This window comes from Leptosomus discolor, chromosome 21 (genome assembly GCF_034619465.1).
Source record: "Leptosomus discolor isolate bLepDis1 chromosome 21, bLepDis1.hap2, whole genome shotgun sequence".
Lineage (NCBI taxonomy): Eukaryota > Metazoa > Chordata > Aves > Leptosomiformes > Leptosomidae > Leptosomus > Leptosomus discolor.
In genome coordinates this window covers 5,296,783-5,418,678 of record NC_141411.1, presented here as the reverse complement: position 1 = coordinate 5,418,678, position 121,896 = coordinate 5,296,783, and the positions used below count along the sequence as shown (strand labels likewise).

Sequence of the window (121,896 nt, the reverse complement as noted above, 5' to 3'; positions counted from 1 at the left end):
GCAGCAGGACCGGGAAGCCTCATGGCTGACCCAGTTGTACACAAGATGCCCCCAAGGATCAGGTTCAATGGATTCCCCTCCCTCTCTGCTCTAACTCCAGATCCACTTGTGTTACCAGCTGTAGTTTGCATCGTCTGCGTGGTTTATCGATCCATCTTGTCATACAGTCACTGAAAACTGTTGGTGCTTCGTGGAGGAAGTGGCCCGTTTCTCCTGTCACTGTCTGGAAAAGAAGTGTTGCACAATTTTTTAATTTAGAAAAAAAAAATATTAAATGGCTTCAGGGTTGCTGTCTAAGTACCAAAAGTAAAGTGCACCGCAACTGGAGGCCACTGCGACAGAGTTGAGAAATGCTATTAAAGGGGCTTCCGAGGAGCATTATAAAACAAAACAAAACAAAAACAGCTACAAACTAAGGTTAAGGCAATACAAGTTGTGTCCTTCTACTAAATAGCCTGCTGGAGAGTTGTCTATCTCAAGCTTTAATTATTGCTTTGTTTCCTCTGTACTGAAGTCCTTCGCCACTGGAAAAACAGTGCTGGCAGAATTGGCAGACTGAGTTTGTCACTTAACGCAGGACTGGCAAAACAGTCCCTATAAACTTCACGTGCTTGCTTTGCAATGTCAAAGTGAAGGCTTGCTCTCATCTCCCGATGGGCTGTACAATCTGGCAAAGAATTTACACAGAAAACTGAAACTCTTGCTCCTGAAGCAGCAAAACGTGCTTGCAGCAGAGATGATGCAAACATTTTGTGGAATTTTTCAATGGCGCAGAAAGAAAAAATCCTTAGTAACAACCAGGCTGTGTAACAAAACAGGGTCCTGAAGTCTTCTCCAAGAGTTGATAGCCCTCAAATTTTCTTTAAAAAAAAGTTATTTTATGGGTCTAAACCCAAAGTACAGGAAGAGAATTCCACGGCTCAGAAGAAGTCCCAGGTAAAGATTGATTACTTTCCTGCTTTCATATAGGATGGTATTGCTCCTCGAGCTGTCAGACCTTCAAAACGCTTGTAGGTGTAATTGATAAAAACCCAGTCTTTGTTCTTGTAGTCGGTCTCTGGATGGTTGCTTGTTGCCACTGGTAAGACATAGAACAAATAAAATTATCCTTTGAAGACCGCAAAGTTTATTTGCCTACAGAATTCAACCCCACTCAAGAACTGCTGTAACATTTTTTAAACACATGGAGCAAAGGCAGCTATGTCTTGACATGTAAATACAAGGATCTTTTAGGAATTTACACCCCCTTCTGTCCCACCCTCTCCCTACCCCTCGTACTAAGCGTTAGACACGCCAGCAAGACTTAGCCAGTAGCAAGGAGTGTCACAGTGTTGGGCTCACAGATCCTGCTGAGATTTGAACTTGCTGGGAGCCCTGCTGCCTCTCAGAGATGCCCTTTCTGAGGTGGCTCCCGCACCGTTCACAACTCTGCATCTCATCTCCTGAAACCCAGACCAGAGCTTGCACACTCCTGCACCACAAGACCTCTGAGCTAACAATTTGATTGTGATGAAAAACCCACCCCAGCACCTAGCAAGATCCTTTCTCTGGTTAACAGGACAGTTACGTTATTCCACTGGAGAAGAGGAAGGATTGTTTCCGTGCAGAATCCAAGCATTTACCTGTTGGTTTAAGGATATCAGATTCCGGAAATTCATCAAAGTTTGAGGTATCATCAATGCTTTTAATTTCTATCGAAATTGCAGCAGGTCTCTCTCTGCCAAGAAAAGCAGATTCAGTATTAAGATTTGCAAGGCAGAAGAAAGCAGGATTCAGCCCCTTTCCATTTCTTAACAGAATCAAAGACTGAAGGTACCTAAACCTTGGCAAGCTTCAGATAAGGAACAAAATACTCTCACCCACACCTAGATATAATAAATGCCAGTGAAGCTGCTCCCTTCTGCTGAACAGGACTAGCTCTGAACAGTCCAGAGAGAAGAGCAGCTTGCTTTTCTGCAAAGCCTCTTACCTGATATGTTCCCAATCAACCCCTTCAAAGAATGGGTTACTCTTTATTTCCTCCACACCAGATGCACCAATTCTGTGCTCCCATTCACAGCAAAATCTGGGATGGAAGGAAGAATGAAAATGAAGGAAGAATGAAAACGAAAGCTTTCCATCCAGAAATGGAACGGCTTTCTGAACTGATACTACTACGGTTTCGTCACATATAAATGGAGAAGGTTAAGAACTCCCACTGCAAAACCAACACACAAAGCTCTGCTTGGGAATGTCATGTCAAATGCTACAATTAAGATGTGGTGTTCTTTCACAACAGGATAATGTGCCCTTTCTATTTCAGGACCAGTGTAGAGAACATATAAAGCCTAAAAAGCTAGACATTTATATTTCTGTCCTGAGAATAGATAAGTGATTGAAAATATAAATGAAAGAGCAAGAGTCAGCACGCACTGGGAGATGTTTGTATGCTCCAGTGCATACAATGTCAAAACCAGTGCTATTGTAAGAAGCCAGCTCTGGCAAAAAGATTGAGTTGCTTCCCCAAGCAGCTCACAGACAAAGAGCAGAAACATTTGTATTTTGCCAGACTAGCAGCACTTACGTGGGAGCTCCTCTTGAGCACAGTTCAGTCGGGGCTCCACTAAATGACCTCTGAGAGACAAATGTATTTGACTAGGGAGTTCAGCATTTGATGCACGTGCATAACAGTAGCATCAGGGTTTTTTCCATGTGAAGCAAGCTATGAGAGATACATAGCATAGTTTGCAAGACAAGAAAATTAGTACGATATGAATTGGCAAACCATATGGCTGGCACCTTAAAATAAGATCCTTTGCTTTATCAGATATTGGAACTTCCGGAGGAAATGTCAGAGTCTCTTTCCAATTCATTACTTTCTTGTACGTTTCTTGAGGAGTCTCAGAGCAGAACGGTGGATAACCTGAAAAGAAAAATACAATCTTGTATAAAGCAAAAATAGTTCCTGTAGTTCCCGAAGTCTACCATGCACCAGAACAAACCTCACAAACCACGCAAGAAGCAGATGCTTTGAGAACCTGACCCCAAGCACAGAAATACAGCTGATGTCCTACACGGCAATTCCTGCTTAAAACTTGTGCCCTGCCAGCTTCTTACCAATCAACATCTCGTACATGATGACCCCAAGCGACCACCAGTCGCAAAGCTTGTTGTATCCAGTCTGCATGAAAACTTCAGGGGCAATGTAATCCGGAGTACCCACAGTAGAAAAAGCCTGGAACAAATACCATCAGTTATCTTTAGAGAAAACTGCCTGAAATGGAAGTGGGAACTTATGCAACAACGGTTATTTTGAGGAACACACCAGATTGTCTCTAAGATCCTTTAGCAAAGTTGTTTAAGCCTTTATTTCAAGATACGTAGAGACAAAATCAACACGTTCATGTGAAGGAGTCTTAAAATACCATCAGGGACATGGGGAAAGGTACCGCTGTCTATATACACCTTGGAACGGGTCATCAGCCCTTTGTTATACTCAAAGTGGCAAGAACTGTTCATTTTAGCTGGGAGGCATCAGATATCGATGTAAATAATTATGGCAGTGCTATCTCGGGCATATATGTCACCAGCTGTTCAGCAGACTGACGAAGGACAAACTGGAGTCGTTCCTCTTTTTAAAAGAAAAAGCACAAATCTTTTTATTTCAGCATTGCTCAGCACTCTGAAATGGATTAAGGCCTGCCATTTAACTACGTACGCCATTTGAACGCAACAGCTCAGCAGAGAACATTTCCAAGCAGGTGAAACGCACTTACCAACTGCCGTCTATTCCTCTTCCAAGTCTCTGCTTTCCTTTTGGAATTCATGTTCTGGAAAGCTAAAGGAGATTGGAATATACATGACTGAATCCTACTGGTCACCCAACAGACATTTTTACCCCAAAACCATTACACTAACAATCTTTTTCAACATCAAAAAAGGCAGCCAGGGCCTGGACAGACAGTCTGGTTTGTATCAGCTCTCCTGGTAAGAGGTTACAGTCCCCAGATGCTCATCACTGGCCAAAGTTTACCACCACGGTGAAGCTGGAGCTGCTTGTGGAAGCACACCTTAATGCACCTCACTGAAGATAAGCCACCTCAGCAGAGATGAACTCATTAACCTGCCTCAGCTTCCCTGGCCCAACCTACGGGTGCCTGCAACGGCAGAGCAGAGCGGTGAGCGGCCCCTAGCAGGCAGCGGCAGCCGACAAGGGCGAAGCCGGGGACGTCACCTCTCCCAGCGGCACGGATGGTTGCAAAGAGCACATCTGTCAATACCCTAAACCCATCAGCAACCTCCAAACCTATGCAATATGGAGACAACTTTATCAAGCCTTTCAGTAATGAGCCATGCTTTCAGGGTTGGTTTTTTTTTAACTGCATGATCAAAGCTCTTCCCCCTGAGAAAATTACTGAGTATTCAAAGAGACCGTGTGCTCACTTACTGATTTAGGTAACACGTGAGGTACAGCCAGCACCTACCAAGTCACGCTGAGTTTTCATTTGAGGTTTATTACACATGTGAGAAAGGGCTACAGCAGAGTCTTATTTCAAAGACAAACGTCTGGGAACAAAGATGCTTTTGTACATTAAAGTAACTGAAATTATTTTTATAAAGACATTTTACAGAAAAATCAAAGTTACACCTCAAGATGCAATGTTGATTATTAGACCCCCCCCACTGTGGCCTTCTGGCCTCACACTGAAACAAGTTATGTCAGGCACCAAGAGCAAGCACACAGATACCCTTCTGAAGCCAGATAACTTACTGAAGTCACTAGGAAGACTATGGTTCAAGTTTCTGTAAAATTCTGTTCTGTGGGCTTTCTTTAGTCCAGTACACAGACCAAAATCTGAGAGTTTCACATGACCCTAGAAACAAACAAACAAAACCAAAATACAAAACCAGTGTGAGGCATTATCGCAGCAAATAAACTCTTCTACTTCTTCCCCTCCCTTTACTTTGTGTAATAAATCGATGCTCTTTTTGCATTCCTTGTTTTAGCCTAAGGCTGGGCGTGTAGAATCAAGCTACTTCTGCTCTCATCACGACTACACGGAGAACGGCCGGTAGCCATTTACTTTCAGAAACCTCTGCTCCTGCAAGCTCCTGACCACTTCGGAGTGAAAGCCAACATCTCCAGAGGGAGCTGCAGTCCCTGGATTGTGCGTTGACTCCATTGGAAACACCTTCCACTCAGTGACTGGATCTGTCCTGGCGCGTAACATGCGACCACGCTGACTGGGGGCAATTTTTAGATGTCCATCTAAAACACACCTCCTTTTCAAAGTCCTGAATTTATCTACATCTAGATGTAGACATAGTGAATTACATCAGTCATTCCAACGGTGCCTCATTACCTGGCTTGGGGTAAAGTGTAATTATTTACTGTTGGCAAACTTTTTCCAAACGAGCTAAATTTAAAGCAAACTTGTAGTGAGCCATAGGAGGCTAGTGGAACAGTCCAGCTTTCCGCACACCGCCTGCAATAACCCTCTAGAAGCAATCAGGTGGCCTGGCCAGCCTTCAGAAATCCGTCCTGATTCCGAGGGAGATCCTATCTCCGTTTTCAGTCTCGCTAATGGAACAGCTCCTCCTTCGCATGTGATAGGATCACCTACCCACAAGCTGGCGAGCACGAACCTAACCGACGTGAGACCGAAAGGAAACATCTTTGACTAAAAGGGGAGAACTGAAACTGTATTTTATATTGCAGCTGAAATAACCAAAAATAACTTAAACAACTGTCAGAAGAGGGCTCCTAAGTGAGGAATGAATACAGCTGGACGTGGAGGAGAGGTGTCTCTTCGCTTGTTTTTTTTTTTTTCCCCAGCAATATGGCAGATAAGCCCTCAAAGCTAGAGGGAACAGGGCTAAGAAAGAAGCACTGTCTTCTTTCACAATTGTCGACACCAGTTCAGGTCAATATTAACCATTACAAGACCAATTTGGTACTACCCAGGACGGGCCAGCAGTTAGTACGCACCTTGCTATCCAGGAGAAGGTTGTCTGGTTTTATGTCCCGATGGATAAAACCCAGCTGGTGAATAGAATCAATGGCTAGCACGGTCTCGGCTATGTAGAACTGTGTCTCTTCTTCTGTTAGAGTGTCTTTTTTCATCAGCAGAGTCATCATATCACCTAGAAGCCCCCCCAAGTAGCAAAGTAAATACAAGCGAACACACAAACTCCACTCTCGCTGATTTTGAAGACATTTACAAAGAAAAGAACTAAGTATTTAACACCTCAGGAAATCCAAACCGATTTCCTATAAAGCAGTACAGTTCCCCAGCACCTCTGTGACAAATTTCTGTATTTTCCCTTGTATCACTGTATGTGGACAGGCTTGTACTATAGTTGCATCAAACTTACTGAGGCAGCTAAGCAGCATAAAGACGAAATAGCAGTCTCGAAGCATCCCTTAAACACGAGTCAGCCATGGGCTGCCACTCTTGACTACCCATCTGAATCACAGATTAAAACAGATACTTGCAGCTACAGAGCTGTTACAAAAACCAGATTGTATTTGTGCAGTGTCATCTCAGAAAGCATTCCTGTGGTTTCATTAATCACACGTACTACAGGCTTTCAGTATAACCTTCTTCTTAAGGGAATTACAGTAGCATTAGCATTCAAGGTCAAACATCATCATCCTCTGAAAAACAGACCCTAAAAGCTACTTCTGCTGCAAGCCAGCTAAAAGCAAAATGTTAGAAAATCAAACCCTGGTGATGTTATGGTTCTATAGATAGCCAGTGCACAGTAAGGATAAGAACTAGCAGAGTATTAAGGCCAAGATTCAAACCTCTGCAGCTAAAAGACCCAAGCAGATAAGCTCAAGCCTGACCCAACGACCTCAGTACCCCACCTCCTAAAAGCAGAAAGCTTTACAGTGACCTATTTCCTCACCAAGTCACGTCCAGTACAAACACCACTGCACGGTAACCACGTACGCTCTCGTCCCAGACTACATTTGTAATTAAGAAGTTAGAAAGCTCCAAACAGAAGGAAAGCAGCTTTTTGATTTCAGGTAGTTACCTCCAGGCAGGAACTCCATGATCAGGTAGAGGTTTAGCTTGTCCTGAAAACTGTAGAACATTTTCACAACCCACAAGCTGTCTGCCTCCACCAGAATGTCCCGCTCCGCACGAATATGGCCAACCTGGAGATACACATACACATTTGATTAATTACAAGTCTATGTTTTATTACCTGCATTTATTTCATGGACAATTCATGTACTGAAAAGCATCAAATATTGAAACGACAGCAGTCAAACTTCTGCATAAGGGCAGAAACACCATCAAAACTTCAATAGCTACACCCCTCAATATTTTCGGGTAGTAAAATAGCGTAACACATTCAAAATCAAATCCAAAAGTCACACTTCTGACAGCAAAAAGGCGAGAAGCTTTCATTAAACCACTGTATTTTTCCAGAATGTGGGGGGGGTTTTCCTATCTGATAAATCCCATTGAACACCAACTCCATTTGACTCCTCAGCATGAAGATCTGAAAGACATTTTTACATTCAAAAGTTTCCACTGGAAAGTTTATGGGGACTTTTGCCTTTGGACATTTACACTTGAGTAACTTTTATACTTATTGTGTGACTTTTGCTGCCATAAATTGAGACATATGTAGGAGGACAAGAGAGCACTAACCTCATTCTTTTAAGCAAAAACTCAAGCTAGAGAAATTTAAACCACCCTCCTGAACAACAAGGTTCTGTACAGAAATAACACCTACATTTAGATTTTTATTCTTTCAATTCTTATGGCATTTGGGTCCCCTTCAAATCAGAACTGTACAAGTGATATGGACACTATGAAAACACTTATCTTAAAACCACTTAGATAACAGACCACTCCAGAAAACAATTTATTTCTGCAGGAAGATTCAGGAGGATAAACGTGCGGTTGATTATAAAACCAGGTTAATCTTATATACAAAAATACCTCAATTCTTTACAAAAATATCTAACAATCAGATCTTTAAAAACCTAGCTCTCCTCTAAACATGTCCTTCAGCTACAGCTTCAGCCTATTCCCAGATTTAGACCAAAGCACTAATTTAGCAGTGCTGCACAAAGCTCACGTGAGAACACACCGCTGTTTGGTTTTTCACCAAGTACCTTCAGAAATGGAAACCAGTTCCTGATTCCAGGCACACACACACAGCGCCTCCTAGATGCTTCCCAGTGCTGAGCAAGAAATTATTTTCTCAGACCATTATATTCCCAGAAGTCCTGGGAAAGGAAACCCTTAAAAATGTTGAATGCCGCTCCTTTATGTCTCCGAGTCAGAATTCATAGAATTACAGGATGGGTTGGGTGGGAAGAGACCCTGAAGATCACCCAGTTCCACCCCCCTGCCATGGGCAGGGACACCTCCCACCAGACCAGGTTGCTCCCAGCCCCATCCAACCTGGCCTTGAGCACTTCAGGGATGGGGCAGCCACAGCTTCTCTGGGCAGCCTGTGCCAGTGCCTCACCGCCCTCACAGGGAAGAATTTCCTCCCAATATCTGATCTAAATCTCCCCTCTTTCAGTTTGAAACCATTACCCCTTGTCCTATCCCTACATGCCCTTGTAATAAACCCCTCCCCAGCTTTCTTGTCGGCCCCTTTAGGTACTGGAAGGTCTCCCTGGAGCCTTCTCCTCTCCAGGCTGAACACCCCCAGCTCTCTCAGCCTGTCCTCACAGGGGAGCTGCTCCAGCCCCTGAGCATCTTCGTGGCCTCCTCTGGACCCGCTCGAGCAGGTCTGTGTCTTTGTTACGCTGAGGGGCCCAGAGCTGGACACAGCACTGCAGGGGGGGTCTCAGCAGTCGTGTCACTTTGATATTTATATCTGATTCCACAAATCAGAAATGCACTAACACACTGACCTCGACATCTGTACTGAAACATCTGCACGTGTAACATACGTCATCGTAAAATGAGGAGGAACAACACAAATCAGATCTGTAGAACCATCCTTCTCTCTCACTGGAGAAAGACAAACCTAGTCCTCTGAAAAATGCTCTGCTTGCCACGTTCTCAAGTAGAAAGCAACCTCAGTCCTACCTTGCTTCAGACTGAAGAGCCTCTTAGAAAAGGCATCACAATTGCAGTTCCCATTAAGACTGAGCAAGGCATCAGAGGTCGTTTGAAACACTGTTCTGAGCATTTAGTTACATACAGGAGCCTGTAACTACTACTGTAACCCTGTTTAGGTGAAAACTATATATTCCTTAAACTTTTGCATTGTTACAAGAAATGTTTTCGTTAAATAAATAAATTATTTTTAAGACGACCTGAAAGGCCCACTAGAAGACAGGACCTTACGAATTCATACAAGATTCTTCTGACCCATTTTCCTCCATAAAAAAATAGGGAAAAAAAAAACCCACATAATTTTTAGCTGGTGAACCTATTCCACAGATGCCTGTTACTCTCTGCACGTCCCAACTACCTCCCACAGTCATCTAAAACATAGCTGGTAGCATTGTTACTCAAGGTGTCTTCACCTGCTCTTTTTCAAGCATATCAGCTTTACGCAGTATTTTCATCGCATAAACATGCCCCGTATCTTTCTTCTGGACCAGTCGCACCTAGGAATGATGCAAAAATTTCAGTCAAATACAGCATTATCACTACAACTCTTGACAGATTTGGGTATCAAGCCCCCTTTTAATGAAATCCCATCAGATTATAAAAAAAACAAAAAGCATTACATAGTGCACAGTAATGGTAAACAAGCTGTGTTCATTCTAAGAGATGAAATAATTGTAACAGAGTTGAGCCATCGTACACCTGAAGCAGGGAAGTCCCAAGGCACCTTCTCAGAAGGTGGCCGCCTGAAGACTACTGCAGGCGGCCCTCCAGCTCTCCCTGTCCATAAGGCGAGCCCTGGGAGGGCCGAGTTAAAGCACGCTGCCAAACTCGTGTGCAGCTTGCCCAGCAAGTCCTTTCCAACAGCATTCACGTTCCTTTAAAGCACACCATGTTTTTAAACCAGCATTTACTAGGCATGAAGACAGATGCATGTACTGTTAAGCTAAAAACCCCTCTGCCGTTGTTACAACATTTATCTTTCACTGGTATAAACTCTGCAAGTCTTTAAGAAATGCCATTAAAAATACCTTTAGTCATCTTTTCTGGACTCACCTCTCCAAATGCTCCTCTGCCTATGACTTTTAAAGACTCAAAGTCTTCCAAACCAAGCCTCGTTCTCTTCAGGCGAAGGAACTCTGTTTCCTTCTGTGCATGTGCTGACCTCCTGATTCTTTTCTAGCGTTTAAGGAAAAAAAAAAACAACAAAACACAGTGAGAATCCTGTAGGTGGGCTCCACAGAGATCACAGCAATTCCAAGATCCCAGATCTCCATTTATAAAAGAAAAATCACTTGTATTTAACCATTAAAACAATTTTCTCATATTTGTTACCTCTTCATCTTTTAAGCCTTCTTCTTCCATCATCTGTTCTAGTTTTTTTTGTCTATAGCAGAGAAAAGGAGAAAAATAAAGTTGAATCATTAACCTTGTTCCTCAACCACATGCACATATCCAGCCCCTCTGGTCCATGCTTGCTGTGCAAGGAGGATGCAATGGCAGCAAGTAACAAGTGTAAACGATATATAAGGGAGACTCAGACATTAGATTAATTTTGAAGAATCTAGTATTACAGCTTTACCATTCTAGCCTTGTCCTCTCTAATTCTGACAATCTAAACCTGCCTGGAGTTTCACATCTACCTCAAGTGCACGTTTTCGCTGTATACGAACGTAGATTGAGGAGATCTGGGTTCAATTCTTGTCTCTCTCTTTGACAGCTGGGCAAGACGCTTAAGGCCAGAGCCATAACAAATATTTAAACACCCAATTCTCACTTATTCCAGGGAGAACTGGCTATTTAAACACATCTGTGGATCTGCACTGTAATTTCTCCGATTTCAAACTCACCACACGCAAAATGAGAAAAGTTACTTTTTATTTCCTAATACCTGAGATACTCAAAACATTTGGGAAGAGGAAACATGTCTGTACCCATCCTCCCCCTTAAAGAATCAGGAATATTTACAGCCTTAGTACAAACGATTTCCTGGGAGAAAAGAAAAAAGGAAACAAGACTTCAGAGGGGGGATGGCTTCAGGGGACATTTGTTACGATTCCCTTCTGGGAACTTTTTCCTAACACCGATCACTTTAATTACTGGCTGAACTGGGATTGGCATTTATGGGGTTTTTTCTCTCCATGTGTGTTTTTATTGGTATAACATTACAAACGTACTAAAAAAATTCCTTCTCTTTATGCAAGTCATTCTTTGCAAGATCCTCTTCCTGTCTCCTGCGCCACTACGCAGCTGCTACGACGCGATAGTTTTTTGGGTTATCGCCTCACAATCGGGCACATTTAAATCGCTTTGCCCTGACTTAAGCAGCCAGCGAGGCCTGGCCGCTCATCTCATTTCACACTCAAAGCAGTGACTCCAGTAGCGAAAAGACGACCGCTGCGATACGCAGAATTAAACAGCTCCGCGTGACTGAAATTCCCCCAAATATCCACAGCAGGTCCTATCTGCACGTCCGTGCACAGTTTGTCCCCTCCAAGTTGCGCATCCACAGACTCATCTATTGTTAAAAAAAAAAACCATGTAACTTGTGAAGTCGTGTATGTTTGTTCAGGCAAAGTCTTGATCCTAAACAGAAAAAAACCCTGTCCTTGAGGTTTGAGGAGCAGACAATAGCACTCAATAAAAAGCAAGAGCTATGCAAAGAGAAAGAAAGGAATTAAATCAGCGATATTTTCTGTTTGGATTAGACCTCAATCTCTCCTCACTAATTTTGAAGAAAGTACGTATGCAAGTTAGTATTTATTTCTAAATTGCTTCCTCATTTCTGCAGTTATTGCCGTTAGCAGGCATTCCTCTTGGATCCAGTGAGGGTTTTGGCAGCAAGGCCACAAGCGAACAAACACTGAACCTTTTTGAAAATTCTGATTACAGGCTACACGGCAAGCTGGGAGAACATCACAAGTCCCAGTGCTACAACTCGAGGGTATTCAGCAAATTAGAGGGTTCCAGGCAAAGGAAAGTAAAAGTAATACTTGTCAGTTAAATCGCTTGTTATATTTTGACGGATAGATTTAAAGAGATGCCATAGGTTCAGCTAACTCACAGACAAGAAGTTAGCGGGACGTGACAGCCCGTACAGCAATCTGTCACTGCTTTTGACAAGATGATCGTCCTTTACCAGCCGACTCGATCACACAGCATAATCCCAACGGGAACTGATGCTCTAGAATGAGTTTTAAACACTACAACCGGGGGGACATAAAATGGGAAGAGGCCACAGAACAGACACAGGCAGGACAAACGTTTGTAAAGGTCGGCTTTCGACTTCAGAGCTGCCCTCGAATCATCCCAAGCACATCCCAAAGTTAGTTTCTACTTAGCCGCTTAATCAAATACATCGTTTTTTTTAAAACTGGGGAACAGTCACCTCACTTTGCCTTTTTTCAGTTCATTTCAGAAGAAACTCAAAAAGCTCCAGCCTAAACGACCATGGGATTCAGAAACCCAGCAGCCGCCTCCGGATGCTCGTGCCAGGCCCCATCCAGGGAGCTTAGGTACACGCAGCAAAAACGTTCTATTTTCGCTTTGGCTCCAGAAAAGTACGTGCAGTTAATATATATTTTTGGCTCTCACCCAGTTTGGAAAGGAAGCAAGAAAGGGTTTTTTTTACCTCATCTCTCGTTCTTCATGCTGCGCGATGAGGTTGCTGTAGAAGTTTTCTAACGTCACCTTTGTCATCGTAACTCGCTCCTTGGTGTGATTACTCATGGACGAGCATGGCGTTGGGCCTGTCATTGCCATGGCTGTTAGGAAAGAAAAAGGGAGGAAACATTTAACATTATAAATGACAAACCACCTTCAAACAAGAGCTGCAATCCATTAAGTGATGCTGAATCACCGAGTTCAGATTTTAACAACAAACGCCAACAGCCCAGTTGTCTAAACCAGGACTAAGTAGGGAAAAGTCTTACAAAATACAAGGTGCAAGTCAAACTTCCTGTTTTGAACATTTTTGATCTGAAAATAAGAGGGAAGGAAACTTAAGAAACATGATGCCTCAAAAACCGCAACTTCAGGCAGTACTGCAAGTGTTTGTTTCTCCCAATATAGCCCATCTTTAATAAATGTTAAAAATTCAGAAATATCACACTGAAACAGCTAATCCAGAAGCCCCTCTTCCTATGACCCTTGCAGAAAGAACTCCACCAGTTGCCTGCTGTCCCCCCCTGCTGTGAAATTTATGAAAATCCCAAAAGCCATCCCAATCACGGAGCAATTGAGGAAGGAGAAAAAAAGGCATTCAGCTGCTTTTAAGCACTCTTGCTTTTACGAGGCGCTGTCACAGGGAAATCTGGCAAAATCCAGCGGACCACTGCCTTCGAACAAGTTCTAATTTTAAAATGATTTTAAAAAGTAACAACCACCCTAGTGTAAATATCCTATATTTATACACTGGATTCTCTAACTAAATAAATACATCAGAGCACGCCACTTCTGACCAGTAGCACAGTTTCAGGGTGTATTTGACCACCCATCTCTACTTTCTAAACTGCATTAAAACGCAAAGATTTCAAGTGTAAAACCACCTCTTAATCTTAGTTCTCCTGGTCACTCGCAGCAAGGTAACCAAGTCTTGCAACTTTTACTAGAAATTGCAGACAAATACAGGTGAGACACACACCTCCCCTTTTTACAATGCCGGGGCGCTGGCAGCATTTTACGAGTTATTCTTTTCTGTTTACTTTTCGCAGACCTTTACAAGGCGTCGTGCCTGCGCCTTCGCAAATCGCGTCCTTTACAGACACCAACGACTTGGTTTTGCTGCGCTTACAGGCTCCTTCAGGGAAAAGATAACAACGTGGGAGCCGGTAAGATCCTCCAGCTCTGTGGGTTTTTGAGATGGAACCACGTCTTTACGGAGGGGCAGCTCCGAGTGACACCACGCGGGGGACAGGTCACATTCTCCACGCACCCCCGAGGAGATGGCGTGGTGTTTCACACGGGTAGGTGTGAAAGCCACCCCCCGGGTTTCCACCTCCTAGAGAGCAGAATGTGGAAGTTACCTGACAGCAGCAGGTTACAAGGGGGGGGCGAAAAGGCAAACGGGGACAGGGGAGAACAGAGAAGGGCGGGGGGCGAGCGGCAGCGGCACCAACCACCTGCGAGTGCTCGGGTGCCCCTTCCGCGGCCATCGGATGGTGACGGGCCAGGATGCTCCCGGCACCGACCAGAGACCGTCGGGGACGAGGCAGCCCCCCGGGGACAGCGGCCCCGCGGCCCTTCGTGCGGCCCGACCCCGCCGCGCTGGCGGAGGGGCCCGGCAGCATCACCGGGAGCGGACAAAAGGGGCCCAAGCCCCCCAGCCGAGGGGGAGGAGGGGGGCCTCGCCGCTCCCGGGCCCGCAGCGCGGCCCCCCCCGGGGGAAGGTGGGGGTGGGTGTCTCACGGCTGGAGGGACCCCAGCCCGCAGCGCCCCCGCTCCCAGCGCCACCGGGCCCGGGGGCTTCGGGGGGGGCGCCCCCTGCTCCCCCCGCCCCAACCCCGGGAGCGGCAAAGGACCCCAGGGGGAGGGAAGAGGGTGGGGAGGGGATGCGGAGCACGGGGCGGGGGGGACACGGGGGTCTCCATGGCGACGAGGCGGGAGCGGCTTACCGGAGCCCCCCAGGGAGGGGGGCGGCGAGGAGCTGTAGGCGATGGCGGGGTCCCGGTACCGCGGAGCCAGGCGGAGAGGCGGAGCCGAGATGGCGGGTGAGGAGACGGGACCGGGGGGGACCGGAGCCCCCGCGCCGCTGCCGCTACCGCCGCCCCCCGCACCGACGGCGACCCGGACGGGACAAGCACCCCAGGGACCGCTACGGCAGCGCGCATGCGCCACCATCCTCCCGGCCCCGCCCTCCGCTCGCGGGGCGGGGCTGTCGCGACCCGCCCTCTCCCACCAGCGGCGCGTGCGCACGGAGGCTTCGCGCCAGCCCGGGGGACCGGGGCGGGCGGTGTGCGCCTTAGCGCATGCGCAGCGTGGGGCGGGCCCCCCGGCTGCGGGGCGGCGGGAGCTGCCGCGCAATTTCCCTCAAACGGGGCCTTTCCCTCCCCCTGGGCCCAGCCAGGGTTCGAGCCGCGGGGTGTCAGCCTGGGGAGCCCTGTCCTGCTTCCTTCCCTCCTCCCCACCGCGGCGCTGGGACCCGCCGCTTCCCAGCACGCAGCCTCGCCTCGCTGTGCGGCCTGTGGTGGAGGGGAGGTTGGGTGATCCCCCCCCACACACAGCGGTGACATGCGCTGGGTCACCCAGTAGCGACTGCCGGAGTCAGCTGTACCCAGGGACAGTTGCCACCAAGACCCCGGTGGTCATCTCGGCCTCCCGGGGCTCGGGAAACGCTCCCTCGGTCCAGGAGGAAACGCCATCCGCCAGGGCAGCCGGGCTGACCCGCAGAGCGGGACGCGGCAATTTCCGAGAGGTTTGAGCTTTGCGTAGTCGGGTCCCCTCAGTTTCATCCCCCGTTTGAGGGAGGAAGGGCTCCCACGTCCCAGCTCAGCAAACTCCCTGCTTGGCCAGTATAACCCATTTGCATCTCGGCCCTCTCGGCACTTCAGGAGCATCCGAAACCATCTGTTTCAGTAATGGTTCGATTGGCCTTGGGGATCTAATGGGCAGCTCTGAGATACGATGTGAGGAAAGAAATGTGATTCCATACTCATCCCAAATGTGCGGAGATAGTAGCAAAAGAGGATTTTGCTTCATTTTACTTCCATTTCTACAAAAAAAAGCAAGGGCATTTCTGAGAGTGAAAACGTTTTTATTATTAATGATGTCAAGGAGTTCTTGGGTGTCAATCTATCACTGAAAAATACCTCCTGCACATGCAGTTGAAGTCTTATCAGCAACAGAGGAATTTCAGGATTTAAACCAAGGTGTGGAGTCCCTACACGATGGAAATGCTGATGTATTTGTAACACACATGACAGAGATTTCATTTCTGAAAGACTGAGTTTGCAATTGAACCGGACCTTGTTTAGATGAGGCAGAGGTGGTCAGTTTGATATTAAAGGCGAATAGCAAACTCGTGCGGTGCCTCCCTCAGGATACACAGGCGGCCTCGTGAAGCTGGTTGTTTGCTGAGAAAACTTCATACACTGTGGGAGCTCTTGGAGAGGATTTCACGTGAACAAAGAAAAGGTAGGAAGTCGTGAAACAAAAGGCTCAAATAGGGACCCGGGAAGCTGAATCTCATCGCTTCCACCAGCAGAACGAGGTGAAGGACTTGGCTGGGAGGGTGGGGATCACTGCCAACTTCTACCTCTGTGGCCTGGCAAAAGTTTGCCACCCCAAAGGAAAACCTGAGAGATAAGAGACTTAAACCATGCTGTGTGCTGGAGAAGCAAGAAAAAAAAATAAACCTTTGGTCCTAAAGCATAAGGAAAGTGGTTACTGGTGCACAGTAGGGCAGAACTGCGGGCGGGTGTGAAATAGAAGAGACTCTGTGTTGGGAGATAACTGCTGCTTCGTGAGTCAAAACATTAGAGTGCAAGTGAGGGGGTGAATATGCAGATTAATGAACCAAACTTCCTGCGACACGTGGGCCACGAGAGCTGCCACAGCCCTGAGGGACCAGGGACAGGCAGGGAGGGCCCTGCCAGGGGAAGAGGGATTTCTGGCCTGCGACAAACGACCCCAGCTCACAATCAGAGTACTCAGACTGCCGGCTAGGGAGGGAGCCCGGGGCCTCACAGGGGGCTCTAGTCGACATCTAGCAGTAGTTAATGGAACAAAGGGACGTGGGTTTTCTTTTGCGGTTCACCTCCACGCTAGAGCTTTTCCTTACAATAGCACGTGTCTAAAGCAATGGACGGACTGAGCTGGGGTGAGGCTAGTGGGAATAGTTCTGTGGCTGGGTGCTAGGATTTCTCTTGCTGCCCAGCTCTTTGATTTGAAGGAGGTGTCAAAAAGGTCTTGTGGGTTCGTTCCAGTTACCCTTCGGGGTCTTCACGTACTGCAGCTGCTTTAACGAGGGGAAGCCCTGCTCTTTTTCCATCAGTTCCAGCAGCTGCTTCATCAGGCTTGAAGTCTCGTCTCTGTTGATGCTGTTGTAGAGAACTGAGGGATCTCGGCTCTTCTGCGAATCCCACGTGGCATCTGAAAGTGAAATATCCCTGCTGCTGGCTGTGTGCACGCTGCCCAGGGCATTGTGGAGCCACATCAGGCGCTTCAGCCCCTGAAATGCCCTCCCTTTGTCATGCATGAGCTGATGCTCCGTCACTGCTCTTTTACTGCAACGGGAAGAAAGAGTTAGTTAGGAAACACGCAGGGCCACATCTCAGCTCCGATTTCAAACGTGGCTGATTGACACCCATCAATCTTAGATGCTTCTCTACGCTGAGGAAGGAGCATTGGTGGTGTATGTGGAGAGCTGTAAGTCAGGAGCAATTTAACTGAAATCAGTGGTGTCCATGAAATGAAAACAAATCCTTATTTTCTTCAGCTATAACAAAAAATTGGAGCCAAATATCGGCTAATTCTGGGGTGCAAATATTTCTGGATTTCAGGCTGTTCAGCTAACTGCAGCTGTAGGCTCCCGCTGCAGATTTGGATCTGAATGGGAACCTAAATACGGAATTTTAGGATGTTCCACTTCTCTGGTTTGCGTTGAACGTCCTTACATGGTTTGCTGCACTGTGCTTAAAAGCATCAGCTGAAATGTGGTATATGTTCTGCATCTAAAAATGTAATTGGTCTGTTTTTATACTGCATAGAGGGTGATGTAAAATGTTGCCGTATCAAATGTATAGAATTTTCCTTCCCCCATGCCCTCGAGTAAATGACAGGAGCGGAGAACACAGCCCATTACATCAAAGGCAAAGCAGTCTTGTAATGATATGAAGTAAAAGGATGATATTGCTTACTTTTCAGTGTCTTGACATGCTGCAAAACAGGCAAAATAAAGAATTGCCAAAAATGTAACCATCTGCAGAGACCTCTGGGGCAGGAACATATTCTCTCCTCTTTAGATCTGCTCCACGGGACTAGAAGCTGACAGTATGATCAAAAATCTTTTTTTCTCTGTTCCTTCTTTCACCTGACAAAATGAATTTCAGCCTTTAAGCACTGGTAAAAGTGGAGCATTGTACCGTGGTCATCATCCCAGGACCTCCCAGAACATCAGACATGCAGATTTGTAACATACACCAGTAAAAGATGAATCGATTTCATAGTATATTTCTACATTTCCTTCCTAAGAGTCCTAAATCTGCTTTGGCATTATTGCCACTCTGGTGCATTTGCAAGCACAGGAGATTATTTCATTTAGAACTGCCAAAAGACCTTCCTGATATAAACTTAACCAAAAGATCAGGATTGCTGCCTAAGAAATCTGTCACAAAACTCAAAAAGAGGTTAAGATCTGACCATGCAGATCAAGTTAAAACACGGCCCTGGGGTTTGGACCTTTAATACAGCATTTTCCCCAAGCAATACAAGTGCTGGCATCCAAATCTGCCACTGCACAAGGACGATGCTGGACTGATACTGGATTTCTTTTCTGTCCAGCAGCGGGTTTCTGGCTCAGGGGAGTGACAACTAGAAAATGTAATTGTGCAATGATTATTTTCGTCGAAGTTACCGCTGCAGCCAGTTCTGTCTCGGCTCGTGGTGTTGGTACACCTCTACTGCCCATCCTTTCAACCCCGCTGCTCCTTTATCGCCAGGTCTATCACTAAAATGTCTGCATTTGTTACAGTAATGACTGTACCCTGCTTTTAGGATTGGCTCCAGGCTGTCCCTTTAGTTACCTACTAGCAAATCCTGTATTAGTTGTAACATCAAAACCTAGATGGACCACAAAACAAAAGTTGCAGCATTTAAATTGTTATGTGAGAAGAGCGACAATATGTTCCCGTATAATGAGGCGAGTAATTTTTTGAAGAAGTACTTGGTTTTGTGCAAAAGCACTTTGGGTTGATAAACTCAGCATCTCCTCAAATGAGTTTTCTTTATACTAACTTGCATATTGAATGGTCTGTGACTGGATAGAAAGGCAATTTATACATTTAGTTGGGAAAATCAAGCTTGTTCTTACTAAGTCTGCTCCACTACTTTGTAATTTCCTTGGGCAATATGTTCGGATTAAACTGGACATGAAGTCACAAATGGACACCAGTTCTGATTTAAAAATATCTCTATTAAATACAGATAAATACACATAAATGTACATACAGATGTGTGAATATCTACAGATGCTGTATGGTATTTTAGGTTATGCTAATGTAGAACTCCTGCTCATACGTAATAGATAAGCTATATTTCCCTAGTGTGATCAACAGTAAGCTATGTAGTAATTAGAAAGCATCTTCCAGTTACAAAAGTAACATTATCTACTTACTGATGGTCTTGTGGAGATGACGGTGACGCTCTGATCCACACGGATGTGTCTCCTTGCCAGTCTTGTGGCGTTCCAGCTGCAACGACGAGTGCCTTTCGCCTTCTTTTATACCTGCCCAGAAACCACAGAAACAATAGAAATGATCTCCCCAGCACTTTGTGACTAAGACCTTTCCTCTCGTGTCAGTGAAACAAGGCAGCTCCCTGTTGCCAGCGATAACAAATCTTTGACTCTAAAATGTTCTGTTCAGCCGTGACTAAGGAAAAGATCACACGTTTGTGGACAGTTTCTTATTGCTTTGCTGTCTCTCCTGTTTTGTGAGATATTCAAACACAGCATTCCTGTGCCCCAAGCTGATGGGAAAGGGAGAGTCAAACCTGTTGTTCCAGGGTTGATGAGGAAAAATGTCTCTACTATGCAAAAGAGATGTCCCTCCTTAGCTGTCCTCCTGGACCCTCACAGAGGACACCAAAGTTGCATAGCAGGAATCTAATCAGCGATACTGATGAGCTCTGTGACGCCTGTTATCATACAATCAGCAAAACGGGACAGTTACAGAAAGCCTAACGGAGGAGTTGGTATGTAAGATCCCGCCAGATTTTCATGTTCAGTACAAATTTCATTTAAATCCATTGGTCGTACAGTAGCATATTTGTTTTAAATCTTGGAAACTGGGAAGATACGGAGAAGACTTATCAACTGACTAAACAAGAAAAATGCAAGTAGTAGCTCAGGCAAAAAGCCAAATTCTGATATGCTTTGAAACCCTATGAGTCAGTGCCGTGAGAGGTTTGATTCTCACTTGATGATCTCTAACCAGGTAGTTTCACTAGAATTTGGATACTCAGGATGTGGCTGGACCATTAGGCTGAAACGCTAGTCCACCTACGAGAACCAGTTCCTGTTTCTCGAAGTGAAAGAAAGGGAATGTATTTTGTCATCTCTGACAAAAAAAAATCCCTGGAAAGACTGAAGAGATAATTCACTTGGTGTTACCAGAAGCTACCGACTCCTTTCACATAGGCACGGCCATACGTTCCCGCTAAACCCAGGCTCAGGTGAACGCAGACACATGGTCCGACCAGACGGGCCCTGTCAGCAGCGCTCGCTTGGCCTCATCTAGTCTCGCAGTTTCTATGGACATCAAATTGCTTTTGATGATGTTCCTCGTGACAGCTTATTTTGAGCCCCGCTATTTCAGAGCAATCAAATAAGCGTTCCTGACTTCGTTACGTGAGTCCCAGTTGTTAAGGAGAGTGTCACTCATTAAAGAGAACGAAGTGTATCACCAATTAAAGATGACATTTGTTAAATGTTGTAAAACAGGGGCTGCTTCACATCTTCGTTTCCAGGGCAGCAGTTACACTGAATTACCTACCCGTGAAACCAAGGTTTCTTAGTTACATCTTCAAGGACTAATCAGCCTTGGCCAAAGTCATGTCCAAAACAGTTTAATTCATCCTTGAACTTTTTGAGTCTCCGTGGTATAATGGGTTTTCATTGAATGCAGTCACCGGCTTCTCCACTGGAGGAACTAATAGCGCGTTAACCCGAGTGCCTGCAGGCCGGAGACACCGAGGTGGGATCGGTAAATGGGCACTTGAAGCATTCTGCGGTGGTCAAACCGCATTGCCATGGCTATGCTCTTCCACTGGGTTTTTCTTTCCACCCAGGAATTTAGAAGTCAGTCATTATTCTGACTTGGACGTGGTCTCCCTGAGAGGCGTACGTGAGGACAGGCTGCGCTGAAGTGACGATCCACCTTGGAGAAGCATCCAGCCCAGTCGTACTGGTGCTAGCAGCGCAGAGGTGCCTGCAGGGATTGATTTCCATGGTTTGCACTATTTCTAAATCATCCGGTTTGAGCTAAACCGGAGTTAACTCTGGTTTAGTGATTTTACTTTTCCGTTTTAAGTAACTGCACGGCCTATACCACAGCCACACACCTCGTAGTGACCATTTCTAACAAGGGTGGGAACGTTGCGAATCTCACAAGGAGAAATTGTACAAACGGCGCTACCGGGTGGTATTTTTAGCTGGGGCAGATTAAGCTCTGCAAGAGCCCTGAAGAGCGTAGAGCAGAGGAAGAGCCCATTTTGCCAGGGAAGCAACCAGCAAAGCCGCCAGCTGGAGTTTGGCTACCTCGGGGCCTCCCTCCAAGCACACTCAAAGCTCTCAGCCTTGGCTTCAAAGCCTTCGCTCCCACCCTCCGGCTTTTCCTGGTCTTAAGGCCTGACTTCGCCTCAGAGGGTGCCTTTGCTGCTCAGTCACCTTTTGCTGTGGGAGCCTTTGAGCGGGGAGGGCTGTGGAAATTACGGTTTCCCAGTGAGTGATTCTTTTGTTTTGCTTTCCAGTCCTCTCCCCAGGGAGCCAGGTGGGGGGAGGAAGGGAATATGGCTTGCTTCAGAGCATGAAAGAAAAAGGAAAGAGAAAGCCTGGAGGCCCAGTCGAGGGGGAAGAAGGAATGGGGGAAGGGAACAGAAAGCAAAGCAAATGTGCAAATAGCCTCGTTAGGGCAAGGGGGGGATCCTCTTGCCTGGGATTTGAAAACTTAATTGAACAAAGACTGTGCTGCATCAAAGGGATCCTCTATCTGCAGGGAGATGGACAGATCTGATGGATTTTTTCCATGTGCTGTTCTCTGTTATTCACCAGTAACAGGAGTGTGGGCTCAGGAAGGCTTCGTGCTTCTCTAATGTAAAAATTGACTGGTTTTTTTGATTGTTCTTCCCTCCCTCGCCCCCCCAACTGCTCTTAGCCTAACAGACTAAAATTCATACGAGCTGTTCAGTGCGGCGTGTGGAAAAGAAGACACCGCCCTGCTGAGAGGAAACTGTTTGACCACACTTGGATGGTAAATATAGTTCCCCTGAGCTGGTGGTGAAGCTGCTGCTAATGAATGGCTCCTCTCCCTTCCTGGCCTCCCTAATTGAGAGATCAGAGGAAATGACACCTCGCAGCGAACGCGGAGGCCACGAAGGCTTTTGCACCACTACACCCACATCTCTGGGCACCGCAGTGGCCATCACCGGCCCCCTGTCCCGGGAGGAAGGAGCCAGCAGCCGCCTCGCCTCGGTGACCAGTTAAAGGAGATGAAATTCAGCTGCTTGAGAGAGCAGGCTCCAGGCTTCCCCTCGGTTTGGGTGTTCATAGCAATTTGTGTCAGCTTCGTAGTGCTGCGGGGACAGTCTTGTGCAATCTGGGGAGGCGTAAGTAATCCCATTTGGGGGGGGTAGCGTCCAGCCCAGTGTCCGGCCTGTGTGAGCAGTTTTTAAATCCTGGCCCCTAATCCACTCCGTACTGCATCATCCCAGGGAGAGCTCCCGTCTTCTAGGAGATTAAAATTGGAGTTGAACTGCAGCGAGCCAGGCTCGCTGTTTGCATTTTCCATTTCCTGATTTCAAGCCAGATTGACAGAAGTGCCCGAGACTCCCAGCTGAACACCGTAGCGAGGGTGTTTTGTCCCGCAGAACCTGCCCTGGAGCCAAGCCTGGGGCGGGCTGGCCCTTTTTTCCTTCCCCAAAACAGTCTCCAGATGGAATATTTTCTGTGTGCGAAACAAATTTCAGGTGCAGCTGAGACAAAGCCTCCGGTCCCTTGTGCTGCTTCTGTAACGCCCCCTGGGCTCTCTGAGCTTGTCCCTGCTTTGACAGCCTTGCGGGGGGCCTGGAGGGCTCTGCTGGGAGCCTGGGCTGAGCACCCAGCCCACCGAAAGAGGGGAGCTCCCAGCGCCATGGGGCGGGCTCCCCGGGAAGGGGGGAGCTGCCTGGGACCTGCCCCTGCCAGCGGAGAATGCCGCCACCTGGTGCCCGCTGCCCGGGGGAGGAGGTGGGCAGGTCGGGGCAGACCCCAGCTGAGCCTTGGGCTGGGGGCTCGGGGGCGGCACTAAACCCTGCCTGAGAAAGCAGGGGAGCCCTGGGAATCAGACGCCTTGTCCCCAGACTAGAGGGCTTTATGTTAGAGGGGCTGCCCACTCGCTAATGTCCATAGGACCGAGAAATAACCTTGTGTTAAAGGGCCAAATTATCCAAGAGCTGGGGTGGATTTGTTATTTCTTCATCAAATGGTGCTCAGGGAGAGCGGTGCGCCAGTCTGCCGCCGTGCAGAGGTCACGGGGCTCCCAGCACAGGGGCTGGGGTTGTAACCAACAGCCAGCCCGCAGATGGGAACGATGCAGAAGGAGGTGGGACCCCAGCAGTGGCAGAAGGGCCACGCCTGGAAAGATGGGGATGAAGAGGAGAGGAGAGTGTCCGAGTGACGTGGTCATTCAAGTAAAGGGATGTCTTGCTAACTGAGCCCCAAGTGCGGAGTCTTGGGGACGTGCTGTGCCCCTGCGCTGGATGCTGAGTGTGTCTTAGTTTAGGTCTATGAGGTATAAGTTACAGCCTGTTGTTTAACTCTCCCTCCACTTGAGGTTTGAGGCACAGCTAAAAGCTTTCACAGCGTAAAAATTTGTGTGTTTTAAAAGTGAGGGAATACGGAACGGGGAGTTTGTCACGGGCCACTCAGTGGACTCGTGATGGTTGGTTTGCTGTGATCTCGAAGTGCAAAATTAAGGCGACCACACCAAAGGGGTTTGCTACCATCAGACAGTGAAACTTTATTGTTTGCCTGTAAAGGGGCGTGCGATAGGGAAAGAGGGTGAAAGGACAGGAGAAAGGAAAGTGAAAAGAGAAAAGAGGTCAGTAGCTACCACCGTGGGTCCAAGGCGTCCCGATGGTCCCAGTTCAGTTGCTCAGTTCTCGTCCTTGCTCTGTCCAGGGCATAATAACCTCACAAGCCTGGCACTCGGGATCAGCAACTGCTGCTCAAGCAGGCCGAACTGCTGCTCAAGCAGGCCGCTGCAGACTCGTGTCAAGGCGTTAGCCTAACTTTTAGAGTCCATATTCCTGATGACAAGGTTGAGGCAATGCTGTTTTCGGACCGACTCTGACAGAGTTGTACCCTGTGAACAGAAGAGCAGTCGTGGTAGGAATGAGCTTACACAAGCTGGTTGTCGTAGATCTAAAGATCAGGCAAATGTAAGTCACTTTCTTTAGAACATAACCCTCATCAAGATTAGCCTGTTAGCAGGATCTGAAAATGGGTTGGATCCACAAGAGCTTCGCAGCTGAGCTGTGACTGTGTGCAGTCAGCTTTGACTTAAGTAAAGGCCTGTCCCCTCAGACCAGTGTCTGTTGTGTTCACGTAGTGACATTTCCACGCAAGAGACTTTTCTGTAGATAGAACCATGCCAGTAAATAAGTATTTTTGCCCATGTCTAGTTTCACTTGAGGAGCAAGTCTAAGAGATCCTGTTGCTGGTAGAAGTGTTCTTCAGTAAATACTGTCGGCGTCTCCCAAAGCATCCCTTAAATTTGACTCACGTGGCTGGGGTTTCTTCCAAATCGTAATGGCTAGAGTATGTTCATTTCCTAATGTGCGATTTAAATCTCAGAAACAATGACAGCAGCTTGAATATAACACCTTACTTCGTGTCAGTGTGGTCATGGATTCAGGTCCCACCGATAACTCTGCTCCACTGCAATTGTGCAGGTGTCAGGTACCTCTTCAGTCTAGCCCACCTGTTTAAAGTAGGTCTGGTCTTGTTTGGAAGGCCAATGTTCTCTCCTTCCTTTCGCAGAAGACCCGATGAATGTAAAAGTTCTGCACATCTCAGAAATATTGGACACAAATGGCGTTTTCTTACTGCAGAAGCCAGAGAGCTGCGATGCGGCAGGATTTTTCAAACGCTATCTTAGAAACTTGGAATAAAGAAGAAAGTGGTGGAACACAACGCAGCTTTCACGTATGTATATACGTACACATGGATAGTGCTGCTCAGAGCTGTTTCAGGATTTCGTCTTTCAGAGGACAATCAAAATGCTGACTTTTGAGTCACTGAAGTGCTGCGTGGCCGTGTTGGGGCGTCCTAAAGCCGACTGTGGAAATACGTCGGGTTTTTGGCTGAATACAGTTGCCTCTGTTCTGACCTCTGCCTTTTGTCACAGTTATGTGCCACAGTTGGTTTCTTTATAGTGCCAAAAGCAAACTGCAAATGGGTTAGGTTTGGATGACGTGCTTTTGGCAGTATGTGAGTTATAGAACATAGTGATGGGCCTAATCCCGGGTAAGAAGTGCCTTGAATAGGACAGGTGGTGTGTCCTAGATGAGTGCCGAATGCCGTGTTTACTTTGCAGGAGGTGAACTGACTTCTGAATAAATCCTTTGTTGCCAAGTCTGTCGTCTGTAATTATCTTCATACGTCGTGTGTAACTTCGGTATGAAGTTAAAAGATCTGTTAAGATTACAAGGTTCTCTGAGTTGCTCCCTAACTAATGTTTGGTGTGGTTTGGTTTCTTTTTTTTTTTTTTAAATATTTGTTATTGCAAAACTTAAATCACATTTCGAATGTACATCGTGTGATACGAGGCAGGGTCTAGTTAATGTTGCGAACGCGAGGTGAGCGTGGGAAATCACCATCTCAAAGGAGTCAGAAAGTGAAATGGCTGAACAGACCCAAGCAAACTTCGAATTATTTCCTTTGTTTGTGTCGCCTCAGGAAATTAACCATCAGCTAATTTAGATTGCAATGCTTTAGATTAATTAAAAGGAGGTTGCTGTCAGGTAACTGTACACATGATAAAGATACTTTAGAGCATCAGTTACCTCAAAATCATTGTTGTTTTTCTGTCCCTTGGCCAATTTTGACCCTGGGGAGGATTTGCTGAGAAGAGGCTCTTAAAAATAATGAGGGATGCAGCGAAAGGTTTTTGGAAAATTCTAATGAATTATACCAGCTGTTTGTCTTTAATTCCAGTAAGTTGTTTTACATGCTGGTGCAATTCTAGTAGACTGAGGACACCCCATCCTCTGCACAATTCCTGCTTGGAAAGCACAGTACACGTGCTTAATTTATACTCAAAATGCCTTATCACATATAGTATTACTGAAAGGATTGTTAATTATACTTGTACCAGATAAATTTGTCTTGCGTGGCGCAAGTCAAAAAGGTCAAGTCTGGATTAAACACAGCCTACAGGTACGGCTTTTGGGAAGTTATTGCAGGAACAGCCCTGGATGGGTTTCTCGTATGTCCCGATAACCTGAAACAAGAGGTTTGTCGTCTAAGGCGACCCCTCCAGAGCAAGTTATTTTATTTAACTCATGTTAAAACTCATTCTGTCTCCTAGCTAAATGAGTGGAAGTTTAGTAAAGCACGTCAACACCACTAACAGTGCCCTCTGTAACTAAAATTCCTCAGTTCCTCTCATTTTGAGTGCTGAAAAAAAAAAGGACTTCCCACTTTTGTGCGTCAGTAGGCAGAAACCCAGACATAAAATTTACCAGAAACTATGGGTTCACACCAGTTTGCTCAACAGTTATTTAAAGCTCCGGCTCATGGGGGAAAATGGCTGTTGGTGAATCGAAGCTTTCATACGTGTAAGGCCCACAGGATGAGGGGACGGTGCTTAAACACACGGCCTGAACGTATCCCACCGCCTCAGAGAGACCACAGGAAAAGAAAACCTTCCTCTTCCTTGTAGCCAGCAGAACGGCCTCCCTGGGTGCGTTGCCGCTTCCTGACTTCGGGCACCTGAACCCTCCCCCTCGATCATGGGTTTCCGAAGCGAAATTTTGGGCGAGAGGAGGGGAAGGGCTCGGCCCGGGCAGCGCCGCCCGCGCTCCCGCCATTGCCGCCGAGGAGGAGCCCCGCCGGCCGCCGTGCTTCCGGGCCGCGCGGAGGCGGCGGGATGAAGCGAGTTGTCAATCAGCGCAACGCCGCCCTCTGATTTGCTGCCGGTCGCATCACGTGGGTGCGACTGTCCTTATATAAAGGCGGGCGGGGTAGGCGGCTGCCGCCATTTTGTCCAGTGAGGAAAAGCGGAGCGGGAGTCTCGTTGAGGGTCGAGTCGGCTACGAATTTAGCGCGGGCTCCCTTCGCGCGCCCTCCCTCTTAGCATCGGTGAGGATCTTCACCCCAGAGGGCGGGGGGGAGGCGGTAGCCGCGGTCTCGGTCCCCGGCAGGGCGGATGGAAGCGGCGGGGCCCGGTGGCGGCAAACAAAGAGCAGCCGCCATTTTGTAAAGCTGGGCCGCGGGCGGTGGCTGTCGTTACGCTGAGGAAAGCCGGGTGGGGAGAAGGCGGGTAGGCCACAGATTGCCTTGAAGAGCCCGCTCGCTGCCTTTTCTCCGTGGTCAGTGAGGCGAGGTGCGGCGCGGCTGGGCGGGAGGTGCCGCGGGGGTGGTATGGCGCCTTTCCCGGCCGCTCCGGGGGAGCGCTGGTTCCTCACGTCGCATACGCAGCGCTGGGGAGATGCTCTGGAGGGAGTCCCCGAGCGCTCCCAGCGTGGCCTCTGCCGCAGATGGCGCTGCTTCTTCCCCCGGCTTCCCCCGAATTGCGCTCCGAGAACAATGGAGCCCTTCTCCCGCGCAGCGCCCCCCCCCCCCCCCCCCCCCGCAGGGCCGGCCCCTGCCGTAACCGAGGGGCGGGGGAGAGGGGTGCAGGGACATGCCCCATTATCAAAGTTGGAGGCCTTAAAAGTAAACTACATTCCCTAAAGTAGTGAATTCTAATCACCATTACGGTATAGCCGCTGGCTCTTTGGTTTTAAGCATTCCCCCCACCACAACTGCCACTCTACCCCTTCCACACAAGTAAATGTTTTTGTCATGTCAGATCATATCATGGTTGAAGTTTCACGAAATTACTTCACTTGTAAGTGAATAAACATGTGCTTTGTTTTAGATCTATATGAGCTTTTTTTTTTTTCTGTCCTAGCAATGCATCGTGACTCTTGTCCGCTGGACTGCAAGGTTTATGTGGGTAACCTTGGAAATAATGGCAACAAAACTGAATTAGAGCGAGCTTTTGGCTACTATGGACCACTGCGCAGTGTATGGGTGGCAAGAAATCCTCCTGGTTTTGCCTTTGTGGAATTTGAAGATCCACGAGATGCAGCTGATGCAGTAAGAGAACTAGATGGAAGGTAAAATGTGCTTCTTGTGTGTTTGGCTTACCTGGTTAAATTGTGGGTAGTGATACAGTTTAAATTGCGAAGTTTCACTGGCAAAACCAAGGACTTGGCACATTTGTTAGGCAATATTTATTTCTGTGGTGATAGGAGGGTATTCTTTCCTAAGTGCAGGAATGGCATTGGGATGGTTAATTTTGCGTTAACTCCCAAGTTAGACGCGACTTGGACCTCTTGGTGTCTGTTAGTTAAATTCAAGAGGATGTTACTGTAAAGGGGCAGAACTGATCAGGGAGACTTTCCTTGGTTCCTTCTCTCCCTGCTTGAATAGCATGGCAAGCTTTCAGAAGGGGCCAGACCTTGTGTCTTGTGTGCTGGAGTCTGCTTTTTTAGACCTTGAATACTGTGTACTTTGGCTGATGGGTACACATGAAATGTGTTTCCCCTTGCTGTCTTTTCCTTTTCCCTCTGTTGAGTCCACAGGTTTTATTTTACATGCAGGCTTGTCCCTGAAAATAACTGATGTCGATTTTTTAAATTTTTTTTTTTTACCCCCAGAACCCTCTGTGGGTGTCGTGTCAGAGTGGAGCTCTCCAATGGTGAGAAGCGGAGCCGGAACCGTGGTCCACCTCCCTCCTGGGGCAGACGTCCTCGAGATGACTATCGCAGAAGAAGTCCTCCTCCCCGTCGCAGGTACCCTAGGTCAAAGTACACTCCTAGAGCTGTTGGCACTGTTACCACTTAGCATCCTAGAAGCAGGCTTTTTAAAAGCATGTTGATGGATAACATTCATCTATCTGATCACAATTTGGAGATGGCAAATGCTAAAAAAAAAAAAAACAAACCCAAACCGAAACCCCGCAAAATCGAGGTGAACTTAAGTTGTGTTGAATGTTGGCTTTTGTCCTTAGGTCACTGTACAAGTTGGTAGTCAGCGCCCTCTGTCCTGGACTTACCCTCCTTCCTCCTAAAATCTGCTCATCTTCTAGTCACACTTTTCCCTTTCTTCCCCATACTTCAACTTAGGCTGTTCCTTTCCTTTATTCCATAATGGCGAAACATGACATGCAGCAGCTTAGCATTTCCATACAGATGTGTTTCTCCGTTTTGTTTGCACAATTTAAATACTTTCCAAGTAGGCAGCTGTTTAATAATCGATCAAGTAACAGTTGCTCTAAACATCTGGAATCTTTACACTTTAGTGTTAGTTTGGAGTTAAACCATTGTGTGACGATCCTGTCACTTGAGATTTGCAAACCCAGCTCTAAAATATAGCAGGATTTTTGGTAACTGACACGTTCTTGGACCCAGACTAGCTTGTCTGGCGGTTTAAGTCTGCAACGTGGTTTTTGCAGGACTGAGTTTACCTGTTGCAGGTGAGTGAAGTCCTCACGAGTCAGGGTTTCGAGCTTACCCTTTTGCTGTTGAAAAAATAACACATTAGGAGTATTTGTTAGCTAATAGATGGTTGTACTGATGGCTTGTTTTTCATTTTTTTTATGCTTTTTGGTCCATCTATTAATAAAAATGAACCCGTTACAGAGTCACCATCATGTCTCTTCTCACCACCCTCTGAGTCTGCATTAGCCAGTCAACTAGCCCTTTCAGCGTCATGTGACCAGCGCGCCCCATTCAGCTTGGCTGGTGTCGTTTCACATGACCCAGGCATGGCCAGTCGTCAGGTTGCACCGCCCTTTGGTTCCCGAGCATGCTGTTTTCTCTCAGCCTTCTCTCCAACCTTAACCAAATCGGCAGCAGCCACCTCGACCGCCCACACATTCCCGGCCAATCAGCTCAGCTGTTTATTTACCAAATGTCTTCACAACAACTACAGCAGCAGCCTTCGGCTAACAAAAAAGCAGGAAAAATCCACAACACCCCCTTCGCCAACCAACTAAATACAACGCAACATCTGGCAAAACCTTTTCAGCAAATTCTTCTTGGCAGTCAGTCCGGCAGCCTCACCTCACCATTTCTAGCTTGTTGAAACCAAAAACTAGTAAGTTTTTCCTGCTTATACAGTTTACTGCTGGTTAAAATAAGGAGTAAGCGGCTTATAAGTAATTACTTTTCTCAATCAAAGGCTGGCTGTGCATAATTGAGTGGTAACGTACCTATGTTGCTTGAGAAAACTTTTAAGGGTGATACGGAAGCTCTTACACTGTGAATAACGTAAAAACCAGTATATTTGCATGTGAGATGCCAAACTAAATTTTTAATAAAGCTCTAACCAACTTAGCTTTTCCTTGCCAGAAAAATCCTATCACCTTTAAATGGTTTTACTAACAGTTTTCAAAACTTAAAACAATTACTTTTTGGGATGAACTGGGCCGAGCTAAGGTTATTTTTTTATTATTATTTTTTAAGAAAATAGTCTAAACACACTCTATGGCATTAAAAATGACAATCACAAATATGCAGTTCTAATGTAGCACTTAATGGCATTATCAATATTGACACTGAGCGCATTTTCACTTTTTTTCCACTTGGTATCTCTTATGTCTTGTTATGGACCTTTTTGGCTTGCATGGGTTCCAAAACAGTTGGTCTGTGCTATTTTTTTTTCTTTTTGGAACCACTTGTGGGACTTTTGGTGTGGTGTTCTGGGCAGTGTTTTTAGTTGAAATGGAAAGTGTTGCATTGGACAACTCTGCTATGAAGCATTCTTAGTTAGAGTGAATTCGTGGTTGGAAACGTGCTGTTCACACTGAGCTTTGTTTTACTGCCTAATCTTTCCATGCCTTTTACTGGACGATGGATGCCAGTTATTCTTGGCACGTTCCCTGGGCCCAACAGTGAGTTTGACAAGTTGGGAAATGCCTCACCCCGTTAATGCTAAAAGAATTGATAAAAAGCCTCACACTTCTTTTTCTGGTTCTAGATCACCGCGAAGGAGAAGCTTTTCTCGCAGCCGCAGCAGGTACGCATCTGTTAGTCACAGCACGGACCGCTTGGCCCCGGGAAGCTTAAAAAGAAACAAAACAGCTCCAGGTTTGGGCTGTGTGCACTCATAGACTCCAGGGGAGGCGTTGTAATTTGGTAAAAGGGGGAAATGGGTTGGTTTCTGTCATGTTGCTCTCCCAGGGTTGATAGATTTGCACAGCTATTTGAGATCCCAGGGTTATCAGCTGCAGGATATTAAGAAGGGAAGTGATTAGCTTTTCTGTTCTGCAGTGGTCCAGGGTTCTCGCCAGTTTTTCACAAAGCTCCTGTGTTCCTGTGCTGCTCTCCTCCAGAGTCACTGAGCCGCGAGTGCAGGTGATAAGAAACTCAGTGAGCGTGTTCTGGGGTCACGTACTGCGGCGTTAGGCGCTGATGCCACAGCAGAGCAGCGCAGTTGTGTGTTGGGATCTCTGAGGCTTCCAGAGTTCACACACGACTTTGTCCGTTGAGGTAGCGTAGGATGCTGCAGCGCGGTGAGGGATGCGTAAGTACCCGGGGACGCACCGTTAGCTGAGGTGCTGTCACTTGCAGTCTGACCAGATCGAGCTGCTGCGAAGGAGTAGGTGCCTGGTGACAGCACAGCGTAAGCTCTGTGGTGTGGCTAAAGCTGATTATTCCTACCTGGTGGAAAGGCTAATGTCATCATCTTTAACAGGTTTCCCCTGGTTGAATAGTTAAAACCCTTAACTTCCCGAAGGGAGGCTCTTCAGGTGGCCTTGTTAACCTTATTCAGCTTTGCTTTGGTGCTGTAATCATCTTGTTGTAATCTTCCACAGGTCTCTCTCCAGAGACAGAAGAAGAGAGAGATCACTCTCAAGGGAGAGGAACCACAAGCCTTCTCGTTCCTTTTCCAGGTCTCGCAGGTAGGATGTTGGGATTGTTTCTGTGTCTGGGTAATACTGAAGGAGGTTGTGGTGGAGAATCGTTTCTAGTGTCTTACAAAAGGTTCCTTACCTTGAAGAATTAAATACTCGGTTTTATTAAATGAACAGTATTTTAAAATGCTTAAATACTGTCTGCTGGTTTGGGCTGGGGGTTTAAAGCAAAATCTGCTCTTGGCACCCAGATACTAACTCAACTTGTCTTTTCTTCTTCAGTCGCTCCAGGTCAAATGAGAGGAAATAGGACTGTGAGGAGGAGCTGTGTACAGGAAGTCATTAGATCTGAGGACAGGAGGAGTATGTACAGAACATTGTTTTGTTTTGAAACTTCATAAAGCTTGGTGCATTTTTAAAATGTTTTAGCTGTTGAACTTGCTTTGTTCCTTGTATCTTGTAACAGGTGGCAGATGTAAAGATGTGAATCTGTATATGGTTCTGAGCAGATCATGAGATTTGTAATATTAATCACTTGACAATGTACCATTATACATCATTTTTTGTTTGTGTTGAATGGTAAGCAGTTTGTCTCGCATAGGTGGAAGATGCTTCTGGTCTTGCCATGCTGGGGCATGTTTTGCTGGGATTCTGCTTTTGGAAGGAACGTGCAGTGAAGAGGTGTTCATGGTGGGGGCGTGGCTGTGAGCGGTGTTTGTGCAGAACCAGATGTAGATGCTTCGTAGAACAGTTCTGGGGAATAGTCCGGAGTGTTGAGCCAGTGGTGTGTGAGGGGAATGACTGAGCTGCAGTTTTATCCAGAGCTCTAGTTCTGACTTCCATTACCTGGAACTGAGCTGCTTTATGTGAAATACAAATTTTTAGCCATAGGGTCAGTTAATTTTGTACTTTGTGTGACTAGAGTACTTCTTAAATAGGTGATTGTTGATTGACCATCTATTCCAGAGCCTCTGAATAGACCAAATACACACAGCAGAACTGACAACTGGAGTGGATGTGTTGAGTGTGTAATGGTACATTGTGGAAGTAATGAATTAAACATTTCTTTACTGTACAAGAATTTTCATGTCACTTGTAAAATGTCTTTTGTGAGATCCTTGGGATTAAAAGTTTTGGTTACAACTTGTTGTTCAGTATTTGCGTACCTGCTCTATCCCCTCACGTTGCAGAACGTGCCCTCGCGTCTTGTGCCGCAGCTCGGTTCAGACGAGAGGCGCTCTGCGGTGTGGGGTACGATGGCCCTCGCTCCTCTTGCTGTAACACACCTGGGAACTCCTCAGATGCTGCTGCAAGGGGCAGGTCGCTGCCTGTGACTGCTCTGTACTGGAGCCCTTGGCGAGGGGCAGGGCCTGGTCCTGTCACTGACATCTAACGCCTGTGTTAAACACGGCCTAGGTGAGCCTCGTCGGTGGCGCTAGCCTGGCCTCTCGCCTAACGGTCAGCTCTGTAATGCTTCAGAAACTAGCTGGGTGTTCAAAGGTTCGCAGTGAGTTTTGCACCCTGGGTGTGGGTTGGTGACTACATTTAAGGTCTTCCTCATACCTGTCAGTTTTGAAATGGCTGGTCTGTAAACTGAAGCTTTGAATGAAGATTTCACTCGGGGTGTAAAACGGTGGTGTGGCTGAGTGTAGTCGGAGCTCCCAGACTGCCCAAAGGCTCCTTTTGTTCCTGTATCTGAGGAGATGAGCTGCATCAGTGGTGTGTGTTTAGATTAAATCATCATACTGAAGTCTTGTGGTTTAATATCCTTTGCTTGTGGTGTCCGGGTGGGACAAGATCAGGGCCAAGCTGTAATGGGAATAAACTGCTATTTTACAGGCAGCCTAGAAAGGGTGTGTGTGGAAATAGGTGGTTCATCAGGCAGCAGCTAGGGCAGAGGTGTAGTGTCTTGATTTCTTTTTTTAGTGCTATTTATGGTTGGAGTTGAGGATCTTAAGGGTCTAAATGATTCTGTGGTTCTCTTGACTAGGAGTTGAGCAGCCCCTGGCCCTGTGCATGTGCTGTGAGCATCACCAGCCTTGTGCTCACCGGAGAGCAGGAGGCTGCAGGTGGTGCAAGAGCCCCACGCAGCCCTAAATCAGCTGAAACTGCGTGTGGTGAGCTGAAAGGGGGCGGACAGGCACCCCCTCTTTTCTCTTGACCTGTTTGGCCTGGTGAGGAGTGTCTGGGGTGTTGGGCTCGCAGCCGAGCGGCTCCAAGGCCGGCGGTGAGGCGGGTGCTGCCGTGCACTGTTGCGGCTCCCCGGCAGAGGTCGGGGTGGCCTCGCCAAACCGGCGGGGGCTCCTCCTAATTCCGCATCAGCTTCTGTCTCGAACGTTGACAGACCAGCTCCTCTGGGGATGTTTGTGTTCGGTGAGAGGCAGCCGAGGGCTGAGACGACACCGTGTGCCACACGCAGCTCTGTTCCCTTTTTTAACAGGCGCTTCTACCAGGGTTTGATTTGTGGAAGGGTTGCAGCGCTTGTTGCCTGGGAGCCAGCCTCTCTGCTGGCACGTCGGTTCCTCTTGCGGTTACGCAGCGGGGAGGGAACAGGGACAAGTAGCTTTCGGTAGTTTCAGCTGCCGAGGGGAAAGGAGGGAAGGAAATCTGAAGCGCTAGAGACAGCGTACGCTGCGGGGAAGGAGGTTGTGGTTTGCGTGCACAGGGGAGTGCAGAACTGGGAATACCTAATGACTTTGGGTGTCTGACTGGTGATTTACTCCTCACTGAATGAAGAAGTTAGCCCTCGGGCTGGATCAGAGCTGCTGCTTCACAGCAGACTACAGGGTTTATATAATGAGGTGGGTTTTTGAAAGGGAACAAAATTAGCAACTTGTAGAGAAAGATGGGAAGTGTATCACCACCGACTGAAGAGCCCTTCTCCGCGGGTATGATTAGCAAATGTTACTTTTAATGCAGAAACACATCTGTGGATTTGAGACTTGCAGTTTGGTTCTGTGAGAGGGTAACCAGCCTGGGGGAACTACTGGCAGGTAGAGTCAGTAAAAGTCCACTCTGAAATCAAATTTACAAGGACGTGTTTGTATTGACCTTCTAAGGCCAGGGACATCCCTCACCTCTCCCGAAGACTTGTAAATGAGGAAGAGCCACGAAGCAGCCTGTCCTGGCTGGAAGAGGACGGATGGCTGGACGCTATCCAGTGCTTCCTTGGTGGAACGAGGTGGCTCGTGCCCCATCCTCCGCCTCCTGGGTGACGGGGGAATCTGCCATCCGCTGCTCCCTAAATTGTTTCAGGTTTCATGGTACTCACACAAACGTCTTATGCCGTGTTTCTAATTTGGGGAGAGGTTTAAGCTGCCACTGCTTTTGCCCAGCAGGAGCATCCTGAGGTTAATACTATCTGAGTTCCTCAGACGTGAAACGTTAGCGTTAAATGACGTAACTGCCCTCTGTTATGTGCGGTTTGTTCTTTTCTCACACTCTCCCTGGGGAGAGTATTGTGTGCAAATGGTTTTGTGAAGAAAGGGATATTTTTCTTTTTATGTACATGCTGCTCTTTGTTTATGAAGATCATTTCAAGAACGTGCATTGCATTTAAAACAGAAAATGGGGAGGTCAGATACGTTCTTTCTTTCAATGGCGTATGTTCCACTGACCTTCAGGCAGGTTCAGCTAACCGGGGTCATGCTTGGGTGCGCAGTTGCAATCTTGCTGAATGCTGACAGTGGTTCTAGTTAAAGTATTTCAGTATTTCAGAGTGGCTGCGGTTCACCTCCAAAATGATCGTGTTCCTGCAGCTGGGCTGTTCTGTGCTCCAGTCACCGAGAACTAAAATACATTCTTGAAAGAAGATCGCTTGCATTTTGTACTCTCTGCCTTTGCATTTCATTTTGTTCGAGGTCGAAGGAGCCAGGAGAGGCGCTGCACCGTGCCCTTGGGTCTTCCTGCAGCAGCCGGCGTTGCCGGGAAGGGCAGGTTCTGCCCTCTTATCTCTGCACGTCCCCGTGCTGCTGTGGGGACCTGTCAGCAGAATTCACCGCTGGAAGTGACGAGTGCCCGAGCAGTTCTGCGGCTTCTTTCTTCTGCTGTTAACATGACCTCTTTTCAGAGACATTTCCAGTTTCACTTTCTTTTACTCATCATCCCATCACCATGAGATGTCACAATATCTCCTGACATAAAGATCCACGAAGCATCTGAACATTTGACAAACTTTTTCCCATTTCTGCTGTTTTTAATCCCTGTTCCCGTACCTATGTTCAAATCATACCCCAGAAACACTGTCCCAAAACCTGAACTACAGTCACCAGCATGAAACGTCCTGCTCTGGGGCTGCTGTAGCGCAGTGTTGCTTAGCTAGAAAAGAAAACAAGTGAAACAACCAGAGCATCAACCCCTTTTGCAAACAGAAGGCCAAAGGGCAGAAGTGCAATTCCAGTAGCTCCAGTTTGACCTTGGATCCCACGCAGCGAGGAGATAGTGCAGCACCCGAGACCTGCTGTAGAGGCGGGTCTCAGTTTCCCTGTTGCTGAAATGCACCTGGCTTCAGTTTCACACCTCAACCTGCCAAAAATAGGCAAAATAAACACAGTTTTCACTTGGCAACTATTGAAGTCCCTTCAGTAAAGCAGTTGCCGAAGCTGAAGCAGCACCCCAGCCTGTGCAAGAGTGTTCTGGCTTCCTAGAAGTAGTCACTGTCTTGGTTTTCTGTTTGATTTCTGAAGTTTTGCTGAGGCTCTTCTCCTTGGGTCACTGAGGCACTACCATTTGTTCCCTTCTTAGAGCCCTTCAAACAAATACTGTTGTGGTCTAAAATAAACACGGGATCCAGACAAATATAAAATAGACTGTGCAATAGGAACGCTATGTTCCCAAGTGATTCATTCATCTATTATTAAATAATTTAGTAGCTGACAGAACTCTTCGTTGAACAAATCTTCACATTGATTCACGTGGTGTTTCTCCTCGGTCGTTTTAGCTGTCAGATTTTCAGTGGGAGCAATCCCAGTCGGAAAAGGGAAACGCACATCCTCGGCTAGATTCTGCCACCGATTTCAGTGGTGTTACTCCCCAACCGCCCCATGGTACCCCAGGATTCACCCTGCTGCGGGCAGAGCCAGACTTCCCTGTCCGTGGGCAGCGCATGAACGCGCTGGTGGGTTGTGATGTACCGACGGCGCGTGCGGACGCGGCGCCGCTGCCGGCAGAGCAGCCTGGCGCTGTGCTGTGAAAGGCCCTTGGCAAGCCTCGGCCCTCCCTTGGGAGCCACGGTATCAGGGTGGAGCAGCGGTATCGGGGTGAGGCACCCTGTCACCTTGGGTGTCGCTTTGGAGCCGGCTAGAAGATCAGTTGTGCCAGCTGTGAGAGAGAAGCGTTATCTCCTCCACGTGCAGAGGCTGCTTTGCCCATGAATATTCACAATATTCGGCGAGGAAGCCCCGCTGCTCCGCCCTGCCTCTCCCCCCCGCGCTGCTGGTGGAGGGTTCGCCGTTAGTCGTTGCTGTCGGAGTTCGCAGTCGCTCGTTTCTCACTAATTCCGACATGATTTGCCGTCGTCGCGTTAGAACGCGGTCGGTCGCTGGCTGGACCGGGCGCCGTGCCGCCTGGTGCTGGTGGATGGTGGATTGAGCAGCTCTTCACGAGTGACTGTTAAAAGCTGTTTGGGAGGAGGTTGCCCCAGCTAGAGAGAGAGGCTTCAGGTGTGGTACGCTGCTCCTCCTGCCGACAGTAATTCTTCTAGCTGCCTGGTTGACATGTCCCACGCCAAAAATCGCGGCTGAATGTCCGCCAGATTTGGAGTCCGGAGTTTCCCCTGCACAGGGTCAGTTCAATACGGACCAGTGGGGTATTTTTTGACCTATAGACATCTTCAGGTTTTCATGTTTCACGACCTCCCTCTTTGTCCCCCTCCTGCTGTCTTTGTGGCATGTGACAGGTTGGTCATCTATGAATCTTTTGGTCTTCTGCAAAGCCCAGGTTTGTTACGGGCGGTGGGACGGGCTCTGGGGCAGTGTCATTGCTGGCAGGTGAAGTGTGGGACATTTTTAACCCATTTCCAGCTTCTGTTGTGCTCCCGACAGAAGCTCCAAGATTCAGCAAGTTTCCTTTCCCTGGTGCAATGTGGGTTCTCACAGGCGAGGCAGAGAAACCAGTGAGGGTGGCTGAAACCAAAAGAGAAAGGGTTGGTATTGGCACCTGGAACTCCCCGACTCAGCCCCGTTTGGCGGAACCGAGCAGAGCTCCACCGCGCTGCGTGGACCACGTCCGTCCCCATGGCCGGGTCTGGCACAGCTCTGTGCCAGCGCTCGGTGTCAAGGCCAGGGGCGGGTTCAGTGCTGGGTGAAAGCTGCTCCTTCACCCCGGCTCCAGGAAATCCTGCTCTGCGGGACCGACACGTGGAAAGAAAAGTGCAATCGACCCTTCCCCCGGCGTCTGGGTGGTGGCTGTCGTGTCATCGCCGATGGCTTTATTGGGAGTTGTACGCACGCAGCTGTCCCCTCCCATTACCTCTGCTCCGCACAGGACCGTGCACCAGCATGAGTCATCGTGCAACACAGCCGTCCGTCCGTCTGTCCGTCTGTGGTCTGGGCACTGCCCTCCTACAGGTGCCATTTCAGGCATCCCTTTACTCACGGAGCCGTGGGGCCGATCTGCCCCTGGCTCTGCCCCTTCCCTCTCCTCTGCCCCACGCCCAGCCCCACTCCTCGCCCCCCAGCACAAGGGCGAAGTGAATCACGACCCCTTGCCCGCCCTCACCCGGGGTGGCGGGATTCCCGAAACACATGCCTGAGTGGGGACGTCCCAGGAGACGCTGACACACGGTGAGGCACCGCCTGGCAGCGCCGGCAGGCGCCAGGACGGGCCAACAGGCCGACACGCGTCTCTGAGCTGCGGGTTTGGGGTTCGGTGTCGCTGCCTCCGCGAGCGGGAGCGGGGGGACGTGCCCCGTCCTCGTGTCTGACTGCTCTGGGCGGAGGGTGCTCCGCCGAATCGGGGATTATTTTTAAAGCTCGCGTCGTGAGCAAGCGTGAAGTCAGCAGCTCCCCGTAGTCACCTCCTTCTCTCACGTGGCTATAAAGGGCCAGATCGTGGTGATGGCTTTCAAGCACCTCCACAGCTTGGAGAGCAACAAATCCCCCGTCAACAGCGCTGTGCCGCGTGTGTCCGCCGTTGGGAAGAAGTTATGTCGGTCGACAGCTTCCCCTGGGCCTGGCTGCACCCAGAGCTGGGCTGGGGACCCCGTACACTGCAGGGACGGGAGCAATTCTGCCCCACGCTCTGTTTACTTATTCCTACACGGTGAATCCTGCCGAGGGAGGTCCCGGTGGGTCTGGAGCAGTCACCCGCTGCCACCCCGACGGGAAGCATCCCCTGCCCGCGCCGAGATGCCTGCGGGGAAGAGCTGCCTGCAAAAAAAAACCCTGGGGACGTTTTTGATGGACCTTACTCCTCGCAAGGAGCTTTGCAAAAGGCTGGAGCCGTTCGCCCTGATTCCCAGCGGGACACCCGTGCCCCCTCCATGGGTGCCAGCCGTCTGCACGGTCCTGCCTTGCTCTGGGGCCGTAGTCAATGAGGTGAAGCAGCAAGTAAATAAACAGGCAAACGAGCCCGAGGTTCGAAGCCAGGTACTCCCTGCTGCCCGCGCCGGGCTCGGAACAATGAGGTCCTTTGCTGCCAGGAACAAAAAAAAAAAAAAACCAAAAAAACAAACCCCACAAAGCTTCCAAGTTGCTCATGGAAAGTCAGTGAAGCAATTACGTTAATGACTATGAATGGGGCTAAAAACAATCTTGGATGAAAATGAGTGAGGGGCCGAATGAAGCGACCGATTCATAGCCCGGCTCCCGCATCCAGGAATATTTCCAGTAAGCAAAGGCCTTGTTTTAGGGACTGTCTCATCCCCCATTTGTGCTTGGTGGGACTCTATTTCCACTCTGCTGGGTCTGGTGTCTCATCAAAATGCCTTCATAAATGGAGCAAACAAGGGCTGTATATGGCAGGGAAACAGTCAATTAACACGATCCGAGTTCTTTTAGGGGCAGAGTTAATCAAGCATTCAGCGTTTTGTCATTCTTGTCTTTCTTTCCTGGGAAAATCCTATTAGTATAAAATCACTTAATTGGGCACTTCAAAGAGCTGATGGGAAAACAGTCTTCGCTGGGATATAAACGCCGTTCAGCCGAACACTGGGTTCATTTAGACTTTTGCTGGAGCGTGAGTGTTTCATTAAGAGCCTTCACGTTTCCCCCTTAAAAGAAAAAAGCTTGTGAGTAGAGATAATAATAAAAAAATAATCTCAGGGATTTGAATCTTGCTGAAGAGAGTTTTTACTGCCTGAATACACGGGGCTTTGTGTCAGGGCTTTGTCCCCAGCGGAGCCTCTTGCACCTACAATGGGTGCCTGTCGATCTGCTTTCCCGAGCCGAGCGATTTCACACCTGCCTGGGGTGTTCCGGCCAGTAAAGGCTGTTCCAGCTGGTAAAGAGCCACCTCTGTGCCCCGTGGGAGGTGGGCGACAGCCCCAGCACAGACCTTTGGGGTGTCGGACGGTGCGTTTTGCAGCGCTGAACCCCAAACCCCGTGTCTCATCCCCGCTCTCCTTGCTGGGATGGAGGCCCCGTGTTACTTCCCCCATTCTCAGGTTGTTTCCCTGGGCAGGAATTCACGATTTTGCAGAGTTTATGTTTATCCCACCTTGAAAAATAACTCGATGTGCCCTGATCCATCCCAAAAGGCCTGAAGGATGCCCATCTGCCCAACTCCTTGCTGTTTCTTCCCCCTCCATTTGTTGATCTAACAGGAATATTACATTTCCCCCCCAAAAAATGCTTCACGTACACCTTTGGCCACTGAATCTCCAAACCATCCTCGCTGCCGGGGAGGGCTGGGTGAGGAACCACGCCGGTCGCTTTGTTGCTGCGGTCGGTGCTGGCAGGTTTCTGTCTGGGAGAACGTTTCCAGGTCAACCACGTGCTTATAAATTAACGGCATTTGCTATTCAGCCGTTATAAAACCCTTCCAGGTGGGTGTTTGTGTGCATTTGGAGCGGTCGTTGTAGGCGTGGGTTGGACCTCAGCGTGTGATTCCCTTCAAACGCGCTGAGACCCTTCCTCGGCCCAACGTTTGGTTCGTCACTTTGGGGTCGGGGTTACCTTACGTGGCTCCGCGAAGCCACGTTTCCCCTTTCTGAGGAAGTGTGGTCTGGGTGATCGGGTAGTGGGGTGGGTTGTGGATTGGTTGAAGGAAAGAAGTCAGGGAGTTGTGGTCAATGGGACAGAGTCTAGTTGGAGGCCTCTATCTGGTGGAGTCCCTCGGGGTCGGTACTGGGACCAGTACTATTCAATCCATTTATCAATGGCCTGGACGAGGGTACAGAGTGCACTGTCAGCAAGTTTGCTGCTGACACAGAACTGGGAGGAGTGGCTGACACCCCAGCAGGCTGTGCTGCCGTGCAGAGACCTGGACAGGCTGGAGAGCTGGGCGGGGAGATGTTGAATGAGCTACAGCAGGGGCAAGGGTAGAGTCTTGCATCCAGGAAAGAACAACCCCATGTCCCAGTCTAGGCTGGGGACTGAGCTGTTGGAGAGCAGCGCAGGGGAAAGGGACCCGGGGGTCCTGGTGGGCAGCAGGATGACCACGAGCCAGCAACGTGCCCTCGTGGCCAAGAAGGCCAATGGCATCCTGGGGTGTGTTAGGAGGGGTGTGGTCAGCAGGTCTGGAGAGGTTCTCCTCCCCCTCTGCTCTGCCCTGGTGAGACCCCGTCTGGAATAGTGTGTCCAGTTCTGGGCCCCTCAGTTCAGGAAGGATGGGGAACTGCTGGAAGGAGTCCAGCGCAGAGCCACAAAGGGGATGGAGGGGTGGAACATCTCCCTTGTGATGAAAGGCTGAGGGAGCTGGGTCTCCTTAGCTTGGAGAAGAGGAGACTGAGGGGTGACCTCCTCAATGGTTATAAATACATAAAGGGCGAGCGTCAGGAGGATGGAGCCAGGCTCTTCTCGGTGATGGCCAGTGACAGGACAAGGGGCAACGGGTGCAAGCTGGAGCACAGGAGGTTCCACAGGAACATAAGGAGAAACTTTCTCCCTGTGAGGGTGGCAGAGCCCTGGCACAGGCTGCCCAGAGAGGCTGTGGGGTCTCCTTCTCTGGAGACATTCAAAACCCGCCTGGATGCGTTCCTGTGTGACCTGCTCTGGGTGGTCCTGCTCTGGTGGGGAGGTTGGACTGGATGATCTTTCGAGGTCCCTTCCAGCCCCTGACATTCTGTGATTCTGTGATTCTCCTCCTTCTCACCCAAGGCCGGGACATCCAAACCCTGATTTCTTCACCCAACTCAAACCATTCCCCCGCTCCATGCCGAAGCTCCCACCCACATCCCCATGACTTTTGGGGGTGCTGCTCCCCATGTCCCCAGAGAGGATGAAACGAGGTGTCAGAGACGATGCGCCCGGGCATGTTCCCCTGCCAAAACCCCGGCCGTGCCGGCGCTGAGGACGGGCTGAGTCACGCGCCGGCTCTGCCCACCATGAATAATGTATCGCACCCGTGTCTGCAGTGGCTTCCTCTCCCCTCGGCGTCTGTGGGACCCCCCTGGGAAGATCCCCCCGGGAAGGAAATGCTCCCAAGGGTCCCTGGCCAAGGCAGTGACCACCACTTGGTATTTAGGTGCCCCCAGTGCTGGGAAGAAGGTGATGTGGAAAGCTGTGAAATGCGCCTTCAGTCCTTTTGCTTCCAGGCATTGGGATGGGTTTTCCAAGGGAATGACAAGGACGGATTGTCCCAGGATCACACCCCCTGCCAGGTGGGGCTTTGGGACACCCTTGGGGGAGGGCGAGCCGGGGGCGGGAGAGGTGACAGCTCCCACTCGGTGGCTATAAATGGTGAGAAGGAACCACACCGATCCTGATCCCCAGCCCTGCGCCTCTGACCTCCTGCTACTACGTCTTGTTGGGGCTGAACATCATGAGTCACCTTTGGGATTTTTTTTTTTTCCAAGTTCCTGTACCGCCTTCTGTATTAATCACACTTTATTTTTCCCCTTTTTTTCTGGCGATGCCACTGCAGCCTTGACCATGGACTCCCTGACCCCAACGCCATTCCTCTCCCCGCTTCCCCTTTCCAGTAACCCACTTTGCTGACGTCTCCTCCGATGCTGGTGCCACCAAACTCCGAATGTGGAGTTTACAACGGCCAGAAACCTGCCCCCCCCCCCCCCCCCCGCCCCACCCTGGGGCACAGGGACTGGACCCCCACCCCACCAAAAAAACCCCCAGAGATAATTACAGCCGTCCTTTCCTAAGGGAAAATCTACGTAGGGTTTATTTTCTGGCTGGTTTTGCCCTGGGACGTATCCCCCGTGTCGCTGGGGATATCCGCACCGCCCGGCCGGTCGGTTATCTCGCATCACTTTGCTTTTTGAATCCTTCGCTCTTGCATCAGCGGTTCCTGGAGTTCGCTGCGGGTTGCACAAGCGGGGCCGCTCCTTCCGTGCCACTTCGGGCGCTAATTTAAAAAGCTGCTGGTTTGGTTGGTCCCGTTCCCTTTGGTGCATTCGGGGGGGGGGGGTGTTTATGGGGGAAAAAAACCCGGCTCATTTCAGCAGTGAGCAACCTCTCCGTAAATGCTGCTTCACCTGAGAGCCCCAGCTCGCCGCTGGAGGCTGCGCTGGCCGGGGGAGGACGCCCACAGCACTGCGGTTGGGACGGCGTTGGGCTTCCCTTCGGGGCCGATCGCATCTTCCTTGCGAAGCACAAACCTGCAGCTGGAGCGGAGCTGCGGGTTGGTGAGGAAACAACCCGCTGCTGCGCAGCGACGCATCCAGCCCTCCGCAGTGCGGCTCTAAAAGCTGCTTTTTGCAACCAGGAGCAAAAATATTTCCCCTGTGGAAAAACCAGCGACAGCTTCCCCGCGCGGAAAGGCTGCCCCCGCTCGCCCCCTCCTCTCCCTGCCTATCATGAACGGAAAGACGGGCTGAATTCGGGAGCATCCCCGGCTTTGCCAGGATGGATTTTCTGCAGTGTGTGGTATTAATTTAGGATGCTCACATCTTCCTGGCACCTTTCTTCCTCCCCATCCCGCCGTGCCCGTCCGGAGGCAGCCGAGGGGACAAGCAGCTGCCGATAACCCAAGTGCCACGGCCCAGCGCCACGGACGGGGGCCTGGTGACGGCAAACGCTGCTGCCCCAAACATGCCCAAACATATTCTCCAGCGGCTCAGTCCAGCCAGGAAACGCAGGGATGTTTTGCACGCCGAGGGCCTTGCTCAGCACCCCAGTGCTCAGGGGCTCCAGGGGCCTCTGAGGGTGCCTGGCACCCCCAAGGGACCACTTTAACTTGGTCTTTGTCACTTGGAAGTGCGCTCTCACCTCCTCGTGCCCCCCAGGAGCACACCGCCTTTGCACCCTTGCTGCCCGAGTTGCGATGCCCGAGGTGCCGGGGCAGTTTATGTCACGCTGGGAGGGTGCTGCCGAATATGGCCCCCCGTGCACCGGGGTGGGCTGACTCTGAGGGCATCAGCTCTCTGCCGTGGGGCAGAGTCAGACCCGCTCACCCAGCTCGTCCTGCAGCACAAGGGGCAGGTGCCCCCCGGCCTGGCAGTTTAATCCCACCAGGAGCTGCCCTGGGTTCAGACCTTTCCTGCCCGTGGACTTGGATGCATTTTTCAGAGGAGCCACGGATCCCTCCAAATCCTCCCCGTGGGTTCCTGCAGGACATGCCTGGGCTTGTTCCTCCTCCGCATCCCCTGCTCGGGAGCCTGCAGGCCTCAGAACTGCAGATCCTTCCCAAAACGCTTTTCTCCGGCCACAGCCGGGTGCCAGGGGGGTTCAGCCGGTGGAGCGGAGCCAGACCCCGGGGAGAAAATCCAGCAGGAGAGGCCGGGGCCGCCTGTGCGGCCTAGGATGGGGTCAGGCAGTGCTGGGGGACCGGGGGAGCATCATCCCGGCCTGGCTCTGAGGTGGGCACTCCGAGGGGCTGAGTCACCCCTTCCTTAATTCATCATCCCCCTTCCTACCGTGACCCGGTGGGCAGGAAAGCCTGGGTGGGATGGGGACACCCCCCCTCCAGCCCGTGAAAGCGCCGCTCTGTGAGGTCCCTGCATCTCCCGGTTGGGACAGAGCACCCCTGTATCCCTTGGCGGGGGGTCCCTGTGTGCCCTGGGAAGGGGGTCCCTGTAACGGGGAGGTCCCTGTACCCCCCGATGGGGGTTCCCTGCACCCCCCCTAGGAAGGGGGTCCCTGTATCTCCTAACGGGGGATCCCTGTACCCCGCAGCAGGGGGGTACCTGTGTGCCCTGGGAAGGGGGTCCCTGTAACTGGGAGGTCCCTGCATCCTGTGATGGGGGGATCCCTGCACCCCCCCTAGGGAGCGGGTCCCTGTATCCCCGATGGGGGTTCCCTGAACCCCCCTAGGAAGGGGCTCTCTGTATGCCCTGATGCAGGGGCCCTGCACCCCTCTAGGAAGGGGGATCCCGCAGCCCGTGACCGGGGTCCCGGCGCGCCCCGCTCCCCGCGGGAATGGGGACCGGGATGGCTAAGGGACACGGGACACGGGATACGGGACACGGGACACGGGACACGGGACAGGACCGAGGCGGCTGCCCCGGGGGGGGCCGGTCCGGTCCCGGGTCGGGGCGGGGGGGGGGGCGGGAGGGAAATCCCGGGCGACGCGGTGAGCAGCGGCGAGGCCCCGCCCCGCCCCGCCCCGCCCCGCCCCGGCCCTGTATAAAACGCTGCGAGACGCAACGGGCACCGGCCGCCGGGAGACGCGACGCGACGCGACGGTGAGTGCGGCCGCGCCGGGGCGGCCCCGCGGGGGCTGCGGCCGATGGCTCCGGCCCTTCGCTGGCGGGGGCGAGGGGCTCGCCGGTGCCCGGCTCGGTGGTGGGGAGCGGGGGAAGAGCCGCAGCGGGAGCGGGCGGCGGCTCCGCCCCGGTGGCCGCGTCCCCAGCGCAGGGGAGGGAGCGGGGCCGCGCCCGGTGGCGGGGCCGGGGGTGGCTGGGCCCCGGCGGGGGGGGGGGGGGGAGCCCCCGGAGCTCTCCCCCCGCGCCCCCCCCCCCCCCTCCCTCCCCGGGCGGGCGCGGAGCCCCGGTCCGGGCTGTGCTCGCCCCCCGGTGGCGGCGGGGCGCGGTGCGGGGCGCGGCCGGGCAGCCCCGCCGCGGAGCATCCCTGCGGGGCGGGTGGGAGCCCGACACCTTCCCCTGAGGGCTCCGGAATAGCCCCGGCGGCTGAAGAGTCCCGTGGGCCCAGCGGTGTCATGAGCGGGGCGTTCTCTGCGCCTTCCCCCCCCCCCCCCCCCGCCCCTCCCGCGGGGTGACACCGGCTGCCGGTTCCATCCACCCCCGGGTGCGGGTGCTCCCGGCCCCTCCTGCTCCCCAAGCCTTCCCCCAACTGGTGTAACTGGTCTTAGGCGTCGCAGGTGCCTGTGGGGTTGGCGAGGGTGCGTGCGTGTGTGTGTGTGTGTGTGTGCGCGCGCGTCCCCGGCAGCGCCTTCATCTCCCGGCGGGGAGAGGTTTTCCCGCCACCGTGCACCTGCATCACCTCTTTGCCCGAGTCTTGGGGTTCTCCAGCTGCGTTGCAGGAAGCCTCGATGCTTTGGCGAGGCTGTGAAACGCAACGCCAGCCCCACGGGAGGGGCCGGTGACCTGGCCCTGGTCCTTCCCGGTTTGGTGGCTCTGGCAACCTGCAGCCATGAGTCAGGGCGAAGCTGTTCTCTCGGCGTGCGAGGCTCCAGGGTGGCACCTGGGCCATGGAGGTGGCCTGAGGATGGGGAGATCGAGGTCTGACACAAGCGAGGAGGGCTGGCGGGTGTCCAGTCAGCGTGCCGAAACATGTCCCCTGCCTGCTACCTGCCAGGGCTTGCCTGGACATGCTGGGACTTGCCTTGCAATGAGGTCACCCTGTTTACGCACTCTGACTGCCAGGAGATAGGAAGCTGGATTTTCTATTTTTACTCGGGGATGGTCGGTCTGGGTTGGGAGGGAAGCGGGGTTGGGGCAGGGCAGAGCGTTGGGGTGGCCCTGAGGATGGAGCGTGGCCCCCGCAGCCCCCAGGCTGGAGGCTCTCCAGCCGCCCGCAGGCACGCCGTGCTGGTGGCCTGCCTGGTAACGTGGCACAGGAGATCCGGAGGGGCTGGGGGTGCCGAATTTGGGCAGAAGCCTTCCCTGCGGGAGGCTGAGCACCCCATTCCTGGGGACATTTGGGGGTGCAAGCCTCGGGGTCTGTTGTGGTCTCAGATTGGGTGGGCAATGAGAAAGCTGTCTTGCACGCAGGGATTTTATTCCTGTGAATCTGTTTGGGGTTGTTTTTTTAAAGCCGATTTCATGAGCATGGCTGTCCAAGCAGGGTCAAGCCTTAGCTCCGAAAGTCATCAAATCCCAGAGCGTTGTTTGCTTTGCTCTGATAACGAGGTTCCTTGTAACTGCGGGCGGCGCGAGGGACCCATTAGCCCCACGCGTGTGTGAGGGGGAGGGCTGCTCGGGAGACAAGGCTTTGCCACTTATTGTGAAGGTCAAAGCTTTTTGGCACCGATTTGAAAAAAAAAACAAACAGGGTCTTGTCTCTGGTTACCCAACAGCTTCTTGCAGATAACGGGGGTGGTTAACTGAGTGGTCAAGCTTGTGGTATGTTCTTGCAGTTGCTTAAAAGGCTTCCTTGCCACCAGGCCTGGGTTCTTGAAATGAAGAAACTGGCCAGAAAAACATCCTGTTGCTTCACTCGCCCATGTGCCAACTTGCCTTGTGGCTGCGTGGAAGTGGGAACGCAGCGGGGTTGTGGATGGAACCAGTGGCAGCATCAAGGTGTTGGATGCTCTGCCCTGGTGGGGCTTTACCTGCTGGAGGAGGAATGGGGAACGTCAACATTTGCACCTTCCCCATCCTTCTGCCTCGCATCAGGCTGTGTTTGACCTCAGTCAAGCCTTTGCCTGAAACACTGCTGAAATCCCAAATGCCCCAGTCCAAGAGGAGCACTGGCAGATGAAGGTCCCCTCCAGGCTGCCTCGTTGCAGAGCCCAACCCAGCTTGTCGCACCTTGGCTACCGTGTGCTTTGCTCTGGTAGCGAATGTGCCGGCCCTGGGGCTTGCTCGTGGCTCGCCTGACACTCCAGTAACTTGCTCTGCTTTCCCCCCAGCTGCCACAATGCCCCTGTCTCAGAGCAGGGCTGGGCAGATGCCATGCAGCAGCAAGGTGTGCAGGAACCTCTTCGGCCCCGTGGATCACCACCAGCTCCAGAATGACTTTGAGGACCTGTTCAGGCAACACCTGGAAGAAGCTCAGCAGCGCTGGAACTTCAACTTTGAGACAGAGACTCCCTTGGAAGGACACTTCGAGTGGGAGAGGGTCTTCCCAGCTGAGCAGCCACCCCAGAAGGTCCACAGCCTGGTCAAAGCCACCAGTAGTGAGAGCAGGAGCTCCTTGGTCCACAAGGCCCCCCCCAAGGACCATCTTGGCAGGATTTGCCCCGAGGGGTCTCAGCAGAGCTCAGAGGTTTACAGGGCTGGTTCCCCACGGAGCTTGAAACGTGGGCAGACCACTGTCAAAGGTGGGTGCTGGAGCTTTGGCGTCCCTCCATGTGTGCTTGGTGGCTTTGTTGGTGTCATGGCCCTCCTGGTAGGGACAGAGGGAGGGGACTTGGGTGTGAGAGCCCTGCCTGGCTCCTGGGCACGGGGAGGGGACTACCCTCCGTGCATCTCTCTCTTGGGGGAGCAGAGCCCATCTTCCAAGGGAAAAAGGCTGCAAACTTGGTGCCTTTTTGGTTGCTGGGAGTTAGATGGGGGCTTACATCGGGCTTGTGGGTTTTATAGCTGAAGATGCCCCAAAATAGCTCATCACCCTCAGTTCCTGAGCCTGTCCTCTGAGATCAAGGGCTGGGGTGGAAATGGAGGTGAGCCCAAACAGATGGTGGAGACCTACAGGCTCTTCTCTCCAGGAACACATGGCTTTGGGTGGGTGGCTCTAAAAGAGTCCACCTCGGGTGGGTTTTGGGGTGCTTCCCTGGGGACACCTCCTTCTTCCTGCCCTGCTGCTCCTGATGGGCTGGAGGCACTTTCCAACCCTCTTTTTCTGCCCTCCAGATTTCTACAGCTCCAAGCGGAGGATCGTCCCTGACAAGCCCAAGCCGTGACGTGGCAGTGCTCGGTGCCTCTGCCGTCGGGGACAACTGCCGATGCTGACCTGCCCTGGGGGTGTCTGTGGCTCTTTCCCCCCACCCTGTACTGTGTAAGCTGTCTGTATGAAGCAATGTAGAGTCTGTAGTTCCTTATTTATGAGTAGCTCTGGGGTCCTGAGGGACCTTCACTGTGTGCAATGTATAGGAATAGCCCACGTTGAGGCTTGTAGCCCCACGGAGGGGATGGAGGAGGACTGGAACGGGCCTGGTGGGACTAAGGCACTGCCCTGCCTGCTGAGAAGAGTGTTGTCCTCTGCCCTGTGGTGATGGGGTGAAGCATCGCCCTTGCGCCATCCTGCTGTCCAGCTGTGGTCCTTCTGCTGCCTGATGGCTGGCCATGGAGGACACTTGTGTCCCAGCCACCTGGTGGCACCAGATATCCTCAAGAAAAGGTCAGCGATGTGGATTGTAGAGCCCTGGGGACACCCCGGTTGCTGGCACATGGTGGTGGCCCTCTTCCCAACAGGATGGACCCAGGGGCTGATCCTTCCCATGGCTGCTTGGCTAAGGAAACGCTGTTCCCTGGGCAGCCCTTCCTTGGGGTGACTCGCTGGGGCTGTCACCCATGGGAGATGGGCTGCAGATGGTGACAAACTGGCTGGGCTTATTGTGGGACCAATGCTGCCTTTGGTGGCTTTGGGGTCCCCTGGACTCCGCTGACCCAAACCCCACTTTTGTACCTTGTTGTTGGCTTGAGTGGCGCTGTCTGCCCCCACGTTCCTGCCTCCTTCAACACTGACACCAGGCTGGGGAGCTGCCTGCTCCGGCTCTGTTGGACCGCTCTGGGGAAGGAGTCCTGCTCACCAGCATGGATGACACTGAAAGATGAAATTGTAGCTTTTTTTTTTCCCCTGGGCTTTGTCCCCTTTAGGGGATGGGGGGAGAGAAGACCTTCACTTGACTCTGCAGAGCAAGTGGCCTTGGTCACCTCTGAGACTGGGGGATGTCCTGGAGCGAAGGCTGCTTGGTCCCAGCGCTGAAGGATGAGTCCCTGCTCTTGAGGGACTCAATACTGTCAGGTCTCAGCACTTTCATGGGGTTCACCTCCAGCTCTGCTGGATTTGGACTCTGGAAACTGGTGCAAGATGGTCCCAGGCAGAAAAGGGACGGGGTCAACCTCCTGCCTTGCACCGTGATGCACTTTGCTGTCGGTGAAGCTGGCAAGCTCCCAGCACTAAATGTTTATTTATATATAAAAAAATAATAAATTCTGTTAAGTCTGTGTGGGGGAGAAGGAGAAATACCTGTTTGTCTATAAATGTTAACTCTGAATAAACAATGGCCTTGTGTCAGGGAACTGGTGTCTCTGGATTAATGGAGGTAACTGCTGGAAGTGGGGTCTGGCTGTGGGGAGGAGGCTGCTCTGGTCTGGGTCACTGCCTGGTTCTGGGGGGCTTGGGGGTCACTCTGGGGGTGCAGCCCTGAGCTGGGAGCTGCCCTTGGGCTGGCTGGGAGCGGGGGGGGGGCTCCAGCACAAACCCAGCTGGGGGAAGGGGCTGTGGGGGAGCAGAGAGGGGCAAAGCCTCACCCCAACTGCTCTGCTTAACCCTGCTGCCTTGGGACAGCTGCCTGCTGCGGATTGGGGTGCAGGGACTGGTGCTGCCACCGTGTCCCCAGCAGAAGTTGCTGCCACCTGTGTGGGCTCTCACTGCAGGACCCCTGGGTGAGGGTCAGCTCCTCCCCTGCCCACATCATTCCCCCTTCCCCACTGTGACCCGGGTTCTGAGCGTGTGGTGGCGCTGCTGCTGACAACATACGGCAGCGAGTCCCAGGCTGAGATCCCCTGGGAGTCAGGGGGTGCCTCCACCACCAGCTGCTTCCTCTGAGGACTGAGCAAGCCTTGTATGTGGACTGGGAGCTCAAGTTGTGTTTAATGTGATAAATGACCTGATTTGCAGAGGATCCAGGTGAAACTACAGTTTTGGTGGTAACAACCTTGTGTCATCATTCAGCCGAGGATCTGCCTGTCCCCGTAGCGTTGGGTGACACCCACGCACGCCCGGTGCCCCTTGAAATGCCTGCAGAGCGCAGTCACGCAGCCTTTTAGCTGCTGCCGAGTCAAGCCCTACAGATTTAGCCCTTTTAATCTTTCCCCTTATGTCAGTCCTTCCAGCCCCCTTGGCTGCTGCCAGCTGCTCCCCTCTGCTGTCACCTCCCGTTTGTCAGGAGCGGTGGTGATGGAGGAAGCGAGAAATAAATCAGCAAATACCCCCTTGGCCCCGTTTGCAGGGCTCTGAGGACAGCCAGGGTCTGGCTCCACTGTGAAAGAAGGAGCCTGGCACCTGGGCTTGAGTTTTGCACCCCCCCTGGGAGACCCCAGCCCTGCACCACCTCTCCTGGCTCGGGGAGGACTGTGTCCCCCCAGCATTGGGGACACAAAACGGTGATGGGCTTCCAGGAGCCGAGGAATGGATGGAAACCTCGTACTTTTAGTCCAGGTTGTGTTTTTGCTGCTCTCCCGTCCGAGCCTGGCCTCAGCACGGAGCGAGGATGGCAGGGTTCGAACTCCCAGGATTGGGAGGAGGGTCAGGTCCTTCCCCTCCTTTCCCCGCTATATTCGATCCCCTTTCACCGAGACGTGCCCAGCATCTCCTCGGGGCTGGATCATCCCCTCCCACGGATGGTGCTAACCCCGGTGCACGCTGCTGGCAGGGCTCTGCGGCTGCAGTCTTGCTGGGCAGAGGGGCTGAATCAAGGAGCTCACCCAGGGGTACTTAGTGTTTCCCCCCAAAAAGCATCCTCGAGGCAAGCAAAGCCAAAATTCACCCTCCGTGCAGCAGCAAGCAGCCCCGGGGGTTGTGAGATGAGGGGACAACCATGAGCTCAGGGGTGGGTTTTGCCAGCCGAGCACCTCAGCGTGGCCCGGGGGGTTTGCTTCAATCTGGGGTAAGAGGCACCAGCCTTGCTCCGAGAGCAGAGAAGCAGCAGCTGAGCCCTCCGTTGCCCTCCAGGTGCCCAGGCGGAGCAGTTGCACCTGAGCTGGCCGCTGCTTGGAGGGGTTGAACGGCGAAGGAGCAGGGCTGGGCTGCGGCCGGGTGGGTGTGATGGGGCAGGGCACCCGCCCGGCCGGTTCCCTGCAAGGGATTTCACCAGCTGGGATGGGGAGAGATGGGCAGGGCAGCAGCCTCCACCCCACAGCTCCTGCCCTGAGAGCTGGGGCTCAGACCTGTGCTGTGAGCCAGGGGGTGATCGTTCTGGTCGTAACCTGAAGGTAATTTGTTATTATTTGGGGCTTTTGCTTCGGATCTTTTCCCATTTTGCAGTTCAAGTGGAGCAAAAATGCACGTGACCCCACCTAACTGCCCCATCCCCTTGCAAACCAGTGGGGCTGCAGACTGCGGGGAACCCGGTGGTTTTGGTGCCGGCTTTAAAGCTGAGTTAATAATTCGGGCAGGATCCTTAAAAAAATTATCAGTGTGAGCAGCACAGTGGGGGAGATCTCCAAATCCTGGGGTCAAACAGCCTCCGCAGAGCTTGGTTCTGCCTTTGCTAGGATATTATAATCTGTGGGTTATACATAGTCCTGTAGTTTGGGTTGCTTGGACTCTTAAAATAGCATTTGCTCTTTCTCTGATACTTTTCCCCTGCCCCAAACACCTTCCAGCCTTGTCTGGCCCATTGCAAACGAGGAAAGGATGGGGACTTCTGCTGCGGGTCTTGATGATGCCAGCGGAGCCATGGCTTTCGGATCAGGGAGGGGGGGACAGTGACCCCCGCGGACGGGCCCGTCCCGCACCCCGCTTGCGATGCGGCAAACAGGAAGCGTGTGAGCACCGGCAGTTGAGTGTCACCCGAAAACGGAAAGCTGCCTTGAGTAAGAGAGAAAAGGAGAGCTCGGGTGCAGGGCAGGTCAAACACCCTCCCGGCCCAGGGAGCCTCGCTGCCCCAAGCACCCCGAAACTGAGGGTCCCTCTCGGCACGTGGGAAAGGTAAGCTTTGCTGCTCTGGGGATAGCTCGTGCATCACCTTTAAAAAAAAAAAATAAATCGAAAAGCAGGGAAAATAAGGGAGTTTTCTTGCCGTTAGTGAGCTGGGGGGGTTTCTTCTGGCTGCCCATGCAGGGGCGGTGGCTGGGGGTCTTTTTCTGATGGCTGGGAACAGCGTGGGAAGTTTTGGAGGGGAGGCAGGTCTCCGGGAGTTGGTGATGCTGTGGGGGTCCCTGCTTAGCCAGGGCTGGGGGGTGCACGGTTCCCATCTCAGCCCCCCCCTGCTCATTCTGTGCCTCCGTTGTGCCGTGGACTCAGCTCAGCTCCCGGAGCTGGGGCAGGTAACTGGGGGCTTCCCCATGCCTTAAACAGCCCCACCTGACCCCCTTCTGTTGTCTTAGAGGCTGGGGTCACCTTAAAGGTACCCGGTTTCTGTCCCTGGTGTCCCGTGGGGCTCCAATGACTCCTCAAGACCCTCTCACGTCCACGTGTTGCTACTGGATAGAGCTTGTGGGTGTTGTGCTTTAAGGGAAAGGAGATGGTTTGGGGTCCCACACCCACATGTCTGGTGGCACCCTGGGATTCGGCGGAATTGCCGTTTCCATTGCAAAAGGAAAAGGGCAGGGGGCTGAAGGAGCTGGGGGTCTCCCCAGGCTGGGAGCGGAAAGCCAGGCTGTGGCCATCAGGCGGCTTGAGCACGGCCTTGGCTCCGCATCGGCCGTGGCCGTGGTTTCCTCCGCTCAGTTTTTCGGCTTTCTCGCGCAGAGAACAGCCTCTTCCTGTGATGGCTGCTGGTGACACCGCCACCCCCCCGGGATGGGGAGAGGGGAGCAGAGTCTGGGCTCAGACCCCGCCAGCCCGGGCGAGCGCGCAGGCGCGCCGAAAACCTCCCCTCGCAGCTCTCGCCGGAGGTGACTCACGGCTGTGAAAGCCGGGGGAGGAATTTTAAAAGCTGCTGCTGAGCTCCCAGAAAGCAGGTGGAACCACCACGTCTCACCCGGACCTCCAGCATCGCCTTGGCTGGTTCTTTGCTGGTGTCACCTCCCGGGCGGCCCTTGAGCCCCAGCGGGGCCGGTGCCCTGCGCGTCCTCCACAGCCAGGGCAAAGCGTGGGGAGAGGCGGGATGGGCGCTCGGCCAGTGGCAGGAGGAGCCGCTCGCCCGGTGGGTGCTGGGCTCGCGGCCGGTGGCGACGGCTGTGGCTCGCTGCGGGTCGAGGCTCTGTTGGCACCGTGCAGTCGGAGATAAGCGCCTCTCTTCCTCTTGCCAAACCCGGGGGCCGTTTACACCAGCCGAAATGAGTTTCCAGCTCAGTCCCACTCCACCATCTCCCACCACACCACAGCCAAGGTCTCCAGCAAGGAGAGAGCTGGCTGAGGCTCAGCCCTCACCAGTTTCCCCCTCAACAGGACTGAACTGGGAGCCATGGCTGAGCGCCAGGCGGCCACCAAGGGCCGGCGTATGGGCTCCAGCCGGCGCAAGCAGCTGCACGAGAGCTCTGGCAAAGCCCCGGCGACAGCCCCCAGCCCCGGCGAGGAGCCGCCGTGGGCATCCGAAATAGTGCAGAGGGTGCAGGACTTCTTCAGGGAGCAGGACAAGGACCAGGCGGGTTTTGTCACCCGCTCGGACATGCAGGTAAGGGGTGGGGGAGTCTTCTCAGGTTAAATGCCACCGGGGTGGCTGGAGACTGGCTGATGGGTAGGTTTTTCACCTGATTTGCTTTGTTCCTAGAAATTGCAGGAGGCAGATTGCCCGTGCAGCACAGAGGAGCTGGAGCTTGTCTTCGATGGGCTGGATGCTGCCAACACCGGGCGGTTAAGCACGGAGGAGTTCACTGCTGGGCTCTGTAAGTGCCAGCACGCTGCCTCCAGGGAGCCTGGGTTGATCCTGGACATGGCCCTGGTGCTTTCCCGGGGGGAAACTGAAACACTCCACTTGCTGGGTGGTACATGGTGGCCCAAAAAGTGTCCCCATGCCCATGTCTCAGCCCATGGTTCTCCTGGTGCGGGGTCCTATTGTGACCAAGTGGCTTGTCGAAGCCACGGGGTGGGAAATGTTGAGGTTTGGGCTTTGCTGTTGCCTCAGCTGGGCATTGAGGTTTTGGGGTATCTGTTGGCAGGCCAGTTCCTGAGCTCCCAAAAAGCTGCCAGGGACCACCGCCGGCGGAAAACGACGTCGCGGAGGGTCCGCTTGGTCCTCCCCAGCCCGTCATTGGAGGGGGCGGACAGTGAGGAGCAGAGACACTTTGCTGCCTTCATGGACCAGCTGGGCACAGACAACGTCTCTGAAGAGTAAGCTGCCCTGTTTAGCACCCATGGGTGTCCTGCAGCATGGGGCAGAGCTGCCCTAGGGGGAAAGGCTTGGGACAGGGCAGGGTATTCTCCTGCTTTGGTCCCCGTGCAGGCAGCGAGCCCAAAAATGGCTTGGAAGTGCCTTTGCCCCAAGCGCAGGAGCAGGGGACAGGATTGTGGTCACCCCAATGCTCATCTGTCCCCCAGAACCACGTGTCCTGAACGACGTGAGCTGAATGACCTGGGACCCCATAGCTGGCCGGGCTTTGGGGGGTTCTGGGGCGATGCTCACCGCAAAACACCCCTCTCCCTGCAGGCAGGAGATCTGGCAGCTCTGGGTGAAGCTCCGGCAGGATGAACCCCAGCTCCTGGTCAACCTGGAGGACTTTCTGGCCAAGATGAGGCACCGCATCCAAGAAGCCAGAAGGAAGAAGGAGGCTTTGGGGGTGACCCTGAACAAGTGAGTCATCCCAGGGCAGTGGAGGGGGACGGGAAGGATGGGGACAGGGATGGGGCCCCCTGCTCACCCCAGCCATGGTGATGAACTCAAGGAGGGAGAAACCTGGCTGCTTTCAGGATCTCCATCGGTGGCTGGAGCAGAGGTTTCACTGGGAGCTGACATTTGGGGTTGGGCTCCCTCTACAGTCACACACGGGATGGCAAAAGTGCCGGACTCAGACTGCTGGACATGTCCTTGCTGGGTCAACGCCTCCAGGCAAACCTGGCTGTAGCGTGCAGGTCCTGTGGGCCATGTGGGGTCCCAGGGACCTGCACCCGCTGCAGCAGGGTCTGCCCATCCCCCTGGCCTTGCTATCCCCGGCAGGCGTGTGGCTGAGCACGGCAAGGAGGTGCAGCAGCTCTGCGAGGCCCTGGAGCAGCAGATTCAGCAGGAGCAGTGGCAGCTGAAGCACGAGGTGGGTCCACGGGCTGCTCCTCTCCCCTTGCTGCCCACCCCAGGGGGAGCCCGGAACCCCCATGGCAGCTCCCAGATGGGCGAGTGGGCGCTAACATCCTTGTTGCCGTCCCAGAGCACGGCCCAGTGCCACCAGCATGGCGTGGAGCTGCAGCGAGCGCTGGAGGCCAGCGAGAGGGAGGTGCAGCGCTTGGTCACGGCGCAGAGGGAGGTGAGCTGCCCCCAGCCCCTCGTCCCCCATCACGTGTATGGGGTCTGTGGGCTGTGCCTGTAGCAGCAACGTGGTGTTGTACACCTGCTCTCGGGCTGTCCCCAGCAGTCCTCGATGCAGGCTGTGACACAGGGCCGCCATCCCCTCTCCTTTGCCAACCCCGTCCCCATGCTCCCCTCTGTCCCCAGCGCACCTGAGTTGAGCTTCCTACTCTCCACCCTCTGAGGGGGGGGAAAAAATTCAGCCCCAGGTCTAGAGGAGATGGTTATCCATCGTTCTTTGGCACGGGTCTCATGGGGGGTCCTGGCAGGGTGTGAGTGTCCTGGTTGCCATCCCGCAGCTGGAGGCACGGTGCCACAGCCTCCGCGGCACGCAGCAGGCTGCCAGCACCGAAAACCGGCAGCTGGAGGAGAGCAACCGGGTGCTGGAGGACCACCTGCAGCACCTCCACCAGCAGCTCCAGCAGACCCACGGGCGCCTGCGGACAGCGAGGGCTGCACTGGCTCGAGAGCACCCAGAGGAGCCCGGGTGAGTAGCTGAGGGACCGGCACGTCCCTCTGCGCCTTTGCGGTTTCCTCCTGGGGGTTGCAGCGGGTGGGGAATGAGTTTGATGTGTCTCAGCCATCGTTACGCTTCAGTGGTCTCCACGGTGCAGACTAATTGCGGCTTGGTGTGAAAAGCATCAGAAGAAAAGCCGGGACTATCAGCACCGTGCACTTAACGTGTCCCTGTAGGGCAGCACCAGCGGAGACGGGGACGTCCTTCACCCAGAAGGACCCACCTAGGACTGATCCAAGGGTTTTGCTATCCTGCTCCAGCCCAACGCTGCTGCTGGGGCTGGGGACAATCCTGGGGCAGGCGTGGGCACGGTGAAGAGGCTGCGATTGCCATTTTGACCCCTGTGCTCTGTGTTTGCAGGGACAGAGCGGCGGCAGAGCTGCCCGGCGAGATGCCAATGTCCCCGCAGGTACTTCAGCTGGGTGCGAGGGGATGGGATGGGGTGTCCATGCTCCAGGGCCTTATGCTCTTCGGTTTGGGAGTGCTGGGGAGCCCAAGAGCACAGAGTGCTTCCGCAGCAGAGGCGGTGCCTCCCCTAAAAGCTTTCTCAAAGTGGGTCAGTGCCATACAGAAGCTTGGGAAGGGAGGGGGTAGCAACACCTTAGTACTGGTACCCCCAAGATTTTGTGGGGGTACATCTGGATACCTGCCGGAGAGCTCAGCATCATTTCAGGTAGATACTTTCCCTCACCAAGCACGTTTCTCTCTGCAGATGAGTCTGGAGAACAGCGCGAAGCACCACTCCAAGATGCAGACTAGGCTGGGGTCCCAGAGCGGCAAGCTCAAAGCCAAGAGCACCCACCAAGTGTAAGGGGTCCTGGGCACCTGCTGCTGCTTCAGCTCGTGCCCTCGACATCTGCGAGCTCGTGCCGAGCACCAAGTCCTCCACCCTCCCCAGGCAAAACACGATATTTAGTCCTTTTAGTGCTCCTTTCCCACCCACCCCTCTCATCCCGGAGATCAGGTCTCTTATCCCGGCTCACCGCCCTGCATCGCTCCCTTGGCTCAGGCACTCGCCATACCTGGCCGAGAGTTGTCTTTTCACCTCTGGTAACGTGAGCGTGGAGCCTGGGAAGAGGCACGCTCGCCTGCCGGGCAGGATACGGCCCCAGGTCTGGCTCCCTGGGTGTGCATCCCCCCTTTCCCCTGTCCCCATCGCTACCTGCGTGAACTGCCAGTACACCCAGAGGGTACATCTGGTTTGGAGAGGGATGGGGTGAGGTGGTAGACCAGGGACCCCCGCCCAGTTGGGTGGGAGGGAGCTGGAGCCCAACCTGGGAACTGGGCTGATCCTCCCCATTTTCTGCCCTTTCCAGGGTTTGGGAAGTGCTGCCAGCAGAAATAAGCCCTTTGGGAGCCCCGCCGAGAGCAAGCTCCGTGGAAGAGAACCCTATCCCAGAATTTCTGAAAGAGGAACGCTTTTCTGACCGAAGCTCTTTGCTAAGAGAGATGAATGACGCAATAGCGGCTCTGAGCAAACAGTCAAAGCCACAGGCCCTGGTTGCACCTCCCATGCAGGCAGACACTGCCCGTCACCCCCGGGATGATGCTGAGCCCCAAACGGGGCTGGAGGCAGCCGCAGCCCGTGGCACAAGCCCTGGGGTCCTGCAAGAGACCCTCCCTGGACACATCGGTCACAAGCTGTTTGAAGGAGACCTGAAAGAAGGACCAGCCCCAGCTGAGCTTCGTGCTCCAGACGTGACACAGGCTGGTGCGTCCACAGGAGCCGGGCCCTGTAGGGCTCAGGAGCCGGGGGCAGAGCAGGGAGAGAGCCTGGAGGAGGTGCAGGGGATGTTCTCGCTGCAGGGGAAGGGTGCTGCTATGAAGGAGCTGATGCTAAAGGCGGCTGAGGGTCTGCAAGGAGCGCCGGGAGAGAGCACGGAGGCAGGAGAGCAGGTGCTGATGGAGGTGGAGGGAGAAGGATGGATGCAGGAAACAACAGGTTGGGAAAAATCACAGCCCCTAGGAGAAGCTGAGGAAGCGGCATTAAGCCAGGGAGAAAATCTGGAGGCAGGTCTGGGGCCACCTGAGGCTGAGCAGGCAGGTCTAGCAGTGGGGTGGCAGCTTGCCACAGCTGAGCTCGGCCAGCCCGCGGCTCCTGGAGAGTATGCACAGCCCCCGGGCACGGGGCTGGGGCAAGAGGCTGACCCACCGTCGGGGCTCTGCGAGAGACTTGAAATAAAGCCAGGAGAACATCTGGAGCCAGAGCCACCATCCCGAGGTGAGACACGGGTGGTAGCAGGCCAGGGGGACAGCGTCCTCCCCGCGGTGACCGTGGCTCCTGGCCTCGGGATGCCGGAGGAAGAGCGCGTTGGAGCGGAGGTGCAGCCCTGGGGAGAGACTTTAGATGCCGATGTGCCACCAGCCCAAGCTCAGCACGGAGCGAGCAGCAGAGCCGGGGCCGAGGAAGGGGAGGTGGAGGAAACACACCCCAGGGAGGCAGAGCCGCAGCCCCAGGGTGAGTCCGCAAGAGGAGGCGCAGCGTGGGGAGGGAGCGAGGGAGCAGGGGTGCTGCTGCCGGCGGCTGTGCCGCCCGCCGACGGGCAGGAAGGTGGAGCGGGGACAGATGTGCAACCGCTGGAGGCCCAGAGCGGCGATGCCAACGTGCAGCTGCTCAGAGAGGCGGAGGCAGCTCTGCAGCCCCCGAGCGAGGCTGGCTGCCCGGGGACAGAGCAGGGAGGGAGCGTGGCTCCAGGTGGGCAACCGCAGGAGGAAGGTGATGAACCGGAGTTAGGGCTGGGGGAAGAAAGGGGAGCTGCTGTGGTGCATGGGGAAGGGCCTTCCCCAGTAGAAACACCAACGGGAAGTGTAGACCTCTGTGTGCTGCTCCCAGTTAAGGCTCAGGCACTGGAACTAGTGGATGCAGAGGATTCCCAGGCAGCCACGCAGCTGTATGGGGGTGGCAGCCCGGTAACCCCCCAGGGAGGGGAGGGTGGAGCAGCTGTACATCCCATGGAGGAGGCTGAGGATGGGGCACAAGGGCAGGGTGAGTGTGAGCTGCCACACGAGCTTGTGCTGGATCTCCAGGGATCAGGATTTGGGCATGGAGAGGGGGCTGGTGCAGGTGTGCAACCATGGGAGGGGGGTGAAATCCTGGGCACTCTGCAGGACCAGAGCACCGATGACAATGTACAGCTGCTGACAGAGGCAGTTGAGCTCAAAGTGACCCCAGGAGGGAGCACGGAGGCAGCTCTGCAGCTCTCAAGCGATCCTGGATCTCCAGGGACAGAGCAGGGAGGGAGCGTGGTTCCAGATGCGCAATCCCTGGATCTGGTCAATAAATTGGTGGAAATGGTGGAGACAGAGGACTCCTGGGCAGACATGCAGCTGCATGGGGGTGCCAGCCCAGTAACCCTGCAGGGAAGAGTGGACCGTGCAGCCATGCAGCTGGTGGAGGAGGCTGAGGATGGGGCACAAGGGCAGGGCGAGTGTGAGCTGCCACACGAGCCTGTGCTGGACCTGCAGGGATTGGGGTTCAGGCAGGGAGAGGAGGCTGGTGCAGGTGTGCAGCCATGGGAGGGGGGTGAAATCCTGGGCACGCTGCAGGACCAGAGCACTGGTGTGAATGTGCAGCCGCTGGCAGAGGCCGTTGAGCTCAAAGTGACCCCAGGAGGGAGCACGGAGGCAGCTCTGCAGCCCCTGAGAGAGGCTGGATCTCCAGGGACAGAGCAAGGAGGGAGCGTGGCTCCAGATGTGCAACCCCTGGATCAGATTGATAAACCAGAGTCGATGGAAATGGTGGAAGTAGAAGAGTCTTTGGGAGACAGGGAGCTGCGTGGGGGTGGCCGCCCAGAAACCCCCCAGGGAGGAGAGGACAGTGCAGCTGTACATCCCATGGAGGAGGCTGAGGATGGGGCACAAGGGCAGGGCGAGTGTGAGCTGCCACACGAGCCTGTGCTGGATCTGCAGGGATCAGGATTTGGGCAGGGAGAGGGGGCTGGTGCAGGTGTGCAACCATGGGAGGGGGGTAAAATCCTGGGCACTCTGCAGGACCAGAGCACCGATGACAATGTGCAGCCACTGGCAGAGGCAGTTGAGCTCAAAGTGACCCCAGGAGGGAGCACGGAGGCAGCTCTGCAGCTCTCAAGCGATCCTGGATCTCCAGGGACAGAGCAGGGAGGGAGCGTGGTACCAGATGCGCAATCCCTGGATCTGGTCAATAAATTGGTGGAAATGGTGGAGACAGAGGACTCCTGGGCAGACATGCAGCTGCATGGGGGTGCCAGCCCAGTAACCCTGCAGGGAAGAGTGGACCGTGCAGCCATGCAGCTGGTGGAGGAGGCTGAGGATGGGGCACAAGGGCAGGGCGAGTGTGAGCTGCCACACGAGCCTGTGCTGGACCCCCATGAAGTGACCTTCAGGCAGGGAGAGGGGCCTGGTGCAGGCACGAAGCCCCCTGAGGAGGCTGACAGCCTGGGCATGCTGGAGGACCAGAGCACTGGTGTGAATGTGCAGCCGCTGGCAGAGGCAGTTGAGCTCAAAGTGACCCCAGGAGGGAGCACGGAGGCAGCTCTGCAGCCCCTGAGAGAGGCTGGATCTCCAGGGACAGAGCAGGGAGGGAGCGTGGCTCCAGATGTGCAACCCCTGGATCAGATTGATAAACCAGAGTCGATGGAAATGGTGGAAGTAGAAGAGTCTTTGGGAGACAGGGAGCTGCGTGGGGGTGGCCGCCCAGAAACCCCCCAGGGAGGAGAGGACAGTGCAGCTGTACGTCTCCTGGAGGAGGCTGCTGATGGGGCACAAGGGCAGGGCGAGTGTGAGCTGCCGCACGAGCCTGTGCTGGATCTGCAGGGATCGGGATTTGGGCAGGGAGAGGGGGCTGGTGCAGGTGTGCAACCATGGGAGGGGGGTGAAATCCTGGGCACTCTGCAGGACCAGAGCACTGATGACAATGTGCAGCTGCTCGCAGAGGCCGTTGAGCTCAAAGTGACCCCAGGAGGGAGCACGGAGGCAGCTCTGCAGCTCTCAAGCGATCCTGGATCTCCAGGGACAGAGCAGGGAGGGAGCGTGGTTCCAGATGCGCAATCCCTGGATCTGGTCAATAAATTGGTGGAAATGGTGGAGACAGAGGACTCCTGGGCAGACATGCAGCTGCATGGGGGTGCCAGCCCAGTAACCCTGCGGGAAAGAGCGAACCGTGCAGCCATGCAGCTGGTGGAGGAGGCTGAGGATGGGGCACAAGGGCAGGGCGAGTGTGAGCTGCTACACGAGCCTGTGCCGGACCCCCATGAAGTGACCTTCAGGCAGGGAGAGGGGCCTGGTGCAGGCACGAAGCCCCCTGAGGAGGCTGACAGCCTGGGCATGCTGGAGGACCAGAGCACTGGTGTGAATGTGCAGCTACTGACAGAGGCCGTTGAGCTCAAAGTGACCCCAGGAGGGAGCACGGAGGCAGCTCTGCAGCCCCTGAGAGAGGCTGGATCTCCAGGGACAGAGCAGGGAGGGAGCGTGGCTCCAGATGTGCAACCCCTGGATCAGATTGATAAACCAGAGTCGATGGAAATGGTGGAAGTAGAAGAGTCTTTGGGAGACAGGGAGCTGCGTGGGGGTGGCCGCCCAGAAACCCCCCAGGGAGGAGAGGACAGTGCAGCTGTACATCCCATGGAGGAGGCTGCTGATGGGGCACAAGGGCAGGGTGAGTGTGAGCTGCCACACGAGCCTGTGCTGGATCTGCAGGGATTTAGGTTCAGGCAGGGAGAGGGGGCTGGTGCAGGTGTGCAACCATGGGAGGGGGGTGAAATCCTGGGCACGCTGCAGGACCAGAGCACAGATGTGAATGTGCAGCTGGTGACAGAGGCAGTTGAGCTCAAAGTGACCCCAGGAGGGAGCACGGAGGCAGCTCTGCAGCTCTCAAACGATCCTGGATCTCCAGGGACAGAGCAGGGAGGGAGCGTGGTTCCAGATGCGCAATCCCTGGATCTGGTCGATAAATTGGTGGAAATGGTGGAGACAGAGGACTCCTGGGCAGACATGCAGCTGCATGGGGGTGCCAGCCCAGTAACCCTGCAGGGAAGAGTGGACCGTGCAGCCATGCAGCTGGTGGAGGAGGCTGAGGACGGGGCACAAGGGCAGGGCGAGTGTGAGCTGCCACACGAGCCTGTGCTGGATCTGCAGGGATTGGGGTTCAGGCAGGGAGAGGGGGCTGGTGCAGGTGTGCAACCATGGGAAGGGGGTGAAATCCTGGGCACTCTGCAGGACCAGAGCACTGATGACAATGTGCAGCTGCTCACAGAGGCCGTTGAGCACAAGTTGACCCCAGGAGGCAGCGCAGAGGCAGGTCTGCATCCCTCGAGTGAAGCTGGTTACCTAGGGACAGAGCAGGGAGGGAGTGTAGTTCCAGATATGCAACCCCTGGATGTGGTCGATAAATTGGTGGAAATGGAGGAGACAGAGGACCTTCAGGCAGACATGCAGCTGCATGGGGGTGCCAGCCCAGTAACCCTGCAGGGAAGAGTGGACCGTGCAGCCATGCAGCTGGTGGAGGAGGCTGAGGACAGGGCACAAGGGCAGGGTGAGTGTGAGCTGCCACACGAGCCTGTGCTGGATCTGCAGGGATTGGGGTTCAGGCAGGGAGAGGGGGCTGGTGCAGGTGTGCAGCCATGGGAAGGGGGTGAAATCCTGGGCACTCTGCAGGACCAGAGCACTGATGACAATGTGCAGCTGCTGACAGAGGCAGTTGAGCTCAAAGTGACCCCAGGAGGGAGCACAAAGTCAGCTCTGCAGCCCCTGAGCGAGGCCGGCTCCCCAGGGAAAGGGCAGGGAGGGTCCATGGCTCCAGATGTGCAACTCCTGGGTCTGGTTGGTAAACCAGAAAAGGTGAAGGCAGAGGACGTTCAGGCAGACATGCAGCTGCATGGGGGTGGCAGCTCAGAAACCCCCCAGGGATGGGGAGACGGTGCAGCAATACATCTCTTGGAGGAGGCTGAGGATGGGGCACAAGGGCAGGGCGAGTGTGAGCTGCTACACGAGCCTGTGCCGGACCCCCATGAAGTGACCTTCAGGCAGGGAGAGGGGCCTGGTGCAGGCACGAAGCCCCCTGAGGAGGCTGACAGCCTGGGCATGCTGGAGGACCAGAGCACTGGTGTGAATGTGCAGCTACTGACAGAGGCCGTTGAGCTCAAAGTGACCCCAGGAGGGAGCACGGAGGCAGCTCTGCAGCCCCTGAGAGAGGCTGGATCTCCAGGGACAGAGCAGGGAGGGAGCGTGGCTCCAGATGTGCAACCCCTGGATCAGATTGATAAACCAGAGTCGATGGAAATGGTGGAAGTAGAAGAGTCTTTGGGAGACAGGGAGCTGCGTGGGGGAGGCCGCCCAGAAACCCCCCAGGGAGGAGAGGACAGAGCAGCTGTACATCCCATGGAGGAGGCTGCTGATGGGGCACAAGGGCAGGGTGAGTGTGAGCTGCCACACGAGCCTGTGCTGGATCTGCAGGGATTGGGGTTCAGGCAGGGAGAGGGGGCTGGTGCAGGTGTGCAACCATGGGAGGGGGGTGAAATCCTGGGCACTCTGCAGGACCAGAGCACTGGTGTGAATGTGCAGCCGCTGGCAGAGGTGGCGGAGCTCGAATCTCCTTCGGGAAGGAGAGCAGAGACACATGTGGCACCCCTGGGTGCAGTTGGGATGTGGAAAGGGGAGCAGAGCCAGAGTCCTGGTTCCGAGGCAGGTCTGTGTGCAGCTCACACCGCAGGCGTGGGGGAGGGTACTGCTGGTGCACATGTGTCCCCTCCGCCTGAAGCCACTTTACACCCTGTACATGCCGCTGAGGGTCCTGGTCTGGAAGCAAAGCTGGGAGCACTCACTGGTCCAGATGGGCAGATCCTGGAGGACACCCAGATATGGGAAATACCACAGAGAGTCCGGGCTGATGCAGAGGAGAGACTGTTGGGTGGAGCTCAAGGTCTGGAAGTGGTACGGGGAGAGAGGCTGGAGGCAGGGGCAAGGATTTTAGTTGAGATTCAGAGTTTAGGCATAAAGCAGGGCCGTGATGATGGTGCATCTGCACTGGTCCCCCCGGTCTCTGAGGTGACATTACAAATCAGCACGCTAAAGCTGGAAGCGATGATGCAGGAGGATGTTCTCGTTCCAGATGTGCAGCGGCTAGGCGCTTCGGGACAGGCAGCCCAAAGTGAGCCTCAGGAGCAGGTCTCAGCACAGGCAGATAAGATGAGGCTTCACACTGCTCCCCAGCAGCCGGAGGAGAAACCACCGCATGTGATGGAAACAGAGCAGGTAGCTGCCAGACCTGCTGAGCCTCCAAAACAAGAGGTGCCACCAGCATCAACAAGGGTCCAACAAGAGGAAGATGGTGGGAAGGATCAGTTGGGGCTGGTCCTTGGAGACTGCTCACTGGGGGCTGCAGCCAACAGCAGCATGCAGCCTCAAAGGCAGCTCTTGGGAGAACATAGCAAAGACCTCAATGCTGGTCAGCGGGAGAAGAAGCAAGAGGTTGGGTGGAAAATGAGCCAAGAAGGCAAGCCCAGCGCAGGACAACCAGGGGCCGTGACTGCAGATGGGGCAGGAGCTGCCCCAAGGGGTTCTCCTGAAGCCTGCCTGGACCCAGACCATCTCTACAATGTACTGTTCATCGGGGACTCCCACGTGGGCAAAACATCGTTCCTGTACCGGTTGCACGCTGACACCTTCAACCCACACCTCACTGCCACTGTAGGTAGGTGTCCTCCAGCTCCTGCCCAGCCTGGCTCTGCAGCTGCCTGGGGGACCTTCACGTTCCCTTTCCTTCACCCCACAAGCTGGTGGTGATCAGTACAGGCGTGTTACAGCTCACGCCAAGCGTGCTATACAACCTGTCACCAAATCAGACGACCAGCTTCACATGCCGGAGCAGGCAATGCTGGTTCTCCTTGCTCTCTCTAGGGCACAAATACCAATGGCCCTAGTGCTTTTCTCTCTACTTTGCCTTTCAGCCATATTCTCCTCTCTTAACCAACCTGGTTTTACTCATCATGAGACCAGAGACCTTCCCAAAATCCAGCCATCAAAGATCTAAAAGCTGGAGGTTCACTTAGGACCAGCCAGCTTAAGCTGCAGCCTCAGACCACACCTGCACCGTGTGCCTTCTCTGTCCATCCTCTGTCGCAGGGGTGCACTCTACAATACCAAAAGATCCCTTTTTGTGTCCCCTAGGACTGGATTATCAGGTCAAAAACCTTGTTGTGGACAACAAGCGCTTTGCTCTCCGCCTGTGGGACTCAGCCGGTCAAGAAAGGTGAGGTGCTGTGCTCTCTGCTCAAGGAGAGCAAGCTGTGGTTTTCTTTTCTCTGGCAGTTCAGTGGAAATGAATGTTCTTGGCTTTGCTAAGCACAGTAGGGGCTGTTTAAGAAGGGACTCTGTACAGTGTGTGATTTGATAAAGAATAATGAAGGAAGTAATTAAGATAAAAATAAGCACTCGGGCTGTTTGTACAGCTTCTGTGATCAGGATAGGAGCAAAATCTGGGGTTTGCCTTGTTTGTAGACACGCGTTCCGAGCTTTCCTACGGGGGGTTTCAGATCGCTTCTGGTCGAAAACCACCTCAGACTTTATCAGTGACCACTTAAAATGCACACAGGTACCGCAGCATCACCAAGCAGTTCTTCCGGAAGGCAGACGGGGTCGTGCTGATGTACGATGTCACATCGGAGTGCTCCTTCTCGGACGTGCAGTACTGGCTGAGCTGCATCCAGGTGGGTGAAGCAGGAGAACCTCGATCTGTCCCCAAGGTCTGGAAACTGGTGGTGACTCCGAGATCAGCGTTTCCCCGTCTGATCTCTGCCACCAGTTAGGGAGGGACATCTGGGGGTGACCGAGCACTTCGTAAAGGGCATTCTGCTTTGCTTTCGTTAGAAAATAATTTTTCTTGGAGGGTTTAAATTCAGATACTGACAATTTTCACATTTTTGCAGTGTTTCCTGTTAATAGACCAGGACAGATGATTTAAGGGGAAAAAAAAAAATCCCTTTCTTACACGCTGTTAAACTCACTTAAGAATTTAAGGGGTTTGTTATTGGCCCAAATCCATGGGCATCCTTCACGGTGCTCCAGGATGTGTCTGGACAGTGTGGTCGCCTGTGATTGAAAGGAGATTCAGGCACGCTCCTGATCCTCCCCTCTTTAATCGCCCAGGAAGGAGCAGAAGACGGAGTCGCTGTTCTGCTTCTCGGGAACAAAACCGACTGCGCCGCACAGAGACAGGTCCCTACGGAGGAGGGGGAACGCTTGGCCAAGGTAGGTGCACGGCCCCGCTAAAGCGTGCTGTCCACCCAGGTTAGGCAAGGACAGCTACGGCTGGGTGCCACCAGCCTGAGGATCTGGAGAAAGGCCCTTAACTTACCTCTTGTGCACTGGTGGTTGGCAAAGTGACCTCTGAACACGTCTCTCCCCTTTCCCTGCCTTGCTTTCCCCTTATCGTTTTGGTTTTGGCTCTGCACCGCCCCAGTAAACCAGTTATGGGAACTGGATCTATAAATTAAAACATTTCCAGCTCCGCTTATCTTTGCTGGGAAGTGTCACATGTCTTCCCAATGTCGTATAATAATAAAACCACCAAGCCCTAACCTGTTTTAAACATACTGAAATGCTTAAAGTACAATTAATCGCTTCAAATGTAAATTGCTAAAAAAAATTGGGTGAGAAGAATCTCACCTTTATTGACTTATTTTCAAAGTTTCTGGGATTTAGGCCAGCATCCATTGACCAGTTTTACAAATGGAGACATGGGGTTAGATGCTTTTTTTTTTCTTTTTAATCACAAACCAGTCACAAAAGTCCCAGGAATATCTAGTTAACATCTCCGTATTCGCTCCACTAACCAGAGGGCATCACATCTTGTTCTGTCTGCAGTGTTAGCCTTTTCCTCGGTATTCCAAGTTGGTGTCATAGCTACCAGAAAAGCTGGATTTCACCCCCATATTCCAGTAAATAAGTTATTGATTTATTTGTTTCCTTGAATCCTCCTGTTTTCCCTTGACCATGACTGTCCCTTGGCTATTTACTCCCATATGAAGCTATTCCAATGCCAGAAAGTTACATTTCTGTTGGGGTTTTGTGTCTTCCAGGAGCATCAGCTGGTGTTTCACGAATGCAGCGCTGCCTCGGGCCACAACGTCTCCGAGTCCATGGTCAGCTTAATCAGGTGAGGCATAGGCTTGGATTTTGCTAGCTGTCCTGAATTTAATGGGCTCCCTCCTGCTTTTTTACCTCCGAATGTGGGTGTATTACTGGCACTGGAGACTCCGTGTGCCGAAATGCCAGGGAAAACTCAGAGCAGCTGGGATGAGCTGGAGAGAAGCACTGCAAGATGTCTCCTGAACAGTCAGCATTGCAAGGAGATTAATAAAACCCTTCTCAGGATGCTGCTGATTTCTGCCTGGGTTGACTGAAATAATTTCTGGCTGTGATTTGATTTAGGTTGGCATTTTTAGCAGAGGCCATGGTTCTCAAATCGCCCTGAGCTGGAAGGCTCCTAACTCCTTTCAGCCACGCTGAGCCTCCTTCGCTGATGCTTGTCAAGACAAATAGCACAGCAATGCACACTGTGGGGGAAATACCTGGCTAATTTGCTTCCTTTTCTCCCAGGTTGCTCAAAATTCGTGAAGAGGAGTTAAAAAATAAAGCAGAAGAGGTACCAAAACCACCCCAGAAGAAAAAGGGCTGCTGCTGGTGATGGACAGACCCTCCCTGCTGTGATCTGAAACTGTGGCGACAGCCAGAAAAGCCTAAAACCAGCCCTCAGACACCATCTCTGCTCCCCATGTGTCTGCCTTGCCTGATCTCCCTCAGACACTGGGAGCAAAAGCCGCTGTGGAGGAGCTGGCAGTTACCCGGCCCCTTCCCCCTGCGATTACCCCAGAGCACAAGAGCCCTCCAAAATACTCGTTGGGAAACTTTACCACTTTCTTTTGGAGACAAAAAACGAGGCTAAGGAAAGAGGCAGGAAAAGAACCCAGCTGGATCTGAGATGCTGGAATGATATTGGAAGCAGCAGGGAACAAAATCCAGTCTCAGGATAAAACAAGGGGGGTTTAGGGCTGTGCAGCAGTGACTTTCGCTCTGGCTTTACAGTCTGATAGGATTTGATCTGGAACAACGAAATATGCAGTATATCCTAAAAGCACTTTGGAGGTCTCTCCAGTTAGGCAAGGTAAAGCTTGTTCTTCTCTTTCCTGCTTCATTGTGCCAGTGAGGAGTAATGGGTCTTGAAAGAAAACTACTAAAAACTGCTCAAAATAAATTCAAGAGCCCCAAGCGCACATCCAGGATAGTGGAAAGAGCACTGGGGTGGTGGGATACACGATGAGAGAAAAGCTTGCAAGAGCCCTTTGCATTGCATTGCCCCCAGAGCAGGTTTTTGCAGCAAATCTCAGGATGGGCTGGGAAGAGCAAGGTGAGGCTCCCTGCCCTTCTGCAACGGAGGTGGCTTCTGCATGAAGTACTGCATCGGTTTTAAAACCCAGCGGGAAAAATCGAAACAAGCACTTGTCACAATTTCAAGGGTTTTCTTTCTTTTTATAGCGTGATCCAGAGAACTGTATTTTTGCAGAGAAAGACATACAGACTAAATAAATAAGAATACAAGTGTCATATTTTAGTATCTGTATATATCACGTGTTGCCTCGTCCCCCAGCAGTTCAACAGATGTATTTAAAGACATGCAGATTTTGGGGAAATAATTCTGCTCGGATGGGTTTGCTTTTCGGTGCCATTATTATTTATACGTATATTTATACGTATGGCAAAGCATAAGAGTGCCCAGTTTCTGCTTTACAAAAATACAGTGACAACAAGAGTTGGATTTCGAATAACACTATATATTAAAAAAAAAAAGTAGTATAGCATTCTGCATGTTTCTGACTCTGTTACAGCTCAGCTTTCCAAGGAAACCAGGCTTAAGAGCTCCTGATGCCTGTCTGTATGTACCTGTCTTCTCTTTCCCTGCTTCAGTTTTGGAGCCCAGGGGTAGTTTTTAGCGATGGGTAGAAATTGCAAAGCTCTGAGACACTGCGACTTCTGTAAGAATAAAGGCCTGAATAACTGAGACTAATTAACATCCCCATTGACGGAAAAATTGCAGTTTAAGTTTAGTCTTTATCAGACAATGACAAATCTCCACGGGGGAGACCTGCACCGCAGGGAGCCAGGCGAGAGCAGGCTTTCTTGGTTCTGCTGCTCACAGAATTACCCTGTTAAACGGGGCCAGCTCTGTGCGATACCCAAAAGCGCTTGGTGGAAATTACATTGATTTGCAGGTGGAGATGAAACCACTGATGGACGAAGCTCATGCTCAGAAAAATCAGGGCTACGAGCTTCACCAGGTAGGGCACAATTTTGCAGTGATTCAGGAATTTCTGAGCCTTTTAGAGGTTAGTTACCTCCTCTGCACGCCCCATCGTGGTGCTCCAGCACCTCCGTACCGCTAGAGCTCCCATCCCCTAAGTGTCTTCCCCCAGCCTGCCCCTGCCACAAGCCATCCTCCCTGGGCTCTATCATTAAAAGACTTTCTTTTCTTAATGCAATATATTTATACTCCTATTCTATGTTTATCCCTCTTTACCATATTTCATTATAAAATATTTTTACTGACTGAGCAGCGGGAGCAGCCTGGAGACCACAGCTCCTCGGGAAAGGGTTTATGTGGCTCAGTTCAGAGCTGTGCCTGGATTCAGGGTATCCAACAATGGCTTTTTTTGTTTGTTTGGGCCCATCTTCACTATTTCTTCTTTGCTGATTTATCTCAAAACCATATAAATCCAAGTGCACTTTGCAAGTCGGGTCCATGGTAAGGAAAGCGCCATTTCAGCCTGACCAACCCAAAAAGGTTCTTTTTACTGGGTCTACAATGGTTCCTGGCTGTGTGACCCCAAGAAGAGCAGCCCAGCTGCACGTATGCTGAGGCCATCCATCAGATCAGCTTTTCCCTTCACCTAAATTTGCTGGGATTACGTGCAGAAGATGCTGCTTTGTCAAATGGCAGCAGGATTGTGCAGGAAAACCTTTTTACTTGCTTGCAAAAAGAGTTGAGGTCGCTGAGGCTAAACTCTCCCATTAGATGGCAGCAAATGCAGCAATACCTTCAAACTGCAATATTGCTGCTGCAAAGAAAGACCAGGGAGCTTGGACAGGGCCCAAAAGAGAGATCTGCAAAAGAAAAGGCTTCCCAGAGCAGCAGACAGAAAGAGATGTCGGTCTTATTCCCCTAGAAATCATGTCGAGAAAAAAGGATTGAGTTTGTGCCCAAAGCATAAAACAAGTGTTACCCCACTCCAAACCCCTCCTTCAATCTTGGAAATGATTTTTTTCATTGCCAGTTTGAGAGAAACACCAGGAAGGCAACAAAGCATGTTGGAAAACATGGTCAGCACGTTACATTTGAAAACATCTTTCACCTTTAATAATTCATGATCCCAGCAAACATTCCCACTCCAGAATCAAAGGAACTGCTCATTTGCAAGCTGTTAAACGCATGCATGAGTATTTGGAGGAGGATCAAGGTCTGAGATATTAATAGCAACAGGGAAATACATATTTGTTTGGACCACAGGAATTTTTTTTAAATCAGGTTGTTTCCCTTCGAGCCATTTGTAATTCCTCAAGGCGCTCCACGAGAATTAGAGGAGCTGCCCCAGCCAAGCCAAGACTGCAGAAGATCTCAGATACCAGCCCAAAGTCAGCAGGTGTTTACCACCGTCTCGCTTTGATGTATCCACCTGGAAAGCAGAGAACCCGGACGAGCTCCCAACAAGTTGGAACAAATCATCAGCCAAAGCTTTCAGTGCTTCAGCCATCAGGTCTCGGGTCTTGCGCAGCAGCATTCCCCAGATTTGCACCCTAATCCCTTTGAAAGGCAGTAAAATTGGGATGCAGAGACTGTCCTTCTTCCCACACTGGGATTGACAGGGCAGGAAGTTCAAACCTGATAAGAGGAAGTACTTTTTCTTGCAATGTTTAACTAAACTGCAGAATTCATCGCCTAGGGAAGTTGTTGAGGCCAAGAACATAAACAAGGCTGTAAAGGGACTGGGGAGATACCAAAAACACCATCATAGCTGCAACTAACAGCTGACTCTGGAAATGCGTTTAATTGCAATTAAGGGCTGAAGCCCCCATCCAGGAGCTGAGGGAGGCTGAGACTCCTTGCTCCTGCTTTCTTCTGAGCTTTTCATGATGGTGGTGGCTCTGGGGCCTCTGTTTGCCCCATCTCCCAGCCTGTTACTCCTGTGAGCCTTTCCCACATTTTTTAGGGCTTTCTCATGCTTTTTAGGGGGTTAACATCACTGCTTGTCGCTCAAGTTGCGAGAATGGGCATCTGTGTCCTCATGGGGATGGGAGTAAGTGGGGTTCAGGGAGGCAGTGGACGGGGCTTGGAGCACAAGTACAGCTCAGTGGGGCTGTAGGAGGTAGAGTGGAACCGATGGGGCTGCTGTAGGGTCTGGGGGGGCTGCAGGGGGTGATGGGTGAGCACTGTGAGGGCATGCTGGGGACTTAAGAGGTGCTTGGGGGTGAAAGAAGGTGTCATGGTTGCTGTGGGATCTGGCTATGAAAGACTTTGAGAGTGCTGGGGGGGGTCTCAGGGATGCTATGGGCTCAGGCAGGTGTGTGTGGGTCTTTTAAGGTTACAGGGGGGTGTCTGATGGTGCTGGGGGTTCAGGTGGGTGCTGGGGGCATGCTGTAAGGTGCTGGGGGCTGGGTGGTGTGTCTTAAGGTGCTGGTGGGGGACTGAGGGGCTCAGGTGGTTAGGGGGGCTGTGGGTAATGGTGGGGCCAGGCAGGTGCTGGGGAGGGTTGTCTCAAGGCATTCACGGGCTCAGGTGGGTGCTGGGGGGGTCCTCAGGGTTCCTGTGGACGTCTGAGTGTCCTGGGGGGGCTCAGGTTGGTGCTGAGGGCTCAGGCCGGTGCTGGGGGGGTTGTCTCAGGGGTACGGGAGGGGATGTCTCCGTATTCTGGGCTCAAACGGGTGCTGGGAGCCTCAGAGGACTCTGGGCGCCGGTGGGTGTTGGAGGGGGGTCTTAGGGCCGCCTGTGGGGAGGGATGTGGATGCCGGGAGGGTGGTCTTGGGGACACCGGGGGGGTCTTCTGGGCGCTCGTGGGTCCCCGGTCGCCCGGGGCCGGCCCCATGGCGGAAGCAGGAAGCGGCGGGGCGGCCCGGCCCGGCCCCTCGGCCCCCCGCGTCCCGCCTCCATCGCGGGCGGGAGGAGCCCGGAGCCGGGCGGCGGAGCGGGGCAGCCGCCGGGCGGTGCCGGGGTGAGGCCAGGGGCGGTTGAGGGGGGCCGGGATGGGGTGGGGGGGGTGGATGCCGGACCACCGGGGCGGGCCTCGGCCCCTCACGGTGCTCCCCGGGCCGGGGGGGGGGGGGTGCTCGCCGGGCCTGGTGGGGCTCCCCGGGCCTCAGCGAGGCCCTCGCCAGGCGCCCAGCTGCGAGGGTGGGGGCTGTTTTCTGCTTCAATTTACTGATTTTAAAAAAAAAAAAAAAAAAAAAAATCCTGGCTGGAGCTCCTCTGCCTCAGAGATCAAGGAGGGCGATGCCGCGGGCCTGTGGCGGGGTGCAGGCCGCTCTCCTGAGGGATTTTAACCCAGGGCTGGGACCTGACCCACCCGCCCCCACGCCCCGAACAGGGCCGAGGGAGGGAGCACAGACGGTGTTAAAGCAGATGAGAATGTATTTTTATTTATATTGCTGGTTCAGGCTCGCCAGCCAAGCTTTCCCTTTTAAAGACTCCTCCGACAGCGTTTCTTTCTAAATATTTAGCTTTGCAAAGCCCGGGTCCGAACACCCCGCCGTGCGTCGGGTTTGCGGGTAGAGCAGGGCGCTTGGGTGGAAACCCTTCAGGCCGAGAGCCATCGCTGTTCATGGTTGCGGAGAGGGCTGCTTATTCCTCCGAGGGTGGTGGAGTTCATAAAAAAATAGCGGTAACATATGGGTTCCCTGGTTTAAAAGGGCTGTCTCTGAGGGGTTGCTGTCTGCAAGGGATAAGACTTGCTTAGTGTGTGTGTGAGACGGCGAAGCGGGTACAGTAGTCCGTTGTTATTATTTTGTCGGTTGTATTGTGGTGATAGGAAGGGAAATAATGGGTTGTTATTTGTTTTTTAAGGCCTCATCTGTTCTCAGAACAATGTGGGAGCTTAATGCCTTATTTCCTAGCTGAGGGTGTGGGTTAGTCTTGAGTTTGTCAAGGAGCTGTCTTGGGTTTTTAATGTCTGTGACCGTCTACAAAGGTGTTTGCTCAGAGTTGAATACAAACGTAGAGGCGGGGAGAGCAGGGATGTATCCCGGCATTTTAACATAGTAGGATGCTTCTGCTGTTTGGAAAGGGGCAAATCGCTGGGTTTGAGAGCGTTCCTGTAGGGATAATTGTTTGAAGTGCTTCCAGGCAGATCCTGCAAGCGGGGGAAGCTTGCTGAATCTGCTGGAATTCAGCGCGAGGAGAGCTTCATAGGCGAAAGCTTTGGCACACGAGAGCCAGAGGAAGCTAGATAACCTTACAGACCATTTAGCGTGCCAGTTGCAGCGTCAAGGCAACCAGAGTGATCGTAAAAGCTGGGGGTGAAAAAGGATATTTAATATCCTGCAGATGTGCTGGCTCTTGCTTGTTGCATGAGTCAGGGTATATCACAAATGGAAGAGTTAGTAAAGTAATGTATTGTTTTTAAAGAGTCAAGTGCCTGCCAGGTGCTTTACAGGTGAGAAGAAAAGATCCCTGCCTTGGAGAGCTTATTATCCATAGTGAGATGTGCGGCCTTCCAGTACTGAAAGGGGGCCTACAGGGAAGGTGGGGAGGGACTGTTTATCAGGGAGGATAGTGACAGGGTGAGGGGTAATGGCTTCAAACTGGAAGGGGGTAGATTTAGATTAGACATTAGGAAGAAATTCTTCACCATGAGGGCGGTGAGGCACTGGAAGAGGTTGCCCAGAGAAGCTGTGGCTGCCCCCTCCCTGGCAGTGCTCAAGGCCGGGTTGGATGGGACTTGGGGCAACCTGGTCTGGTGGGAGGTGTCCCTGCCCATGGCAGGGGGTTGGAACTGGGTGATCTTTGAGGTTTCTTCCAACCCAAACCATTCTGTGGTTGTGGTTCTGTGATATTGTTGATCAAACCTGCTTTGGGTTAGCTTTACTAACCCGTGGGGCTGCTCAGATGTTGAGATCTGGGACAAATATTCGCATGGAGCGCAAGGAACGTTGGTAGAACAGGGCCAGGAGCTAATTAACCTGGCAATGTAGTGCAGCATGTTCTCATTGTGCGCTTGGGGTTAGGTTTTCATTTGGCATTTTACTTTTTTGGTGTTTCTAAGACTGTGGCTAGAAATTTGATGCTAATGTTAATATAACATCTGACATTAACTGCCTGACTTGGATGCTTAGGCAGCTGCTGACCAAACAAACGGGTTATTTTTCAGCCAGATAATTTTCCTGATCTGATTCACCATGTGACCACATAAACAAATGTGCAAGAGCAGAACAGGGAGTTGATCCTGGGGGGAGTGGAGTTGTTGCTGAAGCTGGTAGTCCTGTCGAGAAGTGGGGTTTTCTTTCTGAAACTACACCCTAGCATTGCAGAAAAAAAAAAAAAAATTAAAAATGCCATTACTTGAGCTCTGACTTGTAGGAGCCCGTGGTTTAGGGGGAGAGCTGTCAGCCAGTTCTTTAAAGGCAAATCGGAGTTCAAGTTTGGTTGCCGAGCAAGAGAATCTTATTTTTTTATATATACATACGTAAGTTTATGGCTGATTTGTCCTGTGGGAGCAGCCAGGACAAGTTACAGCAGGGCAAATTAAGTTTAGGTAGCGTGTTACACACGGCTTGTCAGCTCGCTCTCGAGTGAGCAAACCAGATCTGCGCCGTGAGGTGTGTGCAGAGAGGACCTGTGTAAATAGTTACACAATTCTCGCAGTACAGCGCCAGGCTTTGCAGAGCAAGGTGGTGCCCTGGGTGAAGCAGCACACTGGATTCACAAACTGGTGCCAGGTAGTATGCAGAGCAAAAGGGGGGCAGGGGTGTGATTTCCTCTTTCTGCTGTGAGCTGGACGTATCGGTCGTGCTTCTTGTGTTGTGGTGGTCCTCAGGCTGTGCTTTCAGGGCAATGCCTTGCTAAATTCTCCCCAGAAAGTCTTAGCTGCCCCAGTTTGATCCAGCTTCAAGTTTTCCCAGCTCAGAAACAAGAGGCAAAGCAAGTTCTCACAGATGCTCCCTTTCCCCAGCAGTGTTTTTCTGAGGCAAAATGTCTCCCTAACAATGGGATTCTCACGTTGGCAGCTATTAGCTTGCCCAGCAATTTCTTTGCATCTTTTCTAGAGCCCATCTGCCGCTCTGGGTATCGCGAGGCTCTGCCTTTGTGGCAGACAGGGGGAGTGGTAGAGGAACACATTTCTTTTTTTGGCATCTTAACGTTGATCGCTCATAGGTGTGTTCTGACAAGCTTCCCTCTTGCAATTTCACGGTGGGAAATAATTTGCTGTCAAATGCCATTTTTGCCTCCGTCTCGCGTTTGCAATGCGATTCTTGCTGCGATGTTTAGTGTTGTGGCATTTCTGCGTGTGAGTGACCTGCAGGCAAACTTTTGGAGGAACACAGGAGCTTTTGTTGCCTGCAGAGCATGCTGCTATCACGTTACTGTTACTCAATAATCAGTTGGCCTGGACATTAGGTTGCGAAAAACTTAAACAAATTGTAAACTGTTGAACTCTGCCCCACACATACTGCTTATTTCTCTGACCTGTTTCTCTTGCTGACAGGGGATTTAATGAAAACAAATCTACGTTAAAATAAACGGCTAAAATTCTAGTGCAGGAGGCTTAGCTTGGCTACTGTGTGTGATGATCAGCTTTGTATTGCTGGCTCTTGTACTTGGTGAGCAATCGCTTTATGGGACAGATTCATTTGGAATAGATGAATAAATGGAGTTTCACTGATTTCTGGGAAGCTTTGTTCATCTAAAGCTGCGAACCTCGGCCAGCTCTTCTCTTCTCAGGAAATTTCACAGCTGCTTTCGGTCCTGGGGAGACACTGAACCAGCAGAGACTGTTAGGACTGCAGCTAAATGTTGTGCCTTTGGCTGGGAACAGGTTTGCTCCAGAGAAGCCTTCCTTCTTGCCTAGGCATTGCGACGTTCCTGTGATCTCTCTGCACGTGCCGGTGTTGAGCTGTACAGCCAGGGTGTGTTTTCTGTTAACGTACCGAATCTCTCTGTAGGGATTTTTCATCGGCGGCCATGGAGCTTTCAGCCAATGAGCTCAGCATTTATGACAAGCTGTCAGAGACGATTGATCTGGTGAGGCAGACAGGCCACCAGTGCGGGATGTCAGAAAAAGCCATCGAGAAATTCATCAAGCAGCTCTTGGAAAGAAACGAACCCCAAAGGGGACCTCCGCGGTACCCTGTGCTAGTGGCTCTCTACAAGGTAAGATGTCCTTTGTGCCTGCACGGGCTGTTGGAGGGTCGTGAGTTCTCCTCACGCTGAGCCTTTCATTTCCCATTGCATTTTCCTGATTAATTTTTCTGAGTTCTTCCTTTAAAAAGCTGTGAAGCGTAGCTTCCTTCCTTTGTCCCATGAGCTGGTTTGAAAACAGGAGGCAGCTGACCGAGATTTGAGATTGCTCATGTGTGTTGAAAATTTCACATGTCAACATCTTCCTCTCCTTAAATTATTAAAGAATGAGTCTTGGGTTGATTCTTCAGGCAAAGATTCCCAGTGTCAGCACCCTCAATGGAAACGTGAGGAAGGAAGGAGATTCTTCAGGTTCAGGGTTGAATAATGAAGAGATCCAGGTTCTGTTTCTGACCCTGTCACAAGCTTCTGCCTGTCATTGTTCACCTTCTAGTCTATAAAACAAACCTGTTGCCATGATGCTTGGTGCACAAAATCTTTTGAAACCCTTAACTAGAAGATGCTGTAAAAAGTTTTGCAAAGTGAGTCAAAGGATGCTATTGTTAGGGAGGTTCGAGATGTTTGCTACAAGGATGAAAAACTCCCCACTGGCATAATATTCAGTGGTATTTTAGTGTCATCTTTACAAAATCATCACGATGGTTTCTATTTAGAAAAAAATTCAGTCTTTCTTCCTCGTGTCCTATAAAAAGCTGTAAAACAAGTCAGGAGAACAGGAAACTGGGAATTTGAACTTTCAGCTTCTGTTCTTGTTTTTGCTGTTGATTCACTTTGGCCGGGGGAGAAATGCGTCATGTCATCTCTTCAAGGCTTATTTGGGATTCTGGTATGGAGGAGGGAGCGGGTGCCAACTCTGCCAAAGTGTTTCGAGGCTTGACGGATGTTTGCAAAAAGCCTTGAAAACCTTGTGTAAGAGTTATGGCAGAAGTGCAAGCTTTTATTTGATTAGGTGGGAGGAATCGGAAGCATCTGCAGATGATCCTCGCTGCCCTGGCACTGGATTGTTTGCAGTACTGAGACAGGAGGACAGAGTTGGGTGGCTTGGGTTTGAAGGCTGCTTAGTTTTGCCCTTGGACAGCCCGAACACTAACAACTCTGTACGTAAATAGCGCTGCAGCGGGACAAGGAGCCACGGCGAAAATTTGAGTGTTCGTCTTGCAGCCCCCAACCCTTTGATACCAGCCGGAAGGTGTGTCCTGCTCTGGAGACACACCAGCTCGCTGCGGTGTAACGAATGCTGTGCCTGTTTGCTCTCGCAGGGCCTGCTCACGCTGGGACTGGTCTTGCTGACTGTTTACTTCGTGATCCAGCCGTACAGCCCGCTGCCGCCTGAAGCTCCGCTCTCCCGAGCCCAGGCCTGGGGCTCCCTCATCGGTCACATCCGGCTGCTCTCTCTGCCCATTGCCAAGAAGTACATGCTCGAGAGTAAGGAAATCATTTCTCTGCTGTAACATAGGCCTAGCAAGAAATACCAAGTTAAATACCAGCCGTGCAAATCATTTGAGTGTCTCCCTGCGCACCAGATAACGAATGTGTTACTGGCATGGCACCATGGTTTTCTCTTTTCCTACTGCTGTACTTAAAAATAGCATCTAGAGTTCTGGCTAGGGCTCTTTCCCTTCCATTCGTTGGGGCTGAAGCATATTTTATCTCTAACTTCATAATTTTGTTCTTACACATTCTCTTTTCCTTGCTTTTAACACCTCGGGGGTTTTTTTCTTCCACAAGAATTCCCCTTCCTCCAAAAATCTCTGTGGTTCTGAGAATCGTACTGTGATAGCTATGCTGGGTAAATGTCACCTTTTTTTTTTTATTTTTTTCTCAGAAAGCGGGCAAAAACAGTTTGTGAACCAAATCTGGATATCTGTGAGCAAAGTGTAGAAACCTCAACATGTGACCCAGGCTTAAGGAAAAGTAGTTTTTGCCAAGTGGCATACTGGGAAAGAACTGTGGGCTTGAAGTACGGTGTTTGTAGCAGTTAAGGTAACATTAAGGGTAGTGTGTGTGTGTGAGGAAGCTAGATAAGTGGCTCCCTAATGAGGTGGTCCCATCATGGGAGAGGAACATAATAGATTTTCCTAGACTGGCATAATAGAAATGGAAAAGTCTGAGTATTTCTTGTTCTCAGTTAATAATTTCCACTGACTGAGACTGGCAAATGGGTGCAAGCAGAGGCTCTGCTTCTTTGATAAAATACAAAGACTGTCAGTAATGATAAAGCTGTGAATTATTTTGAGCAGGGTTGTGGCACCATGTTGATTGTCTGTCGACTGACTGTAAAAACAAACTCCTGTATCCGTGCCCTCAGTGGGTTTATATTTAGCTTCAGCAGCTCATTGTGTTGGAGTTTTCTGTTCTGGCTCTGACCTTCCTGCTGTAGCTAAAAAGAAATGCTGGCCCTGAAATGCCAGCGCCCTCCTGCATTTTCTCTGGGTGTCTCCCTCTCTTCCGCTGACATGTGGGATTTCTGTTGGCTTGCGCTTGTATGGGTGGGACGGGGTATCCCCCATTGTTCATCTCCTTCCTTAAACACGGATCTCTTGCACAGAGGAAAAAACAAAGGCGAGGAGATTGCTCTGATAGCCTCCTAACATTAGTAGCCTGATTATCTAATACATATCAGCGTTGACATGAGTCTGTGCACACCCTTTTGTTTCTGTATGGAGAAAGAAAGCAATGGGAACTTTAATGCTTGTATTTGTTCAGGAAAATTTTGTTCAGAAAGTTTAGAGGTTCTTCCTTCAGGTACCGCGGGGCCCCCTTGGATGGGGAGACCCCAGGGAGGTTGGGACAGCGAAAGGTTTTTAGGACAAGGGCTGCCTGAAATCATGAGCGTCTTGCTGTGAAGATAAACAAGAGCAGGAGTAAGTTTGGGCTACTGATGGGAAACCCAGCTGAATGGGGAGGAGATAGGGAAACGTCCAAAGGAGTAGGGAAAAAAGGAAGGCTGGATGGAGAGGAAGGATGCGAGGTGGTTGTTTAAATGCATATAAAATCCCTCATGCCTCCGTGAGTCCTGGAAGTCTTCTGAAGGGATGAGCAATAGGGTGGGCAGCAAGCCACCTCTGGGGAAAGGAGGGGAGGTACCGAGGGGACGAGGCAGTTCCCCCTCTGTGTTTCCAACAGTGTTAGGTTGTGGGGGAAACCACAGCATGTCCCAATTAACAGATTCGCCAGGGATGGCTGGGGTCACTTTGGTCCTGCCTCCGCAAAGGGAACCGGACTAGACCCCGCGTGTTTGAGTGGGAGAGTGCAGCACCCAGCCTGAACCTTGGCCGGGTTCCTGTGGGAATCCCTCGTGTCCTGACTTCCTGGAAGGCAGCTGTGGCCACCGGGGCTGTCCCAGCAGCACTGGTGTCATCTTCACGGTTTGCTGCTGAGTGCGCTGTGGTGAAGCCATCCGGCAGGGATCCGGAAGAGGGACTTTCACGGCGTGGGGCTGAGCGGTCTCCCGAGCTCTCTTTCAGCCCTGCCTTGCGCATGATGTCATGTTTTGCCCTTCATTTTGGCCTTGTGGTCTCCTGAAGGGAAGGGGTAAAGCTACATCTTACTGTCCTGATGATGATGTGAGCATAAGGGCGGGAGGTCACGCAAGCAGGTCTAGGGTGCTCCAGTGCATGCCTGCAAGGATACCGAGCAGCAGAGAAAACCACTGACGAAGGGACTCGACGTACAGACTCCTCTTCTTTTCTTGAAGTAGATCCTGGTAGATGAAAATTTTGAGGGGGCTGAGGATGAAACTTGGAGCTTTCTGTGCTCGGGCACCAGTTCAAATCCAGCTCGGGCTGTTCTTGTTGAAAGCCACCTGTTAGCAGTTTGGAGCTGCCGTGGCCCACCGGCAGTGCTGGCAGGCTTCCCCCGGCCGTGGCGAGCGTGGGCGCGTGGGTGGTCCGGTTCGCTTCCTCCAAGCAGGGGCAGCCTGCCTGCGGTCTGGGGCTGTGCTGTCCCTCCTGAGCCTGCTCGGGGAGTAGTGGGCTTGGGGCAGCTTTCCTGTCTCTGGGACTGTAGGTTGGAGCCTGGTCGTCTGGTAGATGTGGGCTGAGCAGCCAGGTTTGTGTTGCAGAACAAGGGGAGCTCGGATGCCTGGTCCCCCTCGAGAGCCAGAGCCCCACGTTCGAGTGGTGGCAAGGCTTTGGGAGGAGCAGGGGTGCAGGATACTCCTCCCATCTCCCTCTGACTCAGGGTGATCTGCCTTCACTCTCGCCTTCGTCCTGGTCCCTTCCACGCCAAGAGCCGTGCTGTGGATGACAAGGGCCGCCTGTCTGTCGGTGGCTGTGGGTGGACCTTTGAGCGGCCGAGGTGAGGAGCAGTGACCACGAAGCGCTCTCTTGCGTTAAGTTTGTAGGATTAGGTCCAAAGTAAATTTCCTTTTTGCCTGTCCCTCTGCTCTGTTGCTTGCTGGCTTTCTCCCCCGGATCAATTCCCATATTAAAACTAACGTTCCCACCCTTTGTTTCTTCAAAGCTGACTCTGGGACCCTTGGGTTTGCCGTCCGTGCCTCTCTCAGCTGTTTTCCCGGGGCTGGGAACCAAGGTCCCTTCAGTTGGGGAAAAGTTTTGCAGAAATATGGTTTGCATTTGCTCTTCCTGAGCTCGTGTTTACGCAGAGCCTGCGAAAGCCCCGGTGCTGGGTCACGCCGCCTGCTCCGGCCTGCGGGAAACGCCTCTCGCCGCCGCAGCGTGCGGCTGTTCGCTGAGTAGGTCGGCACTTCACGTAGGCCCCAGGGAGGAGATGGGTTTGCTCTGGGCACTGCCTGCTATAAGCAACACGGTGGATTTTGGGTGGGCATGTGGGTAACACTCGAGGCTTTCTTGTGTGGTTCCAAGGAGAATGTAGGGCCTGTGTAACCTGGATTCGTTTCTTTTCTCTGACATAGGCTGGGATGGGCAAGTCATTCTCTCTGTGTTTCAGTTCTGTGGTGCAAAGTACGGGTACGAGTACTTCCCTCTCCCCTGCAAGCATGAGGAAGTAATATAAGGAGCTCTGAAAGTCTGTTGTGATCAGAGCCAAGTGAAAAGGAGTTTTCTCTTTTTTTAACAGAAGCTTTAAAACCACAGCGGTGGTCACCCTACCTGTTTTTCAGTGGTTCTTCCCTTCACAGCTGTGTGACGTCCTTATAGCTTTGTTAATATCTAAATATGAATTTTATTTTTGAATTTTTCTTGGTAACTGTTCCCTGCCAGCCGCACAGAGCAATGATGTGATGAGCAGAGCGTTAAGGTGCTCTTACATTAACTTGCCTGTCTGCCCACGGTAAGTTCAGTCCTTGCAGCTCAAAAACCTCAGCAGGGCAGGTCGGTCAGTGGCAAACAGGCTCTCGTCCAACGATGTGACAGTTTGCACGTGGTGCTGATAGCAGGGGTTTGTAACGACCTGGAGGAAAATCCAACTTTGCTTCTAATAACGAGACCCGGTCCTGACCGCGTACATCCTGCACAGTTCAAAGTCAGCTGGCTCAGGAGCTGCTCAGCACGCCTGACATCGGACACAAGCACACACGTAGCTCTGTGCCAGTTACCCCCAGCTCGGAGAAGACTCCTTGTGTTAAATACTCCTTCTTGCCTAGACCAGGAGGGCTAAATTCCTGTTTGTGGGTTTTATACATAACCTATTTTAGGGAAGGGAGCCCTGCTGGAGGAGCTGTGTTTAAGCAAGACCTTATGAATGGCCTGTCACTGTCATGTCCCAAGGCCTGACGGGTGTGAGAGCCGTTTGTGGGGACGGGTCACAGCAGGCTGGGTTCCTGGGAGAGGGCTGCTGCCTCTGCCTCTTGGCTGGCCACCTTCAGTGTAGCTGGAGGCTTGCCTTGGCGCCTGGCCAGGTCCTGGCTTCTTTCTGATCTTAACCCTTTGCAGGCAGCCTGCGACAGGCCAGCCTCAGCCACCTTTCTCTCTGCTTCTCACACTCCTCTCCTCCCCTCTTACTGCAGCCCTGAAGCAGGTTTATCCTTGTTGTAGCTCCGTGCAGAAGGGGAGCATCCAGCACGCCTGTCTTGCACGAGGGTGGACTTTCTGCTTCTTGAGTGCAACGTGGGCCAAGCACCCAGGTACTCAGCCAGCCTTTCGCCGTGGGTTTTGCAGCCCACGCTGCATCTGACCTGCTGGGCTCAGTGATGCATGAGCCCAAGGAACATGAGCCCAAGGAACATGGGCCTGCTCTGAATGAAAGGGTTGCACAACGAGGCTGCTTGGGAGGTGAAGCAGGATCTGCTTTCTGACTTCTTGCTGCCTTCAGCGTGGCCTTATCCTCTTGCTCACAAAGGATCTCACTTTTTTTTTCCCCCCCCTAAAGTCAGGCTGGTTTGCTCTTGTGCTCGTGCATATTCTCATGCACCCGCTCTGAGGGCTGGAGCATTTTGAGGGTGGATGTGAGCGTGATGTGGGTTGCAGCACTGCGGAGCTCCCTCCCATCGCCGTACAGCTGCCAGTTTATCTGGTCTCTTTCGTGTGTGCGTAAACAACCCTTTTATAATATAACCTGAGAGTGACCAACAGACGTGTGCGTTGGCTCGTTCAAAGGGGGAAAAAAAAGGCTGACTTTGCAGTGCAGGGTGGTGCCAAGCTGTTTTCATATACTGCTTTACTTTGGCCTCTGTTCAGCCAGTGGACTGTTTATTTGGATTTGCTGACAGTAAACTAACTCCAAATGTTTGTGGTAATCTTGAACATGAAAAACTCTTCCTTTTGCTTCTATATTTTGATGCCTCCAGAATTTCTTGTTTCCTCATTTGCAGAGCAAGGGAATTCTTGCTTTGCATTTGCTTCCCTGGAAAGAGACTGTGCCGTACAGGGCCCGTCTCAGAGGCATTTAGCAGCTTGGCCGAGCCCTGTTTGCTTTAGTGACACAGACACGTCAGACCTTTTCCAGACTGAAGCCACTATCGGGCAAGTGGCAGCAACTGGGAGGGATTTGTTTCAACAGCGTCCTGTTCCGTCGAGCCAGATGGCTCATGCAGACGCTGCCAGAGCAGCACAAGCTGTCTTCTAGGGCACGTAACCAGAGGTGCAGGCTGGAGTGGACTTTGGAGGCTTTCCTGACAGCTTGGTCCCTGCCTTTGGTTTTCTAGATTGGTAGGTGTGGATTTCTCCTGGAAATAATGCTCTTTCACCCCAGTGGACTGTGAGTTCCTCTTGAGCTAGGCTGAGCAGACTTGATTTCACAATGTCTTGTTGGATCAAAATCATTTTTGTGCTTTGCTAGAGATTGACTAATCATCCTTCGGTTGTTTAAGCAGCCGTTACCCATTAGTGAAATGAATGAGTAGTTCTTCGAGCTGTTGACTTTTTACCCAGAACAAAAATAAGGGTTTCTTGATGGGTTTATTTGTAGCTGTTGTTTTGTTGCTGGCTGTTCCTAAAAATGCTGTGGACAAAACTGAGCGGTACTTTCTTCTCCCGGTGTAAATGTATTCAGTATACTCAGAGCTACAAAAAAGTTCAACATGAGAAAGCGGTGAGGATCTTGTGCTGAACAGGGACCCTCTTTGTAGTATGTATTTAAAACCCCACTGTGATGCATTCCTTAATCAGGACTTCCACACTGTAATTAGTAAGTGCTCCTCATGATTCCTGTCTGACTTAAGAACCCACCAGTTTAGCCCAACTTGGACATGACATGTAGTTTTTAGCCTAGTGAAAAATTCCAGCAAGATGCAGCTTGGGAAACGTTGCTTTTGCCAGCGAAGTGTTCTGAAGGTCTTCTCTGAACTGCCACACAGTAACTACAGAGCTCTTAATTCCTACATCCTTAAAGTAAGAATGATGAGATTTATCCATGTCACAGATTGTGATCATGGACTGATGTCTAAATTGCTTTGAGTTTTTAAAATACTGATTTACCTTTCTATAACATCTGGGAAAGGGGACGTGGTGATGAGCGTGGAGTATATCCTGCTACAATGGCATAGCACAACAAGCAACACGCTGTTTACTTGAGGAGCATAGTATCTGTAAATCTGTAGTGGTCCCAGTGTGGCAAGTGGCTGGTCACGTCTCGGGAGCAAGAACAACCTGGCCTGCATATTCTTTGGCTGCCAAAGCAGTAACAGTAGGTTATGAGCTGCAACTTCACTTTAAGGTTAAGGGCCAGACCTTGCAAATCCCTGTCCTTAAAATAATGGAAAACAGTGCTGTAAAATCTAGCATCTGGAAGCTAGATATTTCCAACTGGAGGGAGAGCTGCAGCCCTTCTGTGGTGATGGGAAGTGGACGTCGGAGCACTGAGGATCTTGTGGGCCCTTCGTTGCTGAGAATCTCACAGGTGGGATCAAATGTCTCTTAAAGCTCTGCCCTATGTCAGCCATAAGAACCAGCCTGTAGTTGGGCTTTTGCTGTGAAAGTGAGCGGAGGAGGTTGGTATCCCACGGGCTGTCAATGCGCCTTTGGAAAGGGCCCTTCACCGAGGAGAAGGTGTGGTCACAGACAGCAGCAGGGAGGCTGAGGTCTCGATCCCCTCCTTTGAAGGGTCTCTACAGATCCACCTGCAAAAGTTCCCCGACTTAGATGTGCAGCAGCGGGGAGATCAGCATCTTCTTGTTGTTGGATCTAGCACGTAAGAACAAGGTTGTGGCTGTCAGTGCAGCGCCATGAGTCACTGGGTTGGGCCCGCGTGGGTCCACCCCCATCCTGAGCTTACCCTTGCCTTGGCCGTTGTAGAGCTGGTCGTGCTTTGCGAGAGCCCTGAGGTTTACCTGCTGACCCACCCCGATTACAGGTAGTTTTTGTAGTTCTTGATGGTACATTGGATCCTGTAAGGGACAGTCCAAAAGGGTTGAGGGTGTCACTGCAACAGCCAGGCTTGTACAATGGACCCGCAAGAAAGGAGGCAGGAATGTCTTGTGAATATTCGGTGCGCAGGCCACTTTCTTGACCACCCTGAGTTCGTCCTAGGCTTGCTGAAGTTGCTTGAATGCTCCTAGCACTGGTCCCTAGTGAGGTATGTGGTGGGACTGGGAAACAGCATCATCCTCGGCAAGAGGAATCGGGGATTTGGAACCAATAACCTCTGCAGATTGTGGAGCCGCTTGGTGCATTAGACCTCTGGGGAGCTTTCTTCTGGTTACCGTGGGTGATGGCAGCAACAGCCCTTAAGGACAGAAGACCTGGGGGGACTGTGAAGTCTTGAGGGAGTCGCCCTTGCCCTGGACCAGACTTGCCTGTGCAGACCTAGCTGTCGCTTGCCTGCTGGAGATTTCTGCAGCCTTGCAGTCCTGAGGAGCAAACCAGCTCGGTGGGGAGCCAGCAAGCTGCCTCAGCACCTGCACTTCTACGTGCAGAAGGCTTTACATTTTCGACACTTCATTAGGGTTGGGAGCAGCCCTTGGCTTTGTGTGTCTTGCAGGAGCAAAATGTTCCCCTGCTACAGAGCTTCCCTTTGAACCTGCTGCAGTGGCAGACTGATATTTCACCCTCCATCTGGTCCCTAAAGAGACCAAGGCTGTTGCTGCGATCCTGCTCTCAGATCTATGTGGGCAAGTTTCCCTAAGTTTTATTGCTTCGCTGCAATGGGCAGAAGCAGGGCCAGGTCTTCCCAGTAACCTCTTAGCTTCCAAATCTAATCATCCACACCCAGCATCCCTGGGGTTGTGCGCACACACCCCACTGTAGTTCTGGGGACAGCCAAAAACTTGGGAGATACTCTGTGAAAATGGCCGAGAAGGGCGGGGTACTCATTTTAAATGGATTGTAAGTTGAAAATTATTGTTTTCTGCATAGTGGAAAGTAAAGTCATAAACTCCTAGCATTAATCATAGATGTGTTTTAAGGAAAGTTGTTATCTGTCGGTCTGTGCTATGTTAGCAGCTGGAAGTCCCCAGCCCTGGCTCTGCTAGGAGCTACCCTGACACAGGGGAGAAGGCAGCTCTTGTTCTGGAGGGTTAATAAAGCATAAAAGCAAATATTAGGTGCGTATGACCGATGGGGAACTGAGGTTCTGCTTGATAAACTAAAGGCTGCTCCTCAGAGAGGGGTGAGAAAGCCCAAGTGGGGAGGAGAGGTTAGTTGGGACCGGCCCGCGCTTCTGTCGCATGATGGAGAGTTGTACGTGTGGATGCTACAGCTGCTCCTGTGGATGCTACAGCTGCTCCTGTGGATGCTACAGCTGCTCCCCTGCCCTCGGGCTCCCCAGGGATGGCTGCACACCCAGCCCTGCAGCGCCTGAATGGGACGGGACCGTCCTGCCACGGCTGCACACGCTGGTTGGGCTGGGGTGAAGAGTGCATCTTTCTTTTCTCGACCTAAACCAAAACAATCCCCCAGGGTGTCTGGGCAGGGTGATAATGTAAAAGGAATGCAGGGAGGGTAGTCGAGAAGCATCCCGTAAAACTCCTGCTCTGGTCCCCAGCGTGCAGTTGCGTGCCCTCTCCTCTGTGCGCCGGCTCTTCTCCCTCCCTCCCTGGGAAGGGCAGGCGCTTCTTGCTGCCCGTACTTGTCATGCCAGTCACACACATGCTGGTGCACAGACTAACACCCTCAACAATAAATCTAAAAGATTAATTACAACAAAAAAAAAAAAAAAGGAAAAATCCCACAACCCCACTTGCAGCATTTGAAATGCGTCTCCGCTTGGGTTATTCATGGGGAAAAGAAATAACCTCCTGAATTGAGCAATTGAGAATGCAAATATCCCAGCCCAGCTCAAAAGAGGAATCAAGCTCTATACTGTCAAGCTGATTAGCATCCTGTTACGTGGGGTACTGCCCTCAGCCCAGAGAGAAAATTTGGGGACAACTCTGCTTAACGCTCTGGGATGAGGTTTCTTAACTTTTGCCCAGAGAGAAATTATAGTATTGCTGCTCCCTGTATGATGAGAGACCGTAAGAGATGTTTTCTCGTTCTCTTCGTGGCTACTGCCCTTCCGCTGGTGAGATCTTTCAGCCTTTTGTTTCCTGCCACTGACCAGCTGTTTTTTGTGGGTTGAGTTTTTTTGTTGTTGTAAAATCGGAGCTTTCTACAGGCAGTGGAACAAAGATTTTCTTTTTTCTCTTGTGAGCAGGGAGGGAAAGTACGTTGGAGCAGTTTCTCATGGGAGTGGGACTTCTGCTTGCAATAAGGATTTTACACTTTGTTTTGCCTTTTTACTCCTTTCCCTGAAAGCGGTGTAGACACATCTCCCAGAAAGACTAGGAATTATATCCTGATCCCTTTCAGTCCATATCCCAGCAGTAGGGTGGGAAATGCAGCATTTGGGAGTTGATTGGAAATACGCAGAAAGAAAAAAGCAAAATGAATCCCAGTCTGCTCCTTGTTATGTCCCAATGAACCTAAATCCTCTGTAATGTTCCTTGTTGTCTGTCGCAGATGTCAGAGGGAAAAATAAACCAAGAGCTTTCCTGTTAAGTGCTGTTCATCCATTGTGACCCACGTGCAGGAGCATGGGCACGGCTGGAAACCACGATGGCAGTAACGGGCAGGCTGCGCGGGGTCTTTTTTCCTCCTGAAACGCTGCTCTGCATCCTTGTTTCCCAACTTGGTTTTTCAGACGGGCTTCACCATCTCTTCTTTCTCCCCTTTCCCGTCCACTCCGTTTCCCAAGTGCGTGGCCTGCAGCAATGTCCAGGAGACATGAGCTGTTTTGGCGTGTGCTGGCGCCGAGCGGGACGGGTGGGCCTGTCGTGAGGACAGATCTCTGGGTGTTTCGTGTGAGGTGTGTCCTGGACCTTGGGTTTGCCCTAACCCACCCTGACAGATCAGAGCAGACGCTTGGGTGGGTTTGCTGCCACTGCCCGAGTTAAGCATCTCCCTGTTGGATTAAGGCTGCAGAGCCGGGGCTGTCACTGCCATGAAATCACAGCCACGTCCTTTTAGCGTGGCGGCTGCTCCTGCCAGTCCTTTAGTGTAGAAATACGTGGGGTGTTGGGTGTTATTGGCTCTTGGCCTGGTCATTCAGCGCTGTGACGTGTCACTTCTGCTAACGTTTACTTACTTTTTTGTGCTGGGAGGGCTGTTAAGTTGGAGGAAGGAGGCAGGATACAGGCATCAAGTAGTGGTTTCACGTAAAAATTGAATTTTTCAAGATGTAAACGTATGCAGTGTTCATTGTAGGCCAGTTCAGCCGATTGTGGTGTAACAACAATTTCTGGAATTTACAACGGATATAGCTGAGGTCCCAGGGTTCCTCATGCTGGGACTTTTCTCTCCATTTCATCTTCAAGCCAATGCACGGGATGAATGAAACCAGCAGCAGCGCGGTCTTGGTGAAATCCCGCATTCCCCAGCATCTTCTGCACATCGGGGACTGGGAAATCTTTGCCTGGGACAAAGTATTTCTTAGTTAACAGAGAGGTAAAGGGGAGGGTAGTGATTTCAGAGATGTCTGAGCAGGGTTCGTGGCACCAGCGCTAACCCCGTTAGAGTTACTCTTTTCAACCCAGTTCTCTTTTCTTTGTCTTCTGGGTGTCTCGTTGAGAACACGTTTGGGTTGCTCTTTTGCTTGTGGGCTTGTTTTGTTTTAATTGCACCGTATATGGTGGTTGCCATCCCTCTGTTGATAATGGAAGGGTAACTTCGCCTGTGTGCCTCATAGATACAGAGAAGTGGATTTCCATAAAGCTCTCCCATTTCTCACAACTCACAGCCATATCTCCAAAATCTTCAGCCTGTGCTGGAAGTGTTCTGTGAGGAGTTCCCTGCCCCGGTGAAGCTTGCTCTTTTTGAGTAACTTACAGCCATCAGAAGCTATAAGGAATCTCAGTGTTTCGTGTTGGGGATAATGAGTTTATCATCGAGTCTGTCTCCATTTCATTTTTGGTCTTATTAAACACGTTTCTCTTGTTTCTTCCCAAGAATGCCAGGACTGGTGGGCAGCAGGTTGCAGACAGAACACTTCTACGCTTCCTGCAAACTGCACAGTCTGTTCTGCTGTGAAAAGCCTTCAGATAGTGACAGACTTCGGAGAACTATCAGAAAAGCTCCAGAGGTCTCAGCCTTTTCTAATTAAGGTAATGCAAGGATTTGTAAGGCTGAATGGTTAGTCCAGACTCTTGAATAGCACCAGCCAAAGATGTCGGGGCTGGGGAGCTCACAGCATCCTTAGCAAGTTGTTCCTCTAAACTAATTACCATTGTGGTTGGAAACTTGGCAATCTGGATGGTTGTCACTCTCGGATGCTCTTTGGGACGGGATCGGGAGCGGTGAGGAGCCCTAGGTGCACCGTTTTTATCTTGGTTTTGTGTCGTTTAAGACAGGGCAGCATCTCTCCTATGAAGAACTGAAGCACTTTCAGTCCCAGGATCCGGACCTGGCGGAGGTTATAATAGAAGAAAATTCAGCTGAATTGTGGAGCTGCCCGTTTTTCTTTCCCTGGTGAGTCAAAGACAAGACACTTGACAGATGTATGCATCCATCCATCCCTCCTGCAGGGGTGCCCAGGCTTTTTGATGTGAATTACCAGGAGCTTTCAAGTTACACTTTAACTGGAGGGAAGGGGAGCAGGAGTGGGTTACAGGCTTCTGTCTGCTTGCTGGCGCTGATTTGATCCAAGGAGAAGGCTTCTGCACTAAAAATGGAGTGTTGTGGCTGGGACTTCACGTATTACAAGACAAAAACATCCCAAGTGACTGCTGGGTTCTGTTCTTCAAGCCATACGTTAATCCTCTGGGCTGTGGTCTGATCACCTGAGGCAACTGGTTTACATTTCTAATCGCCTCTGCTCAGGGGGAGTCCTCCACCGTTAGTGTTGACTGAGAAGAGACACCATGACGTTTGCGAAACACTGAAAAACAGAAAGCTGAGGGATCCTACAATCCGTGTGTGGTCTCATGCAGGAAAAATGTCCTACCCTAATCCTAGCCCTATGTTAACTGTGCTCAAGCCTTTAGCGTGGCTGCAAGACACTTGCACGATTCGGAGCTCCCTAAGGGTGCAGAGCAACCCAGCGTGTTAGCTGAGTCTTTTCACGTGGTGAGAAGTAACGTGGGAAGGTGCCACCTGGTGTGGAGCAGGCTCCCTGGCACGGTTGTACGAGCAAAGGAGCGGCGTCCAGGCAGCCTGGAGAAGCTCAAGGTGGAGTCTGTGCTTTGGCTGATGCTTAGGTGGGATCTTCTTGCTGCACTCCAGCACTGGTAGATGGATGAGCCGGGTACAGGAGTATTAATCATGTCAAGCCGCTAGACAGAGATGTAAAAATAACAAGCCCCACCCTGCCTTTTCCAGTTACGTTCCCTGGCCTAGAGAACAGGCTTGGATTCCCCCGCCGTGCCATGTGGTTTCAGTTATGGCCACGTACAACGCCACCTCTCTGCATCTTTTGTAATTAATGGATCTGATCGATGACTCGGATCATTTTTAAGGGAAAAAGAGGAGGGAAATTAAGTTTAGGCATCCATGATGTTCTGTTTGTTCCCTGTTTACATTGCCCTGCTCCAGATATTAAGCAGAAGATACGAAGGAGCATGAGTTTAGAACTGAGAGGCTGAACTTTGTTCCTAGGGGCTGGTCTATCAGCAGGCTGTTTATCAAGCATGAATACACGTGAAGAATTGTGATCTTGGGAGCAGCCTTTTAAATACAAGCGTTATCATTGCGTGCTGTTTCTTTAACACAGGTTGTTTTGTTTTGTTTAGGAACAAATCTGTGAATAAAACCTGGATTCTGCAGGAATTTTTCCCCACTTCCTCTTTGCTGTCCTTCCCCAAGACAGTGTCCCTGGAGAGCTGCTTCCTCATCCGCCATCCAGATTTGGGGAATAAGGTGAGAAATTCATCCCAGAGACATTGTAGAGTCGTAGAACAGTTTTGGTTGGAAGAGACCTTCAAGATTGAGTCCAACGTTTGTTCTGGCTCTACCAACACCACTAAACCATGTCCCAAAGTACAACACCTACCTGTCTCTTAGACACCTCCAGGGATGGTGACTCCACCACCTCCCTGGGCAGCCTGTTCCGATTGCCCTCCAGAAGCTCCAAGTCTTTGGGGGACTTGCAGGGCGTTTTCAGCTGGCGCAATCCTGACAAGAAGGGTTTAGGGTCATCAGTTCTGTCCGTCCCTGTGTAATGTGGCGCCTCGAGGTTGCTGTACCACCCAGAAGTTGTGTCAGGTGTGCAGGTGGTACACCTTCACGGCACACTCACCTTTAGGTCCCGGCCTTGCTGTGTACCTGGGTGAGGGGATGGTCTTTTTGTGCACGGTTGGGCAGAATTCATGGAAGAGTTGTATTTTTAGGAGCTGTTCCTGGCAGTAAGTCTCACCCATTCTGAGATCCCCGCCATGGAGGCGTTTCAGTGAAGGTAGTGACACTTCAGGCTTCCAGCCTCACCTCCCCTCCATTTCCCTGTGGGCTTTGAGGGTGTGGAGGGCCAGCATTGCCTGGGACAGAAGAGGGGAGGAGGACCCTTGCATGCAGCTGACCTCAGCTATTATCTACTGGTAACGGGGGGGAGCACCAAACCTGTGGTTTGCGCTGTCTCACCTTGCTGCAGGGCGGTTCCTTGCCCCTCCTTTGATCAGACAGACCCAAGAAAAGCTGGCAAGGCTTTTGAAATACTCTTCTCTCGTTTAGAGCTACAGTTTGCACAGCCTCTTCGCTGTTGGGAGTGGACAGCTCACCCTGACTGTTGTACCTCTGGACAAGTGCAGGGGGCACTGTGAGATGTTCAAGGTGGACCTGGAAGCTGGAGATTTGGGTGAGTAGCGGTGTTGTAGCGTGCAGGGTCTGGGAGATCCCTTGGAGTCAGGAGGCTGCTGCCAGCTGGGTCTTTTCTGTCTGACTCCTGAGAAGGTGGCGTGTGCCGTTACCGCCTCCAAACTGGTGTGTGCCTGCTTGCCACAGTACCTGGACTGGGAGTTTGTGGCCTGGAACACAAACAACAGGATACCGTGAGATGCTCAGCGGGAAAACTGAGCGGTATGGGCTGCACGAGCCACCGTGCTCTGCCGGGTGTTACAAACCCAGCGTGCCATCGAGGGCAGTGTCTTTCCAAACCCGCGTCGCTTCCCGGGAAACGTGAGCAGCCGTTAACCACGGGCTCGTCTAACGTGGCCTCTTCATTGCATGTTCCAAAGGTTATGCCAGCCCGGATTACTGGACGATGAGCTTCGTGGCCAAAGGGACAGAGCCGGCGGTTGTTTGTGATGGAGCTGCTAGCTAAGGACGGTGGGGTGGGAAAACGGCTGTTTCCAGGACAAGAAGACTTTCTGCTTTGAAGCCAAGGCAACGTCTTGAAAGAGATAGAGCTGGGGCAACTGGGGCAGGCAGCTTTGCCCCCTGCATGTTTACAGTGTTTAAAAACGACTGTTTTCCTGACCTTTGAGGTAATTCTTTGCCTTTCCTCCAATCTGTTCTGGGAGAAGCTCAAGCTATTTATGACCTTCCCTGTCCCCTCAGGTAAGCCCTGGGTTTGCAGCAAAGGGGTTTATTTCCAGGAGCAGCAGAGGGATTTCTCAGGATGAGATTCACCTTGTGTCCTTTGTGGATTATGGCACTTCTGAAACTTCCCGGGAGGTTTGGGAGTGGAGGAGGTGTGTGGCATTTCTGTGTGCATTCCTCCCGAGGAGGAGGCTTTGAGCCTGTCTTGTCAGGCCAGCTCTATAAAGGGAATGAATTGGTGATGTGTCCCAACTCCACCCCACCTCTCCATCACGTCCGTAGCTGTGTGCCTCAGTCGTGTGCCCTGCAAAGCCAATCTCCGCTCCGTGCTCCAGGGCTGAGATGAGCCTTGCAGCCTAGGGCAGAGACCCTCACCCCCTGCGCCGTTCTTTACCAAAAGAATCTGTTCAGGCCTTTTCTTTGTGTCTTGTGATCACTCTTCCGCGGTTCTCTAGCAGCAGGTTGCGAGTGAGTCAAGTAGTAACTGTGCTTTTTTTATTAAATTTCCCCCCCCCTCCTCCAACTCCTTTCCCACAAAAATACCGATGCGAGTTTTAGTGGTGATGATGCTGGGAGCGCGGGAGTTCTGGACGGAGATGGGGCTGGGTGCAGAGCAGCTCTGTACGAGTTTCATCTGCTGATCGTGCACCTGAGACACCAGGGCTGGGTGACTCTTTCCGTGTGTTCCTTTGAGAGGTGCTGCCTGTGTTCCTGGCTCAGGGTGCCTACGGGAGCACCCGAAAGCTTCCTCATCCCTGGCATTTTTTTGCATCGTCCCCTTCCAGGCCTGGAACTCTGTCTTGAGAATGAACGTTGGTTTTTCCTGAGTCCTTTCCAAGCTGCCTTCGCATGCTTCCTGTTGCCTGAGCCCCGCTTTACCCAATGCCCTGAGAGAGGCTCGGTTTCAGGGTTTGCAGGCTGCGGATGCTGCGGTCCCTTCCAAGTCTGATCCTTTGGGTCTGATCCTGCTGTTGGAGATCACTTACAGATGTGTCAGGCTGAACTCATGGGCCAGGGCTGGGGTTCAGGACATACTCTCACGCTTGTTAATATGGAATTGGGAGGGGTTTTGTTTGAAGGCAAGTTAACTCTGTTCTCAGGAGCGAGAACCTTTTCTTCTGTAAATATTTTAGGTACGCGCGAAAGGACAGGTTGGAAAATTGTCCGGCCTTTGGTTTCGAGCAAGACCCAGAGAACGGGAGCGGACATCGTGCTGATCTTGTTAGGGTCTGACAAAAGCTGCCAAGTGGGCTGACCACATCTGGCTCCTGTACAAGGATAGGGCAGAGGACAGTTCCTGCTCCAAAGAATTTAGTCTGAGGCCTTGACACTACAAACATTTCTATGCATAACCCTCCTGTAAACCCCAGCACCCGTGTCAGCCTGGGTGCGTGGCCCTCGACACGGGACCGGCACGCACCAGATCTAGTCGAACCGACGGGGGAGAGCCTGACTCTCTGGAGCCAGAAAAGGACCGATTTAATTTGTAGCAAAATGTTAAAGGGAGTTGGATCAATAAGACTTCTGTTAGTATTGTTAATGCTCGGGGTGTGTTTTACACTTGTGACACTACATGCGATCTTGTACATGCCAAGACACACACGTGCACCACCCCTCTCCCTCCTCTTGAAGCCCGGGTCTTAGTTAATGGAAATTCAGGAGTTTGGTGATGGCAGAATTAGGGCCTCGTTAGTGACTGTTGCTGTTTACACTTTGGCAGCTTCTCAAGTCAAATTCAAAGGCTGACAAGGTTACTTCACCTCTTACTGGTTTTGTCCCTGATCTGTTTAAAGCATTTGGGTAGGGGTGCGTGGGGGGTGGGGGGGGAACATGCTGGACCTGTTATTGCTGAGACCACGGGTGGTTCGGTGATGCTGTTCACTTCTAAGTGTCCTTGAATGTAACTTGTCAAAGAGCTGCGGAGACAATTCTCAAGTGTCTGTGAAATGTCTGTATTTTTCAAGTCATGCTTAAGCCATCGGGGCTGTCTGGCTCCTTTGGGAAGAAGCAGAGAAAATGGATCTATTTACAGTTGCTGTTCAGATTAGGGGGGAAAGGGGGGGCTCTCGGGTAGGGTTGTGCCTGTTCAGCAAAAGTCCTCTCGCGTACTGCGTCTCCCCTCCTCGAAGAGCTGCAGCTGGTTGGACAGAAGATGGTGAATCTGGACTGTTGGCAGTTCAGCTTTCCAAGTGCACTTTATGGTCTCTGCATAAGTTTCCAGATCTGTGTCTAGGCGATACATTGCATATGTCCCAACCTCGCTCCCTTTGGAGTTTACATCATTTGTTTTTAAACTTCCAGTATATTTTCCCTTCCTCTTCCAAAAGCTGTAAGGAATTAGCTGCTAAACTAAAACAGGAGGGCAATTCTCCTGCTGATAAAGAGCCGGTTTTGGCCCTGGCCGCCGCTGAGCCCCAGTCTGTAGCACGGCTTCTAGAGCAGCTCCTGTCTTCAGCTGCCAGAGGAGCCGCGCTAACGCCTTCCGCATCGCAGCGCGGGCGAGGAGCCGGGTTGAAAAAAAACTCGGAGGTGAGGCACAACTAGGATGGCCGAAAGGAGGTGGTGCCACCTTGGCCAAAGGGCTGCAAGCGAGCCCCGGTCGTCATCCTCACCCAGGGCTCCAGCTTCACAGCCTTTGCAAAGGCTGCAGGAGGCTGTGACTTCCCTAGAGAGCTCGGTGGCTCCTAGGGATCTGCTGAGGCTGACCTGGGGGGAACGTGGGTATTTCCTCAGCTGCTGAGGCATCGCGGCGGCAGACGAGGTCGGTGTGTGCCCCGTCGTGGTCTCCCTCACCTCTAGCTCCACTTGAGCACTTGGGCACATCCGAGCGTACGTGCTGGTTTTGGACGATCCCCCGCTCCCTGCCCTGGCCAGCTCAGGGGGGTGCCCGGTCAACGTGTGCGCCCCAGCTTTTTTAAAACCTCTTTGCGTGCTTCAGAGCTCTTTGCCTGTGAGCTGGGAGACGGATTCCTACTCGCCCGACGTCCCGGAGGCTGCAAAGCTGTTCTGAAATCACACCAGCGAGGTGCAGAAATCGGTACTGCCCGAGAGCCCAGGGGGCAGAGATGCGGAGGGGTCACCTCTCCACTTGTCAGGCCAGAAAGATGGGCTGTCACCTGTCAGTGGGGCAGGAGGATCCTGGTTTGAAGCTGGTTTCCAAAAGCAGGGTCATTGACCGTTGCTGGCAGTCAGTCCTGAACTCAGGGTAACAGAAAGGAGTAGTATTATTTACTTCAGTACCAGGAAATCAGCATCCCCTACGGGAGCCAAGCTGCCAGTTTCTGTTGATTTTATTTTTTTATTTTTTTCTTTCTTTCTTTTTTTCTCCCCGCTCCTCACTGGCATTGCATACACAAATTCCCCCGAGGCAGCTGTACAGATCCCAGCTTCAAACTCCCTTTGCAGCACCCTGGAGGGCTTTCTACGGTTGGATTTCCCGGGAATCTCAGGCCTTTAGCTTCTCCTGCTCGCCCTCTCGCTGTAATGGTCTGGCAGAGAAGCTGGTTATACTGGGCTGGATCACAGCACCTCCCTTCCCTCGTGGCTGGCCTCCCCGGCTTTCTAGCAGCAAGCCTCATGCGCCCTTTCTCGGCGAGAACACCCCGAGCGAGAGGAGGTGGGGAGCAGGAGAGCGCCTCGTTCCTAGAGATGCGAGCTCGACAGACTCCGGCATCTCGGAAGGGCGATCCCTCCCGCCTCTAAACCCCCCGTCTCCGCATCAGGAGCGCCGCTCCGGGGAGTGAAGCTTGCAGGATCCGCCCGATCCCAGGCTCGGTGGTCCCCGCTGAGCCCCGTGGCCCGCAGGAGAATCGAATACTCTCTGGGGGGAGGCCGTTCCGGTGGGCCTGGCGGTGGGTGCGCAAAGAGCTGTGGCTTCCTGCGAACCAAACTTGCTCCTCTTTGTAAATTTTCTATGTAGAACGAGATCTTCTCCTCTCCGGGAAACTCCTCCTTGTAAAGGATGGATTTACTGTCCTGCTGAGTTAAACAAGGGAGATGCTGGACTTCCCCTTTGCTTTGGAGACTCGGACAAAGGGCAGGTGATTTAGTTTTAGCGTTATCTCTTTGTCTGCAGGGAGGAGAGACATGTTATAAAGGCTCAGGGGTGCTGGGAAGTAAAGCTATATATGCATAAAGACTGTTTCAATGCTGAACACTATAAATTCAGTGGTGGATTAAAAAAAAAGAATGTAAATATGCACTTAATGCAGAATTTTATGGATGGTCATAATTTAATATATTGCGAACTTTGTAAATACTTGGGAAAAGCCTGTAAAGTGTGTAAATAAATGAGATTTGTATGTAAGAAGAATTAAAAAAAAAAAGTTTTTACTTTTTGCAATTAAATACAAGTGTTAATGCACCTTTTCCCCTTTCCTGATTTATTTTCTTTTCATCTTTTCAGCCGTTGAGGGGTCGTTTAACCCTTTCTAGGGCACTTTTTCTAAGTGGAAGTGTCATTCGAAGTGAAAAGTTGGAACCCTTCCGCTTGGGAAATGTCAAAAGAAACATTTTGAAAAATGTTTTGTCCGTTTTCGCCTCGCTCCCTGAACGAAGTCGACGCGACAGCTCTGCCTGTCCCTCCTTTCTTCCCAGTAACAGTCTCCATCCTTCCTTCGCGATTCAGGTTATTTCAGCCGAGCCTTGGGGGGCAGAAGGCGACGAGCCCCCCCAGAGTTCATGCAGACGGGCAAGTAGAGGAAAGGAAGATGCTGCTGCTACCCAGGCGCTGCGTTAGCCTTGTTAGGCACCGGGCGAGCCCCGCTGAAGCCCCTCAAGCCGTGGGTCAGTAGCAAACCCAGCGCTGTTGTTTCTGCGGCGCGGAGTTGCGCCCTCCTGGAGCCAAACCCTTCGCACCCCGTCGGCTGTCAGCGGGTGGCTGCTGGCTCCCGGGGTGCGCCGGCCGGGCTGCTCCCTGAGCCGAAGGGGAGGCTGCATTCCTCGGGTGCTGACCTCATGCCGGCTGGACACGAGCTTGTCCGCCCCAGGGTGGGGCTTGGACCTCGCGCTGTTAATCTCGACGCTTCAGACGTTGGCTCCGGAAAGAGCCGTCGGGGCAGGTTGGGGAACGGCCCTGCGCCCCCTTTGCCAGCAGCCGCGCCCGGCCTTGCCGAGTGCGTCGGCTGTCACTCACGTTTCCCCGTGAGCCGCGTGCGCCGGTTGTGACTCCTCTGGGGCTGTTGTCTCTTCCCCACAAGCACCGCGTGCCCCGTTTTCCCTAATCCTTGTCGCGGCGCTGTCTCCTGCGAGGTTTGGGCAGGACGCTGTCGTGCCAGGGGCTGCGTGGAGCTTGGCCCTTCGCCTCGTTCGTGGAGACCAGTAGGTGCGTTGGGGGCTTCTCAGCACTGCCTTGTTCCTCGTAAGCCAGGCCACGGCGAGCTGCCCGACAGGCGTCGGAGCCAGGGTCGATCCTTCCTAGTTGTCTCTCTGGCGATGCAGCAGCAGAGCTTTGGGGTTGTCTTCTGATGGAGACAGGCTGCGGTTCGCCTTAGCAATAACTGGGAACCCCCGGTTTGACCAGACGAGGTGAAGATGGCCTGTGGAGACGTTCACCTCAGACCCTGCTTGCAGCAATTGTTGCTCCCTTCCAACCCCTAACGTTCTGTGACTCTTGAGAGTATGGTAGACCCTGGCCCTAACGAAGGAGGAGGTAATATGTGGAGGTAAGAGGTTTGCAGGGGCAGTAGGAGAGCTATTGTGGCAAGAAAGGTGATCAGCGTGATCCAAAGCAAAAGGAAAAATGGCAAAGCATTGCCTGGGGAGCCGGGAGGGGAGAGGGGGAGGCAGAGCCGACAGCGTGTGATTAACTTGGCTCTGCTGGCCAGCGCTGCCCACCCGCTGATCCTTCCTAACAGCCCGCGGTCCCCGAAGGCCGCTCCTGGAGCAGAGCCGGGGCGGTTGCACAACCGCAGATGGGGAGGAAGAGGCTGCTGGAGGGTCCCTGGCAGACAGCCTGGGCCGCGGTGCGATTCGGGACACCTGATGCTGAGCCCTCCAGGTGGCTGCCTGGGGAGGGAGCCCAGCCTGTCCCTGCAGAGCTAACGGCTGGTTATTCCAGCCAGCCCTGAAGGCAGCTGTAGATTCTCAACTCTCCTTTTTGAGGCAATTTCAGCTCTCTATCCTGTTCTTCCTCTCCTGCTCACCCTTCTCCTGAGGGCACAGGGAACATCAACCCTCTGCTTACCCCCCAGCAGACTCGGGGAGCCCCGAGGGGGGGATTTCCCCCCAACAAGGCCGGTGCAGATGCAGGGCTGGGCGAGGTGGACTCTGACTCCCAGCTGGGGAGTTAGTGCGCTGCAAACTGCTCTCAGCAGTCGTGTCTTGTTGCCTTCGTTTCTAGACGCAGCTGCGTTCCAGGGACAGGGGAGGCCCCTTGTGTAAAACAGGGCTTTGCCGGTTGCTCAGGGATTATTGTGCTGGTTTAGGAGAAAAGGGACAGGAGGTAGGAGAGAGGGCCCGTAACTGAGGGCAAAGGGGATGCCTGAGGTTTGGAGCAGCAGAGGCTCGGATGAAAATGCCAATCCAGGGATTACGGTCCAGGCGCAGGGTCTGTCTCGGGGAGCGGACCCTGCGCGTTCATTGGCACCAGCCGCGCTGCTGCTTCTCCATCAAGGCCGATATGTGAGCTGGGTGTGTACCGCGTGGCTCCGAAACGCTCCTCTAATAAAGAAATACATTTCCTCCCCAATCTTCAAGCTGTTGGGTGTTCCTTGCTTTTGGGAGGTGCTTTAAATCTGCCTGCCAGAGCCGTGAGCTGCTAAGAGCAGAAGCTGGCTGCACGATGCTGAGCTCAGGTCTTCCTCCTGTTTTCCTCTTGCTCACGGCGCTGGAGCTGAGCTGGTCCCTGAGTGATGAAGAAAAGAAGATCATCTTGGATGGGCATAATAAATACCGCTCCCAGGTCTCTCCTCCTGCTATGGATATGCTGAAGATGGTAAGTGGCTTTTATTGCAGCAGAGTGTCAGAGGGTGTTTGTGTAGTGCAAGCCTTGATCTTCATGCTAGGAGGGATCGAGGTTTTCTTTAGGGGAGGCAGAGCAATTCTTGTGTAGGGTTACAACTAGGTACCAATGGAGGCCTTCCCTAAATTGCCTCCAAAGAGATGAGTTTCCTTTCACCTATGGAGTTGTCTCTGATCATTTCTGGAAGTTCCCAAGTTTGATCTGAGCCTCCTGATGCTCTGCTTGAGAGCGGTGCAGCTCTCACTCATGTGAGCGCCCACTGGAGCGCCTTGCGATGGGGAGCAAAGGCAGGTGAGATGTCGGCATGAGCAGATGCCCCAGTGCTGTGTGGGGCATTGCCTGGTGCATCTTATTTGCCTTTGCAGGCGAATAGGCTTTTCTCTATCGAGGGAACATCAACTTCAGATGTGACAACTAGGTCATTCAGTTCTTTGAGCTTTCCATCACTCTCCTAAGCCCCACCACGACTTGTGCGTGGCTGTTTTGGAAGTGAGGGATCCCCCGTTTTGCTTGGGGAAGCCGGCTCAGGTGCCCACCATCACGTGTGGCTGCAGCGGGGGCAAAGCCGAGCTCTCGAGCTGGTGCTGCTTTTTGTCTTATTCAGACCCTTGATTGGATTTAAACGTGGCTATCGTGTTTGATCTTACACCACGTGTGATTTGTCTCGCTGTTTGCGAAACGCGTGGAGGAGGAGGAGGACAACTGTCTGTCGTGGCTAGTTGGAGTGCTTTGCTCTTTCGGTCACAGCGTGCTTGGAGGAGACCTCTCTGTCTGGCCCAAAAGCTGCCCAGGCTGAATTAAACCTTTGTGGGCTGGTAAATGGGAACTTCCCGAGCAAATTAAGCCAAAAGCCATATTCAGGCATAGGAGGTCTGACTAGTGACTTCAGGCTCAAAGGGGACAGAGCCAGAATCCTAAGCACCGTGATCCCACAGACGCCCACCAGAGTAAGGCACAGAAAACTCAGAATATAAGGGCTTTGGAGCCAAAGTCTTAGAAAAAGCCTGAAGGAAACAATCTCTCGGGGTCCTGAAGTCAGTGGCAATTCTGAGCCAGTGGCTGCTGCTCCCAGCTGAAGCTTTGATCGCAGATCGTGTGCTTTGAGATCCTCCCCTTCGCAGGGTTGCTTTGTTTCTGCTTAAACATACAAGACCCACTCGCAGTCCAGAGCCAAAGGCTTTTTTTCTTTTTCTGTTTTGAAGCACAACAAATGTTTAGCTTCCAGCAGCCCTGACCCTTTTTTGGTGGAGGTTTTCCATGAGAGTGCTGTCCTTGCCTCTCTCCCAGGACATTCGCTTGGGCTGTCTTCATCTCCGAGTTCACCTGCTGCCGTGGCACCGTGCCCGGCTGAGGTCACCCCCACGCTTGTTTGGGACGTGGAGCTGGTTGCTGTGGAAATAGTTAGGCGTTGGGGGGAGGGGGGGGGGGATCCATAGCCTAAAGCCACTTTTCTTGTTTAATGAGGCAAATCCTGCAGGTGCGAGTCCCTGTTTGTGGAGCCCAGCTCAGTGCCAGAAGCGGAGGAGCGGGCGCTCCCCAAACTGGGTTTCCAGCCGTCGCTCTCAGCCTGGCTCAGGGCCGCAGTGGGAGGTCAACCAACGCTCTGTGCCCCCATCCAGATATTCCAGTGTCCTTCCCCCCCAGTCCCTTAGCTCTGGTGCTCAGGGACCCGTCCACATCCCCTCGACACCCCGATGGTGACGTGCCATGCTCGGTCCCCCTGGCTCCGGCTGGGAAGGTCCCTCCTTAGGACCCGCCGTTTGCTGGGCTGCCTTCCAGCCCGCTGCAGAAGCAAAGCCATCAAATGGCGCAAGGACGGTCCAAACAGCTGCGGCACAGGGTTCCTCACAGGCGAGAAAGCCTCTCCTGCTCCTCCTCCTGCATATCAATGTGGCCAGTGAGGGACTGGGAGCCAGTGGGCTCAGCTGGCGGTGGGGCTGCTGCCACTCCGGAGGGGGCTCTTGGCAGGCAGCCGACCGGCCGCGTCTCGGATCCAGGCGAACAGATGATGTTTCCCAGGAGCGTGTGCTCCCAGGCTCTGTGCAGCTGCCAGGGGAGATGTGTCCCGCTCTCCTCCCACCCCCACTCCGGTCAAAGAGGGATGTCCCCAAGCCCCTTCCTACGTGACCTGGGGTGAGTTTCCTCCCTTCCTCCATCCGACTTTGTGGTTTCTCCACGCTCAGTTGAGGTTGCTCCATGATGAGGTTAGAGGTGCTCCAGGCAAGGCTGTGAGAGTTGTGCTGATGCACTGACCTCCCCCTGTTTGACCTGTAAGCCAAGGTTTGGTTTCTGCTGGGACTCACTGTGGAGCTCCCCTCTCCCAGGACTCTGCTGGGTAGGGATTCGAATTTTACTCATGAATGGACAAATTGTGACCAGAGAGCCCAGGAGTCCTTGGTACGTGTCCTTGTGTGTGTCAGAGAGCCTGGTGTCTATATGCTGATGCCAAGCTCCTTTCAGAGCTGGGACACGGAGCTGGAGGCCTTTGCTCAAGCCTACGCAGAGAAGTGCATCTGGGACCACAACAAGGAGAGGGGCCGGCGGGGGGAAAACCTCTTCGCTATGGCCCCAACCCTGGACCTAGAATTTGCCGTGGAAGACTGGAACGGGGAGGAGAAATACTACAACTTGACAACTTCCACGTGTGTCCCCGGGCAGATGTGTGGCCACTACACCCAGGTACCAGGCTGCTGGGCTGGAGGGCTGGGGCTGTTGGGAAAGGAGCTGTACCAGAGCCCCAGCTCCTCCCAAAGTCTTTGCAAAGGGATGGGGGAACCAGGCAGGAATCGCAATGATACAGGGGGACCTGGGCGTGGGGCCAGCCATGACCAGCCTTTTGGAGAAGACCTTTGTTAAACAATCTCTGCAGCCGTGTGCGGCTGTTCGGCAGAGCTGGGTGCCAGCTTGTCTTAGGCAGAGATACGAGATCTGAGTGGTTCTTCACAGCTTGGGTGGGAGCAAGGAGGAGCAGAGATGGTGGTGGTAAATACGAGGACGGAGGTATGGAGAGTTCCAGGACCAAAGCAGAGATGGTGATGCTCTACCTGGACAGAGTATATGGGAGGAAAGCTGTGGCACTTGGATGTGTGGGCTGCAGCCTTGGGTTGGGAAGGTGGCCCAGACAGGGGCAAGGGGCAGGATCCTGAACGCTAAAGCAACGTGGGGGTATGGAATCTGGGGCACACACTAAGGGGTGAGGGAGGACATTGGCGGTGTGACAGAGCAGCCTTCAAGGCCAGGGGATAAGTTGCCAACAGGGCAGCTGCCTTTCCCCGGTCACCTCACCTTCACCCCTGGTCTTTGCCTTAGGTGGTCTGGGCAAGCACGCATCAGATCGGCTGCGGGGCAAAGTTTTGTGAGAAGATCCACGGAATTGAAACAGAGGACATGTACCTGCTTGTTTGCAACTATTACCCACCGTAAGTCCCGTGCCTCGCGTGGCTTGGTGCATCTTGACAGGGTTTCTGCGCTGGAAACGTCCTTCCTTCGGTACCTGTAGCAGAGGAGGGTTTGGCCTTGATCAGAAATAACAGCAAAGCGATTCCAAGAAAGGCCTTTGTAATCGTGGGTTGGTCACAAAGGAAGGAAGGGTTGTCTGGTGAGCCGGGCCTGTGATTGCGACTGCTGAGGTCTGGTTCAGCTCCTGGCACAGACCCGGGGAGGGACGTGTCCCCCCTGAGAGCTGCCCAAGGCTGATGTCGCAGTAGCTGAGGGTACAAACAGCAGGTCCCTGTTCTGGGCCTCGTTCTTCCCTGCGGGCGGCAGCGGTTGCCTGGGGTGGAGAAGCACGTTTGCACCAGCCAGAAGTGTTGGGTGTGGGAGGAGAGGTGGGTGCCCACTTGTAAAGCCCTGGGACTAGTAGCCTTGGGGACCACTTCGTTGGAGCTGGTGAGACCAACAAGGGTGGCCGGTTGCTGCAGATCTTCTTGAGGGTCTTGAGCAGAAGGGAGACAAAATCACGTGTCCGAACGCCCATCAGCTGCTCTGTTCTCAGGGGTGGTGAAGGGTCTGGTCCATGGAGCTGCCTCCCTTGGTTTTAGCAGCCTTGGGGTCAGGCCGTTGAGTGAACGGCACTGCTAGTCTGTGGCAAGAGACCAAGACCTGTTTTTTTTACATTAATCCTGAGTTTTTTCTTGGCTGGGATATCCCAGCTGAATCAGACCCCCTCTTTGGGATGGCTGCTTCCCTCTCTCTTCATGCCTTCTCTTTTTTGGTGTCTTCTGCTTCCAGGGGTAACATGAAAGGCCGAAAGCCGTACAAGGAAGGACCCTCATGCTCACAGTGTCCCGAGGGCAGAGTCTGTGTCAACTCCTTGTGTGGTAAGTGAAGCGAAGTGACGCACGTCCCTTGACAGGCTATTGGGACTCAGATGCCTGGGTTGGGGTCCAGGCTCTGAACCCTCCTGGAGCTATCAGGAAGCCCTGGACCAGGCGTGGTGGTAGCCCCCAGGACAGGTCAGCTGCCTCAAGATGCGGAGGATCAGACAATGACCTCGTACCCCCTTGGCCAGCAACTGTTGCCCCACGGGGATGCCCCGATCCCAAGGGGTAGGAAGTTGTGTGAGGGAGATGAGAAGTCTCCAGGTTGGGAACCCCAGACTGGGGGATGGCCCAGAGTGACGTGAGAGGGGTCGGCTCCTGCTTCACCCTCTGGCTGATTTCTGGTGGTCCTGCTCGGCGCAGGAGATCCGTTGAGGTCAGCTGAGCCCAGCCCTAACCCACGGCACTTTTCGTCTCTTACCAGAACCCACTGTAGAGGAGACCACTCCAGCCCCTGTGACAACAAAGGCAAGCCCATCCACCCCAACCACAGCCATGCCAAAACCCACAACCACAGCTGAACCAGAACCCACACCACCAGTGCCCACCACAACCACAGCCAAACCAGCACCCATAACACCAGTGCCCACCACAACCACAGCCAAACCAGCACCCATAACACCAGTGCCCACCACAACTACAGCCAAACCAGCACCCACAACACCAGTGCCCACCACAACCAAACCAGAACCCTCACTAGTGCCCACCACAACCACGCTCCCACCCACAGCCAAACCACCCACAGCCATACTCCCAACCACAGCCAAGCCAACAACCACAGCCATGCTCCCAACCACAGCCAAGCCAAAACCTGTCCCACTAGGACCCCTCACAACGACAGCCAAGCCAAAACCTGCCACCACACTCCCAACAACTCCAGCCAAGCCAAAACCCACAACACCAGCAGCCACCACAGCCATGGCCAAGCCAAAACCCACCATGCCAGCACACACCACCACTACTGCCAAGCCAAAGCCCACCATGCTAACAACCACCACGCCAAAACCCACCACCACAACCACTACCCCTAAGCCAACACCCACCACACCAAAACCCACCACACCAGCAAAGCCAACACCCACCACAACCACCACGCCAAAACCCACCACCACAACCACTACCCCTAAGCCAACACCCACCACACCAAAACCCACCACACCAGCGAAGCCAACACCCACCACAACCACCACGCCAAAACCCACCACAACCACTACCCCTAAGCCAACACCCACCACACCAAAACCCACCACAACCACTACCCCTAAGCCAAAACCCACCACACCAAAACCCACCACAACCACTACCCCTAAGCCAGAACCCACCACACCAAAACCCACCACAAACACCACACCAAAACCCACCACACCGGCCAAGCCAACACCCACCACAACCACCACACCAAAACCCACCACAAACACCACAACAAAACCCACCACACCAGCCAAGCCAACACCCACCACAACCACCACACCAAAACCCACCACACCCACCACACCAGCCAAGCCAACACCCACCACAACCACCACACCAAAACCCACCACGCCCACCACTATGGCCAAGCCAGTACCCACCACACCAAAACCCACCACAACTGTGGCAAAGCCAAAACCTGAAACAGCCAAGCCAACACCCACCACACCGACATCTACCACCACTACAGCCAAGCCAACACCTGCTGCGACAACATCAGCAAAGCCAAAACTCACCACTACAGCACCAGTACTTACCACAACAGCAAAGACACAACCAAAAACTGCCACAACCACAGAGCCAGAACCCGCTGAAACAGAAAGACCCAGTCCTACTGAGGCAACTGGGCTAACTCCTTCCTTTGAGCCCACATTAGACCTGGATTATAAAGTATCTCCAGAAGCAGAGGCAGACACTGGAGAGCCTGTTAGCCCCTTAACTACAGAAGATCCAGCCTTATTAGAAAGCATGGGCACACCCTTCAGCCCCAAGTCAGTCCCAGAAACAAATAAAAGTGTGAAAGAGGACAGGAAAGAGAAACTGGCCTTTTCCAGTCCACCTCCATCCCTCAGCCCAGTTGTTCCAGAGATCAAGTTAGGTTTCAATAAAGCTAAGCTCATAACCCCCTCAAAGTCAGTGGGTTTCAGCCCTGAAGAGCCTACCTTCTTGCGCTTAACATCATCTTCCAGAGAAAAAAAGGGGCAGAGCCCTGCTTTCCAGACCTCCCTCTCAGGTAAGGTAATTGTGGAGTCTGTCCTGGCATGGACACGTAGGTGTTCAGTGATCCCCAAGCAGCATGGAGAGCGCTTGGGAGGAACCAGTAGCAGACTGGTCCTCTGGATCCTCCTCTTGTATGTGGCACCAACCCTTTTCCTCCCTCTCCTCTAACACTGAAAGGGGCTGGTTGGCTGTCTCGTTCGTGAAGCATGGTGGTGTTCACAGCCTGCTCCCCACTAACCCACCAGCTGCGTCGTGCCTTCGCTGGATGGCTGCACTGCTGCCTCGCACCTCGCGGCGCCTTGGTGCACGTCACTGATGGATCTGCGTGAGCGGGAGTTTCTCTTCCATCCAGATCTTCCCCTCTAACTCCACGTTTTCTTCTCTTCTGCCAGCGGGTGCCCTGGGCACTGAAGAACTGGAGACAAACTCAGACCAGCCCATCATGGACCAGCCCGCAGCTGGAGCCCCCAGTACCTGCTTGGGGCTTTCACTCTTCCTCCTACCCAGCATCATCCTGGTGGGCCTTCTGCTTTGAATGGTCCTTCTCAGCCGTCCCTGCACCGGTCACCAAGGCTTTCTTCAGCGTTGGTTGGTCCACAACCCTAGTAGGCTTGGGAGACACCACGGACGATTCAGGTTGACAGTCTCTCTTCTTATGCTGCCTTACCTGCTCCAGCCCCGATGAGCCAAGGGTGGCTGGCAGTCCCATGGGAACTTGGTCCCCTTCCTGAGGAGACCCAAGGGCAGAAGGGTGTCTGCCATAATGCTGGTGAAAACCTTGGATGCTTCTCCTTTCTTCCCAGCCAGCCTGGGCTTCTGGTCCGTTTCCAAACTGGAAATGATGAGCTATCCCACCCACCCGTGTGGCTGGCAGGCCCTGTCACACCGTCTTCCCAGGGAAAGCAGAATGACTTGGAAACCCGAGTGGTAACGAGACGTGGTCGTTGGTTCTGGTGTTTGTCTGTAGCTGAGACATGGTGGTTGGGTTTGGTGTTCATCAGAATAAGTTTCCAACCAAAATGCTCTTTTCCTCTCCTGATGTATCTGTCTGTCTCAAATTTTTGAGAACTCTCATCTCATCCCTTCTTGTCCAAAAAGAGTGGCTTCTTTTTTTTTTTTTTTTTTTTTTCCATAGGAGATTTCTGTTTCCTTCCTGGTTCTGGTTCAGCTATGGCCAGGCCTACCCAGATGTACTCTTTTCTCTTCCTCACACCTCTGCAACCCTTGCCGCCTCCTCTCTCCTGCTCCGTGCCGCATGTACCCACTCCACAGTTAGTCTGTTGCCATGAGTTTATTTTACGCGTGTGCCTGCACCCGTGTGCACGCACAGAAGAAAAATCTTCAGCACTAAAAAGGAGTTACTGGCTCCTTCATACAGCTTTCTTCTGCATGGCTTCCTTCTTTGCATAACTTAAGCATATTTGAATTTAGATACGGATCCCGGTTGACATATATTTTGTGTGTGGTGGAACCTGGTCCAGGAGAAACAAGTCATCACGTGTGCTGGTACAATTTGAGCTCAAGAGAGCCAAGTGAATGGTGTTGGAGGTTACCGGTGGTTCCAGGACTTGTTGCAGGACTGCTTTCCTTCTCTGGGACGCTGTGTGTTTTATCCCCCCACGTCTCTGCTCCCTTCACCTGAGGATTCCCAGTATGGCATGGCAAATATGCTTTACAGACTGGTGGAAGGGACTAGGAGATACTGTCCCTTCTCTGATTGTTGCATCCTTTGACTTCTTAAACAGGTGAGGTGGAGAATGACCTGAAGGCTCATATTCGTGTCCTCCCCCATGATGCTGTGTCCTGTGCATCCCCAGAGCATGCACTGAATAAATCCTGTTGTGAAAGTCGGTTGTGGGGCGTGCAGTGTCTCGCTGGGGGATCTGGAAGCCGGGGACCTGCTTATTGTATCTCTCAAATGCTCTTGATCGCGTGCTTAGGTAGAATTGCTAAAAGGCAACACGGCTCCAGGGGAGCTGAAGGGGTTTTTGGCTTTTCAAAAGCATCCGGGTGCCAGTTTTTGCAAGGTTGCAACTTAATGTTTCTAAGCCTGTGTCAAAGCAGCAGCAGGAGGAGATTGAGGATGACATAGGGAATATTTCCCAAGCGCCCAGCTGAGTAGCAAAAATGCGTCCCCACCAGGAATTTTGGGCAAGGAAAGCAAGAGCAAGAGAGCTCGGAGCAAAAAAAAAGGAGATCAAAACTGGGGCTGGAGCACTTCTGGTTCCCTGTTTCGAGCGGCTCAGCGGCCAGCCTCCCCCACCCCCAAACACAGACATTTTCATCTTCGCAGCAAAGAGACGTTAAACGCAAGCGTGCGCCCCCAAATCCTGTGTTTCTGCAACGTTCCCACTGCAGAGCATCACCCGGCGACGAGCAGCACGCGGGGAAAGGGCCTTGCGAGGCGCAACCTCGCAGCGCGGGAGCGATGCTGGGATCAGACCTCGGCTTTTTGCTTTGCCCCCCGTCCTTCTGCCCCTGCTTTGCCTGGCGAGGCTGCCCTGTGGCTCTGCGTTTCCTTTCTCCCTGAAATCCTGCTGCAGGAGCCCAGCTCACCAGCTCTCTTGCAGGAAACCAGCTGCCTGCGGGGTTTTTTTAGGTCACGGCCACCGCTAGCCCTGCTAACTGGTGACCGGCAGATGGCAGTGGGAGAGACACCGCAGAGAACTGGGCAGCTCTGAACTCGCTACGCAGAACCCTACGGAGAGTTTAGTGCTTTATTTAATCACGAGCATCAGATGTAGTTAAGAATCAGGTTTAAAAATAACCTCCTGCCCAGGTGCCGTGGCTGCTGCACGCTCTCGTTGCAGGCTGAGCTCCTGCTGCCGAGCTGCTTTCGGGGAAAAAAAAATCCAGCCTTGGATTAAGATGATAGAAATACAGGTGGAGCGGCTGCTGTACACGCTTTGTGAGGGGTGGGGGTTTGGGCAGGGGCGGAGCTGGGACAGCATTTCAGGACTGGGACTGGTTTTTTCATCTGGATGAAGAAGACCGCAGCATTAATTCCCCATAAAGAATAAAAAGAGCAGAAAAGCATTTTTCTCCCAGCAAAATCAGGGTATTTGGTCAGCACCTGATTTTTTGCAATGTTGGATCCCCCACCCTGCTGAGATCTGGAGCTGGGAGCAATGGTGCCGCTGATTAACAGCGTTAGCAGAAGCCCATCAAAATAATTCTGGGATTTAAATATTTTATCGTGATTTGGGGGCTAGTGAACCTTGTAAAAACTGTTGAGTTTTGTTTTCCTTAAGGTTTTGACTTCTGGAGACACAGAGTTGTGCAAGGACCTATTTATAGAGTTCCTTGTAACAGAAAATTCAAAACCAGAAAGCAAATACCTTTTCCCCTTCCCTCTCTCACCCCAGGACAGCGGGGCTGAGCTCTGCCAGCATTTGGGGTGGTCTGGCTTAATCCTAAATTAGGAGGGGCTGGGGAGGGAGGGAAGGTGACTGCATGGCAAGGGCAGGGTATGGTGTGGTGCACAGGGGAGGACACAAAACGTTCAAGGGAGGATTTTGCAGCATTTCCACTCCATTTCTGGGGTTGGCATGAAGGATGCTCTGGCATCAGGGTGACCCACTGGGCAACTCCTTGGGGGGGGGGGGGGTGGCAGGGGAAAGGTGCCAAGACCCTGGCAAAGGTGCTGCCAGGTCCTGGCAGCCCCCATAGCTCTGTGTGGTGGGAGGAGAAGGAGGCTTTTAACCATCAGCTGTGGTCGGTTGGGTTAAAATCAGGGGGTTGGGGTGTTTGTAAGGCTTGGCTGCTGCATTGACCCCACCTGCTTGGTTCCCCCCCAGCCCTGGGGCCTGTTTCCCAGCAGGGAGAGGGATGTGGCTGCTGCAGGTTGAGCAAGAGGTTACTTGGCTCCAGTCCTTGAAGCTCCCCTGAGTATGGTGAGTCGGAGGGGTTGGGGCAAGCACGTACGCTGTCCGGGGGGATTTGCAGCTGGGGCTGTGGTGCTGGTAGGTTCAGCTAGCTGCCAGATATTCCCTCTGAGTATTTGGGCTGAAGGTGTCGACATCCTACAGTGTCCCTGGGAGTGCCAGCAGAGACCCACCTTTCTTGATCTTCCTTCCTGGCTGCTTTTTTGCTAAAAGAAGGCACCTGCCCCTCCTTCCCATTGTGGCTAACGATGGCATTGCTGCCACGGCATGGCTGTCCTGCTGGGATGTGCTGTGGGATCCCGGCCAGCGAGTTAGCTGTGTGTCCCAAATATCCCTAGTTATAAGCTCGGACAGCCTGCTAACCCTCCTCCTGGGCAGAGGCTGCCCTTCCCCTTATCCTAGGAAGCATCAGAGAAAGTAAATATTGCCTTGGCTGGTTTCTGAGCCCTAGTTGTGATTTATCAGAGGCAAGAGGACGGGTTATTGGAGCCTGGACATCCCTGTGTTCTCCTGTTGCTGGTAACAGGGTTCTAAACATGCTTATAGCAAGGGTTGTCCAAGGCAGAGAGAAGCCCAGCCTGCAGCCCTTGAGCTGACTGAGGGTGAGAAAGAAGGTTAGGGCTGCGTGATAGGGTTCGTGTTGGCCCAGGGAAGCACCTACTTGTAGCCCAAATGGAGGGTCTCAGCTGCTTGGCCAACCCAACCTGCCCCACATCCTCATCGTGTCCTGTCTGTGACTTCTCTTTCATGCTCAGGATTTTGGTCAAACAGAGAATTCGGTCGGTGATGCGCAGTCAGGAACGCTGGCCGCCCCTCTAGAGGTCCCAACTCACCAGCCAAGCTCGCTTCAAGGCAGTAAAAAGACACTTTTAAAAAAGTCAAAACAAGTTTATTTTCACAAGAGAATGTCTCCAGTAATACTTTATTCATGGCTTCCAGCTCACACAGTTTCACTGCTTGAGAGTCTCTGCATTAACATCGGTGCAACGGAGGGGGGCTGAGTTCGTTTGGGGCACGCAGGATCAGTTCTTTTCTAGGGGACACCTCTGCAATACGAAGTGGCTATGCCTCTCTGTTCCCATGCTTGTGGTGCTATTTTGGTGCCTTCCAGGCAATTTGCGGGTAGGAGCCCTGCCCCTCAGCAAGCAGTTAGAGGATAATAATGCATCTAAGAGGACCAAGCTGTAGTTTTGCACAGCAAGTGGCCAGGACTGCTGGAGAGCCAGATTTATGGAGAGAGGACTGCATTCCTTCGCCGCTAGACACTGCGGCATCCCCACCCACCAGCTGTTGCCCAGCCTGAGGAAGTCACGTCCCAGCCTCGCTGCAGCTACACCCCATCCCCAGAAGCGGAGGAGCCTTAAACATGCTGCTTCATTTGGGGGGGGGGATCCCATGGCCCAAGCCGTCAGGTCTGGGTCTCCCCGCGCGTTCGCGCAGGGTGAAATTTGAGGGCTCCAATTTCTTTTTGCCGCTCTCTCTCTCCCACTTCATCTGAGCAAATGTCCTCTGCTTGCCCTCGCTCCCTTGTGTCTCGGATCACACGTCTCCCTGACAGTGAGATGGCAGCGATAATGGCCTGAGATGTCCTTCAGGCTTGAAGAACTGATGCAGCCCTGATCGCATTACAGCTCCACTCGTGGTCTTGATCCTACGTACTTTGGAATATGGCAGAGGGATAGTCCCGTCTGCTCCTAAGGAAGAGAAGGAATAGTGACTCCCTGTCCCTTGTCAAGTGCCAGAGCTCTGGAGCATGCTGTCTTCTCGTACGTGTGCTGTCAGATGACAGTGCTACCTGCCTGGGAGAACTCGGAAGGATTAGGACTTGCTCCTTTTAGCTCACATCTCTTCCTTACCTGTCTCCGCTCTAGGACGGGGTGTTAGGCTGAATTGTTGGCTTATTCTAGGAGCCCTAATCTCCCTGCCAGGGTTTGCACATAAGTGAGCTAGGCTGATACAGATTATCAAACCAGAAAGAACCACCCTCTAACTCTATACCATGGGAGAGCTGGGAGCTTGTCCAAAACGGAATGCACTTCCTGAGCAGGGGCCAACCGGCCAACTCTGATCAGCTCCCAGGGCTGGGAGTCCACAGGCTGAGCTTGCTCTTGGATCGAGTTCTTAACCCGAACTTCAGAACTGAGTGCAATGAACTTAAATTGCAAGCTCAGATCTATCCTTTTTGTACCAAGGTACCCACTCCCCTCCAGACTTGGGGACAGACCAGAAAAAACCAGCACACTCAAACCCTTTACGACTTGACCCCATCTCCTGCCAAAAAAAAAAAAAAAAAAAATAGAACTGAACAGCAGGAGCTGCTGCATCAACTCATTTCACTGTTTCTCTTGCACAGATTAAACAGAGGTAGATTTTCGGTAAGTAGGTGGCTCCATGCCCATAGGAGTGAGGCACGGAGCAGTCCCTGGAAGAATGCAATCCTCGATGCTGTAAGAGCAGACGCACCGAGTTGTTCAACAGCGCTATGCTGTGTTTTGGGACCCTCAGCCGAAAGAAGTGATGCCTCAGGAGCTCTGTGGCTGAGCCAGCCCTCCAGCGGTTTTGCTGCTCTTTAAGGAAGGCAATAGACTGTATAGTTATCACCTGAAATGGGATAAAATCCCTCCCACCAAACTATACAACCTACTACCTCACCTCCACAGAGCAATGCAGAGGTCTTGCCTGATCCGTGGCCGTACCACTGGCTTTGCATTACTTGCACCACCTGCCTCCGTGCTTGGTGTAGAAGTAGCTGACGAGAACCGAAGACCTGACTGTCTCCTTAGGAAAGACAGTAGATTGTATAGTTAGCTCAAAGGGAGGATCGGACTCCACAACTATTCAATCTACTACCTCAGCCTCAAGGACAGCTTGGGACCATGGCAGTCTAAGGCAACGAGACGATCCTTATCCAGGCATCGGCTGCTCTGTGGCTCCTGTGAAGAGAAAGGCATGAAAATTCATCAGACTTCGTGAGGTTAGGCAAAAGGAGTCTCATACCCAACCTTGTCCTGGAGCTCCCTTTCCTTCTTTAAACCTCCTTCAGTCCACTTGGACTATACTTTATCCTTGGCAATGACACTGGCTGCAAACTTTATGCACCCAAGGGCTTACGGAAGCAGCAGCCCTCCCCTTTGAACCCAGGGCCGTGCACGCAGATAGCACAGCTCTCCTGAAACTGCAGTAACGCCAAGTAACATACAGCCAGGATGACCTCACCTCTTGAACACACAGCATATCTAGAACAAACCTGCCAGACCAGATAAGAGAATCCATCAATTTAGCTGCTATGCACTCCAGGGAATTGAGCAGATTAGAAATAACTGAGTACAAGGAAGCTTTTAGGCTGCAAATGTAATGGTATTGAGTACATCAAGGCAGATCTCATTTCCTAAACAAATGAGTGCAACATGCAGACTTGGTGTCCCTTTAATGCTATAGCACAGCCAAGCAATATTAGCATGGATCTGAGACAGACTGGCTTCCCCCCAAGCCCTTGGCTCACCTTCTGAGACTTTTTCATTCTCTGTACACCCAAATACAGATGCAAGGTATTAAGTTGGTAGTGTAAAAGAAACGTGTGAGGTTCTTTTGCAATGAGAAAGACTTCCCCTCGAAGATTAAAGCAAGCCGTAACGAAAAGGGAGCCCCCAGTAGCACATTGATCGGGCTGCATGTGCAGCGCAGCAGAGACCCAAAGGAGGACTTCCCATGAGAGCTCAGCAGGAGGTGTCCCCAGCCTCCCCAAACATCTGCTGAGTGCTGTGGTGGGAGAGGCAGGGGCTAAGGCAGAAGTCCCCGAAGGCACAAAGGCTGCCTAATGCTTTGCAACAGGCAACAGCCTAAATAAGTGAGATTCCCAAAGGTTGGGTGAACTATCGTAGCTGGGATCCTTGAGGGGAGAGTTTAGGATGGCCCGGGGTGCAAGGATATCTTTGTGGCAAGGTTTGGAAAGTGCCCCTGTTCCTTTGCAGACCTGTCCAGAAGTCCTCGCTGGCTTTCAACACAGTCCAGGTAATTCTCTTAATTTCCTTTGACAAACTCAGCCTTCACAAGCAATGACCTGCTGTGCTAGGCCATCTGGCCCAGGCGTCTCCTAGTGTGACAGGTTATAAATAATGTCAAAAAATCAATGTTGCAGGACTGATTCCTCTGTAGGAAAATATACTGAAGTACCCAGGCCATCCACACTGCCAAGTACCTTGTATACCGAACAGCCTTCTGATGGGAAATATTATTCTTCCTGTTTTATGGGCATAGAAAGTGATGCACAGAGGTTGCACATCCCTCCTTAGCACATGCAACACCAGCCAGAGCTTCACCGAGGTTACAGTCAGGCTCAAAGTTCCAACCAGTCTGTCACATGCCACTGTGACACTAGGAAGTGTTAGTGTAGACTAAAATGTTTCAGCTTTTCAGCAAAACCAAAGCTAGTGCCACAGGCATCCACCAGAAGGAATCACGGTGGCAAGAAAGCCAGCGATTGCTGCGATGGTGGAGGACTGGGGAGATGGGTGGCCCAGATGATTGCATCAGGTGATGCATGTAGCAGAGGACGATCACCTTCTCTGAAGAGACTCTTGGCGACTGACCGGGAGGAATAATTTTTCCTAATTCCCAATCTGGTGTCTTATATTATTTGAAGCATCTAAGCAAGATGTATAGGCCAGGCATTTAAAAGGTCACTCGATACCATTGCAGAGAATAGGTGTTTGGGCCAATCTCAAACTGTGGGTGGGAAATTACATTAAGTAACTCCTAGTTCATATAGATCTAATCATACATGGAGAGGGAAAAAAAAAAATCCCTTCTGACTTCTATAAGTAATCCTGAAAACAGGAGATTTAAGTATAATAATTGTCTTAATGAGTATAGGTTTTGGGAATACCCAGCTGCTGACTCTGCAACCCTGATCTTGCCAGGATCCATGAAGCAAGGAGTCAAACAGGAAGATTTAGAAATCCTATGCCCGGTACGGATCACAATGACCATCCTACCCACAGTATCACTGTCACATTTGTTTGTGCCAGGTGCTATACAAATTGCAATGGCATCAAGCCTCTCTCCTGGATGGTTCATGGTCTAAACCGTCAAGACAAAAGATGAGGAAAGAAGGAGAAGCAGAGGTGACCAAATTTGCCAAAGATCACACAGCAAGTCCATGGTAAAGCTGACACTGGAACCAGCCTTGGGAAGTCCTACTCCAGTCTCTGGTCCCACTGCCAGGGCAGTGGTTTCCCTGGGCCAGCCTAACCAGGTTAGGACAGGTCGATATCCACCTCTCCCAACTGTCTTTACAGAGAGGGAAAAAGTGATGTTCTGTTTTAATATCTGCAGGAGAATCATAGATCCCGGGAGAAAGAAGATCACACACACACACGCTGGGAAACAGCTCAATGGTAAAACCCCGCTGGGGTTTCACAAAGAGGCATTATGAATTAGTCATATATCCATGCAGCCATAAGATTTGTGCAAACTCCGTGTCTACTGAGATTGTCAGCAAAAAATCCCACGGCAATCGCCAAAGTGAGCTGTGTTCCAGCTCTGCCCCGCTTTCCAAACACGAAGCCTTACCTTCCAGCATATCGCTGCAGAAGCATTAGCCTTAGAACTGCCTCAATGTGATGTAGCTATGCAAAGTTCTGATTAAAATAGCCAACAGGGTCTGTAGGAGTTGAGAGCTTATACCCCAAAGCCTCTCACTGCCTTCTAAGTTCTTCAAGCCCAGTTTTTGAAGATTTTTGGATACTTGGCTGCTAAAAACTAGACCTCTTTGAAAAACACCAGTTTCTGTGCAGACCTTAAGGAGTGGCACTGCAGTTTTCCCCTTCCAGTTTCACAGGAATCCTTCAAAATTAGCCAAATTTGACTTTTGTGAAAAAGCTTGGTCGGTCTCTGCGAGAGAGTGCAGGAAGGTCGCCGTGCTCAGCGTGTGCCACAGCACTGTCCTGCTGTCTAGAAGTGCTTGGAGGGGTGAGGAAAATTGGCAGGTAAAGGATTAATATGTTTCTTCACAGTGAGATCCTCCAGGCTGGCAAAAAAATGGCATTTCCAGTCCAGCTTTCAGGCTCATTTTGGGTGGGAGAAGTGACCTACAACTGTTCTTCAGTTAGCAGAGCTCAGGGCGGCTCCTGACGACCAGCCGATCAGACCCCCAGCAGACAACCCAAGCTGATGTCGCCCCGCAAATTTCAAAGCATCTGCAGACCAAAGATGTCCGAGCACGGCCAACTCTCTGCCTTTAAAACAGAAAGGCACGGAGCCCGGCTCGGAGAGTAGCTGGAAAGGCTCCGAAGCTTTGAGGAGCTGATCTGGTTTATTAAGGAGCACTGAATGAAATGGAGGAGGGGGGAGGAGGGAGGAGGAAACCATAAAACAACAAAGTCGCTCCTTTAAAAGCAGACACTGCTTTCAGCCTTTGTGTAAGCCGCGGTCCCGCGCGTCGGTGCCAAAATGTGCCGGGGACAGGCAGGGCTTCCCAGCAGAAAATCAGGGCCCTGAGTCTCTGCGAGGCTTTTTGGCCTCCTGGGGCAGGGGCTGGACTGGGGCAGAACCAGCCCTGGCGAATGTGAAGCCTGTGTGCAGCCGGCCGGCCGCGCTGGCACAAAATGGCTGACCGTCGGCCATTTTGTTCCCTTAGTCTTGCCTGTAGGGAAGCCGGTAGTGGCTTCACGTCCTCGCCATGCCGTGTTGGTGGAGTGGAACAACATAAAGCAAACCGATCAAAAAAAAAAAAACACCAAACACCAAACCAAAAAAAAAACGAAGCCCAAAATAAGTGAAAACAAAAAGCGGGGAAGGTTTTCAATAGCTCCCCAATGTTGCCGGCGAGTGCAGCCACACACAGCGCCGTGTGGCTACCGCCCGGCCGCGAAGAACCCGCTCACAGAAAAAGCAGCAGACGGCCCAAAAAAACATCTTGAACGCACCCCGCGCCACTGGAAAGCAAAAAAAAAAAAAATAACATTTGCCAAACTAGCTACAAGGACAAGTTGCTTTTAACTTCCCACAGGCCAGGCGAACCTCTCGGAAAAACAAGGCCGACCGCCTTCCCAGCCACCCGATCCTGGCGTCGATATTAAAATATTACGCTTCGAAAGAGTTAATCAAAGGTGCTGCAAATAGGGAATGGGAAATGGAAGTAAAAATATTTAAAGTTCATTCCTGCAAGAGCCCCCATCTCTCAGCAGTGCTTTTCCTCCATGCTCTTTTAATGACATAAGTAGTATTTCATATCGATGTTGTCGTAGCATTTGTTTATTATTAAACAATTAGCAGGTATCTTAATAAATAGCTACTCATCTGTTAGCGGTTGTTTTGAGTCCTATCAGATGTTTATAAACATCTGGATTATCATTAATGAATCTGGTATTGTTATCTGTAACACATGCATCTGCGACCTGCTTGTTACATGACTTATCTTTTATTAACCCTTCATAAATCCATTATTAAAGGTGGCCACAAAGGTAACATTTTTTCCAAATGTTCATGTATTTTCCTTGTCAATTAGCATATAATTTACACTCTTCTGAAGGAAAAAAAAATCCTAGAATTTTTGTCACAAAAGTAAAACAGGCGCTATTGGTATTTCACAGAATAATGTCTCCAAAACACTAAAAATCAAGAGCTATAAGAGAAAAAAAATACCTTTCCGGTTTATTTTTACCTGCTCCATACCCAATTCTATAGGTTAACTCAAAAATCTAAAGACAGAAGGATCCTTTCCTGTAATACCCTATAAAACTCTTCCATTAATACTGTTTTCCTTCTCGATGTTCAGTTCAAAAGCTGCTCACAAAAGGTGCGCAGGTAACATCCACCCCTAACGTAGATTTGGACCAAAACATTTAATTTACAATGCGAACTGCCCGCCCAGCGCCCACACATGCAGCCCCGGCTCCGGGACCACTGTCGCCCATGCAATTCTCTACATTGTCTGGTTTTAAGCAAGCCAAGCAGATATGGAGGCAAATACCTTTCCTGTGCAAGAAAAGCGATTTCACCTCTTTCTGCTCTCCTTCCCAGCTCCTCTCTGAAAGTGTCTGCTTCTCTCCAGAAGTCCAGGCAGCCCCTCAAGGAAAGGTAGGACGATCACCCCAACACCGATGCCTTATCAAAGCCTGATCCCCCCCCTTGCCACTGGACAGAGATCTGCTCCTCCGAGCATCCGTGAACGAAGAGACGTGACTACTAACTCCAAGACATCCAGGCTACTGAAGGAAATGCAGAATCACTTTAAAAAAAAAAAAAAAAAAAATCGCTTTTATTTGGCGCATGTTCTGGTATTTTTGCCATGCTTCTGCGCAAAATTGTATGGTAACGCCACCAAGTTCCCTTAAACTTTCAAGGCATGTTACTGTTGATGGCGTCTCTGTCGTGTATCACACCTTAACGTGTGCAGGATACACACGCTGGTGCAGTAAACAGCTTGTTATCGCAGTACAGCTCCATCCTCGTAAGAAAAGCAAGGGCTTAAAAAGCCAAGAACAGCTATTTCTTTTAATATTTAAATTAAGATTTTGTATTCCCAAGATGAAAACTTTCAAGGCAAGAAGGCAATAAACAAAACAAAATTCCCTAAAAAAAAAATCCTCCGGATCACACCAGCTAAATCCAGGCACTGCCAGATCAGTGGAAAGGTCAGATCTCGTATTCACCAAAAACAAGAGGACACACAACAGGTTAAAATGCTACCGTCCGGCAATGACCGGCTCTAATCATACCAAGCCGATGTGTAAAACCATCCGCCCGTCCAAAAACAAATTAGACAACAGTGCTCTCTGGTACTTTATAAATACAGAAGAAAGGAGGGCTGTTTTATTGAATATAGCGAACAAACCTTTCCGTCCGGCTATACCGTGCAGCCCCGCGACTCTGCATGCACCGAGTAGCCTTACGCTGCTAATACAAAAGCTCAGTTTGGCAATTCCAGGCATTTTCAGTGCTCAACATACGCCAAAACTACCCACTCTCTGCCTCTGACTTTGGTCTCGTTCCAAAAGGTCCTTTTTTTTTTTCCTCTCTTTTTTTTTTTTCTCTCTCTCTCTCTCTCTCTCGCTACAGCCGGTGCCACGTAGAGACGGGAGAGTTGGGCTCGAACATGGCCGCAGCCTCCAAAAAAGAGCCAAGTCCCAGCGTCCTGGCTTCCCCCTTCCAGACGGAAAACAAAATGGCCATGCAGCAGCCATTTTGTTTGCTGTGGGATGGGAGGGAGAAGGGAAGGGAGGGGAGACGCAGGCCAGGCGGGAGCACACGGGAAGGATGGGGGGGAGAGGGAGGGAGAAGGGAGGGCGTCGATTCGGCAGGAACCCAAAAGCTCCGCAGCGATGCCCGGGTGCGTCCTCCCTTCCTCCCGCCGGGGCTGAGCGGCCCCGTCCAGCCCTGCAGCAGGACCGATGCGGAGGGACAGACATGGGGTCAGCTTTTCCAGCTCTCCCAGGCCGGTTGAGCTGGAGTTGTCCAGCCTGACAGGGGTTACACTTCCTTCCCCGGTCCTGGCTGGCACCTCCATCCTGCCCGCTGGCACGGGCAAGCTCCTGCCTGGCCGCTGCTGGCACCGCAGGGCTCGGGCTCTGCGAGAGCTCCCGATGGGAGCCAGGCAGGAGAGCGGAAACCAACCCGGTAACGTCAAACTCCTGAACTTCCCTGGGCAGGAAACGGTGTAAATAACACCCACGGGGAGGGGGAGAGGAACCCGGAGCAGGCGAGGAGGCCTTGGGGACGGCGGCTCGGCGGCAGCATGGCCTCTGCAACCCAGATCCTAACGGCACCTGCAGCGAGGATGCCTGGGGAGGACCCATCCGAGGTTTCCTCGCTTGATCCCGTCTGGATGAGCCTGCCGAGGCCCATGCAGGGTTTGGGCTGGCCTGCAACGACGCCTCTCCGCTCTCAAGCACACACAGTGTGGGCAGCTGCCTGGTACCTGCCCATAACGCGGGGTGCGGGTCTGTCCCTGCCCTTCCAAGCACGGCAGGAGAAGCGAAAGGCTGTGCGAGCAGTGGAGGATGGGGCTTGCAGGCAGCCCTGCCTGCCCAGTGACCCGCTGGCTCGCTCCAGCGCCCGCAAAGCACCCCTTGAGCTCCGTGACTTTTGTCTTTCTGCCTTTCCGCAGACCAGCGCCACAACTGCCCATCCAGACAGCGCACCTACGGCTTGAGGGACCAGAGAAGCTTTTCACTCAACCCTCTCCTCCCTAAATCACAGGGCTGAGCTCACCGCTAGCAGCTTTACTGAAGAAGCCAACAAGCTGCGTAGACGAATCCCACCCACCACCACAGAGGTTAAGTCCCTTCAAGTCCTGACTAAAACCAGACAAGAGGTTTTTAGAGCAAGGCAAGCACCTCATGACCTTGTGTGAGAGTACCCAGCCCGGGAAGACCCTTAGGAGCACACAAATCAAACACCCCCTGGGCTTTCTGCTTCTGTAGATGAGGCAAGCGGTGAAAATCAGGACTGTTCCCAGGATTTAGGACGAGTAAGAGTTCCCGGTTACAAGCCCCATCCCCTAAGGATGCAGGGAACTGGAAGAGCCAAAACCTAGCACAGTTTTGAAGCTGTAGGAAAATCCTGTAAGGAAGGTTGGTAATTGGACAAGGCACTTTGTGGCATATTCATGTGGAAGAAATTTAAGCGCTGGAGGCTGGACCTGCTAAGCTTTATCTAGTCAGTGGGGAGGGCAATTTCTCTGCAGAGTAATTCAGAGCAGAAACATAATGCCAACATCTTGAATTATCCTGTAG

The 121,896-nt window shown here is 52.2% G+C and overlaps 6 protein-coding genes across 6 annotated transcripts; 5 read left to right on the top strand and 1 right to left on the bottom strand.

Moving 5' to 3' along the window:
- Nucleotides 1-388: 388 nt before the first annotated feature.
- On the bottom strand, nucleotides 389-14,735 carry STK38 (serine/threonine kinase 38). Its single transcript, XM_086476556.1, has 14 exons — nucleotides 14,687-14,735; nucleotides 12,706-12,838; nucleotides 10,410-10,461; nucleotides 10,131-10,253; nucleotides 9,491-9,574; nucleotides 7,021-7,144; nucleotides 5,969-6,123; nucleotides 4,751-4,853; nucleotides 3,756-3,817; nucleotides 3,097-3,214; nucleotides 2,779-2,902; nucleotides 1,970-2,065; nucleotides 1,623-1,717; nucleotides 389-1,078 (listed from the first exon to the last, which is right to left on the bottom strand). Exons 2-14 carry the CDS (start codon nucleotides 12,834-12,836, stop codon nucleotides 948-950), a joined length of 1,398 nt encoding a protein of 465 aa, XP_086332682.1. The 5' UTR covers nucleotides 12,837-12,838; nucleotides 14,687-14,735; the 3' UTR covers nucleotides 389-947.
- Nucleotides 14,736-27,262: 12,527 nt separating this feature from the next.
- On the top strand, nucleotides 27,263-33,574 carry SRSF3 (serine and arginine rich splicing factor 3). Its single transcript, XM_086476591.1, has 6 exons — nucleotides 27,263-27,348; nucleotides 28,163-28,370; nucleotides 28,914-29,048; nucleotides 31,237-31,275; nucleotides 32,075-32,161; nucleotides 32,396-33,574. The coding sequence occupies exons 2-6, from the start codon at nucleotides 28,165-28,167 to the stop codon at nucleotides 32,421-32,423; spliced, it is 495 nt and encodes a 164-aa protein (XP_086332717.1). The 5' UTR covers nucleotides 27,263-27,348; nucleotides 28,163-28,164; the 3' UTR covers nucleotides 32,424-33,574.
- A 12,258-nt stretch (nucleotides 33,575-45,832) lies between these two features.
- CDKN1A (cyclin dependent kinase inhibitor 1A) lies at nucleotides 45,833-50,534 on the top strand. The gene is made up of 3 exons (XM_086476561.1): nucleotides 45,833-45,851; nucleotides 48,200-48,610; nucleotides 49,143-50,534. The coding sequence occupies exons 2-3, from the start codon at nucleotides 48,208-48,210 to the stop codon at nucleotides 49,190-49,192; spliced, it is 453 nt and encodes a 150-aa protein (XP_086332687.1). The 5' UTR covers nucleotides 45,833-45,851; nucleotides 48,200-48,207; the 3' UTR covers nucleotides 49,193-50,534.
- Nucleotides 50,535-54,586: 4,052 nt separating this feature from the next.
- Nucleotides 54,587-68,836, top strand: RAB44 (RAB44, member RAS oncogene family). The gene is made up of 20 exons (XM_086476514.1): nucleotides 54,587-54,796; nucleotides 54,893-55,007; nucleotides 55,281-55,452; nucleotides 55,769-55,912; nucleotides 56,276-56,366; nucleotides 56,481-56,576; nucleotides 56,917-57,104; nucleotides 57,495-57,543; nucleotides 57,640-57,660; nucleotides 57,871-57,941; nucleotides 58,451-59,829; nucleotides 60,388-61,468; nucleotides 61,547-62,642; nucleotides 63,081-63,232; nucleotides 64,184-65,799; nucleotides 66,276-66,357; nucleotides 66,700-66,814; nucleotides 67,254-67,355; nucleotides 68,186-68,262; nucleotides 68,706-68,836. The coding sequence occupies exons 1-20, from the start codon at nucleotides 54,587-54,589 to the stop codon at nucleotides 68,791-68,793; spliced, it is 6,945 nt and encodes a 2,314-aa protein (XP_086332640.1). The 3' UTR covers nucleotides 68,794-68,836.
- An 8,471-nt stretch (nucleotides 68,837-77,307) lies between these two features.
- Nucleotides 77,308-94,884, top strand: C21H6orf89 (chromosome 21 C6orf89 homolog). Its single transcript, XM_009955905.2, has 7 exons — nucleotides 77,308-77,517; nucleotides 78,765-78,930; nucleotides 90,288-90,442; nucleotides 90,685-90,806; nucleotides 92,066-92,192; nucleotides 93,000-93,123; nucleotides 93,503-94,884. The coding sequence occupies exons 1-7, from the start codon at nucleotides 77,329-77,331 to the stop codon at nucleotides 93,586-93,588; spliced, it is 969 nt and encodes a 322-aa protein (XP_009954207.2). The 5' UTR covers nucleotides 77,308-77,328; the 3' UTR covers nucleotides 93,589-94,884.
- A 5,703-nt stretch (nucleotides 94,885-100,587) lies between these two features.
- On the top strand, nucleotides 100,588-107,811 carry PI16 (peptidase inhibitor 16). Its single transcript, XM_086476513.1, has 5 exons — nucleotides 100,588-100,740; nucleotides 103,228-103,446; nucleotides 104,077-104,186; nucleotides 104,998-105,086; nucleotides 107,669-107,811. Exons 1-5 carry the CDS (start codon nucleotides 100,588-100,590, stop codon nucleotides 107,809-107,811), a joined length of 714 nt encoding a protein of 237 aa, XP_086332639.1.
- The last annotated feature ends 14,085 nt before the right edge of the window (nucleotides 107,812-121,896 follow it).

What these genes read in the sequence shown, in the direction of transcription:
- STK38 (XM_086476556.1), bottom strand. Translation starts at nt 12,836, where the DNA reads ATGGCAATGACAGGCCCAACGCCATGCTCGTCCATGAGTAATCACACC. An exon ending in ATATGCTTGAAAAAGAGCAG is followed by an intron (nt 7,145 to 9,490) that starts GTGAAGACACCT and finishes GTGTATCTCCAG; the next exon opens with GTTGGCCATATTCGTGCGGA. An exon ending in TGATATCCTTAAACCAACAG is followed by an intron (nt 1,079 to 1,622) that starts GTAAATGCTTGG and finishes ATGTCTTACCAG; the next exon opens with TGGCAACAAGCAACCATCCA.
- CDKN1A (XM_086476561.1), top strand. Translation starts at nt 48,208, where the DNA reads ATGCCCCTGTCTCAGAGCAGGGCTGGGCAGATGCCATGCAGCAGCAAG. An exon ending in TGGGCAGACCACTGTCAAAG is followed by an intron (nt 48,611 to 49,142) that starts GTGGGTGCTGGA and finishes TCTGCCCTCCAG; the next exon opens with ATTTCTACAGCTCCAAGCGG.
- C21H6orf89 (XM_009955905.2), top strand. Translation starts at nt 77,329, where the DNA reads ATGGAGCTTTCAGCCAATGAGCTCAGCATTTATGACAAGCTGTCAGAG. An exon ending in TGCCCGTTTTTCTTTCCCTG is followed by an intron (nt 90,807 to 92,065) that starts GTGAGTCAAAGA and finishes TGTTTTGTTTAG; the next exon opens with GAACAAATCTGTGAATAAAA. An exon ending in ATCCAGATTTGGGGAATAAG is followed by an intron (nt 92,193 to 92,999) that starts GTGAGAAATTCA and finishes TCTCTCGTTTAG; the next exon opens with AGCTACAGTTTGCACAGCCT.
- PI16 (XM_086476513.1), top strand. Translation starts at nt 100,588, where the DNA reads ATGCTGAGCTCAGGTCTTCCTCCTGTTTTCCTCTTGCTCACGGCGCTG. An exon ending in TGTGTGGCCACTACACCCAG is followed by an intron (nt 103,447 to 104,076) that starts GTACCAGGCTGC and finishes TCTTTGCCTTAG; the next exon opens with GTGGTCTGGGCAAGCACGCA. An exon ending in GTTTGCAACTATTACCCACC is followed by an intron (nt 104,187 to 104,997) that starts GTAAGTCCCGTG and finishes TTCTGCTTCCAG; the next exon opens with GGGTAACATGAAAGGCCGAA.
- SRSF3 (XM_086476591.1), top strand. Translation starts at nt 28,165, where the DNA reads ATGCATCGTGACTCTTGTCCGCTGGACTGCAAGGTTTATGTGGGTAAC. An exon ending in GTAAGAGAACTAGATGGAAG is followed by an intron (nt 28,371 to 28,913) that starts GTAAAATGTGCT and finishes TTTTACCCCCAG; the next exon opens with AACCCTCTGTGGGTGTCGTG. An exon ending in TTTTCTCGCAGCCGCAGCAG is followed by an intron (nt 31,276 to 32,074) that starts GTACGCATCTGT and finishes AATCTTCCACAG; the next exon opens with GTCTCTCTCCAGAGACAGAA.
- RAB44 (XM_086476514.1), top strand. Translation starts at nt 54,587, where the DNA reads ATGGCTGAGCGCCAGGCGGCCACCAAGGGCCGGCGTATGGGCTCCAGC. An exon ending in AGTCGATGGAAATGGTGGAA is followed by an intron (nt 62,643 to 63,080) that starts GTAGAAGAGTCT and finishes GAAATGGTGGAG; the next exon opens with ACAGAGGACTCCTGGGCAGA. An exon ending in GAGCTGCCACACGAGCCTGT is followed by an intron (nt 63,233 to 64,183) that starts GCTGGATCTGCA and finishes GGAGGCTGACAG; the next exon opens with CCTGGGCATGCTGGAGGACC.